This window comes from Canis lupus, chromosome 31 (assembly GCF_048164855.1).
Source record: "Canis lupus baileyi chromosome 31, mCanLup2.hap1, whole genome shotgun sequence".
NCBI classification, from domain to species: domain Eukaryota; kingdom Metazoa; phylum Chordata; class Mammalia; order Carnivora; family Canidae; genus Canis; species Canis lupus.
Genome location: NC_132868.1, coordinates 30,843,317 through 30,965,212, shown reverse-complemented (window position 1 = coordinate 30,965,212; position 121,896 = coordinate 30,843,317). Strand labels below are relative to the sequence as shown.

The following is a 121,896-nucleotide window of genomic DNA, read 5'->3' as shown; positions in this document are numbered from 1 at the left end:
CATGATGAACTGGTACATCATTTCAGGTTTATTTAAGTGTTCTTGGGCTAAGAAACCAAGAGTAATTGTTTTTCTTTTGCATAAATATGAAACTAGAATATTTACTATCACCACCTATGTAAATAGATAATAATTTTCTTTGAAAAAAATATAATTTATTGGAATTATACACGCAACATACCTAAATGGAGGATAATTTTTTTTGTCTTTTTTTATTGGAGTTCAATTTGCCAACACATAGCATAACACCCATGATAATTTCTTTAATAAACCATGTCAGTCTATACATCATTTTTTCTTAGTTTTTCTCTAGTTATTGAGTAAATGGAAATATTAAAATATGTGAATTTCATGTCCATGGTTTTACATATATATAGCAATTCTATAAATATTTATCTATGCACAGAAATGCCACAAATAAATGTTAACAGAACCATTTAACCCACAGAGGAAAAAAGAGTGAAATTTCTTTCATTAAAATGCTTTTTAAAAAAATATTTTTGATGATTGTTCTGTGCTCATTCTTTTAATTTGCAAATTCCTAATACATATATAATGAAGATCTTTTCACATGTTTATTTGTCACCTATATATTCTAATAGATGAGTTGCACAGGTTTCTTATCCATTTTTAAATATAGTTATTTTCTCATCATTGATTTTTAATAGTTTTTGCATATTTTGGATAACAGTTCTTTATCCAATAACATGTTTTGCAAATATTTTTCCCAATCTGTGGCTTGTGTCTTGACACAGTCTTTTCCGAGCAGAAGTTTTTAATTTAATTTTTATTTATTTTATTATTTTTTAAAGACTTAATTGTTTGTTCATGAGAAGCACACAGAGAGGCAGAGACAGAGATAGAGGGAGAAGCAGGCTCCTTGCAAGAAGCCTGATGCGGGACTTGATCCTAGGAATGTGGGATTACACCCTGAGCTGACACTCAACAGCTGAGCCACCCAGGCATCCCTACATTTTAATTTTAATGAAGTCCAGTTTATCAATTCTTTATTTCACAGATCATGCCTTTGGTATTGCCTCTAAAAAAGGCACCACCATGCCCAAGGACATCTAGATTTTATTCTGTGTTGTCTTCTAGGAGTTTTATAGTTTTGTGCTTTTTATTCAGGTTTATGAGCCATTTGGAGAGAATTGTTATAAACGGTGTAAAGCTGTGTCTTGATTTGCTCTTTTGCATGCATGTTTTGTTCTAGCAAAATTTATTGAAAAGAATACTTCTGTTCCTTTGCTCCTTTGTCCAAAGATCATGGACTATATTTATGTAGGTTTATTTCTGGTCTCTATTCTGTTTCATTGATATTTCCCTCTATTCTTTTGACAATTCCACAATGTTTTGATTCCTGTGGCTTTATAGATGATATTAGGGGACCTTTGGAGGTGATTGATTAGGTCATTATGATGCAGCTCTCATAAATGGGATTAGTGCCCTTAAAAAGAGGCTAGAGTCCTAGTCCTTTCCACCATGTGAGGGCACAGCAAAAAGTTGACCATCTGCAATACAGAAGAGGGCCTTCACTAGAAGAACCTGGTTGTGCTAGCATCCTGACCTCAGACATCAATCCTCTAGAATGGTGAGGAAAAATTTCCGTTTATATAAGCCACCCAGTCTGTGGTATTTTGTTACAGCAGCCAAAACTGACTAAGATAGAGATATAATGAATTCTCTCCTTTGTAAGAATGATGTAATAATGAATGTACCTAGTTCAGTTCTGTGCTTCTTAAGGACACACCTGCCTACAAAGAACAAGTTTTCTTCTTAATCTTCTCTGTGTTGTAAAGTGTGCAAAGGTTCTGATTCAACTCTGTATGAGCTGGGCTGGGTATATCTGTCTAAATCTAGAATTCTGTTAGATAATTTAGCTCTTGCACTAAGTAACATCCTCCAACTTAGCTTTAACTGGTAATAAGGGCAGCAATTTTATTCTTTATATTTACTCTGTTTTAAATTAATTTAGGTGGATATCACTGTATGTGTCTAGTGGCTACTGTAATTAGATAGCACATGTGTAAGGCTCTTGTATAAGTTATATAGAAGAGGTAAAAACGAGCCTGCTTTTCTGTTTTATTATCTCAAGGAGGAAAGCTTTCAATAATTCATGATTGAATCTGATGTTTGCTCTAAGTTTTTAATAGGTATCATTTATCTGATTAACATAATTCCCTATAATTAATAATTACTTAGAGCAGGGTCAGTAAACTATGGTCTGTTTTCATAAATAAATTTGTACTGAATATAACAGTGACTATTTGTATGTTTTCTGAGCTACTTTATTCTACAATCTCAGTATTGAGTAGTTGTGACTGAGACTATGTGGCCTACAAAACAAAAATATTTATATTTTGTCCCTCAAGAAAGAATTTGCTGGGGATCCCTGGGTAGCTCAGAGGTTCAGCACCTGCCTTTGGCCCAGGGCGTGATCCTGGAGTCCCAGGATCCAGTCCCGCATCAGGCTTCCTGCATGGAGCCTGCTTCTCCCTCTGCCTGTGTCTCTGCTTCTCTCTCTCTCTCTCTCTCTCTCTCTCACATGAATAAATAATTTTTAAAAAACTTTAAAAAAAGAAAGAATTTGCTGATCTTCAATGTAGAGTTTGTATTATAAATAAATGTTAAATTTTTTCAAACTATTTATACAATAGGAGTTTATCTGGGAACTTATTTCCTCTAATTTTTCAAATGAATTGGCAACAAATTTGTTCAAAACATCCTCTTATAACTCTGTTTATTCTTATTAGGAACTGTAAGTGATGTCCTTTGAAAAAACAATAATAATATTGACAGTGTGGATATTCTCTATTTTCTCTCTCTCTCTCTTTTTTTTCTAAATCAGTTCTGCTAGGTCTTTATTAAAAGTATTAATGTTTTCAAAGAACCAGAATTGATTTTCTTCATTCTCTTTATTGTCCTTTCCTTGATTTCATCATTTCTGTTTTTAACATATATTTTTGCTATTTTCTCAGATTTTTTTTTGTCCTGAAATGTCTTTATTATGCCTTCAATTTGAATTATATTCTCACCAGGTATCTGATTTTTCTTCTCTACTTCCTGCATTTGTCTTAATTCTTTGCTCTCTTGGTAGTTCTCTGGTTATCTCCAAGATGTTGTTTTCTTTGTATTTATCCTGCCTGAATTTTGTTTCTTAGCTCTGTGACTTAATGTTTTAATTGACTTGGAAAACTGTTATCCATTATCATTTCATGTATTGCTTTTGTATATTTTTCTATCTTCCTTCCTTTTGGATCTTCAGTGAAATTATGTGAGATGTTTTATAGCTGAGTAATATTTCATTGTATAAAACATCCTATATATAATCTGCTGCTTTCCCCCACTTTCTCTCCCTCTCTGTTTCTATTTAATATATTCTAATGATTTACTGTTACTTTACTAATCCTCTTCTCTACCATGTCTAACCTGTTGTTAAAACCATATTTTGAATTCTTAATTTTAGTAATTTTATTTTTCAGTTTTACCATTTCTATTTGATTTTTTAAAAATACTACATTCTTCTCTTAAAATTCTCTAGATTGTTTTCAATTATTCCTGAATAACACCAACATTTGGATTGCTTATGAGATTATTGTCTTTTTTCCCCATCTCTCAATTTTGGTAATTTGGTCCTGTTTTCTATTTTTTAAGTTATTTTTGGTTAAATGTTAGGCATAGAACCTGAAAAATTATAGAGATAATTTGAGGATTCTGAAAGGAAAATTTACTTTTGCTTCTGGAAAGCAATTAGGACAGTTAGTGGGAATTTAGGAGGGCCTGCTATGGTAGTGAATTTATAGAAAGATTTTGGTCAATATAGCTATGACAAGACATCACAGTGTGATGTCTATTGTTCTCTAACATCTTCCTAGTGAGTGTTACCTAATAGCATTTGTGGTGAAACGGCTGTTATTGGACTGATAAAGGAACAGCACTCTGCAATCCCTTTGAGAAAGATGGGCAAATTTACATAATCACATCTGGAAACTCTTACCTCCAAAATCCTCTACTGTGATATCTGAATCAGTATTTACGAAAAGAGGATGAGAATCTGAAATTTACTAAAGAATGTCTTCTATTCACCACCCTGTTTATTGAGAACATATGATACACAGAAAAATAATTTCTGTTGTTATAAAACAGAAAATAATACTACAACTTTTAATTGATGTATAGTGTGTCAGACATTAATATCTATGCTATATCTATGTGGTGTTATAAAGGTCTGTAAGTGTTTTGATAGAATTAAATGAAAGCCAAACATATGCTTTGTTGTTTGCAAATAACTGCCTTGTGTATTTTGTCCAGACTATATAATTGTCATGAACAGATGGATTAGTATGGAAATAGGTTAATCTGTTTTTACCGGAACTATTTTATCAATATTCTTAAAAGACAATTTCACAAACTATCAAAATTAGGAGGCCAGACTATTGAAAACATGCCAGGCTCTTCCATACCCCCTTTGTTGTTATTGAGAAATTAGTTGTGAATCTATTGGAATTATTTGTAAGTAGTCTGTTTTTCCTTTTGTCTTCCTTTTTAAGAGGTTTTCTTTGGCTTTTGTGTTATTCATTTTCACTATTATATAACTGACTTTTTTTTTTTTTTCAGATGGGCTTTTCAGAATTGAGTTTTCTCCAGCAATTCTGGGGAAAAAATCTCAATTATTATGGCTTTGACTATTTTAACTTTCGTAATTTAACATGACAGCCCATCTGAAGACTAAAAAAATGAAAGTTATATATTTTTATTCTAATTGCTATATGTCTTAACCTTTTGTATTTCCTATGTCTTTGTTTATCTGAATTAAATTCCGGGTAATTGATTCATATCTGATATATAACCTCTATATACTAGACCTCTTCATTTTGGTCTAATGTGTAGTTTAATTCATTCATTTAAATTTTAATTTCAGTAATTTCTATGTTCTAAAATTTCTAATCTTTAAAAAATTCTTAATTATTTTTATTGACCTCTATTCCTTTCGCATATATTCAATTTTGTTACTTATTTCCTGTAACAAATGATATAACACTTTTGGGTATGAGAGTACCACTACTGGGAGTATTTTTAGCTCTTATTCTGGTCACAATTGTTTCTTTTGGCTCAGTCTCACGATGCTTCTTTCTTTACGGTGTTGTGACTTTTCATTGAATTATTAATTCATGGAAATGTTTACAGCTGAGTTAAATTTTATCACTCCAAAACGTTTGCCTTTGCCTCTGCCAGACAGATGGAAACAGAAACTACTATAGACCATGGTATATTAAAGTTATCTGCTTGGATTTCCTATCTCATCACCTCTGTGGTGAAACTTGTGTGAGGGCCAGTTTATGATCATGGATTCTTAGTGGAGAATCATCTCCCTCAAGCCAATATTAAGGTCAAGGTAAGCAAGTTTCTTGCTGACGCCTTCTTTTCACCTATAAAATTAAGGTATATCATTTTTGGAGTTTTTGCATTTTTGGAGTTTCTGCGGAGTTTCTGGGGTGTCCTATTAGCCCTCTCACATGGGCTAGATACCAGACTTTTTATTATATGTCACCTATAAATCCATTTCTTCAATATACTTAAGATTCATCAATGTTGTCAGGGTGGAACAGGCATTTACATTTCACCAATTCTCAAGCCTTTCACTTTCATCTCATTTGGGCTCTTATTTTCTGAGTGTATAGATGATTTAAAATATTTTAAGACTTTATTTATTTATTCATGAGAGACACACACACACACAGAGAGGCACAGACACAGGCAGAGGGAGAAGCAGGCTCCATGCAGGGAGCCTGACATGGAACTCGATCTCAGGTCTCCAGGATCAGGCCCTAGGCTGAAGGCAGCGCTAAACCACTGAGCCACCCGGGCTGCCCTGATTTAAATTTTTTTTAAATCCATGCTGCATTTAAATTTCAATTGGCAGGTATGTTCTGAGCATCTAGTATGCCACACAACGGGAGATAAAAATATTCTTTTCAATCCCTCTTCTTTTGTAGCTCAAATGGTTATACAAAGGACATGTAAAACTCATGTATGTTTGAGGATATATGTATGTATATATGTATGTATGTACACACACATATTAAGAACTTATTTTAACTAGGTCACACAGAGGAGTCAATATAAAAATATATTGTTTCTCATTACAATTTACAAATGTATGTCAAAATTAAATACATAAGAATATGAATGATGAATAATACTTCAGAGGGAACAAGTATTTGACTGGTGTTTCAACATTTCAAAGGAGATAGCATGTCCAACATGCTATGAGAAATATAAATATTTTCTACAAACCATCAAGCACAAGCTGTTTTGTACTATGCTGAATATTTATTAAATTTTGAATCAAATAGTCTTCACTCTGTATATCAATAGAATGAAACTCGACCTGCTTTTATAATACCCAAAAGACTTACCTTGTATGAAAAAGTTTATGTCCTCATAACCATATAACTACAAAAGAAAAGTAAATTAGACCCAACAGAAATCTCATGAAACAAGTGATTATTTTGATAAAAATATGTCCACATGGAATAGAGATGAAAATCTAGACCAATAACTATAGAAACTATTCATTCTATTATGCAAATATTAAATGTGAACAGCTGGTGGAGTGATGAAATTGCCATGCTTGATAGTTAATAGTCAAGTTGTTATATAAACACCTTTCTTAATGTGGGAAAGTAATTTCCTTAAACCAAATGCTTCAATCAACCTTCATAAGATTGTGTCATGTTTCTACAAGCAAAGAGACTATTGTTTTCCTCCATTTCCTATTTAGACCAAAAGATAATTAAATCTGCTCCCATAAATATTAAAAAAAAAGTTTTCTAGTCATTATGAAAAGCATGATATTATAATGATACTTAGAAAATATATCATTGATAAGAAAATGGTCTTGTAAAAAATATAATATTTTAATTTAGAGGCACGAAAGCAACATTAATGCAATTAACATGACACTTGGAGATTTGTGAAAAGGAGAAAAGGGGGAAATTGTCATTTATTGATTGTCTATAAAGTGCTATACTCTGTGGTAGAGATTTTAGATACATCACCTAGTTGAACTAGCTCAGTAGCACTGGAAGTAGATATTGTTATTTTTGTTATATATGAGGAAAGCTAGCCTCAAAATATAAATGGCCTGCATAGGGATCCCTGGATGGCGCAGCGGTTTGGCGCCTGCCTTTGGCCCAGGGCGCGATCCTGGAGACCCGGGATCGAATCCCACGTCGGGCTCCCGGTGCATGGAGCCTGCTTCTCCCTCTGCCTGTGTCTCTGCCTCTCTCTCTCTCTCTCTCTCTGTGACTATCATAAATAAATTAAAAAAAAAATAAATGGCCTGCATAAAACTATAGAGCTACACAGTGGCATCCCATGCTGCCAGCTGAAATCTCTCAACAAAGTTTTCAATCCTGATTGTTTCATCAATTGAATGATGAATTTATTTTGCAACATCATGAAAATCAAGTTATTATGAAAGTGTACTTTTAGGGACATATAACACTTTTTTTTTTTTAAATTGTTATTTATTTATGATAGTCACAGAGAGAGAGAGAGGCAGAGACACAGGCAGAGGGAGAAGCAGGCTCCATGCACCGGGAGCCCGACGTGGGATTCGATCCCGGGTCTCCAGGATCGCGCCCTGGGCCAAAGGCAGGCGCCAAACCGCTGCGCCACCCAGGGATCCCTAACACTTTTTTTTAAGGTGATTACAGAAGTAATAAAAAAATACTGTTTCTGAATAAAATAGAGGCAGTAAACCATTTAATTTTCCAATAAATAGATCACAATTTGACTCTTGCCATGTTTCAAAATTAACGATTTTTACATAAACTTTAACTTAACAGTTGCAATGCTGGTGTTTGATTAATGATATTCTTGGTGGCATTCCCTAACGTGTAAAAACCAAAATTTGTTTTAATAAATGCATTTTTATTTAAATGCATAAGTGAAAGCCTGAGAATGCAGGTTCAAGGCGGCAAAAAACACACAATTTAGCTTCCATATTTTAGTAAATAACAATGAGGACTTCAAGAAGGCAAAATGAAGAAGAAAAACAGGAAAAAAATGAGGCAAGTGGAGCCAGAGAGAGTGGGAAATGGACAAAGGGAAGGAGAAGAGGTAAGAGAAGTGGCGGAGCCCAGCTAATGTAAATCACTTAGATCGACAGAAAACCTTTCAGTAGCATTCTGAAAAAAAGACAGAAGTCCAAAAGTGGAATTTGATCCAATCAGTGACAAATCCTGTCTACTTTTCAAAGGAACACTCTGAATATTGTATCATGAATAGACTGTGAGCATAAATAGCAGATAAATGGCAGCAAGAGCATTCAGAAAGCTTTTACAATAATTGAGGCTGGAGAGAAATTAATAGATGTGGAGGTGATCTATGTCAGAAATGGATGGACTCTGAACACATTTTGAAAATGGAATTAACAGGATTGGTTGATGGATTCCATGTGTGATATTAAAAAAAGAAAGTATTGAAGATGACTTCAAAGATTTTGATCTGAGCAAATTAGTGATAATCTTGAAAATATAGGGAATACAATCAACAAGAAAATAAAAAGGCAATTAGATCTCTCAAATAGTATATATATTAGGCATATTGATCATATATAGTCATATTTTATATATTTTTCAGGTAGCTATGGTCTAATAAGAAAACACAGTAAAAATTGGCATGATCTTGAATAAAACTTGTAGCAAAAAAAGACATTTTTGACCTAACAAGTATAAAATGTATTTTAAAATAGAAATATATATATTGAAAAATATATTTGAAAAATTGATATGTAGTACCTATACATATATGCATACTAATGAAGTGGTACATGCCAATTATCAAACTATAGATGTAATAATGAATAATAACTTGTGGTTGTAGAAGATAATTTGCATTTTGCTCAATTTATTATGTTTGAAATGTTGCCTCATAATAGGTTACCTTTAACAAAAAATATAAATGTAATTACAGGAGAGTTTAAGAGGCATAAGAGGATTTCATGTGGAAAAAGTCAAAGGTCTAAATCAAAGTTATAACCATAAGATAGAAAACTGAAAACAAGTAACAATAAAGTAAACAAATTGGACTCAATCAAAATTAAAAACTACTGTGCCTCAACAGAGATGATCAAGAAAGTGAAAAGACTATCCACAAACTGGGAGAAAAGAACTATTACAACTCAACAATGAAAATCTAAATAACACAATTAATGGATGGTTAAATTATCTTATGGTTAAAATATCTTAAAATTATGTATTATTAATACATATTTTTCCAAAAAAGATAGACATATAGCCAATAAGCACATGAAAATATATTCAATACCGTTACTCATTAGGGAAATGCACATCAAAACCACAACGATATACCACTTCTTATTCTTTGGCATGGATTTAGAAAAAGGCAATTTCAAGTGTTAGTGACAATAAGGAGAAATTGGAACACTCATACATTTCTGGTTAGGAATTAAAATGGGGGCAGCCTGGATGGCTCAGCGGTTTAGCGCCTGCTTTCAGTCTAGGGCCTGATCCCGGAGACCCAGGATCGAATCCCATATCGGGCTCCCTGCCTGGAGCCTGCTTCACCCTCCGCCTATGCCTCCGCTTCTCTCTCTCTCTCCCTGGGTCTCTCATGAATAAATAAATAAAAATTAAAAAAAAAAAAAAACACAGCCCTGTATATACTACAACATGATTCAACCATACAAAGCAATGGAGTACCACTACATGTTACAACATAGATGAAGATTTGAAAGAACTGTGAAAGAAGCCAAACACAAAAGGCCACATATTCATGATTTCATTTATATGAAATGTCAAGAATAGGCCAATGTAGGGAGAAAGAAAGAAAATTAGTGGCTTTCATAGATTGTAGGTGGAGGAAATAAAGAGTGGCTGCTAATGTCTACTGGCTTTGTTTTGTTTTGGATGATGAAAATATTATGAAATTATTTTGTGGGGTTGGTTGTACAATTCTGTGAATACACTGAAAACAACTACATTTTGTACCTTGAAATGATGAATTTTATGGCTTGTGAATTAGATCTCTATAAGGAAGAAAATTAAAATAGAAAATTAAAATCAATTATTTTAAATGTTGAAGTTTATATCTCATTTTACATCTCCAAATTCTAAAACTGAATGAACAGATGATGTATAAACTTGCATAAAAGAATAGAAAAGAGACAATTCTATAATTTAAAAAAGTGGATGTAACCAATAATTTTGTATTGAAAACTCAGGGGCCATTCTTAATGTATGACTCTGAGAAATTCTTTAAATTCTCTGGTTTACAGTTTGACCACCAAAGACACGAAACAATGCCTTACTCACATGATGGTTATCAGCACTGAAAATTCAGGTATGATAAAGCTCTTCAAAAGGTATTTTGTCTGACTTATTATGGTTAATACGGGTTTAAAGTCATTTTAATACATAGCACATAGCATGATCAGACCATGCTAGTTTAGACACTCCTGGAGTCAAACTTTGAGAATCTCTAAATTTTCTTTTCACTTCAAAACTACTATGCTTTTTTACGAGTCCTTCACTTGAGTTCTAAAGATCATAAATAACTGGAGGCGCATCTTCTATCCTTCCTCCTCTGCAAACTATTGCATTATGGTGTTTTCACACCACTCTACTATAAACTGCTTCTGGATGTCCATCTCCAAATGGACATCACTCCCTGCATTAACATTTTCCTCCACACTAAAGGGGATACAAGTTACATTCCCCTAGAAATTTCTCACCAGGTTCTTTTTTTTTTTTTTAAATCATTTTACTGTTTATACACATTAAAATTGGCAGAACTCTCATGACAAGCAGGACAGAGACATGTCATGCAAGGAAAAATAGTGAGGGTTTCATAAAACTTGAGAGAAGCACCAGGGTTACACAGGGCAGCTGCAACAGGTTCTTCCCTAGTCACTAGAGTACCAGAGTAGGCCTGCAGATTTCTCAGCTTAACAAACATGTAGCTGTAATGCTAGTCTCTCTTTCTGGAACACATTGTCAGTCTCCTGGAGTTTACTTAGAGCCTCATTATTGTTCCAGTCTTGTTCCATTCTTTGCTTAATTTACTTTGATAAGTGGAGATATTGGGAAAGCTAGGATGGTGCTCTTTGGTGGCAACATGACTTTTTAATTCCCCAAAAGTCGTGAACAGAGTAGTCCAAACAATTGAATTTCTCTTTTAACCTGGATATTTAGTGCCTCTTTGCTATTAACTATGAGTGATAATCACCAGTTAAAATCCTTTACATCAATTATTAATATATATAATGTGTATATATTATATAAATTAATTTTAATAAATTATAAACCCTCAATATATAATTATTATACAATTAAATTATTGTAATATTATTTCCTACACTGGTATGCATTTTTTTCTTCTCTATGTACCAAGTAGTTTCTTAACTTACCAGTTGGCAAGTCTGTTTTTGATATAAAAGAACAGAATTTATTGATATAAAAGACTTCCTACTTCAGAAAAGAGTGTTATTAATAAGCTTAGCTACTTGAACAAGCAGTCCATGAGAACCCACTTTCTACCACAGAATATGTGTATTCACAATGCACCCAGGAAACATCATACAGAGAACTAAATGTGGGACATATTTTGGTCAGGAAGTATCAAGAATTATTGGTTAGTTTTTTCATACAGGACTTTATGATAGAAATAAAAGAAAATGACATTGCTAAAAGAAAGCACTTTTTAAAGCAATATCCAGGTTCTTGAGTGTGATTGCTTTTGAAATATGTTTTTGCCCAGATAAAACTTAATAATTTTAAAATTAAATGAAATTTAATAGAAGAAATACACTTACATGCCAAATATCCTTATTTTTTTCAACGATTTTATTATTCATTCATGAGAGACACAGAGAGAGAGGCAGAGCCACAGAGAGAGAGAGATAAGCAGGCTCTCTGCAGGAAGCCCAATGTAGGACTCAGTCCCAAGACCCTGAGCAAAAGGCAGAGGCTCAACCACTGAGCCACCCAGGTGTCCCTATCCTTATTTTTTTTTTTTTTAAAGGCAATTCAAAAATCATTCACCTGAGTATCAAGCATATGGTCACTTTAGAATCTTTTTTTCTGTTGTTGAACCTATATTGTAGCATGGCTTTTTTAGAACTCAGCTAGCAATTACTGATACTATTTCTTAATATAAATAACAGATATTCAATTACTAGGAGTATATATATTTATATAAACCACATATATTTATAATGTATTATTATAGGTAATATGTATATGTATTATATAATATATAATACATATTTTTGTAAATATTTTTGTTATATATGTGTTTCTTTGGTTATTTCTCAAAAACTAGACTAAACACATTCTTTCAGCAACTTTAAAAGTCACCTTGAGCAAGCTAAAAAGTAGAAAATTGAGTTGAAAACAAAACAATCTATATTGTTTTATTTATTAATTTTTTAAAGATTTATTTATTTACTGGGGGAGGGGCGGGCAGAGGGAGAGGGAGAGAGAAACCTAAGCAGGCTCCTCTAAACAGATTCCTCACTGAGCATGAAGCTAGACAGAGGACTCTATCTCACAACACTGAGGTCATGACCTGAACCAAAACGAGAGTAGAGGCATAACTGTGCCACCAGGTGCCCCGACAATCTATTTTAGAAATGAATTACCTTGAAGTCTTCTGTTGACTGTGGACCTAAAAATTTGAATTCCACTTTTTTGTATTTATAAACATGTGCACACACACAAAAAAACACATGACTTTGGATAGCATATTTTATTTTGAATTCCTGAATAGTTTACATGCCAAATTGATTGGAAAAGATAAATGTACTATGATTTCAGAAAGAGAGAAAACACACTTATCTTGTAAATATTATGAAGTATCTAGAAATTTGCACTGATCACTATCTAAATTACTATCTACTATAATAAGCAGTGGATATATAAATCATAACTCATTTTATGTTAGAATAGCTTTTATATAATTCCACTCATTACAAAATGTTTGAGTTAATCATTAAAATAGATAGTATTCAAATAATAGATGCTATAGATAAATAGCTAACAGGGGTCACACTTTTCAGATAAAGCCTCAAAAATCCTTTTAATAGTGTATGTAAAACTCATGAAGTAACTGATATTTTTAACAATTTAAACACCATTAAGAAACATCAAATGTTAACATCAAATTTTATGCAAAATAAAGTTATTCTATAATATAAATCTGTAGATAATTGCAACTGTAAGTTAATATACTTACTAAAGCATATGTACATATGTCTGAATTAAAACTAACTCTTTTTAAGAACAACACATAAGGATTTTTCAAATTGAAAAAAATCAAATAAGTACCTCTACAGAAATTATTTTACTTGGGTTCAGAAACATTACACTTAAATTATTTTGAAAAATTTACATCTTGCAAAAGTAAATCCTGAACTGCACTACAGCTACAATTCATATAGGGTAAGGGTTTTGACAATTCTAGGAGAATGAAATAAAGTTAGGTGAAGATTGATTACAGCATGAGCAAGAATTAAGGTACGGGCAGGTCAAGGTAAGAATGATTGCTGATTATGTATAAGCCTAACAGCATCTTAGGAATATAGACAAAATGTATTAAGAAAACAAGTTTTAGCTCAAGAATGACTAATATTTTTAGCCTTGAGAGTAAAGCTAATGTCTGAGTTAGAGACAGATTGTTAGTGCAGTTGTCAGCATAGTCATCCATCTGGAATTGTTTTTTCCCTCTTGTTTTTCAGTTTTTCTATTAAAATAATTTTCTCTTTGTTGAACAAAATGAAAAGTAACATGCAATTAACATGAATATGCTCCCAGATTATTTTTTGGTATTAGAATTGTGTCTGACATTTAAGCAAATCACCCAATTAGTCCCTGTCTACATTCATCAACATGTGAAGCAGATTTTAAAGACTTTATATTCCTGATTAACAAAATTGGTAAATTTAAACGTGTTTAATGTTAAAATCATTTTTATAGTATATTATCTTTATAAAATGTGAGAATTCTTACTATTTTATTTTTATCAATTTAAGGAATGTTAATTGAAATATTTGAGTCATTCTGTTTGAGATCAACACAAAAAGGGGTTTGGAAGTTATGAAGAGGAATACAAAGTGGAAAGCTTAGCCAATCAAGAAGTTTTTGTAGGTTTGCCTTTGAAGAACAAAAGAAAAATAATGCGAAATAAACCAAAGCCTTAAAACTCCCCACTCCCTCTACCCCTCCTCAACCCCCTACTTGTGATCTCTCTTTCTCTAATAAATAAAACCTTAAAAAAAAAAAAAAGCCTCTAGAAGGTCTGTGACTCCCAAGATGGAATGCAGAATGTGACAAAAGAATCTCAGTTGGTTAAGTGTCGACTCTTGGCTTCAGCTCATGTTGTGATCTCTCAGTTGTGAGATTGAGCCCCATGTTGGGCTCTGTGTTCAGTGCAGTCTGCTTCAGATTCTCTCTACCTCTCCCTTTCCTTTTTGCTCTCACTCTCTCTCTTTCAAATAAATAAATAAAATCTTTAAAAAATACTAACTGTATTCAAATGTGTAAAGAAGTCTCCCTAAAGGGAGAAGGAAAACAAGATGCCGACCTAAGTAATTTTGGAAATGAGTGAGTACTGTACTGTAGTTGATTAGTATTTCTCATGTGAGTAAAAGTTAAAGATTCTGAAATCACTATACATATGTTTTGGAATTGAGCAACAAAATAAATGGATGGCAGATGGTGGGAGTGCTTTCTCATAATCAAACTGGGGAGTTGTAGATCAGTTAGAGACCAAGGAAAAGAGGCTAGAATGATCCATGTGATTGTGGATTAGAGTTGGAGATACCAGTATATTTAGTATATTATAAATGTAGCTCGTAACATACAGGGATATTTATAGGTATACATATATACACTGGCTATATATACACAGGTATTTTCCTTCTCTGTCCCCTAGAAGCAATCGCAGCATCAAAGAGCACACGTAGTGCCCAGATCTTGGTTTCTAATACCACTTTTTCAATAAAAGAAACCAGTGCTCCTTGGAAAGATGACTGATTCCACCTCTGAGTAAGAGGTAGATTCAATGAGTCTGGAGAATCTTGGAGTGAATGAAAGTAAAGTTCTCAAACAAACAGACAAACAGAAAAAAAAAAAGAAAAGAAAAACCAAAACCTAAAACAAAACAAAACAAAACAAAAAGCTAAAAGCAAACAGATGGAGATATCAAGGACTTGAGAGATAAGTGAAGAGGCTCTCAATGGAGCAACAAAATAAAGTAGTACTGGATTATAATTCAAAATCCAAAATAAATTTCCATTAGCTCATATTGATATTAATATTTAAATAAATGAATAAAAGAAAAGAGTCACTATGTCAAATACTTCAAAAAATTATATAGATATTACACTCCCCCAAAAAAAGGAGCATAACTCCCTGTTCTTCAAATGTGGACTGCACATAATGACATCTCTCCAAAGAGTTGAGTATGTACAAGGTGAACGGCAGAGTAAACATACAGTACCAAAGCTGAAAACCGCCACCTTAACCAAGTGATCAAGGTTAACAACAGCAGTAATGAGTGTCATTTGGTAATATAAATTATGTGACAAGAGATGCACTTGGTTTCTTTGGTCTTGTCTAAAACATACCCTCAGGCTAATCACTGAAAAAGCATGAGACAAATGTCAACTGAGAGATATTCCACAAAATACCTGAGTATATATTCCTCAAATACATCAAAACTGCCAAGGTCAGGGTCATCAATAACAAGGAATTTCTGAGAAATTATAAAAGCCAGATCCTAAGGAGATATGATAATGTAACGTCTCCTGGATGAAATGCTGCAACAGAAAAAATTAAAACTAAGGAAGTAAGAATAAAATGTGGATTTTGATTAATCATATCATAATGTATCAATATTGGTTAATTAATTGTTAATATTAAATATTAACATAATATAAAATATTGAGAAATATATCTTACCACAGTATTATGTTAATCATATATGAAAATTGGGTGTGGGGTATGAGGGACCTCTCTGTACTATTCTTACAATTTTCCTGTAAACCTCAAATTATTCTAAAAGAAGAAAAATATTTTAAGGTACACTGGATTGAGGTGGAAGTGGAGAAGAATGGCATTGATATTTCCCAACAACATAAATATTATATCAGATAACCATTAATTGGGCAAAATAATTACAGCTATATCTGCTCTTTCCTTTCATAGAGCCCGATATTGGACTTTAACATACACGCATGTCAGTTTCTATTTCAAGGATCAGGGTAATTAAAATATTCATGACACTGGTTACTTGAAACTGAATTAAAACTCATCTCCTTACTACCCACGACAAAACAAACAAACAAACAAACAAACAAACAAACAAACAAAAAACCACAATAATACAGAAAGACCAAAAAAATAAAGTACTTTACGAGCCAGGTGGTATCCTATTAAAGAGCTCTCTGTATTAAATTTTTTTTAATTCTCAATCTGTTCATCTTTTCCTGATAGAATGATGACTACTTTGTGTTTACTTTGGAAATGATTCTAGAAAGAGAGAAAGGAGCATTGCGGGTATGATATTCCATGAACTTAAAGAAATTACACGGCGGTGATGTGTTCTAAAACATATGTAATAACAAAGAAGTAAGAGCTGAGTTTAGGTAAAGATGAGGGCTTGTCATGTAAGCAAGCGATGAGTGTCCCATGGGTTTTTAGTAGGTTCTAAGTTAAGTAGTAGCTAAATTAATATATGGAATAATATAAAAAACCACAGAGATTTCCTGTTAAAGGTATCATGCAGTTTTCTGCTAATAGTGCTTAAATAAATAAGGAGAGTATATTCATTCTGAGGTGCTAGCAAAAGAACGTAGTAAGTGCTTATTTCTACTTGTAGAAGGAAGAGTCTTTGCGCCTGGTGATAGTCTTCTTTCCATCTGTCTGACTAGCCAATTGTTGAACTGGAGAGATTTACTCGGGGAGATCTAATCCCACAATTTATTTTTAAAGCACGTGGAACCAACTTCCCAGCAACTCATACATTTTGCTGCTGAAAATCTTCCCAAAGATGACCTGGTAGGTCAAACAGCAGAGTATCAAGTCGTATATTCTAGCCAGGTAAATTACTTTCTTTCCCTCAGACGAATATCCCTCTTAATCTTCCCATCACTCTGTATTTCTTTTCCCAAAACCTTAATTTATCTTGTTTAGATTATAATTTATATTTGAAAACCATTGTGAGTCAATGGTAATACAGGGCTAGCTAAAGCCGAACCACCATAGGTAGAAGATTTCTCTCCTTATTTTCAGATTTCAGGTTGTATCTTATCTTTATTTCTGCTAAACAAGTTTACGACCTCACATTAATAACTAGTCACTGTGTGCAGGGCTAATTTTGACATGGGTCTTTTTTTTTAGTTCAATAATTAAAGTCATTTAAAGTTTTAATTAGAAAGTACACTTTATGACCAGTAATAGAGAAAGGAAGATGCTGCTTCTAGAGAGATTCTTTTCTACAGCGCTCCTACTGTGTCAGAAAATTACAGTATGTCCATCTTTTAATTTGGCTCAGTAATGATAGATTTCCACTTACACATATAATGTTTTCCCAATTTTTTCAAAAGCCTGATGCTTCAAAGGAAATATGTGATATGCTGCTGTGATAGTGTTTTGCTATAAAATAGTATTAAGTTGGTATAGAGAAGCCCAAGAAATGTTAGAACAGGAGGAGGCCAGGAAACTGTCCACGAGTCTATTGTAGTTAAGATAGAGTCACAATTGTCTGGTGTCAGGGTTTGTCTTTTAACTGCAGTAGTTGGCTAATTGCTTATTGAGATCTGTTTACTCTAGTTTTTCTGAATGGGTAATTTAGTTTTCTATTAACTACTTAGAGAACTGCACAACTTTATTTTTTTTTAAATTGTGTCCTTCCCGAATTTCAAATTCTTAATGCTTCTTTGTAAGATTTTTTTTTATTTTTTTTAAAATATTTTATTTATTTATTCATGAGAGACACGAAAGAAAGAAAGAAAGAAAGAAAGAAAGAAAGAAAGAAAGAAAGAAAGAAAGAAAGAGAGAGGCAGAGACACAGGCAGAGGGAGAAGCAGGCTCCATGCAGGGAGCCCAACACGGGAGTCAATCCTGGGTCTCTAGGATCAAGCCCCGGGCCGAAGGCAGGTGCTAAACCACTGAGCCACCCAGGGATCCCATCTACTATTTCCACAGTAATCTAAGTCTCCCCCTACCCCCATCTATGCATAACATAGCTCTCAGAGTAATCTATTCAAACTAAAACCCAGATGAAAGCTCTGCTTTTCTCAAAATTGTGTGGTGGTTCCCATTTATTCAGAGTGAAAATTGAAGTCCTCACAACTGGCCCCATGTCATTTAGTTCCCAGGTAGGCCCTCTTTATGCACAGGTATCTCCTACTATTTTCCTTATCCATTCCTCTCACCTCACATGGGTCTTCTCATTCTCTTTGTCAGTTCTCCTGAGAGTTTATTCCCTCTGCCTGCATCATTTTCTCCCCAGATATCTAAATCGCTACCTACACTGCCACCTTCAAGTCTCTGCTCAAATCTCTACCCTCTCTGGGTACCTAGGTGGTGCAGGGGGTTAGGCGGCAGACTCTTGGTTTAGGTTCAGGTCAGGATCTCAGGGTCCTGGAATCCAGCCCCCTCCGTCAGGCTCTGCATTGACCTGGGAATCTGCTTCTCTCCTACTCTCTCTACCCCTCCCCCTGCTCTCTCTCATAAAACAAACACAACAAACAAAAATGCCTTGACCTTATTAAAATGATCCTCATTGTTATTTAACACTCCCGCCACTCCTCATCCATCAGACAGCACTGCTAATTCCTCTTTTTCTTTTTTTTTTTTTTTTTTTTTTAATTCCTCTTTTTCTGCTTCTTTTGCACTTATCTCCTTCTGGTGTATTCTTTTACTTACTTCTTTGCTGTGTTTATCAGCTCTTTGTTTATTATTTGTCACTGTGCCAGTATGTAACTCCACAAAGGAAGGACCCTTGATTTGTTTATCTCAAGGTTTGTCTCTGGTAAACTTATATAGAATTTTATAATTGATTTGTGATGATATTTCCAAAAGCTATATTATAAGTATTTATGCTAATAAGCCAAGTAAATATTCAGTTCCTGGAAAGAAAGAAGGAAGCAAAAAGGAAGGAAGAAATGTGTTCAGTTTGCATTTTTTCAATACTGGTACAAACTCAACCTCATTTTTTATAATTTTGATCTTTATTTCCTTCCTAAGATTTGAGTATTTGTAAAACAATAGTAGGCAAAAAATGATTACCCCCCCAAAAGAATGTCCAAACAGGATAATATCAAGAGACCACATGCAATTAAGCTGTTGTTATGAAATTTTAGGAGGTTATCCATAATTTCCCTTTACCCAAATAATTTGCCCAATTGCTTTCTTTTCCTCATTGCGTTTTAATATTATCACAGTGTACTTAGTAATTTGGTTATAAATGATATGCTTTTTTTTTTTTCCAGATAAAATCTCTCTGGGCCAACCTTTATGATAATTAGAACTATGGTGTTAGAGTTTAACCTTTATCAATATTGTACACATCTTCAATATCCTTAGAAAAATGTTTGGTTTTAAGTGACTGCTTTCATACTATTTTATTATTAGCCTTTCATTTTGTCTAAAACATCAAGAATGTCTGAATATGTATTAAATCTATAGGGGAGGTAACAGTTGAAACTAAGACTACATAATTATGCATACATAAACAACTTCATAACATGCACATTTAACGTATAAGGCAATATTGATTTCAAATGGCTTCAAAATTATAAATATTTTCCGATCCAGTCATGGAACTTTATTGACAAATGTGATTGATGGTGTCTTTACCTCTTCCTACTTAATGACTAGATGTATGGGCCATATATGAAATGAGGAATTGTTAACTGCTGGGATTTGTGAGAGAAGGTGGTTAAAAGCATATGTTATGATCAGAACATTAGTATAGATGAGAAACAAAACAGATATTCATAATATCCCCTGCCCGCTTTTTCTCATTTAACAAGTTACAAAGAAATATAAGAAACAGATGGAGTAAATGTATTAACAACCACTGAACCAAAACTTTCTTTTCTCACTTGCAACAGGCTGTTCGTATTTCTTTTACATAAGATCCTATTTTTAATCTAATTGTGTTTTTTAATAAAATTCTTATGTTTGTTAATATAATTAACATAATCACTTTACAATAAACGTGATCACTCATTTATTCTTAGAATATTTACAAGTAGTATTTCTTTTTTAAAAAATTCAAATATCTTATTCTTTATACATAATATCAACATGCCCTCTAGAAAAAAATATTAATTTATAATTCTGCCATTAGTATATCAGATGGCTTGAATCCTTAAATATGGACATTGAGTATTTTTAAGTACTTTCTAAAGATAAAAATACCACACTTACTCTGCATTTCTATCTCTGTTAGTAAATGTGACCATCTTTTCATATATTTAATACAAATTTGTATTTATTTTGTCTCACAGCACCTTTCAATTTTTATCATGTGAGTAATCCGACTTTAGTGACATCATCAGTAAGTCATGTGAAATACGTGTGGGGGGACAGCCAGGAACCCTTGAAAAAACTACAGGTTTTATCTGTAAAAAACTACATATATAGAACATTTCTAGGACCTCAGAATATTCTTTTTTAATATCTCCTCATGAATACATCCCTGAGGTTACCACTATTCTGATTTCTCTCACCATTAACTATTTTAACTCAATCTTGAATGTGGTAAAATGAGACTATACCTTTTACTACATATTAATTTGCATATGACTTCTTTTGTTCAACACAATGTTTCTTTTACTTGCTTTCCAGTTGTGGAAGTTTCTATTTTCATATCCTCAAGTTTAGAGATTCTTAGCCATGTCTAGTCAACTAAGGAGTCCATCAAAGGCATTTATTTCTAGGTTAGAGTTTTTTGTTTTTTTTAATCTTTAGCATTTCTTTTTTATTCCTTTTTAGAATTTCCATTTCTCTGCTTACATTTTCTATCTGTACTTGCATGTTAGTTGATTTAAATTCATGATCTGATAATTCTAACATCTCTGCCATATCTGAGTCTGGTTCGATGCTTGGCTACGTCTCTTTAAGCTGTGTTTTACTTTTTATTTTGCCTTCTAATATCCTGTTGAAACATAGATATGATACAGGTTAAAGGGAACTGTAGTAAATAGGCCTTTAATAATATAATGGTAGGGTTCAGGGGGAGGGAATTGTTCTAAGGGGCTATGATTAGGTCTCAGTCTTGATGAACCTGTCCTGAGACTGTGAACTTCGCTGGCACTTCTCAGCCTTCCTTCCCCCCACCCCGCCCCCTTCTCATTTTCTTCATCCCTTTAGGTGGGACAAGATGGTAGAGGATAGCCTGGAGTTGGCTATTTCCCTTCACCCTGGCTGATTATGCTCTAATAAAACCTTAATAGAGTAGGCCGTGATAAAATAGTTTTGCCTGGAGGGTAGGCCTTTTTAAGAATGGAATGCTCAAGCATATTTCATATTGGCTACTTTTCCCCAATCCTGGACAAAAGCTGGAGGCTTTTTTCCTTAATCTTCTCTGTGAAAACCCAGGACGGGTCCTGGAGATAAAACCCACAAAAGTGTGACAGTTCCTCTCTGGATCCCACTAGAGTTTTGAACTCTCAGACTTGACTGCTGAGCTCCTAGCAAGTCTCAATTATAGCTCAGGTTTTCCTGCTTTGATGCTGATTCCTGTGGTGGTTTCTGCATGGAGATATGCCCTATGATTCTTTGCATCTGCCTGTCTCTCTCCAGATCAGGGAGCAGTGTTTTGCTCTGTGACCTTAACTTCTCCAACAGATAGAAGAAGAGTTGTTGATTTTTCAGTTTGATTTTTTAGTTTAGCTCTATACTTGTCATGAAGACAGAGTGATGACTTCTAGGCCCCTGACATGACCATGCAAGAAACTGGAAAGCATCTGCAATACATTGTGGATCATCATAAAGAGCCCTGAGCAGTCCAAAAGACACATGGTTGCTACAACAATTCTAAAGCTCTAGTGTGGTAAAAGTTGGCCTTAAGCACGGTGCCACCAACAGCCAAAGATCGTTCTGTTGGCTCTAGTTTATGCTTGCAGTGTACATTCAGCTAAGTAAAAAGCTGAAAAGATACATTTTAACTGCACTTCAGTGCCTTCAACTAAAAAACATCAGAATAGTAATTGATCTGAAGATATTACTTATAGCTCCAAATAATCCACCATTTTCTAAATCTATTAAATACTTGAGTGGCTAGATTGAGTGGCTAGACCTATATGGAAGGGAAGGAATTATTTTACTGAAACGGCAATAGACACATATGTCTTTTGCATCAGCTTTCTGGCAATTTTATGCCAATCACCTGCTTTTCTTTGAAACACAGCCGAGATTTTCAGAGGTGGCTTCCTGTGATTCTGGTCTTTCATGATTTCCTGAAGGATCAGTTTCTCTTTGACACATTCTAATGGTGTTGTAAGCAACTAATTTGTGATACTGAATCATTTCCTGCTGAAATATGTGATTTATACGTATGTGATGAAGCAGTAACTGATACTCTTTTAGCATGCTACAGAACAGGAGATGCCCACAGAAATGCTAATCTGAGCAGTATGAAAGATCCAATCATCGTGCAGTTATCACATACTGAGGGAAGAAAATTCTGAAAGCCACTTTCTCTCTTTTCCATTTTGCATTCCAGAACCTAATAAATCAGAGAGCTGAAAGACTAACAACATGACAAGAAAAGGTTGAGAGTGAGAAATTGAGAGAAAAAGATTTTTCAAAGGCCAAGGAGAGAGGAGGACACACGGCGTCCAGGAGACTGCAGAACAGGAGTGAACAGCCACTTAGAGATCACTGGGGTGGGGAATTGAGTCCTTGTCATCATAAGATTTTGAGGGAAGAAAATGTTGTTGAATAAGAAAGAAGACACATGTTCAAACCGTTCAACTTTCCTCTGCCGAATAGGCGAGAAAACCCAAATTAAAGCATTTTTATTTTTTATTTTTATTTTTTTTTTAAATTTCATTCTTTTTTTTTAAGATTTTATTTATTTATTCATGAGAGACACAGAGAGAGACACAGAGACATAGGCAGAGGGAGAAGTAGGCTCCTCTAGGGGAGCCTGATATGGGACTCGATCCTGGGACTCCGGGATCATGCCCTGAGCTGAAGACAGATGCTCAACCTCTGAGCCACCCAGGCATCCCCAAATTAAAGCTTTAGTAATATGTTTTATAAATTCTTTTCTCAACAGTGGTGCTCTAGATACATAGGTAACTCTTCCTAAATAGGGCATTAGTTCAAGATTTGGTTAGTTGTTAGAGTTAATAATCCCTTAGTGTAGTTTAACCTTCTAGAGTTCTGTATGGAGTTTTAGGGGGATGCATACTTGCCTTGCATCATTTACTTTCACTGAAACATGTTAACTTCCAGTCCTCTTATTTATAGAAACAATATTAGTCTGCAATTGACAATAAAACTGAAAAAAATGTGTGTAAAGTTTATTTGTGAACTTTAAAGCATCCTATGATGTTTTGCTACCTATGAATTCTTTATGGGCAAGCCTGCTTTAGTGTCCATAGCATTTTTTATATATACATACAGTGAGTGCTGTTAAAGATGTGATAAATAAATAAATAAATAAATAAATAAATAAATAAATAAATAAATAAAAATGCCTGCTCTAAACACAACTCTCTTGTGAAAAAGCCTGTGAAGGCAGATCTACACATGCTCTTCACACTTCCAGAGTTTTAGGCTGAAAACATGTTTCTTCTAACACCATAGATAATACTCATTTCTTTATGATTCATAGAAATTTTTCAAATTAAAAACCATGATATTTCAGTACTCCTTGTGCCTTAATGATCATTAAAAGAACAGCACAGAAATATATGATATGACAGGTGCTACATTTCAAATAGCGTGGCTTGAGATGAATTTTTGAGATCAGAAAATATAGTCTTCTGGTGGATTTTATGTTGGTTAATCTAGAGCAATTTATCCATATAACTATGTCTACTTCCATACATAAATATATGCAAAGACTCATGTATTTAATATATTTGTTCTTAAGAGTACATCCACTCTTATGTTCAAATACATTTTATGCAAAAGAAGGAATTGTTCTGTACTATATATTCAATCACTTCAAGACTTTTTATAGATAAAAGCTGCACAACCTTTAAAGAAAACAAACTTGCAGACTTAATTTTTCACAGTGATAGGGCATGAAAATAAACCTAATGAAGATAATGGAAATGATTATAATAATACATGAGCATGAAGAAAATAAACATCTAATGCCAGCTACTTTAAATTGAAATATAATTGTCAGGCAATGACACATGGACACAATCCTAAATATTTCATGCTTATCAACAAAGATACAAATACCTCATCCAATACATATCCCCAACACATTTAAAAGAGCCATTGTGAAACTGCATCATGCTGAAGCTCAGGAAAAAGAGTGATTTTGTAGCAAATAATACATTATGGCTCTTTTTGAGCTCCCATCATACATTGCATTATGACATTTTACACAAGTTCTTTTAAATATGTGGCTGGAGACTCAAAAGAATTCCAGAGCTGCTGGTTCCCCTGAGCTTTGAAAGTCTAGGGAAAGGTGCCTCTGGAGGTTTTAGGTAAACACAACTAAAACAAATAAGGCAAAAGAAATTCTCATGATACAAGTACATATTCTCAAATGGGGGCATTTACTTGTTCAGGTTCGAGGAAATATTATTAAGCATCTATCCTGAACAAGGCACAGTCGTAGGCACTGGAGCAAGGGAAGAATGTTTTTATTAATAGAAAATATTATTCTCTACATTCAAAAAAGTATATCTTGCTCTCTAAAATGGGATTAAAGTCGGGTAAATATTATATAGTAACACAAGAAAGAGATTAACAACCCAATAAAATAATACAGGTAACCATTATGATCACCAAAAAAATAATTATTTAAATTCTTATAAGAGTTAGGTAAGACGATACAGATGTGGGATTTGGCCTGACTGCTGAAGAATACTGAAATAATTCTAAAAAAGCAGAAGAGTAAAAGTAAAAATTGTAGTTACCCAGTAAAATTGAGATAGTTCATCAAATAATTCTCCTTTACAAATGTTTTCTCATGAAAGTAATTCAATATTGTGAAAAAAGTACTTTATCATGCTAAAGTATAATGTATCTTCCACTCACTCAATTCTTCATTATTTCTTCAACAAGAAGATCCAAAACATGAGGTGTTGGTTCATTATGAGTATACAAACACTCAACAATGAGGATGAGAGGGGCACCTGGGTGGCTTAGTTGGTTAAGCATCTACCTTCACCATCTGCCTTCAACTCAGGTCCTGATCCTAGGGTCCTGGGATTGAGCCCCATGTCCTCTGGCTCCTTACTCAGCCAGCAGCCTGCTTCTCCTTCCTGCTCATGCTCTCTCTTACTATCTCTACCTCTCTCTCTCTCTCAAATAAATAAATAAAATCTAAAAAAAAAAAAAAAAAAAGAATGAAGATGAGAATCTGTGATATTTATTTTCTTTTCTTCAACATAGAGATTCATATATCTTTGAATCACTCTGTGCATATTAATTTGGAAGTATTTCTCTATTGCCATACTTCACAGAAAAAAACTCATCCAAATAATTTTCACATATTTTTTAGTATATTCATCAGTATTAGAGCTATTTTACAGGTATTTCATAGCTTTTGCTTCACCTAATTTCTTGAGACTCACTATAACACAAACTCACTTGGATATTTTACTGTAAATTTTATTTTATTCAAATATAAATATTTACATAATATAAGGATCCTGGGTCTTTTTCTCATACCTTTTCCCATATATATTTCTATATATAAATCTTATGTACATAAATATATAATTCTTTGAATATATTGCTTTGGAAAATAATTTTTTAAAGCTCTCTTTAAAATGACACATAAGATAGGTATCAAAATTAGCATGGATTGAGTATTTCCAGTACATAGACATATGTATTATATATAATACAGACTTTATTAACAGTTTTCTCTGAGACTACTTTGAAAAATAAATCTTGCCTACACTCAGTTATTTGCAGTAAAGTATAACTGATTCTTAGAGTAGACATGTAAGACCTGTTTTGAAGTAGAGAAGGTGCAGTTAAACTGATGACTGATGAAACCACTTGTTCAGGGTTGCACAAGTAAGTAAAGGCTGCTGAAGTGAAAATTTAGGTTGGTTTGCTTCAAACATCTGGGCTTTCCATCACATAATGCTTTGCTAAAACTCACATCTTAGTCCAATGCAGTAACAAAATACCGTAGACAGTATTTTGTTGGCTTATATAGCAGACATTTATTTCTCACAGTTCAGGAAGATCAAAAGATATCTGATTACTGGTGAGGGACTGCAGATGACCTCCATCTCTCTGGGTCCTCACTTGATGGAGAGAGAGCACTCTGGCCTCTCCTTCTCTTCTTCTGAGGGTACTAATCCCATAATGGAGCCCTAACCTCATTACCTCAACTGCCTCCTCACTTCCCAAAGATCCATCTCCAAATACCATACCATCATGTGTTGGTGGTTAGGCCTTCATATATGAGTTTCAGGAGAACATAACATTCAGTCCACAAGAACTAATTTGCTTCATTTGTAAACAGCAAACCTTAAAGTTTGTCTTGCTTAAATTATATGGCTGTGGCAAAGTCAAATTACACATATTCATACACATACACACATACACATATCCACGGAAAGCTGCTATAATTTATACACTGGTATACTATGAAAAGATGTATTTTATTTTTATAAAGCTGTTATAAAGCATTTTAGAATATAATTTTAAACACAATAGATTGTTTTAGGAGTGTGTTTTGAAAACATATCTGCTGTGTTGAGCTATAAAATACATAGATAAGAAATTTAAGTGGAAATCTGTATAATTTGTCAGTTGTTATAGACACCTGGAATTGTCTATCCAGTACCACTTCCCTTAGTACAGCCAACCCACCTCCCCCCATTCAAATATAATGCTGGGGCAGCCCTGGTGGCTCGGCAGTTTAGCACCACCTTTGGCCCAGGGCGTGATCCTGGAGACCTGGGATGGAGTCCCACTTCAGGCTCCCTGCATGGAGCCTGCTTCTCCTTCTGCCTGTGTTCTGCCTCTCTCTCTCTTTCTGTGTTTCTCATGAATAAATAAAATCTTTAAACAAAAACAAATATTAATGCTGGATCCATTATATAACTACAATATGATTTTTACCTTCTGGTTCAACTTATTATGCCTCTAGGTTGTCCAACTCAAGCTAGGGAACTCCCAGAATTTTATTCCTCTAGATTGTGGACATAATGATATTGTTCAAAGAAAATTTTCTGAGAAATACTTTAGGAAGTCAGATTGACTCAACTAGGAACTAGTTTTGCTGTCATGGAAGAGTCAAACATCCAATAAAACACATGGTACTCAAAATTACCCAACAATTCATGACCAATAGTATATGTAATGATTCATGGATAAGTGAATAAGATTCCCCCCTTTTCTCTTGTCAGGTAAGGGTTACACTTTGGATATCTTGGCTTCTCTTTTGTTTGTTTATTTTTTTTTAAAGATTTGATTTATTTATTTGAGAGAGAATGAAGTGGGGAGGGACTGAGGGCAGAGGGAGCAGAAGAAGCAGACTCCCTACTGATCAGGGAGCCCAATGTGGGCTGAGCTGAAGGCGAACCATTAATTGACTGAACTTAATTTAAAAAATTAAGTATGTTTTAGAGCTTTATTGAGAAAGTATAATTGACATATAAATAAAGTGCACACAAAACACAAAATTTGACAAGTTTTGATAAATGTATATATTTGTGAGACAGATGATCCATACCCCTTTGTAATCCAACTCTTATCGCCACATTCTAGCCACCACTTACTATCGTACACATCTAAAAACTAGTTAGAGATGTTTCTGTCACTATAAATTAGTTTGCATTTGTTAATATTTCATATATCTAGAGTCATCCTTTTTATCTGGCTTCTTTTATTCAGCATAATTATTTTGAGAACTACCCACATTATTTCATGTATAAATAGTTCATTCCTACTTATTGCTGAGTATGTGTACACTACAATTTGTTCATCTATTAACCAGTTTGTTTTTCTTTCCAATTTGGGGAATCTCACAAGTTAAACTTCTGGGAAAATTTGTTTTCAAGTAATCTCTACACCCAAAGTGAGGCTCTAACTCAAAACCCAAGATGAAAAACCATGGGTGAATTTGTTTTAAAATTGTTGTATGAGTATATGCTGTGCTAGGCAGAACAGTGCTCCCACAAGACATCCATGTCCTAATTCCTGAGATCTGGAATATGTTACCTTACTTGGCAATGGGAAGTGACGACTGCAGATGCGATTAAGGTAGCTAATAAACCTATCTACCTTGACATGGGGAGATTATAGAGAGTTATCTGACAAGTTCCAATCTAATTATATGCATCCTTATAAGTAGAAACAGAAAAAAGAATCAGACAGATGTGATATGAAAACGACTTGACTGCTATTGCCTGATTTGAAGATCAAAGAAGGAGACTAAAAGTCAAAGAATGTGAAAAGAATTTAGAAGCTATAAAGACAAGGAAACAGATTCTCTCTGAAGCTTCCAGAAAGACAGATAGTCTTACCAACGCTCTATTTTTTGTGTCCAGTGTTGAATTTCTGAATTAAGAACTTTAAGATAATGCATTCATACTGTTTTTTTTTTTTATTTTTTACTTTTTATTTCAATCTCAGCTAGTTAGCACACAGTGTTATATACTAGGTTTCAGGTGTATGATATACTGAGTCAACAGTTCCACACATTACCCAGTGCTCATCATGACAAGTGCACTCCTTAATTCCCATCACATATTTCACCCATCCTCCTAGCCCTCCTCCCCTCTGATTACTTAATTTTTTAATAGCAATAGAAAAACCAATACAGGGGCACCTAAGTGGCTCTGCTGGTTGAGCATCCTAATCTTGATTTTGGCTCAGGTCATAATTTCAGGTCGTGAGATTGAGCTCCAAGTTAGGGTCAATCCTGAGTGGGGTGTCTGCTTGAGCTTTTCTCTCTCTCCCTCTCCCTCTGACTGTGCCCCTATCCCTGCTCTCTCTTTCATAAAATAAATCAATTAATCTTTTTTTAAAAAAGGAAAACCAATACAAACGACTTCATGTATCTTGCATAAATATCTAGGTGTGGAATGTCTGAACTATATAGTAGATATATGGTTAAATTTCTTTTTTTTTTTTAAGATTGTATTTATTTATTCATGAGAGTGTGTACACAGAGAGAAAGAGAGGCAGAGACACAGGCAGAGGGAGTGAGCAGGCTCCTTGCAGGGAGCCCAATGTGGGACTCGATTCCAGGTCTCCAGGGTCACGCCCTGGGCTGCACTAAACCGCTGAGCCACCCAGGCTGCCTTATTGTTAAATTTCTAAGAAACTGCCAGAATGTTAAAAAAAGTGGTAGTACCATTTTACATTTCCATCAAAAATTAATGAGAGTTTCAGTTGCTCTACATTCTCATCAACAATTGAAATGGTTAGTCTTTTAAATTTTAAACATTCTAATAGGTGGAGAGTAGTCTCTCATTTTGTCTTTAATTTACTTTTGCCAAACAACTGATACTGAGCATTGATAAATGTGCTACATTTCTATCCATATGACTTCTTTTTAAAAATGTCTGTTCAAATCTTTGCCTATGTATTTACTAGATTGTTTCCTTACTGTTAACTTTTGAGAATTCTTATATATTCTGGATATTAATCCTTTTATCAGATACATGATTTGTGAATATGTTCTTCCAGTATGTGCTTATATTTCATTCTCTTAAGCATGTTTTACAGAGAATAAAAGTTTTAAATTTTGACAAAGTCCAATTTATCCACTTCTTCTTTCATGAATCATGCTTTTTATGGTGTATCTATTAAAAAGGTTTGCCTAAAAAGAAAAAAAAAGGCTTTGCCTACTCCAACATCTCAATGATTTTTCTCCTATGTTCCTATTAAAGTTTCATTGTTTTTGGTTTAACACATAAGCTTATGATTAATTTTATATATGATATGAGGTATAGGTTAAAGTTAACATCTTCCTTACATATAATTATCCATTACTTTAAAAACCACTTATTGAAAGGTTGTCCTTTTTCCAATGAAATGCATTTGTATCTCTGTCAAAAAAAAGTTGCACATTCACTGATACATTTGAGTTTATTCTGTTCTATTGAAATATTTGTCATTTTTATGCTAATAACATACTGTCTGAATTACATTAATGAGTATCTCCAAATTAAATCCTGATATTTTGTAACTTTCAGCTCTCTTCCATCTTTGTGTACCTTTAATATGTTGCTGACTATTCTAGAATATGTTTGAATATGAAATCTATGGATTTCAGAAACAGCTTGCATTAGCCACCTCCCCCCCCAAAAAGGCTTGTTTATTATTGATTGCAATTGTGTTGAATCTATAGATCAATTAGGGGAGAATTGGCATTTAAAAGATATTAAGTCTTCTAACTCATGAACATCTATCTATTTATTTAGATTTTTTTTTAATTTCTCTCAGAAATCTTTTTCTTTTTTAGTGTATATTATGGTACATTTCAGTCAGATTTATTACTAATTATTTCATTCATTCTGATGCTGTTATATTTGATATTTTTTATTTAAGAAAAAATGTCTGAGGGCAGTATATAGAAATACAATGGAGTTTTTGTAGTTCTTATTCCATGCAGTCATGCTAAATTCATTAACCATAAATTTTTAAAAATTTTTTTAATTCGTATTTTTATTTCAATGTTTTATAAATTTATAATTTATAAATTTATAAATTCTCTGTATATTATCATACTACTAGTGAATACAAATATTTGTATTCCTTCGTTTTTGCTGGATTCCTTTATTTACTTCCCTTGCTTTTTATTGGCTAGAACTGTCCAGTACAATGTTGAATAAAAAGGATAAGAATGGACATTCTTGCCTATTCTAGCTTTGGAGGGAAAAGCATTCAATCTTTCACCATTAGGTATGATGTTAGACATATATTTTTCACTGATGGTCCTTATCCAGTTGAGGGAGGTCCTTTCTACTCCTGGTTCACTGAGAGGTTATTATTATTATTTTTCTAGGCATGGATATTGGATTTTGCCCAAAGATTCTTCTGCAGGTATGGACATAGTATATATTTTTTCTAATTATTAGCATGGTTAATTACAGTGTTTTAATACAATTTAATATAAAATAAAATGTTATTTTAATATAATTTTAGATTTAGAATAATTTATATATCCCACAATCAATTTATTCTGCATTATTAGCAACTTAAATTGCTATGGTACATTTGTTACAATTAATGAATCAATATGGACATTTTGTTATTAACTGAAGTTCATACTTTAAATTTTTTTTTCTTCATTTTTAACCTAATGTCTTTTTCTGTTCATGGATCCCATCCAGGATACCATATTATATTTATCTGTCATGTCTCCATAGGCTCCTGTTGGCTGTAACAATTTTTTAGACTTTCCTTATTTTTTAGACCTTGACAATTTTGAAGAGTACTGGTCAGGGATATTATAGAATGTCCATCAACTGGGATTTGTCTGATGTTTTTCTCACTATTAGACTGGGTATATGGATTTTGGAAAACCACAGAAATAAAGTGCCATTTTTATCACATCATATCAAAGGTACATACTATCAACAAGATTTATCACTGTGGATATTGACCTTGATTCCACAGATGAGGTAATGTTTGTTAGGTTTCTCTACCAGAAAGTTACTCTTTTTCACCCTTTCCATGCTGTAATCTTTGGAAGGAAGTGACTGCAGATCCTACCTTTGAGGAGTGGAAAGTTACATTCTACCTTTTTGGGAGTAATGTATCTAAATAAATTGTTCAGAATTCTGAATAGGAGATTTTTCTACCCTCTAAATAAATATAAAAAATAAATACATATTTGTTTAGTTAATAATTTATTCTTTTATGTAAGACTCAAATATTTATTTTCTCCTTTGGGTGATAATCCAATTACTACTTTATTTATTTTGTTGCCCAAATTGTTCAGCTTTGACTGTTAGAAGCTGTTTCAATTGGTTTCTTTGTCCCTTTGACATATTCAAATTATTGGAGTGTTCTTTAACTAATCCCTTTCTTACTTTATGGCTCTGTAAGATAAAGCAGGCACCTACTGCCTTAATCCTAAAAGTGGCCACTTCTCCAAGAAGCCCTAATTCCTGTTATTGGAGATAAATATCAGAAACCAAGATGTGGGCGCCAGTTGTACACATTACTACTAGAGTGTCATTACTTCTTGGTCTTCTCAGCTGACAGATCAAGGATATCTCTCTGTGTACACTAACCCATGTGTACACAGATCTCTACATTTTTTTCAATACATTTGCATTTATGGTAGGTTAAACATGCCTTCGTTGCTGATGTCTCCAACTCTAATCCTCCCCACATAGATCATTCTGCCTCCTTCCTTTCAAATCTGTAACCAGTCCCTTCAGTATGGAATCTGGCTCCCACTTGCCACCATCCATTATTTGATTTTAGTGTACAGGTATAGCAGCTTTAGAATTGTTAGCCTAGGAATAGGAAACAATTAAACAACTTTATCAACCAAAGTACAGTTCATTTTACTTTTAATCTTCTAGACTGCATTCATTTCCAAAGTTACTTTGGTCATAGTGTTTATATCAATCCTTTTCTTGAGGAGATTTCACACATTTGTAATACAATTAGTTTCTTTTGTTATGGTTTTCATTGTGTGCCGGGATCTCTTTACTTTCTAAATGCTTTAGATAATTTGCATATATTAAAGTTTGTTTGTTTATTTATTTATTTATTTATTTATTTTTTGCTGTAAAGATCTATGAAGATATCCAAATGAATAGTGCCATGCAACCACTATCAGAGTATCATACCGAATTAGAATGCTTTCACATCCCTGTCACCATTCAACCCTCCCCTATCAATAAACCCCTGCCAAACACTGATATGTTTACTATCTCTACATTTTTGCTTTTCCCAGAATATCATGTAATTCAAATCACAGAGTATATGGCATTTTCAGACTGGATTCTTTTATTTTTTTTAAGATTTTTAAAAAATTTATTTATGAGAAATACAGAGAGAGAGAGAGACAGAGACACAGGCAGAGGGAGAAGCAAGTGCCAGGCTGTAAGCAGTTTTGAGTTGGGCTTGTTTGTTTGTTTTTTGAAGTCCTGTATATGTATGTAGTAGTTTGGGTGTGTATATATAGTAGCATTTCAAAATGGATGTACTGGTTTAACCTCCTATCTTTGGAAAACAGATGGCTCTCCATCTTGTTACACGTATGTTAGAGAAGTCGCGAGCTGCTCTGCTATATGCCTTAAGCCAATATTTACTCAATAGGTCATTATTTTTTCAATGGCAGTGGAATAAACCACTTTTACAAAAATAAAAATAAACAAAAAAAGTGAGGTGTTTTGGTATAATACCTTTTCAGGTGTGTGTATACATGGATGCATGATGGGGGGTGGGGGGCGCATCTCAGGGTCTTCTGTGACCTCACAGAACTGTCAAACTGTACAGTTTTCCAATTTGCCATATAAATGATGGGTTTGCATTTTAGTTGCAACTAAATGTTAGTTCCAAAGTATTTATCCATTTTAATGTGTTCCTCTAACTATTGCAAGGTAAGATGTGAATTTTAAAGTTGGGGTTGGGGGCTTAGGCACGATGGCACATCCACAGTCATATCACTAGGACACTGTAAAGGGACAGGCCTGAAATCACAGCCCCCACCACCATATATTACAGTCTACAGGACAGGGTGTGCTAGGAGAAGTAAGGCTCACTGTGACCAGTGAGAAGCCTTTGTGAGAAGATTACCTGAGATGTTCCCCATCAGGTAAGCACACCCCTGATCCTGTACTCTTTGTCGATTCAGAGTAGGTGGGAAATGGTCAGGTGGGGGTTTTTCTCTTCCATAGCTGTGAGCAACATCTGAATCTCCTTGTCAAAAACAGATTTGTCCAGCCCAAGCTGCTGCAGGGCACAGTCCAGGTGGTTCAGGGCTTCGCACAGCACCACCTCCCCATCACGGTCCAAGCTAATCCAGTGCAAATTCAAGGTCTTCAGTGATGTGCAGACAGTGAGAGCCGAGGCCAGCGCCTCACAACAGGCAGTGGTGAGCTGCCACATATCCAGCCCAAGATGCTCTACTTTACAGTCTGGATGCTTCAGAGCTTCACATAACTGCTTGACACCAGCATCTTGAATGTCATTGCTCCCTAGTTTCAGGATCTTTAGTTTTTCATTGCAAACAAGAACAGCAGAGAGGTTCTTACAACAAAGAGAAGTGAGGCAACAATCTGCCAACCACAACTGCTCGATGTGGCAATTCGGGTGCTTCAGTGCCTCACAAAGAGATGCCACTCCATCATCTTCCAGGAAATTTGACTCCAGATCGAGAAGGGACAGGGATTTGCTGCACAAAAGGGCTTGGGAGATGTAGTTACAGGCCACAGAGGTGATGCAGCAGCACATCAGCAGCACACAGTCTGGGTGCTTCAGGGCGTCACACAGCATCAGCAGCATGCCTTCGTTCCTCAGGGGGGTTTCTTCCAGAGAGAGCAGCTTCAGCTTCTTGTTGCAGACAAGGACAGAGGCAATTTCTTCACAAGCTTCTGCTGTGATGTCACACATTCCCAACATCAGCTCTTCTATGCTGCATGCCCGGTGCTTCAGCATCTCCCACAGCTGTCTGACATCCGCATGGGAGAGGCTAGAGCCCTGTAGGTTCAGGTGGTGTTTTAGATGAGGGGTATGAGGAATGGCCTTATGCAAGGCTGGGCTACTTCCAAAGTCAGAAGCAAAATTATACACTTAGTAATGAACACTGATGAGGTTGCAGCCGGCCAGGTGGGTCAGCAGCCCGTCCAGGCTCCCCCGTCTACCTTGACCTGGCCTCTCTGCCCAGCGGGAGCAGTGCCCAGCTAGTGGATGAGGAATCCTTCCCGCGGGTGCGTGCACTCTGCTATGTCATCAGTGGCCAGGACCAGCGCAAGGAAGAGGGCATGCGGGCCATCCTGGGTGCACTGCTGGCGGGCAAGCACAGGTGACCCTGATCCCCAGCTTTGATTCAGGGGTAATGCCCGAGGGGTACGAGGAGATGCACGCTGGGCACCAGGCGCTGGGCATCACCCTGCTGGGCAGCAATAGCACCGTCTCCATGCAGGGCGAGGCCTTCCCCGCCTGCAAGGTGGAGTTCTAGCTCCGTCCCAGACAGCCACCCCCTCAGCCCGGAATCTGCTACTGTCCCGAGATTCCCCTGCATCAGAAATAAACCAGGTACTCAAACAAACAAACAAAAAAAAAAAAAAGTGAGAGAGAGAGAGAGCTCCCTGCAGGAGCCCGACGTGGGACTCGATTCCAGGTCTCCAGGATCACGCCCCAGACTGAAGGTGACGCTAAACCGCTGGGCCACCTGAGATGCCCTGGATTCTTTTAAATAGCCTTATGCATTTAGGATTCATCCATGTTTTTGCAGGGCTCACTAGTTTGTTCCCTCTTGCTGTGTAGTATTATATTTTAAGAATTTATTACAGTTTGTTTAAGCATTACTCCATTGAGGGGCATCTTCCAATTCATGGTGATTGAGAACAGAGCTATTATAAGCATTCATGTGAATATTTTTGCTTGGGTATGTTTTCAAACCATCTGGGCTTGTACATAGAAATGTGATTTCTTGGTCATATGGAATCTGCCCACATGGCTTGACCATGTTGCATTCCTACTAGTACTGACTTAGAGTTCTTGTTGTTTGGACTTTGATTGAGTTCTAAATGTTAACCAAACTTTCATTCTTGGAATAAAGTCCACTTCGTCATGAAGTATGATTCCTTTTATACAATTTTGCATTTTATTTACTAAAATAACTTTAGAAAATCGTGTACCTATATTCATGAAGGATTTTAGATTCTAGCTTTCTTTTCTTTTAATCTCTTTGTCCGAATTTGATTTTAGAATAATGATTCATAAAATGTCCTCACAGGATGAGTTGAGAAGCATATTATCACCTTTAATTTTCTAGAAAAAATATCTAGCATTGGTATTATTTCTTCATAAATGTTTTGAAGAATTCATCAGTGAAGCCATGTGGACCTGGAGTCTTCTTTGTGAAATGATTTTTGACTGAGAATTTAATTTCTTTCACAATGTCCACTGCCCGTTTGTTACTCTCTGCTTAATCTTAACCACACTTTAATCAACTTTTCTCCTTCTCACAGGCTCCTGAACTCTTGTCCCCAAGTCTAAGAAAACTATAAAAAGTAAGACATTCCTCATTATTCTGAGATCAGCTGACCACAGACAGACACTTTTTCTGTAGGATCCCACTAGCTCTTTCCTCTTGTTGCTCAACTTTCCTTTAAAAGATCTGGTTTGGCTTTGCTTATCCCTCCTTACCCTATTACAGAAGAATCTTTTCCTGTTCAATTCTGTGTTGCTTCCAGTTTTCTGAAATCACAGTATTCTCCCTATTGCAATAACCTTTCTTTTGAGGAAAAAGAAAAATCTCTCCCTAAGTTCAGACCTGTTTGACAATGTATTTATTCACAATATATTTTTAGTGAGTTTAATAGTTTGTATCCTTCAACTGTTATATCCATTTCATTAAAGTTCTGGAATTTTTTTTTTTTAAGTTCTGGAATTTATTTGCATAATATTCATATTATACAAAATGATAGCTTCCTGTGTAATATTTCCATATTTTCAAGATCAGTAGTATCTGTAATGATTTTACCTCTCTCATTTCTTATATTTCTTATAATTTTTCTAATCTTTCTTATTACTCTGGTCAGAGGTTTATCCTTTACATCAATCTCCTCAAAAATCCAGCTTTTGATTGTGATTTTTTTCTATTCTTTTTCTATTTTCTAGTTCATCTATTGCCGTGATGTTTTCCTTCCTTCTTTCCTTCCTTCCTTCCTTCCTTCCTTCCTTCCTTCCTTCCTTTCTTCCTTCCTTCCTTTCTTTCCTCCCTTCCTTCTTTCCTTCCTTCCTTTCTTCCCTCTTTTCTTGTCCTATTTTGAGTTTATTTTCCCTATTTTGAAAAAAAATATTTAAAGGGAATCTGACTTTGTTGATATGAAGCCATTCTTCTCTTTCTTCCTTTTTAATAAAGGTTAAATGCTGCAAAATTTCCCTCTAAGTACTGCTTCACTGCCTCCCATGACTTTTGATGCACTGTGTTTTCATTCATATTTTCCTACTTGTGCATCAATCACAGTGCTGCCTCACTTATATTTAGTTCTACTGTATCTTAAAAAGAACAGTAATAGAGCAACTAAAATAATAATAATGCAACCAACACAAATTTGGACAAAGTAGTAGAAAAGGGTAGATAGGCTACTTTAAAGTAATTGAACATAATTGAAAATAATGCCTATAGCCAATAAATATATAATATTTGTTTAATTATGGTATTTGTAATTGATAAGTTGGTGAAAGACCTAGAAAGTGGCTTCCTCGGTTAGCAGAATTGGAAGTTTTCTGTATTTCAAGTTAGATCGAGAACAATGTATTTTTTCATGAAAGAAAAGTTTCAAGAAAACATGTGGAATACTTAAAATCACTGATGAAAAAATGCTCAGTTGTATGTGATCCCTAATATATAAAAACATCTATTTACTTTTTCAAATTGAAACCAAGATTGCAAAAATTGACCCTTAACTCATTTATAATATTTTTCTCTCCTAATCCATTTGAATATGCTGATTTAAGTATATATGTTCTAAATAACAAGTAATTCAAAGCCTATTATCTATAAGATACTAAATTGTATGTCTTTTTAACCTAAAACTTAACTCTCTAAGGCATTCAATTTACGGATAATATCTGCTCTATTTGATGAATGGCTGAAAGTGCCAAGAAATAACAGAGCAATGGTTAAAAAGTATTAGCATTTCAACTTTAAGGAGCTAAGGAAATGAGATACTCACAGGAATTAGAAATCATTAAATTTTTTATAATAAAGAAAATAAATGAAATATCAGATTGTCTAAGATACTGCACTACATTATAAGCTTTTACTATTATTGTTTCCTTGTATATCACTTTTTGCTACTTAACATTTGAAAAAAGTTTGACTGAAAATAACATTTGTTGGGTGAATGGTCTAATTAGTGAATACATATAGCTAAATTGGATTACACATTTCACCTTAAACTGTAGTTGTGATACAGATAAATTTATGGCGTTTTAAAAAATTTCAGTAAAATCAACTTCTACTTAAGACAGCTTCTGAAGTCAACACAATTAAACATTACTAATAGTGTCCAACACAGTAGAAAATACAAATATTATACAATAGAAATGTAATTCTTTTTTGATATTTCAAAACACAAATCATTATCATTTACTAATAATTGCTGTTGGCATTTAGATTACATGCTATATTCCTTACTAAATAGGATATATTAGGAACTGCTGAACAGAACACTAGGAGAACAGGAACTCCTAGACAGTAAGAAAAGAGAAGTGATTTGATTTTACATTACACCTTAGGATAGAAATGTGGGTACCAAGCAAAACATAAAGACAAAATTCAGTTTAGACATAAATGCATATATTTAACCTTAATGTCTTCATAAAGACATACATTCAAAAAAGTAATTGTACTGGAATTCCTAACAAAGAGAGGTCTTATGCAAAGGCCCTTATGTAATTTACTGTTAGAAATTATGCTTCTTCTTGGTATTATTTCTTCAAAAACAATGTTTATCTGTGTGGCATAGCTTCTAAAGGAAAATGTGATGACAATAGTAGTGTTAATTATTGGGATTTTTTTTTTCCATAATGTAAATGTTTAGGTCCACAGCAATACCCCAGGAAACCGGATGGAGGAATCAATTCTGAGAGGCTGAGCAACTTACACTTTAAGTAACATAAGTAAACATGTAACAGACCTGAAATTTGGATAAAGGCCTCAGACATCAAAGCTCAAACACTTTCCACACAACTGCCTTTCTTGTTCAAAGTTCCTTTTTGTTTGTAAAAAAATAAAATAAAATAAAATAAAAATTCTCAGAGAGAGGAAAGTTGATTTGTTCCAAATCACATCAAAAAGTATTCAGCTACCTCAGCTGTCACTAATAATGAGATCTATGAAGTCAGTTGAAATTATGGATTGTAATTTTCTTTCCTCTCATTTCTGCTCTCCACCATCTGGTGGAAATATAAAGAGAAATCCTCACAAATGTTGGGTGTTTTTATAGGAGTATGAGATTTTTTCAAGTTTGCCTTTCACCAACCTTGATTTATACCCGATTTTAAAACATATTAAGTCTTATTCTCCCTCACTAGCAGGAGGGAGTAGCTGCCATAAATCCTTGATACTGCTGCTTACACAAAGGAAAGGATTGTCCTGGATTGCATGACATATATAATACCAGCTGAGGGACAAGGAAAATGTGACAGGAGAAGCATTCTCTAATGTCCTCTAGGCACAGAAAGGTATGAAGCAGGCTTTTCATTATCAGGGAAAAATTTAGCTAAATTCATTTGTAGTACTAACACTTCATAAAAGAAAAATTGTTTTCTTTCAAAGATCCAGTCATAAACAAAACAAATGGCATCTTCTTACCAATAAAATCCAAGTACCATCAATTATAACTGCTGGAGACAATTATTCTAACAATTAAGTAATACACTATGATGATGGGTATCAGTTTTTCTCATCCATATCAAAGAAATAAGTAGTCTACTTTTTCCGAAGCATGCAAAAAATTGAATTTGAAAATGAAAACCAAGACTGAAATTTAAGTTAAAAACTGAAGGTCTGATAAGTATGATTTAGAACACATTTGAAATATCAATATGTTTTATGAGAAAACACAGAATATAGAGCTTTATCATGAAATGCTATAAAGTTTTCTAAACACATCTGATGATTTTTATTCCTCCAGAAGTAGCAAGAATCATATGCAGACCAACGCTTACCAATGTTAATTTTGGATCCTAAATAATTTGATTTAGAGGATTATGTAGCCATCATTATTTTAGATAGAAAAAGATATTAAAATTATGTTATATGAAAATGTGTAGATTGTTTCAGACATACTCAAAGACCCTAGAAAATACAATTACATTAATAATCCATGATATTCAGTGGTTTAACTTATAGAACTTATTTTTTAAATAGAGCCACTGAAGGACAGACAATGAGAAAAATCAAAATTTGAAAATATATGAAGCTCTGCTTTAGTCTCATTTAAATTCTGAGAAATAATCAGTAATGAGTAAAGGAAAAAAGAGAATTCAGTCACTCATTCTTTCATATTTTCTATTCTCCTTTAGTTTTAGTTGTGAATTTTAATTTTATCAGGTTTTTAGGCTAATTCTCTAATAACTGACTTAGCTGGAAATCCTCTCAGGCAGAAGATACATGATTAGAAAACAAATTTGTAACATAACTGAAAAAAGTTGATTTCCAAGTGGTTTTTACCAGGCATCTTGTGATACCTAGGATGCCCATTATACTGATAGAGTAGGCAGTTAGCTAGTTAGGAGCAGGGAACGGGACTGCCCGGCTGCTGGAAAAAGAAACCACCAACCACCTCCAGAGCAAAAACAGCTCAGCTCGGAGATACACTGGGGTCGCAAGGATGCCCTTCCCTATAACCGCTGCCCTCCAGTAACCTGTAGCTTCATTATAATACATTCACATTCCAATTTTGACTCCCCTTGCAGGGGATGGGTGCCATGACCATTCCAACAAGGACCAAGAAAGGGCCAAAACCTTTCTCTCCCTACTGGTAGGAGGAGTTCCTTAGATGATGGGAGGCAACCTCAATCAGAGACCACCCTAGCTATGGCCCATAATCCAGGCAAGTATAAAAAAGGCAGCCCCCACCCTCAGCACAGCTGCCACTTCTGGGCCCACCTGCTCTCCCACCTAGTGGGTGTACTTTCACTTTGATCACTATTAACCACTCAGTGTGACTCTGAATTCTTTCTTGACTGAACTAAAGAACCGAGGCTGGGAAACAGGACTCGCCTCTAACAGTGTCATTACTATTTTTTCTAGCAAACCTGAATTCGACATTATAAAAATGTGAATAAAGCAAGTAAAAAATATACCAATTTTAAAGATACTCTAATGGTTCTGTATTGACTGCTCATGTCCACTTTAATCCATTCAGGATGAGCCTTGATGGCAATGATTGAAAGTAAAACGTAATGACAAAAAAAAGACATCACGTATACAAAAGATTGAACTACTTTAGGTATTACAGTTTCAACACAGAGAAATACATTACATAATCATATCAAATGAAGTAGACAGGTTCTTTTCCTTCATTTTTTAAAAAAGATGTATTTATTTGAGAGAGAAAGAGAGCAAGCAAGCATGCAAGGAGGAGGGGCATAGAGAGAGAATCTCAAACCTACCCCGAGCTGAGCACAGAGCCCACCCAGGCCTCTCAGGATTCTGAGATCATGACCTGAGATGAAACCAGGAGTCCCATGCTTAACTGACCTAGCCATCCAGGAGCCCATTTTCCTTCATTTTTTATAGCTACTGTGCTATAACTGTTTTTGTGTTGTTTTGTTTTTGATGGCAATGCAGGAATATGTAATCTTACAAGATTGGAGAAATAAACAGCAAGGATCTAAACAGTCACAAACTTGCTCTTAAAATCATGTAGTTGAATGTGTGATTGTGTTGGAGGCTAACCCTAAGAGAGTTCTCCAAATTAACTTTCAAGTAAAACATAATATTTATGAAAAGAAAAGTGAGAAAATATACTAATTTGAAGCTAACATATATAATCAATGTCACCTGTAATCATAACAATTGTTAAGAACCTAGACTAGAAAAAGTTTGGGGAGAACTATATTTGAAACTCTGATTTTCTTGAAAATTGCTGGTATAGAGGTAAATAAATTAAAAAAAAAACTCTTGAGTCTTTTTTGTATTATAATTTAAAGGTCATGAATAGACAATGCACATACTTATTGCCTGCATGTAAGTCAAACATCCCTGACACTTCACTCTTGCTACGCCACTGTTAATACTTGAACTGTGTTTTGAAATGTGCTTATGTGATGAAATTTCAATACGGGGATTTTATTATCTCATGCATTCTGTCTCATTTTATAAGATAGGTATTTATTGACACAACACTTCTAATTAAGATCCTACTTATTGTGAGAACATATGTGAAATAAAATGGCTTCTGTCTTTATATATCACTTAAATACACACTTACTCACTATAAGTAGATGTACGCATCTGATTACTCTATTCTGTCTTCTAGTTTAGTTGTGTCCAAACATTTACATATCGTTCTGCATATTATCATTTGTCTCTCTCTCTTTTTTTTTTTTTTTTCATTTTAGGTGAGGAGTTGGGAATTTAAAGGCAACATCTCACAGATAACCTCATGCTGGTTCCCTTTTGTCTTTATCTAGTGACAAGTGCAGTTGTGCAAATGAGAGAGTTCTCTGCAAAAACACTACAATTCCTATACTCTAATGCCCTAATGATAAAAAGTATTTTGGTGTTGATGGTGGTGTTTTCTTTTTTGTTGTTTGTTTTTTTCCCAATATGGCTTCTCAACCCGGGTAAGAGATAGGGGCGTCCATTCTCCAGATTGTGGAGTAACTAGAAGTTGTAGCCTTAGTACTGGCATGGTTGCGTTTCAGTGTGATTTCATCAGTGGCTAACGAGAGAAACTGACCTTAGTTCAGTTCTGCATTGTCCTACTGTCTTTTCTGGAGTCCAAGTCTAGACTTTCTCCTTCAACTTTTCAATATTTTTATAGATGTCAATATTTACATTACATCACTGATGCTTAAGATACCTTAGGTGGTTTCTGATTCTTAACTATAACTGATGTGTGGCTATTTAAGTGTTCTGCTATAATTACTATATATGCTTTTTCTGAAACAGCTCATTTTGTATAAAATCATGCACCAGGAACAGAGCTTTGGGGAAGATTAGATTAGGGAAAAAACTACCAAAAACACTTTATACAACTTTGTGACAAGAATACTAGTGAAAGCAGGACCAAGACTAATAAAGCACCAATATTATTTAAAAGAAGGTATATCACATTCCTAATAAACACAGAAGTGCCATAAAAAGTAGAAGTCTTTATCTTTTTTCTTTAAATTTTATTTATTTATTCATGAGACACAGAGAGAGACAGAGACACAGGCAGAAGGAGAAGCAGCCTCCCTGCGGGGAGCCCGACGTGGGACTCAATCCCATGACCCCAGGATCACTCCCTGAGCTAAAGGTAGGTGCTCAATCACGGAGCCACCCAGGTCCCTCAAAGTCTTTACCTTCTATTGCAAACAGTAAACTTAGCTCGTAGGAAACTCTGAAAAGGTGGATGGCATTTTGTTGCAGAAATGAGGACAGAGGCAATTTTGTCACATACTATAATGATTTTTTTCATTTTTCTGCTCTTTTTTTCATTTCTCCTTAATGATAGATTCTGATTATACTCTACGTTTTTATCACAGGAACAGTTTTTCCTTTCTTTACATTTCTTACTATAGGGTTTTGCTATTAGATTAGGTTATTGTGCCCTTGGTCATTCAAGTAGGTTCTTGCGATTCCTGGGAATACAATATGGAAAACAAAATGCCCATCTGTTTTCCTTTACTTCTTGCTAGATGCACTGCATTTGGCATTCCAGATGGCTATACAACATCTATTATCCTTTAGGCTGTCAAGAGTTTTTTGCCATGTTTATTATCCCACAGGGAAATATGCAATTCCTGTGTTTTATTTTTCCTTGTATTATTTACTACCACTTTTCTTCAACTAAGTTTGTCAACCAGCATTCAGCATCATATATCACAAGAACAGAGACATTAAATAGAAGCTTTCATTCTAGGAAAGAAATTTGATTTCTGGAATCACAGTCAGTTTGCTTTTTTTGTTGTTGTTCTCCAAATTCTTGTTTTTATTAAAATTCCTTATTAAATTTCAGGGTATAGTGGCCTAAAAAAAAATCAGTGGACCTGTATCAAAACTATAATTTTATCACTTAGCTTGGTACATAATGTTGGATAAAGTCACTAAAGTCTAAATTTCTAGTTTCTCATCCATAAAATTAAAGAGTTGATAAAGGAGAGGTAAAGCACATATATTTGGTTTGTTTGTTTTGGTTTAGACAATCTTTTTACTGAAAGGAATGTTTTTTAAATTGCAAATACCTTTGCCTGAATACAGAGATAACTATCAATCGACCAAAAATATATTTAACAAATATCCCACACCCGATATTGTATTAATGAAGTGACAGGAGCAGTGCAAGACATACCTTGAATAGTTCAAACTACATAAAGTCTCATAGACAAGAGAAATCAACCTAATTGTCATAACAGATTGTGCATATTAATTGCCAAACATAGTGGACTTAAATTGAAAATAATAGGTGTTCAGGGAAAAGAGTGAATGATGTGGCTGGAATAATCTGAGGAATAACTTGTAGAGAACATAATACTTTAAGGTAGACTCAAAGGACATGAAAGAATTTAATAAGGGACATAGATCTAGGTTACAATTATTTTATATTTATACATATGTCCAATTATTGTACATATGTGTGTGGTTTGTGCGTTAGTATTGGAATCTTAAATAGGTAGTTGCTATTGTCTGGATCAAAGTCTATTTATTTTTTCCTATTTTAATTTCGTTTTAAATTAGCCATTGTTGGGCAGCCTGGGTGGCTCAGCGGTTTAGCGTCGCCTTCAGCCCAGGGCGCATCCTGGAGACCCAGGATCGAGTCCCACGTCGGGTTCCCTGCATGGAGCCTGCTTCTCCCTCTACCTGTGTTTCTGCCTCCCTCTATCCCTCTCTCCCTCTCTCTCTCTTTCTTTCTCTATGTCTCTCATTAATAAATAAAATCTTAAAAAATAATAAAAAAAAATTAGCCATTGTTGGGATGCCTGGATGGCTCAGTGGTTGAACATCTGCCTTCGGCTCAGGGCATGTTCCTGGAGTCCCAGGATGGATCGAGTCCCACACTGGGCTCCCCTCGAGGAGCCTGTTTCTCCCTCTGCCTATGTCTTTGCCTCTCTCTCTGTCTCTCATGAATAAATAAATAAAAATCTTTAAAAAATTAAAATAAATAAGCTATTGTTACTCATTTACATTTTCCTGATTAATGAGATTAATTAAATTTAATTGTTTATAGTCACTTTTACATTTTATTTAGTGGCATGGCTATTCAACTCTTGCTTATTTTTCTACTGAGTGATTTCTCTATAATCAGATAATCTTTCCTTTGACTTTTGAGATAATCCTTCTAGATTTGCTGTAAGAATTGTAGAAGTAATTAGTGAACTGTTTAGAATAACAAGAACTTTAAATTTATCAAGATCCCACAGAAGTGATGAATAGTTATCATTTTATTTCCCTTTCATTCATCCTGTCAACTATTACATCCAAAGTTTTTGAAACAATAGCACCTCATTTATCAAAATCAGTATGCTTTAAATATTTACTTGGGAGAATATGTTAACTTAAAAATGAAATATATTTTTATTTTTTTAAGATTTATTTATTTATTTTAGAGAGAGAGAGGAAGAGAATGTGGGGGGGAAAGGGCAGAAACAGAAGGAGAGAATCTCAAGCAGATTTCTTTTTTTTTTTTTATTGGAGTTCAATTTGCCAACATATAGCATAACATACAGTGTTCATCCTGTCAAGTGCGTCCCTCAGTGCCCATCACCCAGTCACCCCCATCCCCCCCACCTTGCTTTCCACCACCCCTTGTTTGTTTCCCAGAGTTAGGAGTTGCTCATGTTCTGTCTCCCTCTCTGATATTTACCACTCATTTTTTCTCCTTTCCCCTTTATTCCCTTTCACTATTTTTTTATATTCCCCATACGAATGAGACCATATAATGCTTGTCCTTCTCCGATTGACTTACTTCACTCAGCATATTACCCTCCAGTTCCATCCACATCGAAGTAAATGGTGGGTATTTGTCGTTTCTAATGGCTGAGGAATATTCCATTGTATACATAAACCACATCTTTATCCATTCATCTGTCAATGGACACCGAGGCTCCTTCCACACTTGGGCTACTGTGGACATTGCTGCATGAACATCGGGGAGCAGGTATCACACTGTTTCATTGCATCTGTATCTTTGGGGTAAATCCCCAACAGTGCAATTGCTGGATCGTAGGGCAGGTCTATTTTTAACTCTTTGAGGAACCTCCACACAGTTTTCCAGAGTGGCTGCACCAGTTCACATTCCCACCAACAGTGCAAGAGGGTTCCCTTTTCTCCACATCCTCTCCAACATTTTTTGTTTCTGTCTTGTTACTTTTCCCCATTCTCACTGGTGTGAGGTGGTATCTCATTGTGGTTTTGATTTGTATTTCCCTGATGGCAAGTGATGTGGAGCATTTTCTCATGTGCTTGTTGGCCATGTCTATGTCTTCCTGTTCATGTCTTTTGCCCATTTTATGATTGGATTGTTTGTTTCATTGCTGTAGAGTTTAATAAGCTCTTTATAGATTTTGGATACTAGCCCTTTATCTGATACGTCATTTGCAAATATCTTCTCCCATTCTGTAGGTTGTCTTTTAGTTTGGTTGACTGTTTCTTTTGTTGTGCAAAAGCTTCTTATCTTGATGAAGTCCCAATAGTTCATTTTGCTTTGGTTTCTCTTGCCTTCATGGATGAATCTTGTAAGAAGCTGCTGTGGCCAAGTTCAAAAAGGATGTTGCCTGTGTTCTCCTATAGGATTTTGATGGAGTCTTGTCTCACATTAAGATCTTTCAACCATTTTGAGTTTATCTTTGTGTATGGTGTAAGAGAATGGTCCAGTTTCATTCTTCTGCATGTGGATGTCCAATTTTCCCAGCACCACTTATTGAAGAGACTGTCTTTTTTCCAGTGGATAGTCTTTCCTCCTTTGTCGAATATTTGTTGACCATGAAGTTGAGGGTCCACTTCTGGATTTTCTATTCTGTTCCATTGATCTATGTGTGTTTTTGTGCCAGTACCACACTGTCTTGATGACCACAGCTTTGTAGTACAACCTGAAATCTGGCATTGTGATGCCCCCAGATATGGTTTTCTTTTTTAAAATTCCCCTGGCTATTCGGGGTCTTTTCTGATTCCACACAAATCTTAAAATAATTTGTTCTAACTCTCTGAAGAAAGTCCATGGTATTTTGATCAGGATTGCATTAAACGTGTAAATTGCCCTGGGTAACATTGACATTTTCACAACATTAATTCTGCCAATCCATGAGCATGGAATATTTTTCCATCTCTTTGTGTCTTCCTCAAATTTTTTCAGAAGCGTTCTATAGTTTTTAGGGTACAGATCCTTTACCTCTTTGGTTAAGTTTATTCCTAGGTATCTTATGCTTTTGGGTGCAATTGTAAATGGGATTGACTCCTTAATTTCCTTTCTTCAGTCTCATTGTCAGGGTATAGAAATGCCACTGACTTCTGGGCATTGATTTCGTATCCTGCCACACTGCCCAATTGCTGTATGAGTTCTAGCAATCTTGGGGTGGAGTCTTTTGGGTTTTCCATGTACAGTATCATGCCATCTGTGAAGAGGGAGAGTTTGGCTTCTTCTTTGCCAATTTGAATGCATTTTATTTCTTTTTGTTGCCTGATTGCTGAAGCTAGGACTTCTAGTACTATGTTGAATAGCAGTGGAGAGAGTGGACATCCTGTCATATTCCTGATCGTAGGAGAAAGGCTCCCAGTGCTTCCCCATTGAGAATGATATTTGCTGTGGGCTTTCATAGATGTCTTTTAAGATGCTGAGGAATGTTCCCTCTATCCCTTCTCTTGGGTGTAGGAGCTATTTGCTGTTTTTTCTCTAGCTCCTTTATGTGTAAGGTTAGCTTTTGTATTTGAGTTCGTTCCAGTTTTTGGATGGATGCTTGTATTGGGATGAATTTCCCCCTCAGGACTGCTTTTGCTGCATCCCAAAGATTTTGAACGGTTGTACTTTCATTCTCTTTAGTTTCCATGAATCATTTTAATTCTTCTCTAATTTCCTGGTTGACCCTTTCATCTTTCAGCAGGATGGTCCTTATCCTCCACGTGTTTGAAATCTTTCCATACTTCTTGTGATTTAGTTCTAATTTCAAAGCATTATGTTCTGAAAATATGCAAGGGGCGATCCCAATCTTTTGGTATTGGTTAAGACCTGATTTGTGACCCAGTATGTGGTCTATTCTGGAGAAAGTTCCATGTGCACTTGAGAAGAATGTGTATTCATTTGCATTTGGATGTAAAGTTCTGTAAATATCTGTGAAATCTATCTAGTCCAGTGTATCATTTAAAGCTCTTGTTTCTTTGGAGATGTTGTGCTTAGAATACCTGTCGATTGTGGAAAGCGTTACATTCAAGTCACCAAGATAAGTATATTATCATCTAAGTATGTCTTAACTTTGGTTATTACTTGATTGATATACTTGGCAGCTCCCACATTCGGGACATAAATACTGATGATTGTTAAGTCCTCTTGTTGGATATATCCTTTAAGTAGGATATAGTGTTCCTCTTCATCTCTCACTACAGTCTTCAGGTAAACTTTAGTTTATCTGATATAAGGATGGCTACCCCTGCTTTCTTTTGAGGACCATTTGAATGGTACATGGTTCTCCAACCTTTTATTTCCAGGCTGTAGGCATCCTTATGTCTAATATGAGTCTCTTGTAGACAACAAATAGATTAGTCTTGCTTTTTTATCAGTCAGAAAACCTACGCCTTTTAATGGGGTCATTAAGCCCATTCACATTCAGAGCTACTATTGAAAGATATGAATTTAGTGTCATCATGATACCTATTCAGTCCCTGTTTTTGTGGATTGTCCCTTGGACTTGCTCTTTCTTTTACAGAGTCCCCCTTAATATTTCTTGGAGAACTGGTTTAGTGGCCACATATTCTTTCAGTTTCTGCCTACCTTGGAAGCTATTTATCTCTCCTATTCTGAATGAGAGCCTTGCTGGATAAAGGATTCTTGGCTGCATGTTCTTCTCATTTAGGACCCTGAATATATCCTGCCAGCCCTTTCTGGCCTGCCAGGTCTCTATGGTCTTCTGTTAATCTAATATTTCTCCCCATAAAAGTCAGGGATTTCTTGTCTCTTGCTGCTTTAAGGATCTTCTCTTCATCTTTGGAATTTGCAAGCTTCACTATTAAATGTCGAGGTGTTGAACGGTTTTTATTGATTTTAGGGGGGGGGTCTCTCTATTTCCTGGATCTGAATGCCTGTTTCCCTTCCCAGATTAGGAAACTTTTCAGCTATGATTTGTTCAAATACACTTTCTGGACCTCTGTCCCTTTCGGCGCCCTCGGGAACCCCAATTAAACGTAGATTTTTCTTTCTGAGGCTGTCGTTTGTTTCCCTTAATCTATCCTCATGATCTTTTAATTGTTTTTCTCTTTTTTCCTCAGTTTCCCTCTTTGCCATCAACTTGTCTTCTATGTCACTCACTCATTTTTCTACCTCGTTAACCCTCATCCTTAGGACCTCTAGTTGGATTGCATCTCATTTAATTGATTTTTAATTTCTGCCTGATTATATCTAAATTCTGCAGTCATGAAGTCTCTTGAGACCTTTATGCTTTTTTCTAGAGCCACCAGTAACTTTATAATTTTGCTTCTGAATTGGCTTTCTGACATTGAATCGTAATCCAAATTTTGTAACTCTGTGGAAGAGAGGACTGTTTCTGAGTCTTTCGTTTGAGGTGAGTTTTTCCTTCTAGTCATTTTGCTCAGTGCAGAGTGACCAAAAACAAGTTGTACTTGATAGAAGCACGAACTCTTCTCACTGTAGCATTCCAGCTATTCTCTCTTTAAATCTCAGGCTGAATTCGTAGGTTTTCAGGATGATTTGAAAGTTATTGTGGTAATTTGGTGGGGACAGGTGACTTGGGACCCTACTGTTTTGCCATCTTGCCTCTCCTCCTCAAGCAGATTTCCACTGAGGGAGAAGCCTGAACGCAGGGCTTGATCCCATGACCCTGAGCTGAGCTGAAATCAAGAGTTGCATCCTCAACCAATTAAGCCACCAAGGTGCCCCAAAAATGAAAGATATTAAATTGAATGAATAGAGAAAGCAAATGAGAGAAGACATGTTTTTTAGTCATTCTATAATTATTAATATAATAATAATAATAATAATAATAATAATGATGATAATAAGGTGAATCATGTCATGAGAAAACTATGTTATAAAAAGTCAACCTGGATTTTAGGCTACATTTTGTCTCATAGTAAATGTGTGAAACTGGGAAAATAAGTACTTTGAGGCTGTTTGCTCCCTTATAAAATGAGAATTATTAATTGTCAAGATTAAATTAGGTAGTAGAGGTGATAGCTTTGTCCTTAAAACTGTTAGTAATATTCAAGTACCACAGCTTCATAGTTTAGTCAATAACTAATGGGAATATAGACAGGATAAAATATAAATGATATTTTTTTTCTCAAGGAATAGTGGCTAGAATTAGAATTGTATACGTTAAGATGTAGAGAAATAAAATAATCTTGGTGCAAACTCGATTTCCTACTAATACAAGGGAATCACTCAAAAGGTAAGTATTTAGTGCAAAAAATAGCCTAACCTCAAATTCCAAACCTCAAATTTTTATATTACATTAATATATAGAGTTTTGTTTAAGTAAAAATTAGTGATACAACTAAATTCTATATGTGAGAAGAGGGGCAAGTTTTGTTTCTCAGCTGAAACTAGGTATATATTCATGGAAGAGATAGTATTTGATTTGTAATCTTAAAAATGGATGAAATTAGGATATACTTCACTTAGAAGAGGCTGAAACACACTTCGTTCTATGGAAAATACTCAGGTTAAACTGGTAAGACAGAAAAAATGTAGTAGTGTATGTTCAGGTAGACTGAATGGACAGAAATAAATAAAAGTATGATTCAAAGATTTAGCTAGAGACAGTAGGCAACTAGGGCATTAAAGTTCATGGAAGTTGGGGTGCCTAGGTGACTCAATCAGCTGAGTAATAGACTCTTGATTTCAGCTCAGGTCATGATCTCAGGGTCCTGAGACCAAGCCCCATGTGGGGTTCTGTGCTCAGCTGGGAATTCTTCTCAGATTCTCTCTCTCTCTGCCCCTCCCCCCTTTCATGCACACACATGCTTGTTCTCTCTCCCTCTAAACAAAATAAATCTTTTAATTAAAAAGTTAAAAAAAAATTCATGTAAGAGTTTAAAGATAAATGTCCAACCACAAATTATAGTATTTTTGTTTTGTTTTGTTTTTTATTCATGAGAGACACAGAGAGACACAGAGAGAGAGAGAAAATGAGAGAGGCAGAGACTCAGGCAGAGGGAGAAGTAGGCTCCACACAGGGAGCCTGATGTGGGACTCGATCCCAGGACTCCAGGATTACACCCCTGGCACCCCTGGGCCAAAGGCGGTGTTAAACCACTGAGCCACCCGGGCTGCCCTAAATAATAGTATTGTATATGAATTTCTAGAAAAACAAAATATTGGTACCTAAAATTTAATATAAATACTAAGTTATATATCATAATGCTTAATTATGACTTTGAAAGGACATAATTGAAAACTTCTGAATGATTGAAAGTTAAAAAAGATAAGGTAGTTGGCAACTAATAATTAAAACATATGGGGATCCCTGGGTGGCGCAGCGGTTTGGCGCCTGCCTTTGGCCCAGGGCGTGATCCTGGAGACCCGGGATCGAATCCCACGTCGGGCTCCCGATGCATAGAGCCTGCTTCTCCCTCTGCCTATGTCTCTGCCTCTCTCTCTCTCTCTGTGTGTGATATCATAAATAAATAAAAAAAATTAAAAAATAAATAAAAAAAAATAAAACATATGCTCAGGGATCCCTGGGTGGCTCAGCAGTTGAGCATCTGCCTTTGGCTCAGGGCATGATCCTGGAGTCCCAGGATCGAGTCCCATGTTGGGCTCCTGGCATGGAGCCTGCTTCTCCCTCTGCCTGTGTCTCTGCCTCTCTCTCTCTCTGTATCTCTCATGAATAAATGAATAAAATCTTTAAAAAAATAAAACATATGCTCAGGGTATGTTAACAGGATCTGAAAGAGTATAGTAATTTCAAAAATAATATTTGAAAATGCTTAAATATGTATACACTTATAAGTACTGCAATATATAACTGTTTACATCTTAACCATAATGCTATCCATTGGGCTACCACTTGGGAAAGAATATGATCTTTGGTTTGAAATGATACAGACCACCCTTTTATCTATTCATCAGACTATTCATATTTTAAGGAAAAATGCCAAATTGATTAGTCATTTGGAATGTATGGGCTTTCTTAAATATAATAGTTCTAACCTGTCATTGTGGTAGTTGTAATTATAAATCAGTGGGCAAATATAACAATCAGCAGAGATTATTTTTCATATGCAATTTGATATAGAATAACATGTAACACTTCAGTTTAATTATATAATAAAAAATTTCATAATCTAATAAATAATATAATAAGAAATTCACTGATTTAAGAAATGCTTTAAAATCTGTCACTGTATGTGGGAATCTGAAATGTTTAATAGGATATTTTAAGGCTGAAGGATATCAGTCACCTGCTAGGCATTATATAAATGGATTTGGTACTTGGCCCAGTTGGAGTATCAATTACAAAATAGTAGGTATTATTGGCTATTCTAAGATTAATTACTTTTAGACTCATAAAAGGGTGAGCATGGTAGCCAGGAGATTAGATGTTTGTTTCAAGTTTTTCTAATGTACACAGATGTTGAGAATATCTGGAAAGTTACATGTGTGCTTGGCCAGGGGCTAGATTCAAAGTCTGATCTCAATTAAGAATGTTGACTTATATTCAGCTTGATTTATTTTCACTTTCTTTACTACTTAACCAGAAAATTAAGAAAAGAAAGGTTACACCAACTAAAGATATTAGCAAGTACACGGAAAGGGATTTTGAGTTCTTCTAAGTTCTCACAAGTAAAATCACAAATGTTGGGAGCCACATGAAGAGATGTGATCATAGTTAAGAGTAACAAATTAATCCCTATTGTCTTGGATAACATGAGGTTTGAGAAAGATCTCAAACATTTCAGATCTGATACAGTATCTGCTTTACAATAAATAGACAGATGATAGATAGTAGAAATAAGCTTTGAAATAAAATGTATTTGTAAAATACCCTCATTTACACACATATATCTAATAATCAGTATTTTTAAACTATAATGTAAAGGGAGAAATAAAACCGATTGAAATAAAACTATATGCATCATCTGCTCTGCAGTAACAAAAATTAACTCAGGTGTAATTAATAATATAACACTCAATATAACAAATATTCTAGGCAAATTAAAGGTTTGTACCTTCAAATAATAAAATAAATAAATAAAGATAAAATATATGTACTCTCTGCAAGCCATAGAGTAGTGTACACAATAATCATTTACTCCATAGTCAAGTACTTGGCTCAGTTTTGCCACAAGCTCTATCTTGGGAAAACTTTATCAATAAAAATAATACAATGTGAACCTGAGCTTTCTATCTGGTGCATCTCATCATTTTGTGAAAAGCCTCCAGCTGCTTTTCTACCTAAATCTTCTGATGATGGTAATAGAAGTAATAAACGTAAACAAACATTTATTTTGCAGCATGTTATAAAATAGTGAAATTGGTCCTTTAAATCAGTGGGCTCCTCTTTTCAAACCAATTCATTCATATACAAGGTGATGATGGAGATTATGGGTAAGCTCTCTATACCATGTCTGTGTTTTTCTTTTTTCGGGGGCTAGGATAAAGCATCCTTATTTTTTTCACAGGCTCAAATAAAGCTATTGGCTACAATTTGAATCAAAGTTATGGTTGTCCCAGGGATGCCTGGAATGTGGAAAAGAGGCAACCCATACTTAACCCCTCACTGAAGGATAGAAATGCTTCTTGACTCTTATTTAAACATTGTCTCTGATAAACTCTTAAGAAAATCAAGCTCTTAATTTTATTAAATCAACAAGGAACCATCTGGAGAAAAACAACAAAATATCGTAGCTTGTGTAGCCTTGATTGTGTTCCATGACTTAGTGTGATTTGATTAGCACGCTTCGTTTTAATGAGACCTCATGCCAAATTCATTGGCTCTAGAGAACTGTGCCACATGCTAGCATCGATAGAATACTGTAAATTCTTTTGCTAATATTTACAGAGTACTTCCAGGCTTTGCTTTGAATTACAGAATGATCTCCCTAACCTCAAAATCTCATTGAAGTTATAAAGCTACATCATTTTTCAGTATCTAAGCTTCTGCAAATTAGTCTCAGGATTAGTCTCAGGAATGTAGTTTCTTCTGCATTTTGTCATTGCCAAGGCAAGCCTACCCTTTTTGGTATTTGTAACGATATATATAATACTGTTCCTTTTTTTTCCATTTCCACTATCTCTAAGTACTAATGACATTTATTTTCAAGTCTGAAGTTATAATTGATATTTGGACATATATTGGAAAACCCGTTTTTCATAACAAATGTTAGCAAGATTTAATTCTTATTGTTGTTGTCTTATTGGATGATAGGTCAGGAAAACAAAAACAAAAAACAAAATTATATCCTCATCACCATTCCTCTCTAAGCACATCTTCAGCATTTGCATTCGAGGAAACAACTGTTTGCATTACCAGAGTTTCAACAGAATTGTAAGACTTAAAAAAAAAAAAAAGAAAAAAGGAGGGAAGGAGGGAGGGATATTGAAAACTATCATCAACACACTAACTAAACCAAAAGATGTAAGCAATTTACAAACTGCTAGATTTTGAATATCACGTAGAAAGCTTTAAATCATTATACATTAATTAAACAAACATGCACTTGGTGTGTAGTATGTATCAGGCTGGCCCCGCCTTTTTTCCAAAGTTAGGGAAACTTAGAATCATAATATTTTTTAAGCGCCTAGCCCAAGACACCCTTTTATTTTTGCAAACCGGAGACATTTTTAGGTGTTTTTATTTGATTTAAACTTTGTTGCATATAAACCAACTTTAACTTTTTATTCCTTTTTAATTCAAGGCAACATGTTAGCCTTCTCTAAATACAGTTTGATAAGATTCTTTCTAAGCCTTAACTCCCTCAATCTCCCTCCCTCCCACAATCTTAACATTTGCTCTTTTGAACTATCCAGAAGTCTACTCATTTTTTCCTTTGTTTTTGTCTTAGTAAGATGGCATTTTTAACCAAGAAAATACTTGGATCCTATCTAAGATATATTAAAAAGATTTCACAGCAGAAATAAGTTCAGTGATGCTATCTAAGTCTCCTTGTTCATATGATAACATAACATCATATGTTGATTCCTATTACCTTGCAAAATCAGCAAGCACTCCAATACATCTTTAATCTCAAATCCAGCTGACAAACAAATATATATATATTTTTGCTAGAAACTGGAGGAACACTGCTATAATTCTCTCAGACTGGGTAATTATGAAGCCACTAAGGAAAAGTGACAGCTTTCCAGCTATGGTCCGTCTATCAAGCTAAAGCACACAGTGGGAAGCCTGAATCAGAGTCTACAGTTTCATATGTCACCAGTAGACCAGTACTTTCTGGTTTTCCTTCTTGGATGTATTCAGTCAAATTTTTGGACCTATACTCAAATGAAAACTGATAGAAGAGGATTCCTAGGGAAGAAAAAAAGCTATGAACTTACCTATGACTGACACTTTATTTCTGGTTTTAATTAATTCATTTTGTTAAAAAAGAACTGAAGGAAATGACAATGTGTTACTCCAAGATATGCCTCCTCAACATGCTATTTTGAGCTGAAGGCAAGGAAAGCTCTCTACTCCTCTCTCTTCTACCGAAAGGCAGGATTTGAATTCTTCTTTACTGGGACAACTCTAGACTCTTCTTCCAGAAACAGCACCAAAGGAATCTACAAACAAAACTTACTTTGCCACTTTCCCCCTATACAATTACTTTCCCTTAGTTTGCTGCCCTTGGCAACCTAACACGGCTTTTCTTTATCCCTTCATTCCTTTATAAATTTATTGTGCTTTGTTGAAGATGTCATAAGCTGGAATTCTATGCCAGCTTTTTGAATAACTCGTTCTCTAAGTCTCTCCCAAGTTAAAAAAAAAAAAAAAAAAAAAAAATCGCCAAAAAAAAAAAAAAAAAAAAACCAAACCAAAAACAACAAAAACAACTTGTGTTTGTTTTTCTCTTATTAATTAATTATTAATTAATTGTCTTTTGTTACAGAGATCCAGGCTGAGAAGTTAGAAGGGTAGAAGAAAATATATTTTTCCTTTTCCTTCAAGGCGCTTCATCTCCTTTTATTGAGGCTTTTATTTTTGAAATCTAAGAAATTGGAAAGGACACAAGCTAAAAACAGCAACAACAACAAAAACACCACAAAAACGAAAGCAAAGACTCTTGAGTCTTTATAATCAAATTACCTGATTGGTGCGAAATAATTTTGTCTTAAAGATTTTATTTATTTATTCATGAGAGACACAGAGAAAGAGAGAGGCAGAGACACAGGCAGAGGGAGAAGCAGGCTCCATGCAGGGAGCCCGATGTGGGCTCGATCCCGGGTCTCCAAGATCAGTCCCTGGGCTGAAGGCGCCGCTAAACCGCTGAGCCACCCGGGCTCCCCAAAATAATATTTTTAAATAAGAATCTATCATCAAACAAATTAATTCCATATTCACTTCAAGACTCAAGAGAAAATTCTGTATTTCCAAAAGGTAAAGCTAATTACAATTCCTTCTTTTTTTCTAATTAGAAAAAAAGTTTTAAAGTTGATAAATCAAGAGATGACATTTAAGGATACTTAAAAAATGCATGAATCCTTAACTTATTCAACCCCATTTCCTGTTTGCCCTTTGAGTGTTTCCCTTGTGTGTAAAATACCTCCTCTTGCTGGATTTTCTTGTTCCCTTTTCTTTTTTTTTTTTTTTTTTAAGGTTTTATTTATTTATTCATGAGACACACACACACACACACACACAGAGATAGAGAGAGAGACACAGGCAGAGGGAGAAGCAGGCTCCATGCAGGGAGCCCGATGCGGGACTCAATCCTGGGTCTCCAGGATCATGCCCTGGGCTGAAGGCAGGCTCTAAACCGCTGAGCCACCCGGGGATCCCTTGTTCCTTTTTCATAATGTGGAGCATGTTCAAATGTTTGCTGATTTTGGACTGTGCCCTCATTTTTTAAGTTAAAATCCTCTTACATCAAATGCTCATCTTTTTGTCCAGCCTGCCACAGGGAGAGTGAGTGTGAGGTATTGATTGGACCTACCACATAGATACTGGAACACAAGCTTATTTCCTGGCTCCAATAGAATAATGGAAGAGTGAAGGGGCAGGACAAGCCATTTGACAGAGTTCTTTTAGGGGTACTCTTCCTTCCTAATGAGCAATACCAGCTAACTGAGACATTGGTTTATCACACCAATCTAAACTGTATTGCTGGGATCCCTGGGTGGCGCAGCGGTTTGGCGCCTGCCTTTGGCCCAGAGCGCGATCCTGGAGACCCGGGATCGAGTCCCGCATCGGGCTCCCGGTGCATGGAGCCTGCTTCTCCCTCTGCCTGTGTCTCTGCCTCTCTCTCTCTCTCTGTGTGACTGTCATAAATAAATAAAAAAAAATATATTAAAAAAAATAAAAAAATAAACTGTATTGCTGCTGGCCAGAATCAAATACCTTTTATTTATTGCTTTATGCTGAATTTTTGGAGTTGTGTTGGAGATAGGCTCTTTTAGCTTATACCACTCCAATTAATCACACAAGATGTCCATATTTTGCTTTCAGCTTTTCTCACCTCTCCATGTAGCTCTTATAATTCTTTTGCTCTCATCCATTCTGGCCAATAGATCCAGCTTCAGCAAGAATTTCATTATGTGCGTTTGTTACAAAGTTCTCCATTGTCTAAGATACTGAAAATATTCATCTTCCTATATTTGACTAGAATTTGTATGTGTTCATGTCTAGGACAAAACTTGTATCTCAGTTCTCCACCCACTAATTGTCCCACTACCATGAATTTTGTCTTTTGTATCCCTTTACTTTTTAAAGATATAAAATTTGCCTATATATTTGATACATATTTTTTTAGTTGTTTGTACTTTCTCTGTTGTTCATTTAATTGTTTTAAAAATGAACATTTGGTTTTCAGGATGAAGATCTGAGAGATGTGTTGATCTGGCTATGGCAAAAGGGGAAGGGGAAAATAATCATTGTGAAATACACCCAAGTTGTTGGTAACAAAAGTTTACTCCCCAGGGGATAAAAATTGCCATAGCCTTATCTCCGCTGGAAGAATGACTTCCTCCCAATACAGTCCTCTGCAGTCTTCTTATTTCACCTCAGGATAAAAACACAGCTAACAAGCCGGAGAGCTTCAAGGAAATGGATAGAGAATACTGTAGCCAGGGATAGGAGTAGGAGAAAAGAGGAAGTGCTGGAGACTGTACCACTGAGGAAACACTATGGACTCCACGGTTTCATCAAAAATAATGAGATACACAAGAGCCTCCCTCTCCCTTCAGATATCACCACTACACCAAGAAGGCTCCAGTGACAGTGAATTGAACCTAAAACAGCTGGAAATTGGAACCTTCAGACATTCTTGGTGGAAATATCAAATGGGGTAGCCAGAGTAGAAAACAGTCTGGTGGTTCCCCAAAATACCAAATACAAAGTTACCACATGACCTTGCAATTCTCTTCCTAAGTATATCCCTAAAAGCATTTAAAACATTCGGTCACAGAAAAACTTGTACATGAATGTCCATATTGGCATTGGTCAGAATAGCCAAAACAATAACTAAAATGTCCATTAACTGATGAATGGGTAAGTAAAATGTGTTATGTTGTAGAAATGCAATACCATGCAGTCATAAAAAGGAATGCAGTACTGATACGTGCTACAACATAGATGAACCTTGAAGACATTAAACTGAACAAAGCCAGATACAAGGGGCCTCATATTTTAAAATTCCATTTATATAAAATTTCTAGAATAGCTAAATGGGAAGACACAAAATGTAGATCAGTGATTGCTAGGGGATGTGGGGTAGAGCAAATTGGTTGTAACCACTAATGAATACGGGTTTCGTCTCAGTGTAATGGAAATGTCCTGAAATTAAATAGTGGTGATGGTGTCACAATATTGTGAATATACTAAAAAACCACTGAATCATACATTTTGAATTGATGAAATTTAGTAATAATGTACATTTTTCCTCAATAAAATGTTTTAAAATCTCTAAGAATTGAGATTTCTCAGCCAGGTGATAAAAGTTGATATTAACAGTGATGTCATGTTGGTAGAATGCATACTTGATATAAGAATAGCATTTTACCTCTATGGTCTTTGTCCCTAAAACCCATATTCGTTATAATGATGAGAAAAACATTAAAATGCATTTCAATTGAGAAAAATACCCTAAAACTCCTGACCAGCACTCCTCAAAACCTTCACAGCCAAAATATAAGTCTAAAAATAAGGAATACCTGAATAACTGCCAGAGCCAAGAGGATCCTCAGGATATATGATGACTAACTGTTAATGTATTGTCCTGATGGAATTCTGGAAAAGGAAAAGGACATTAGGTAAAAACTAAGGAAATCTGAATAACATGCAGAGTTTTGCTAAAATAATGCACCACTCCAAGTTTATTAGTGGTGACAAATATTCCATGCTAATATAAGAGGTTAACAATAGGGAGGAGTGGGTTTTGGGTATATAGGAACTCTCTGTACAATCTTCGTAATTTTCCTGCAAATATAGAACTAGTCTAGAAGTTTATAAAAATATGTATTACACTACTTACTACGCTCTTAAATGCCTTATTTGTATTCCTTTTGTATTTAGAAACCCATTGGCAGCATTAGCAACCTAATTGTAAACTTGTACTTAATATGGACAGATCTAGAGCTGCTTGTTAGAACAGCTTATACAAGAATCTCATTTGATTCACAACTCTGAAAACCAAACTTGCTGAGGTAAACATGAAAGGCAGGCCAATCATCAGGATAGCCCATAAGGTAAATACATATATATGAACACATAGATAACATATAGACATTCCATAATTAAAGGAGTATTTGGAAGATTGATCTGGATACTAATGGTGGATTTAGGCCCCAAAGCTTCATTTCTCCATTTGCTGTCAAAGCTAATTTTGACAGTACGTAAGTTATATAGCTTTATGTAAATGATTTCCAGCAGCTACCATCAGCAATTTAAGTACTTGCTTATTCAGCAAGTGGTTTTGTTATATAGATATCTAGTACCAAAAGATAGTTTATATAATTTTAAATTAGATTTTAATGTTTAATTTCTCTTGACATCTTAAGGAATTTGTATTTTCCTTGCATTCACTATGATAGCTCGTGGAAAAGAAAATTCTTACTTAAAAAGATTTTAAAAAGTTTAATTTTTTGAAAATATATTGTCATGTAACTATTAACTTTTGCAGCAATGCTGCAGATATTCTCTTACACATTTAATTGAAACCCATGAGTTTTTAGTTTGGTTCCCCAAAAGCAAACCCTGAAAAAAGGAATTATGAACTAGTAGTGCATGGGGTAATCCTACAAAGAACCAGGAGAGGAGTGGAGAATTGAGATTAGAGAGAAGGGAAGAATTAAAGATACGTTATTAAGTAGGGAGCCATTTCACACAACTAGAACTCAGGGAGACTGTGTAGAACACATTTTAAAAATTTCCTAAGCAAAAGGATAAAAAAAAAAAAAAAGAGCAAGATAGTCAGTTGGCAGTGAGATTAGGGTGAGTATTTGGAAATCTGAGGAAACTTGATAAGATATTTCAAAAGTACATACATTTCTTGTAGAGTAGGAGCACAGATCTATTACACATGGATAGTGTATAGGATAGTTAAGCTGAAGCCATTAATAATGATTAAGTGGAGTTATATAATATTAAAGCTAACTTTTTTAGTATATGATATACAATTTAATTTTTCTGGATGTCTTTGAATCATCTTTAAGGGCATCAGTTATGGCATATGGGCATATGACTCACAATTAATGTTCTATGGATTCTCAAAGTAAGAGTTATATATGAACAATAAGTTTATTTTAATATTAATCTCATCATACACTCAGTATATTTTAGTTTGAGAATCTTCTATCCCTGAAATAGGAAATTAACTTATTTTATCTGTCATGAATTTAACTAAAGTTTATTTCTCCTGATGAATAGTCGTACTTTTGTAGCAATCAACCATTGTGCATTATGTTTCTTCTTTTTTTTTTTTTTCTAGTTGTTTAGGATTATTTTCTCTTTTGTTGTCTCTGTAGTAACATGTTGGAGAGAAAGCGAGTGAGTGCAGTTTCATTTTAAAATAGTATGTATGGCTTTCTGACAAAAACAGAATGAGAGCAATACTTAACTCTCACTAACTTTTTAAAAAAATATTTTATTGGGTTTTCTGTAATTATCAAGTTTATCATCATTAGTTCAGGTTAGACCAGTTATTTTCATATTTTGTGTTTAGCACATTTGTGATTTTTTTTTAGTAGTCTATAGCTCACAATTTAGTTTGGACAGGTAATGCTAAGGGTGACTTCATTTTGAACTATTTTGTTTCCTTAGTTAATGTTATCATTTATTTAGTTTCTCCTGATCCATCAGCCCCCGACTATAATAAAACTTGAGATATGAACAGAGCTTTCTTTAGATCTCTCAGAATTCTTTTATTTTTTCAACTTTTAGGTTGATTTTTAATTTCTTCTTGATATTTTATATTTCTCCCAAATGAATACCCCAAAAGCAACCTATGATACATTTTTCTTCAAATTCTGACATCTAAAGTGCATTTTTATTGTCAGTATTATGGATTTGCTTTATATATGTAGATAGGTGCAAAATACATACCCTAAACCTGTATGAGGACATGAGTTAAATGTAACTTGTTCCTATACAGAATCAAGAAGTATGCTTTTTTTCTTCTCCTGCTTCATTTGTTTTCTCAATCAATAAACTATATAAAAGTGTTGACAAAGTGTTGGAGGGAACAGTGTGGAATGAATTGTTGGGTTCCTGTGGCTTCCCATTTATTCAAACAGAAAAGCCACAGGACCAATGGGCTTTCCTGTGAGACTACTGAAACACTCTATGAAAGGTACTGAAGCCCAAGAGGCAGTAAAAATCTTTCTTTTGTTGTTATTAAAAGAATGCTGGCTAAAGTCTTTGCACTTTAGCAAGATGACAGTGTGAAATGTTCAGGGTGATTATATATACATGAAACAAACAGACTACAAAGTTATGAGATTATTCATTGAACCCCTAAAATATTATGTAGGGCTATTGAATTAAAAACTGTAATCCCTACCCTCATAAAGCTCTCCTTAAGTGCCAATTATTGAGCTAAGTATTTTTACTATGTTTTTTTTGTGTGTGTGTAATTTATTTATTTAGTTGAGGAGGGAGGAGGGCAGATGGAGAGGGAGAGAGAGAATCTCAAGAAGTCTCCATTCTCAGCACAAAGTCCAAGGTGGGGCTGATTTCATGACTCTGAGATTATGACTTGAGGCAAAATGAAAAGTCAGATGCTCAACCAATTGAGTAAAAATGAAGAGTCCAATGCTTAACCAATTGAGTCAACCAGGCCCACTGAGTGTTTTTACTATATTTTCTAATTTAATTTACAACAGATTCTTTTGAGAAACACTGTAATTGTATAGTTAAAAAATGCAGTGCACAGAAAGAAAAATAATTTGCTCAAATTTATAATTGTGGAAGCAGAATATCTAATCCAGGGTTATAAGGTTATCGAACAGATATTACAAGGCTCCCATCTCATTTTCCCTCTTACTTTCAGATATTTTTTAATCAAATTAAAGTAAATAATGACATTTTAAACACACTGCAGAGTTTTTCTCATGTTGTGTTCTGAGTATTTAAAGTGACAAACTATCCTAGATGTAAGTTTTCAGTGAGGCTTATCATAAACTTGAAATTAAAGTCATGAAAACAAAACTGTCTTACAATAATTTATCTAATATTGTGGAGCATTGGAATTTGATTCTCTTTTATAAAAATGTGTGTTTTGTTTTTATTCAGCATTTTGTGTTATTAAAAATCAGAGAACGGTTGTAGTTCATAAAGTTATTGATATCTTAATTTAATCAAAGGTACTTTATTTTTTATATTAACTACAGAGGTTTTCAAAACAAGATTTAAACAAAGATATTTTAGAAATTTTTAAAGAATAGAGTTGTTATACTCTGATCTTTGAAACTGGCCCACAATTTTAATTTTTAGGAAATCAAAAGCTTCCTATTTCTACTCCTCAGACAAGGGAGAGACACCCTAATAAACTTTACAATACTTATAACAAAAAAGGAACACCTGGGTGGCTCAGCAGTTGAGGTCTACCCTTTGGCTCAGGATGTGATCCCGGGGTCCTGGGATCGAGTCCCACATCAGGCTCTCCACAGGGAGCCTGCTTCTCCCTCTGCCTGTATCTCTGCCTCTCTCTGTGTGTCTCTCATGAATAAAAAATAAAACCTTAAAAAAAGAGACATACAGAGAGAATTTCTACAAAAAAAAATACATATATAGAAAAAATAATGTTGTTTCTATGGCAAATGAATGGCTCTGTTTTCCAAATCTAAATACATTATGTGGCCACAGGAAGTAAACTATGACAGTTAAATGCAAATTTTATTCTAAACATAGTACTTAGCAAAATGTAGATATGGTGTGCTTTTTATACATATAAATCAATGAAAATTAAATCTTGACTATCACTTTTTTAATGTTAATAGGAGAGGAACTGATGTGATTAATATATTCAGGTAAGCGCAAATCAATCTTTAAAAATTTTGTTACATTTATTAGTTTTGTATGATGTAAAGTCCCCTTTGGCACTTTATAAACTATAGGTAAATGAGTAAAAGAATGGATATCTAACAAGTTACAGAGTCTAGTACACTAAGTAGAATACTGGTCTGGTGATCAGAACACTTTGTTTCTATCACTAACACTTGTTCTTGTGCAAGATCTGAGGAAGTCACATGACATTCTCCCCCTGATCTGGGCATAACATACATCTGGGGACCTAACATACTCTTGTGAAAGGTGCAGTAAAAAGGGATGATTGATGTTGAAGGATCTACAGGGGAAATTTATAAGAATCAGTGTTCTTGAATAAGTGACAATGAGACTCAAGTTCGAATGGAAGAGTTGATGATGGATTGAACGGTGAGAACAGTGTAACAGAAGAAGGTAGGAGTGTGGAATCAGACACAAGAAGAATGGTCGAAGCGAACTTTGAGAATTTGACTGACTACTGTAGTTTTGGAAAAGCAACCCAGGGGATTCTAGTTGCACAATCATTGCTGGGAACCAGAACTGGATTATGGGATGAGAGACTGAGAGTGGGATCAGAGGGCAGCATCAAGGATTTAGAAAATGAAGAATGGCTGAACTATTGACATGTCTAGAAATTATGGAAAGATTTATAGTAGAAAGAAATATGATGATCCATGTGCTGGCAAGAGTTGCTATATTGTCTAAAGGCACGAACTTCAAAAGCAAATCATTTTGAGGAGGTTAGGGGTAGTCACCAGTCAGGAAGCAGACGCCAGGAGCAAGGCAGGGAGAAAGTAGAAGAAACTGCTTTTTAATCAGTAAGGATATAAGCAAATGTCGATAGTTATGATGTCAGCTTCCTGTCTGTATGTTGGGACTGCAATAATTAACGCGCAATGTCTTTTAATCTTTAAGATTCTACCGTTGCTATTTAGCTTTGGAACTTTCTAATTTCCTTTCCCATTATTGCTTCTGCCTTGTGACTGACCCTATTTTAAACACCACAAATAGGTTTAGTGTTCACTTCACAATTTCCGTGCAATATTTGCTCTAGCTTACTTAGATTATAAACTTTGAAATTGGCTTCACATTATAATAACTTACGGAATTTAAAATAATAATAACAAGTAGCTAGTGTGCAGATCTACCCTTCTCCCCCAAATGTGCTTTTAAGTGACCTGTTACAGGGTTCATTCTAGGTATTCCTAAAACATCTTCCTGTGAGTCTGAGATGATGCTAGGTAGAAAACCCTAGCCCAAGGCAAAGGAAACACAAAGCATCATTAGCACATTAGCTAAAAGCCAACAAATACACAAATAAGCAAACAAAAAACAAGCTATCAGGTGGCTCTTCTGTGGTTTTCCTCTATCACATGCCAACACAAAAATCAGAAAACAGGGTATTTAGGGCTGTTACTGATTTTTAAAATTTTTGCCTTTTCCTCTATTTTCTGGCCCTTTCTGCTTTTCATCCTTATCAGATACTATTGCTAACACTTCTACAGACCACATTTTGGATAATTCTTGGATTATTGTGAAGTATTCTTCTACTCATCCTTTTTTAAAAAATTATGGGGAATCCCTGGGTGGCTCAGTGGTTTAGTGTCTGCCTTTGGCCCAGGGCAGGATCCTGGAGTCCTGGGATCTAGTCACACGTCAGGCTTCCGGCATGGAGCCTGCTTCTCTCTCTGGCTGTGTCTCTGACTCTCTCTCTCTCCTCTGTGTCTTGCATGAATAAGTAAATAAAATCTTTTAAAAAATTATGTATTTACTTGACAGAGAGAGAGTGAGCACAAGCAGGGGGAGCAGCAGAGGGAGAAGCAGCCTCCACACAGAGCAAGGAGTTGGATGCAGGGCTGGATCCCAGGACCCTGGGATCATGATCTGAACCAAAGGCATACAGATAACTGACTGAGCCACCCAGGCCCCCCTTATACTCATCTTTTGCCTACCCTTTCTCCCTCTCTCTAATTCCTTCTTTCCTTTTTTTTTCTATGTGCTGCAGGAAAACTCCTCAATATTAAGATATACTTTAATTTAAATTAGCAACAACACTCATGTAAGTCATGAAGACCTGAAAGTATGCTCTTTTTCAATACTTCTGTCCTCTTTTATTTTTATTTTTTTAAAGATTTTATTTATTTTTTCAAGAGAGACACAGAGAGGCAGAGACACAGGTGGAGGGAGAAGCAGGCTCCCTGCAGAGAGCTCAGTGCAGGACCAATCCAGGACCCCAGAATCAGGACCCAAGCCAAAGGCAGATGTTCAACCACTGAGCCACCCAGGTGCTCCCTTCTATCTCCTTAAGACTAATAGCGCATACCATTAGGCATTCCGATCCTAATTCTTCTGTCTGGCCTTCCTAACTGTATCCTAAATACTTGATTTTTCATATAGACTTTTAATTCAACCTAAAGAAATCAAATCAGGTTATACTTATGTATGTCACATTTTTAAGCACTCATGTAAAATCAACTTATTCTACCTTAAGTGTATTTTGTTTGGCACAAAGCTTTGATTGTTGCATATGAAAAATGACCAGACTCTCAGTAATTTAAAAGAATTCACTGAAAATCTCCTTTAAAATATTTTACATTAAAAAAAACTCACTTGTGTCATTTCACGTTGCAATTATCACTTAGGAAAAATGTATGAAAACTAATCATTTTAGCTATGTTTGAGTTTGGAATATCCAAGAGCAATGAAAATATCATTACTCGTTTTACATCAGCTAACATCAAAATGAGTTTTCAAATATTCCCTCCATGCCATGAAAACACCTAGAGCAAGAGTGCTCAAACTGTGCTGTTGGGAGCCAAGTTTGTTTTCTTTGTTTGTTTGCTTTCCCCACTAGAATTCTTTAGAGAAAGGAGAGGAAGGCTTTGCCATGCTCTGGCCCATCTATGGCTCATAACTCCACCTCTTATCAGAGAACCAGAGATGCCAGTGTACAGCCCACTTGACATTTACTCAATCTATACTTAATATTTTATTCTTGAGTAAAGGGTTTTGTTGTTATTAAAAAAAAAAAAAAGTCGAAGGTCACTGGCCTAGAGGCCAAGAACATAGTTCTTGAAGAGTTTGCTGAGTATTAATGGACCTGTGAGTGGGTGGGTGTGTAGTCTTAAATTACAATACTTCTATTATGAGTTCTAGGAATATGTCGCAGTCCATCACCTTCTTTATAAAAAGCAGAAGGATAAGGCTATCCAAGAAGGAAGCAGAGAGAAAAAAAGTTAAATGCTTAAATCATAGTGTTAACTTGGGGAACTGGCCAAAGTACTTAGTTTCTCATAAAGCATCTTTAATGGAAAGCAACGGGGAAACAATTTATATTTGATGATGGATACTGCTGAGAGTACTGGATGTATTCTCTTGGACGTCATGCTGATGATCCAAACAAGTAGCATTCATTTTCAAAAAAAAAAAAAAAAATTTTGCCATGGACTTTTGAAACACTGTTGAATCTATTATTCTGATAGTAATTGAAACTGATTTGACAGCAGATACAAAGTTAACATAAAGTTAGTAATAACTTGATAGAGAATAGAAAGGTAGGAGATTAAAGAAGCCCCCAAGAGTTTCAGATATTTCAGGAAAAAAAAAATAGCTCAGGCTCAGATGTTTTTTGTTCATCTGTAGACAAGCAGTATTTGAGTTCAAGAAAAGAACACTATTTTGATTATTGAAAAACTTCTAAAAGGGGAAAGTTCTCTAAACATTTGTGTTTAAGATTACTGTTATTTGGGGCACGTGGGTGGCTCAGCTGGTTAGGAGTCCATCTTGGGCTCAGGTCATGATCCCCAGGTCCTGGGATTGGATCCTACATCAGGCTCCCTGCTCAGCTTGGTGGGGAGTCTGCTTCTCCCTCTCCTTCTGCCCCTCCTCCTGCTTGTGTTCTCTTGCTTTCTCTCTTTCTGTCAGATAAATAATAAAATGTTTTTTTTAAAAGATTACTATTATTTATAACATGTACTCCTGTCCAATTATGAAGCAGCTTTGGAGTCCACATTAACTTTTCACTATCCAGTAGGTTCCTGAAGATTTCTTTTTTGCATTAAGTAAAATATCTACCTGGAGGGGAAAAATCTTCGGGGAATTAATGTAGAAAGACTGGATAAGAAGTGAAATATTATAGTGATAATTATTCTATACAATGGCATATATATTATTATAGAGACCTGGCTGGGGCAACTGGGTGGCTCTTTCAGTTAATTAAGTGTCTGCCTTCTGCTCAGGTCATGGGATCAAGTCTCGCATTGGTCCCCCCTACTCAGTGGTGAGCCTGCTTCTCCCTTTTCTCTCATGCTGCTTTTGCACATATGTGCTCTCTCTCACTCTTTTTTTCAGATAAGTCAAATCTTAAAACAAAACAAAGAAATAAGAAAACCTTAGCAAATGCTGATTTATCATTCTCAGCTTCAGATATTTGCAAGTAAGTACAAAAGTCATTGATATGTGGTTACTTTAAGTTTTTTTTTGTATACAAGGAGACTTGTGTATGAGAATGAACTACTGGGCAAAGGATGGGGACAACTCAGTTGCTAACAGCCACCTTACAATGCATGTTAATATGGTTTCCTCCTTTGTTTCTGCTTTTTCTAAACCTCTTGTGATTAGACTTAAATGAGTTTTCTTATTGCAAATGAAACAAGGGAATCCAAGTCAAGGGCTGCTCATGTTGGTGAAGAAGTTTCAGAAGTGGAAAGTTTTATGCAAAGTTGGATAAATTTAAATGCAAGAGTTGAATTGTACAACAGTATATGGATTTGTTATACACGCACAAAAACACAATTTTAGATAGTTTCCCAGCAAGTATAGCATTATTCTTCCACTCATAGACAAAACAAGTGTAAACTGATTGACTCATTCCTTTAATGTCAGAAGATATTCATAAGAAACATGAGATTTTCATAGAAACACAATTCTGGGTAAAAATCAAACTTCTATATATTGATTAAATGAAGGAGATGACATTTAGGGCACATATGCTTGCAAGAACTGACATGAATATATGATCAGGAATTAAAATAAAACTTTCTGTGTATAACAGGAAATGAAGAAAAGAGGAATAATATGCTCATATTTTCAAGAGAATTATTCTAATGTATTGAAGAATCTCCTAGAGAGAAGTGTAATAGGACATAAAAATATATATACTGGATGATAAAACTTTCTCAAGCATGCACATCTAAGGATAGGCATCTCAAGGGCAGATCGTCTGATCAGTTTATGGGCAGTAAGCCTGAAATTTAGATTAAAAGAAGCTTACTATATGAAGCTTACTATATTTTCTACAAACCAGAGGTGATTAAGGAGTCATGAATAGTGTGACCTGTCATATGCTGGAAGTCTAATAAAATGAATGATTAGCTACAAGTGCAATTAACTTTCTAGTCTCCTTTAATTGCTCAGGGATAAAAGCAGAAAAAATATTTCTATTCATTCAACAAATAATAGATATTATACAGGGTCATCTGTAAGCCACATGTATGTCTTAATGTTCAGATATTTATTGTTCTCCTTATCATATATCTCCAGCCTCTTGACCAGGACATAGTACAAATATTCAACATATTGTACAAGGATCACATTTAATCTTTGAATATAGAGCATGATGTGAGGAAATACTGAATAAAAATACATAATAAAGAAGTATTAGATCAAGGGAGTCTTCAACATCAAGTGATTTTGAGGAGCTCTGTGAAAAGAAATAAAATTATTTCAAGGGATAATAACATCTTAAAAATAAAATATGCTTTTCTAAAGCAGATGGTAAAATTACTGAGTACAATGTTTAAACTGAATTGGAAGAGCTGATTTAAAGGAAACAAAAGAGGAGCTGTTGGAAGATCCAGAAAATGTAGTTAAAATTGTCAAAAAAAAAAAAAAGACAAAATTGCAACATTGAAAAACTAAAAGAAGATATTTGAGAATTTATATGATGTAGTAAACATTTCTAATATAATGTGCTGCTAAGCTGCTAACCAGCAGGTCATCAGTTGGCATCACCAAAGTAACACAAGCACATAGACCCTTGATATTATATAAGAAATAAATTTCTCTTTCTTACTCTTTTAAAAAGTTGCTAATCATATGTTGTTAAGAATAAAATTTACCCCTGATAGCCTCCTTTTCAACCATCTCCCAAATAATTTCTACCATCTACTTCATTCATTTATTTGTGAAGGATGAATCAGTCACTTATAAGAATACCAAGAGAAGATTTGATTCATCCTACTATCTATCCACTATTTTTTTTGGTAATTTTTCATCAACTATAGCTATATTTACCAAAAGATCCACAGGACAAAGAGTTCTTTTACTTTCATCCCCAAAGTGTCCCAAGCATAGTAACCTAACACAGATTTCAACATAGAGTAAATATTTTTTAAAAAATTCCTGGATAAATAAACCACAGTACATAACTACTTACTACTTGTAGCCATTACCATTTTTTCTTATTTCTCAGTTTTAACATCATCAACAATACTTATGCTTCCCTGTATTTATTGCACCATAATTTATTTTTTTAATTTTTTAAACATTTATTTATTTATTATTTATGATAGACATAGAGAGAGAGAGAGAGGCAGGGACACAGGAGGAGGGAGAAGCAGGCTCCATGCCAGGAGCCCGATGCGGAACTCAATCCCGGGACTCCAGGATCGCGCCCTGGGCCAAAGGCAGGCACTAAACCACTGAGCCACCCAGGGATCCCCTGCACCATAATTTATAGTAATCAACACACAGAAGCAGTCTAAGTGCCCATCAATAGACAAATGCATAAGGAAGATGTACACACACACACACACACACACACACACACACACACACACTGGAATATTCCTCAGCCACAAGAAAGAATGTGATCTTGCCATTTGTGACATGGATGGACCTAAACGGTATTAGGCTAAATGAAATGAGTCAGAGTGAGAAAGACAAATACCATATGAATTCACTCATATGTTAAGTCTAAAATGCAAAACAAAACAAGTGAATAAACAAACAAAAGGCAGACCTATAAATATAGAGAACTGATGGTTCCCAGAGGGAAGGGAAGGTGGGGGTGTGGGCAAAATGGGTGAAGGGGAGAGAGGGAGATACAGGCTTCCAGTTATGGAATTAACAAGTCATGGGAAAAAAAGGTACACCATAGTGAATATAGTCAATATTTTAGTAGTGTTTATGTTGATGGACGGTAATTAACCTTGGGATGAGCATAGCATGATATGTAGAGAAGCTGAATCACTATATTGTACACCTGATACTAGTGTAACATTGTGTGTCAAATATGCTCAGATAAAAAATTTTTTAAATGACCCCCATGCTTCAGTTTAATGGACTGAAGAAACCTTGTTCATACTGTTGCAGTGAAGAATGTTACCACCATGTTGGGAGATGTAAAAAGTTGACATATACATTCTTTTTTTCTCCTAAGTCATTAATACTACTAACTATTGTTGACCTATTACAATTACTATTACTACTTAATACTATTTCCTCCTTATATCTCTCTGGCCCTTTAATTTTATAGTCACGATGCTCAGTAGTTTGACTTCCTTCATTTTTTATTTGCATTAATTTCCTTGTCATCCTGTCTTACAAACCATACACTGTATGTGTGTATGTGTGTGTGTGCGTGTGTGTGTAAAATCTATGTAATATTTACTAGAATTGACTTTCAAAACCACCTTATTGTATGCTGTTTAATTAAGCATGTGTGTTGATTTTTGTAAAATTATTTTTTAAATTAAAATCATCAGATTACTACCTGTACTTTTTTATTCTTTCCTCCATAATGCTGTACATTTACATATATTTCCATGATTTTATTCACATGTATCTCTCTTACTAGACAGTATGCATCAAGGACTTGGCATCAGGTCTATTATTATTCACCAGTGTCTATAGTACATAATTGATAGATTAAAATATTTTTAAAAAATAATTGAATACAGTGATATGAAGAGAATAATGATCTTATTTGCAGTATTTTCTATATAATTAAAAATCTACCTATCAAATTATATATTTTCTAAAATTAAAAAATAATTCATTTACAGAAAAACTATATTTAGAATCATCTTTAATTCCACAGAAATCAAAAAGCTGTTCTATTAAAAAAAACCCTTAAATGTATCTCTCAATGCCCACTTAAAAAATAAATCCTTGTTCCACATTAATTATATTAAAGAAACAAAGACCAAAATAAAAATGTCTAGTTGATCGTATACTTGCAGATTTTTCTGCATTTCATTTAAAAAAAGAGCCAAAAAGTTAAGAGGAAAATCTATGGACCTTGAACCTAACCAAATACAGTTTCAAGTATTTGCTTTCATGGCTAAATATCTCAGGACAATATCTTTTTGAAAATAAATTCCAACATTAGTAAAGTAGGCAAAATTTAAAATTCCTCATAGGATTGCTGGGATGATTTAATAATATATCATATAGGTTGAGCACAAAGCAGATATACAAACAAAACAAAACAACTTTACTTTTCTATAGTCCAAGTTAAGTTCTATTTTTCTTCTATTCCCTAAGATTTAGAAAAATATCATTAAGTACATGTGAGGATTTGATTCTCAGAACAGACACTATTAGGAGTTATTTGTGAATCATGGAAGTTGACTCATGATATATGCTGGAAAAATGAGATGGAAAGAAGTGGAAACATAGTTTTGGTGACCATGCATTGAAATTGATCTCTGGTGAATCTATGTTTTGCTCCATATGGCCTATTTCTAACATGGAGCCCAGGATCACAGAAATGATTCTGCTTAATTCTAGGTAACACTACTATACTGGACTCTGTATAATAATCCAAAATATTTCTAACCATGATATGTGTAATGAGTCCTAATCCAGGGGCACCCAGGTGGCTCAGTCAGTTAAGTATCTGACACTTGGTTTCAGCTCAGGTCATGATCTCCTGGGTGGTAAAATGGAGCCCTATGATGGCTCCATGCTCAACATGGGAATCTGCTTGAGATTTCCTCCATCTACCCCTCTCCCCACTCAGGAAAGCACGCACATACACGCTGTCTCTTGCTCTCTCACACATAAATAAATAAATCTTAAAAAAATATTCTTAATCCAAAAATAATCGAAAAACAATTTTCTTAAATATTTTTAAAATATTTTTAAATATTCATCCTCTTCTTTAAAGCACTTGGTTTATTACAAACCACACTAATTTAAACTACATTATTTACTTTATTAATTAAAAGATTCAGCACACTATAAATTTAGTGCTGCTGAAATCTACATTTTGACATATTAATGGTTTATCATTTTAATACCATTTGTAATTGAATGCATAGACATTTACAATCCCAATGTTTGTAAAATGTAACATGTATGTGTGTGCACATGTGTATGCACACTTTATCTTAACTGTCAACTTGTTTTAATCATGCTTTATGATATTATGGTTAGGTGGAGGTGACCCTAATGTAAAAGAATAAGCCAATATTACTAAATTCTATGTGTTTATGCCTTCTGAGACTCTTTAAAAAATAGAGCATATATACTTTCAAGAGCTGAGTTGGCTGTAGAACTTATGCTCAGAAAGATTTCTTTTCATAATTGTCATGTCAGAAAAAAATAGAAAAATGAATTCTGCATTCAGTCTTTGTTCTTCTCCATTTGGTCATGCAATACATATGTGTAAGTACTAGTGATAGAGCATTTATTCTTCAATTTCTGCAACTCTGCATTAATTATTTTACTTCCGTTTTTCTATATGTTGTTTTCAATTCAGTGCTGTTTACAAATTCACAATGCAAACTTCGTCTTTGTCTAATTCTAGCCATTTTAAAACTATCAGAATAGTCACATGTTACTTCAAATTCATGCAACTCATATAGAACTCCTTATCTAAAAAGCTTTTTGTGGTCATTAGCGTCTTTATTTTGATTACTTTAATTAAAAGAGAAAATAAACTTATTTTTGGTGTTTTGATATTGTTAGGAAGCTAATTTCAGGTTATAAAGATAAACTATAACACTACATGTATATTTAAAGAAATATGTAAATAGTTCATTTTTGGTTGTATTTAGATGGAAAGCATAAACTGACACATTAAAGGCATTGGAAGATATCTACATTTCTAAGTCATGATGTTCATTTAATTAAAAAACTTCTGCATTATATTATTCTAACTGTAGTGAAGCTATAATTTCATTGGGGAGTACATTAAATAACTCAAAACAATATATTCCATGATGCTGATTTAGCTTCTTTTATATATAATTTGACTTTTCTAATCTAACTCTAAATTAGAGAAAACAATTTATAGATAATTTAAAAAGAGAAGTAGATACTACAATGACAACAGTTATCAGGTCTATTAAGGATAATGTTAATAAGCAACAAATATATTTGGGGTTATTTATATGCATCAGTAAATCAGATAAAATAACCAAGAATAATCATGTTTCCCTCTCAAAAAAAAAAAAAAATCCTGTCAGCTATTATTCTTCCTAATTTAGACACCATGGTTTGATAAAAGACAAGTAATTTATTGACAATATCTGGGCTTGTGAGACAATAACTGGAATTTGAATTCACTTGTCAGATTCCAGACTCTAGTACTTTCCATTATATATATACATATATATAAACAATAAAATTATTTGATTCTCATTTCTTTATTTCATGTTTCCACATAAACAATGTACTATAAAATGAATCACTGCTTTGGTGACATGAAGACCAGTAGAGAATAAAACATTTAATATACCTTAGTACAAATGTTCTCTTCTTCTTCTTTTTATCTTTCCTAAGAATTATAAATGTTGAAAGGAATTTAAAAAAAAAGATTTTTATTCATTTATTCATGAGAGACACAGAGAGAGGCAGAGACACAGGCAGAGGGAGAAGCAGACTCCCTTCTGGGAGCCCGATGAGGGACCTGATCCTGGGATCCTGGGATCAGGACCTGAGTCAAAGGCAGTTGCTCAACCACTGAGCCCCCCAGGCATCCCTGAAAGGAATTTTATTAGTGTAAATTATTTGTGAAAATTTCTTAGAATATGTTTTGACTTGCTTTTTGTTTAAAATCAAAAAGTAAGGGGTGCCTGGCGGGCTACAGTTGGTAGAACATATGACTCCTGATCTCCGGATTGTAAATTTGAGCCCCATGCTAGGGGTAAAGATTACTTAACAATAGAACCTTAAAAGAAAAGAAAAGAAACTTAAAAAGAAGGAAGATATATTGTCACTTTCTGTAATTTGTTAACAACTCAATCTTCATGATCATTTATTACTAAGTGGGTATTTAATGTTAGATGCATTGTATAGCTTGTGTAGAAATCTATGCTGTAGTCTAAATTTGAATATTTATAACTAAAACTCAAATTTTTGTGATCTGATCACAGATCTGATCACATATATCCTGATATATGGATATCACTTTGGGATGTACGATATAGGTCTATGGTTTAGGTATAAATCAGGAGTAAAAATGATTAAATACAGAAGCATACTAATGTTTCAAATCGTTTCAAATCATGTTTATGCTGTGAATAGTACAATAAAATATTCAAATAGTTAAAAATGATCAAACTTAGGGATGCCTGGGTGGCTCAGTTGGTTAAGCCTCTGACTCTTAAGCTCAGGTCATATTCCTAGGGTGCTGGAATCAAGGCTTTGTGGGGCTCCATGCTCAGTGGGGAGTCTCCTTGAGATTCTCTGTCTCCTCTCTGTCTGCTACCGCCCTCCCACTTCTAAATGTGTGAGTACTCTTTCTCTCAAAGAAATAAATCTTTAAAAAATGATCAAACTTACGGTACAATCTAAGAAAAATTATGATGTCTTTCAATGCATTGATAGATAAAAAGTAAATAGGCATCAATTCCCTTAGTGAGATTTATCATTTTAAAAAGGCACTTTGAAAAAAAATAAATAAAAAATAAATAAAAAGGCACTTTGAATTTATTTTAATTTTTGACTCTAAACCATATAGAAGCACATATTATACTCATCTCAATATTTAACTTTTGCCAAGTAAAAATATTAAAGGAAAATATAGCTGTTGAAGTCTATTTAAATCATGCTTTTTTCTACATAGGAGGAAAACATTTCCACACATGGACAAATGTACCAGAATAATTTCTCTTCCTCCCCATCTGTGTGAGTGTGCAGTGTGTGTAAAAAAGTTTTGTTGTTGCTGCTTATAAAAAAGCTTCATTTCTAGAGGTGAAGGTAAAACTAGCATTCCCCAGATTGCCACAGAGAGTCATTCCAGTAGTTAATTTGCTTTTATTGACTTCCAAGGTTTCCTACTGAGAAATTTCCTGGCTGGTGCTCTTAAAATTGTAGTAAATGTCTTCATCTTTGCTCATTCCTCTTAACTTAAAATATGGTTTTCAATCTCCTCTTCGAGATTTATCAATTTGTTATATTTCTCATAAGCACAAAGTATGTTCATTCAACACTTCCAAAATGCTAAATGCATTTTCCCTGGCCTGAAGCCATCTGGGACCATCTATGTTAATATACACAAACTATACACACCCATACGGGGACACCCATACACCCACACTTATATTTAAAAATAAATTGATAATCACCATTTTTTTTTGTTTACTTCTCTATGGAAGGTTCTAGATACTAGATTTAGGGACATCATTGCCTTATTATTGACACCTGAAAACAGGCTGCTGTTTCAGCACTGAGAAATCTGTGTGTAAAGAAAATTTTAACAAAATCAACAGTGGTAAAAGATCAGAAAGAGGCAAGAAGTAGACATCACATTATTTTAGCTAGGTAGCTGTCATTAAAAATAAATTTTGTAATTTCTCATTGGCAAATATTTGATTATAAATATATTAAAATTTCTTTTATTGATAAATATAATGTAAAGAAAATTGGGAATATAGAAGCTATACAAATTGTAATTATAATGCTGTCTGTCTCTTCCCCTTGGAGACTTTAAATTTTGGAATAGATTGTGTGAGACACATGATTATCAGGGAAAGTGGATCTTTTAATAGAGTTTCAACTGACACTTGAAATTACTATAGTTCTCTCTCTTTTTATTTCGGTAAGTAGCAATGATTAAAAATAATAGGACAGACTTCCAATCCTGGGAAGCTGGAGTAGATTGTAAATTTCCCTGTTTTTCAGGAATAATTACAAATAAATCTCAAAAGACTCTGACAAGCAGGCAGACTGGCTAGGGCCCTGAGGACCCAAGGAATGACTTGGTGGAGTGTTCCCTGGTTTTCCTTATGCTTACAAACCTCAGAGATGGAGCTGAAGAAGCCAATCACCTGGAGAATAGCAATGGGTGCAGAGAAAAACCAAAAATGACCAAACAAACAAGAAATAAAACAAACCAAAAAAAAAAAAAATGGTAAAAGCCTGCTCTGTCTAATCTAAGAACCAGGAAAGGTGAAGCCTATCATGAGAAAAAAACATTTGGAAAATAACTGTCCTGCTCCAATATTGGTAATCTGAACTATAGTAGAGTATTGTAAAGAATTTTAAAATCATATTTATAGTATATTAATCACTTAGTTACAAGTAATGTTTCCCTATGTAACTACATAATTATTTTAGAAAGTTCGATGATATATTTTACCTATAATATGGTATTAATTTTTCAAAGCAGTCTAAATTATCATAAATAACTTCCTGAGCCATTCCATATTAATGTTTCTATTTCACTGACGGATTTCTTTGCTGCTGACAGTTCATTTCTCTAGGATCAACAGCTTGTAGAAAAAAAGAACATTATTCGAACATTATTCTCCCTGCACTATCAGGTGCCTAAGTAAGATGTCAAATGCAGTGAACACTTCTCTATCTTAATGTACTTCTCAAAATATTGAATGTTAAGTCATATAGATATTTTTCGGATTATTATTTTACTACCAAAGGTAATCTCTCAATTATATGTTTAACCTATGAACTCAGTAGAAATATTATAGAGGCAGCTCACTTGGAAAATATTTTAGTTGCTAACTTTCTTGCTGTTATTGCAATATTTATGATACATAAGATATAAGAATGATATATAAGAATGCAAGTTTCACTTATTTTGATTCACTCACTTGTAACATTTCTGGAATTTGTGGAATATATGTGGACCTGATCGACTGAGGAAAATTAATGAAAACCGCTGAACACAAATGGTTGTTGGAATACTTTTCTGCTTAACAAGTCTTTTTCTTTACTTCTATATTTTAAAAGTATCCCAGAATATACAAAGTAGGCAGGACAACAGGCCCTATCCCAACCCCTAAATTCAATAGTTATCAACATTATGCCAGATTTGCTTATTATTTCCTTCCTTCCTTCTTATCTTCCTTCCTCCTTTTTTTCCTTGACTTCTCTTTCAATTGTAAAATGGCTACATCATCTTTCCAACCTTTCAAAACCCATTTCATAATCCTTCTCATCAAGAGATCAATTCTATTTCTTTGCACCTTGAATCTGGGGGTGGCCAGTGACTTGCTTTGCCCAATGGGACATGAGCAAACATAACTCAAGCAAAGTCTTTACAAGAGCTTGTGTGCTGGACTCTGTCTTCTCTTGCTGTAATTTGAACCCTAAAACCACCATGCAGACAAAATTGGGCTGAACCTGATGGAGTATGAGGGGCTAAATGCAAAAACATCAAGACCAAAAAATAGCCTGCAATTTGCAGAATAAGTGAAACCATCTGAGATCATCCAGCCCTTAGCAGAACTGTAGCCAACTACAGACATATCATCAAATTTAAGCTGAGATGGTCCAGACAACAGCAGAGCTAATCTACACATTTGTAAGCAAACTCAAGAAGCTGCTGTTGTAAACTATTCAATGATTATTCTTTTCTTCCTTTCTTCTTCCTTTTCCCTTCCTTTCTCTTTCCTTACATTGTTTTATCCTTCTTATTTACTTCCTTTTATGTTGCTGTAATATTTTTTAAACTATTAAATCATGTTATTTTTCTCTTAAGTGCTTCTGTACATATCTAAATAAGGGCATTTTATTTTTTAATTTATTTTTAAAGATTTTATTTATTTTTAGAGAGAGAGAAAGAAGATAGGGAAGGGTAGAGGGAAAGAAAGAGAGAATTTCAAGAAGGCTTGCATCTAGCATGGAGCCCAAGGTGGGGCTCAATCCCACAACCCTGACATCACCACCAGAGCTGAAATTAAGAGTCATGCTTAAACAACTGAGCACCCAGGTGCCCCCAAATAAGGGCATTTTAACAAGAACAATACCATTATCTCAGTACCATTAATATTATTAATAATAATTTCCTAACAACTAATATCCAATAATATTTAATGTTTTCCAGTTGTTTTAAATTATATGTTATCACTTTTCATTAATACATTATGATCATGTTTTAAATAATAAATTATTTTGGAAAATTAATTGCTCTAACTACATCAGAAGTCCAGTGTCTCTTCAGTTTTGTATTATCTCTGAAATCCTTGTTCATTTCTCATCCACCAGCACTTATTCTTCTTGAATCTCTCCTTGTACATCTGTAGTTCAAAATTCAGGTAAACATTTGAGAGGAACCCTTGAGCAGATTACCAGGGCTCTTTATCTGTCATTCCCTCATTCCTTGTCTCTGGTCCTACCCCAGAAATTCCAGCCCCCTTAGTAAGACAGTTGCTCTCAATTTGGCTTTATTTATCTGAATAACAATTTGGAAACTACCCCCTTAATAGGCCAAATTATGGAGTTTAGTCCGTGCTCAAGAATGATCATATTTATGTATGTATGTATGTATGTATGTATGTATGTATTTATTTATTTATTTTAAGATTTTATTTATTTATTAATGAGAGACACACACACACACAGAGGGAGAGAGAGAGGCAGAGACACAGGCAGAAGAAGAAGCAGGCTCCATGCAGGGAGCCTGATGTGGGACCTGATCCCAGGACTCCGGGATCATGCCCTAGGCCAAAGGCAGGTGCTAAACCTCTGAGCCACCCAGGGATCCCCCAAAAATGATCATATTAAAAAAAATATGATAGACTTCTCTTCAATGTTATTTGTTCTTTGCTTTACTATCAAATGTCTTGGTCAAGGTCATACATTGTTTAACTGTGTTTTATCTTATTTAAAAAAATATTTTACTTATTTGAGAGAGAGAGAATGCATGAGCAGGGAGGGACAGAGAGACAGAATTGCAAGTAGACTCTGCACTGAGCCCAGGGCCCCACACCGGGTTCAATCTCAAACGTCCCATGAAATCATGACCCAAGCTGAAACCAAGAGTCAGATACTCAACCAACTGAGCCACCCAGGCATCCCTGTTTATTGTGTTTATAAGGAGGCAAGATCCTCTCACCTGTAACTGCTCTGTTAGGCCTGTGAGTCTCCATTTATGTCAGTTTAGGGTATTTGTATGGTCAGATCTGGCCAACACTGACAACAATGTGCAGGTGTATATAATTACATGCATACATACATTAGATTTTGACTACAAATTTTTAAATTTTTTTTTTATATATTTGAAAGAGAGCGATTGAGAACATGAACAGTGGGGAGGGACAGAGGCAGAGTGAGAAACAGAATCCCTGCTGAAAAGGGAGCCCAGTGTGGAACTCAATCAATCCCAGGAACCTTGGGATCACGACCTGAGCCAAAGGTAGACACTTAACTGACTGAGCCACACAGGTGCCCTACAAAAAAATTTTTTGCTTTAATTGTCTCTGACAAATGATGACCTTATTACTTGACACTGGGTTAGTTTAGATAGGGTGTGAATTAGTTACAATGTTCAATGTACATATATTACAATTATTTTTGCTATTGTACTAGAACCAGAATCAATATATTCCACATAAAACATTAATGCAAATGAGTGAATTACTATTCTGGGATCTTAACCATAGACATGCAGATTAGTATTTGCAGGAAAATTTTATAAACAAAACCACAGACTAATTATTTCTACCCTGTGAAGTAGTGTATTCTAGTCAATTTTTCAGTTTTAATTTTATCATTAATATTTTTCAAAATAAATTGGTATACTTGACCTTCTAAAATAGCTTATGAAAGATCCATAGTTTAACCTGAAGAATTAACCAGCATTTCTAAGTTATTATTCCCTTTAAAAAAAATCCACCTAAATAGAGTAAATTCTCAATTACTCATAGCATTAAGATTTGAGAAAGAGTAGAATGTTGAAAAATGTTGATTAATAAGCCAAATTGTGGATGTTTAATTGCTATATAAAATGCATGTAGAAAAAAAACAAAAAACAAAAAAAATGCATATAGATTTTCATTTTAAAAATATACATTTATGGTTAAAATTAATAGTATTCTTTTAAGATTTATTTATATATTTGATAGAGAGTGAGAGAAAGAGAGAGTGGGTGGAGGGGAGGGATAGAGGAAAAGGGAGAAGCAGATTCCTTGCAGAGCAGGGAGCCAGAAGTGGGACTTGATCCCAGGACCCTGGGACCATGACCTGAGCCAAAGGCAGATACTTAACTGACTGAGCCACCTAGGCATCCTAAAACTAATAGTATTTGTTTATCGTATCTGCACTTAATGAATGCCAGATATAATCTGCCAACATAAAAATTTTATTTTATGCTGAAGAGCCATTATAAATTGAACAAACTAATTTCCTTGATGGAATTGGTTTAACACAAAATAAGTATTTCAAATTTTCCAAATATATAATTTATATATAAATATATGTATTTGTATTACATATATATTTTTGAGAGAGAGAGGGAGGGAGGGAGGGAAGAAGAGAGAGGGAGAGGGAGAGGGAGAGGGAGAGGGAGAGGGAGAGAGAAAATCTTAAGCAGGCTACAGGCCCAGCACAGAGTTCAATGCAGGGATCATGACCTGAGCCAAAATCAAGAGTTGGATGCTTAACTGACTGAGCCACACAGGCATTCCTAAGTAATATATTATTAAATATGAACAGTAGCCCTTACATAACTAGTATGCCTGTGTGACTAACCATGAATACTTCAGAATGTGACTCTATTTAGATATAGAGTCTTCAAAGAAGTAATTAAGTTAAAATGAGGCCATTAGAATGGGCTCTAATTTAATCTGGAATATTTGTAAGAAGAGATGAGGACATACAGAGAGAGATACCAGGGCATATATATATATACAGGAGAATAACCATATGAAGAAGTAGCAAAAGGGCAATATCTACAAGTGAAAGGGAGAGGCCTCTGAGGAAACTAACCCTACAGTACCTTGATCTTGTACTTCCAATCTCTAGAACTGTGAGGAGATAAATTACTGTTTTTAAGGCCCCAGCCTGTGGTATGTTGTTATGGCAACCCTACCAAACTAATATATCACCTTTTTGGATTACCATAAGTATTAGATTTTGCAGTAAGAAAACTCAGTAATATTTAAAATAACAGAAAGATCTGGATGCATATATCTCTTTGAGTTAGTGTTTTTGTTTCCTTGGGTAGATACCCAATAGTGGAATTAATTGATCATATGCTACTTCTATTTTTAATACTTTGAAGAACCCCCATATGTTAACCACAGTGGCTATACCAAGTTACATTACTATAAACAGTGCATGAGAGTTCCTTTTTCTCCACATCCTTATTAACACTTTTTTTCTTGTTGATTTTAGCCATTCTGACAGATGTAAAGTGCTATCTCATTGTAGTAGTTTTGATTTGTCTTTCCTGATGATTAGTATGTGTACATTTATCATGGCATTATTTGTAATATCCAAAATATGTAAGAAGCCCAAGTGTCCAACAAGAGATGAATGGATAAACAGGATGTGGTATATATACAATGAAATATTATGCAACCATAAAAAAGGATGAGATCTTGCCAGTTTTGACATCATGAATGGACTAGAGGGTATTATGTAAGTGAAATAATTCGGAAGAGAAAGATAAATACCATAAGATTTCACTTATATGTGGAATTAAAACTAATACAAAACAAATGAATAAATGAACTAATGAAAAAGAAACAGATCCATAAATACTGAGAACAAATTGATGGTTTCCAGACAGGAAGAGGGTGAGATGGGCAAAACAGCTGAAGGGGTGCGGAAGATATTGGTTTCTAAGTTACAGAATGAATAAATCATTGAAATAAAATGTACAGCATAGGGAATAGTCAATGGTATTGTAATTGTAATTGTATACAGTGACAGATGGTAGCTACGCTTGTCTTGAGCATAGCATAAAGTAACATAATGTATAAACTTGTTGAATTACTGTGCTGTATATCTGAAACTAATACAACATTGTGTGCCAACTATACCCAAATTAAAAAAAAAAAAAAAAAAAAAAAGTTAGGGGCAGGAAGCCCGGGTGGCTCAGCGGTTTAGCGCCGCCTTCAGCCCAGGGCTTGATCCTGGAGTCCCAGGATGGAGTCCCACATTGGACTCCCTGCATGGAGCCTGCTTCTCCCTCTGCCTGTGTCTCTGCCTGTCTCTCTGTCGCTCTCTCTCTCTCTGTCTTTCATGAATAAATAAAATCTTTTTAAAAATAAGAGGAAAGTGAAAGTGGTTATAGGTCGGCAAAACAAAGACAGCAGAAGATATAGCTAAAATTCTCTTAACTAAAAATAAAGAAAGCACTAAAAGAATAATAGAAAGATTATAATGCCTATAGATCAGTATATACTGGAAATAGAAGTAGGAAGACACTGAAAGAGAGAATAAATCTGGAAATAGTAGAACTAGTTACAAGCTTTTAAGAGCTTCCTATTATACAGAATACAGTCCTTCTGACCCCATCTCTAGGTTTGTGCATTTAATTAACAAATATTGCCACTTAGTTTTTTGAAGCATGCAAAGTGAGTATAATATTTGTCTCATCCATTTAGCTGATCAAATATGCCTCAGAAAAGCAATGAAAGGTCTTATTTGGTGGATGAAGAAAAGTTGAACAGAAATATCAAAAAATGTCAGTAGTGGAAAAAAGGGAAAAATTGTAAAAACTAAAATTTATATTCCATATTATTTTCTAACATTGAGTCACAAAATATTTTAAATAAAAACTATTTCTTTGGTTTTTTTTTTTTTTTTTTTTTTTTTTTTTTACTTTTGTGTATATTTTTTATTGGAGTTCAATTTGTCAACATATAGCATAACACCCAGTGCTCATCCTGTCAAGTGCCTCCCTCAGTGCCTTGTTCATTTCCCAGAGTTAGGAGTCTCTCATGTTCGGTCTCCCTCTCTGATATTTCCCACTCATTCTCTCTCTTTTCCCCTTTATTCCCTTTCACTATTTTTTATATTCCCCAAATGAATGAGACCATATAATGTTTGTCCTTCTCCGATTGACTTCTTTCACTCAGCATAATACCCTCCAGTTCCATCCACATCAAAGTAAATGGTGGGTATTTGTCGTTTCTATACCGTTAATATTCCTCTAGGCTGAGGAATATTCCATTGTATACATAGACCACATCTTCTTTATCCATTCATCTTTCAGTGGACAGCAAGGCTCCTTTGACAGTTGGGCTATTATGGACATTGCTGCTGTGAACATTGGGGTGCAAGTGTCCTGCATTTTCACTGCATCTGTATCTTTGGGGTAAATTCCCAGCAGAGCAATTTCTGGGTCACAGGGCAGTTCTATTTTTAACTCTTTACCTCCTCCTCACAGTTTTCCAGAGTGGCTGCACCAGTTCACATTCCCACCAAAAGTGCAAGAGGGTTCCCCTTTCTCCACATCCTCACCAACATTTGTTGTTTCCTGTCTTGTTAATTTTCCCCATTCTCACTGGTGTGAGGTGGTATCTCATTGTGGTTTTGATTTGTATTTCCCTGATGGCCAGTGACACAAAGCATTTTCTCATGTGCTTGTTGGCCAAGTCTATGTCTTCCTCTGTGAGATTTCTGTTCATATCTTTTGCCCATTTCATGATTGGATTGTTTGTTTCTTTGCTATTGAGTTTAATAAGTTCTTTATAGATCTTGGATACTAGCCCTTTATCTGATATGTCGTTTGCAAATACCTTCTCCCATTTTGTAGGTTGTCTTTTAGTTTTGTTGACTGTTTCTTTAGCTGTGCAGAAGCTTTTTATTGAAAAAAGGACAGACTCTTCAATAAATGGTGCTGGGGAAATTGGACATCCACATGCAGAAGAATGAAACTGGACCATTCTCTTACAACATACACAAAGATAAACTCAAAATGGATGAAAGATCTAAATGTGAAGACAAGAATCCACCAAAATCCTAGAGGAGAACACAGGCAACACCCTTTTTGAACTTGATCACAGCAACTTCTTGCAAGACACATCTTGAAGGCAAGGGAAACAAAAGCAAAAATGAATTATTGGGACTTAATCAGGATTTTTTTTTTTACTTTTGAAATAAATATCTTTCCCTATCAAGTTTTAAGACTGTTGATAAAATATTCTGGATACAAATCCTTTGCCAGATATATCATTTATAAATATGTCCCAGTCCATAACTATTTTAATTTCTTTCAACAGTATCTTTCATACAGCAAACTTTAAAAAAATTATGAAGTCCAATTATCTTTTTTTTTTTCTTTTACAGATTGTGCTGTTAGTATCATGTCCAAGATCTCTTGACTAACCCCTGGTCACAAAGGCATTATGAGTGACAGGAACCAGTTTCAAAAGGTTATGTAGTGTTTAATACCCTTTATATGACATTCTTGACAAGACAGAACTACAGTGACAAAGAAAGGACCAATGATTGCTAGTTATCAGGAACTGTGTGACTACATGAGGCATTTTATGGAGTGATGGAAATGTTATATATTGTGATGATGGTTAAAGAAATCCATACATGGTTAAAATTCATGCAATTGCTCTTCCTCCAAAAATGTGCTTTATGCATATTAAATAAAAAACAAAAATACACAAATAAAAAATATATCTTTTAACCACATGTAAGTATATTTCACAGTAGATATTCCTGAAAAGTATATGAATGACAACTGTCAACAAGAAGACACAGTGGTTGCAAATTTAAATCAAACCGATCACATCACAGACTCTTATAAAAGCATCAATTAAGAATTTTGGTTCTCAAGAGTTGGGTCTTATATATTAGTAAGTTCAGTCATAAATTTAGGAAATTAACAAATATAATGTAAATACTAAGCACATTTTTTTATTGCCTCACCAAGTGTAGCTAATAGAAATGTTCATAGAAAAGAAAGTAGTACTGGTATCAGAGTTTTTCACGTAATTTCTTTAAGAAGCAACAGTAAGAACAAACATGCATGACTGTGAATATAAAAGGAAAAAATCCAAAAATGTGAGTTGAGACATAATCATCCCCTATAACAGTTAATTAAATGGACAGGAATTATTCTCTTCATTTATTTCATAATTGGCTAGTAGTCAAATTTATTGTTAAGCAAGAAGGAGAATGATCCTTTTTTAATATTTTAAAGATTTTATTAATTTACAGAGGGAGGGAGGGCATGAGCTGGAGAAGGGGCAGTGAGAGAAGGAAAAAGAAACTCCCCACTGAGCAGGGACCCTGACTCAGGGCTAGATCTGATGACCCTGAAATCACAATCTGAGCTAAAGTCAGACGCTTAAAATAACTTAGCCACACATGCGCCTAAAGAATGATGCTTTGGAAAGTAGGTATATCTTGTATATTGTAGCTGGTTCCTGAGCGTTCAATAACTTACAGATTCTTGGGGGAGCAAATCACACAGTCGACAGATATTTATTCAGTTGTTTATCTAGCTCTTTATTTATTCAATATAGATTGAACCAATCATAAACCTAGATTAGACCTAAAATTATTTTTCCTTACTGCCATTTGTACATCTTTCATTTTCTTTATTTGCTTATGTTTGGTTTTCACAAATAATGGAGTCAGTGAATCTGTGCAGACAATCCTTAAATGATAATGAACTGTCTGTTAAAAGAGCACATAAATCCCTCACCTTCATTTTTTTTTCTCAGTTGCTGTTAGGTCACTGCTATAAATAAAAAGATATTTTTACTAAGGACTCTTTGAAATTTTTAAGGTTAAAAAAGGCTGCATTCTTCAAACAGCAAAGGAAATAGGCAAAAACGCTTCTTCCAAGGATGAAATAAATAAAAGAAGCAAAAAGTTTTATGTTGGCAAGATGGTTAAAAAAAATGTGAATTGTTTTGAATTCATTAGGGGATAAGCAGTGATACAAAAATAAGCTGCTAATTAATAAGGAGGGGCTAGGAATTAATGAGTCCAAAGTGGCTGAGTTACTGAAACTGTTTGTACAACCATTTTTTAATAAGAGAAATGAGAGAAATTTTAGGAAATAGTGATGACTTTGCAAAAATTGCTATTGACAAAACACAGGAAGAGGAATACATGAATTTATGAACATACCCAAATCAGCAAATTTGGATGACTTGTTTCCAAGGACACAAAACAAGTTAGTTGCATAATACCAACCACTGAATCAACAATAAATAAAGATGTAAAAGTTATGTCAAAATATCTATATATTTAGATATTGTCTTTGAACCACATTTTCTCAATCGTATTAGAGTCTACTCTTGATATAGTATGTTTTTCAATATAATAAAGTCTTTCTAAAATCCAAAATGAATTGGGTACTTTTGTTTTTTCCAGTTTGTCGAAAGTTTGGTACTTGGAAAATGAAAAATACTTTTGACTTTAAAGAATTGGATGCTGATGAGAAAGAGATAAGAAAAAAAAACCATAATTGACAGTATTGGGTGTGTCTTTTTAGTGGGGTTCCTCTCTACTGAAATAGCAGGAAACTACTTTGGAGTGGATGACATTTAATCAGAAACTTACAAAATGAGAAGGATCCAACCATATCAAGTATTGAGAGGAGACCATTCTGGAAGCTAACAGTGTATCTAAAACTTGGGTGAAAAGCTTTTAAGTTCTAAGGAAAGAAAGAAGGTCTTCTTGGTTGGATTTTAGTGTCTGGGGTGACACTGACAGGAAGTAAGCGAGATAACTGGGGCAGGATTGTGGATGGTCATAAGAAATCTGAATGGGAAAAAAGCATAAGTTAAATGTGTAATGTAAATATATAATCATCCTTAAATGAAAATCATTCCAGGTTCTCTTCCCATTACAAGAAAATCCAGTGACTGAATAAGTTATATTAACATGGCAAAATGGGTTTTATGAATGAAAAAAATTGTGGAAATAGAGTAAAGCCAAAGGAAGTAACATATACAAATAACCTACATCCCTAAGTAGCAGAATAAACAGATCTGCAATGAGAAATTGGATGAATTCTCCTATGACAACTGTTGTCACAAATCATAGTGCACATTCTTTTTCTTTTATATGCTCTATAATTCACCTATGATGAATAGAAATGTGGTCTTTTTTTTTTCTATTTTTCAGGGAACTTAAGGGCTTTTTTTTTTAAGTAGCATGCTCTTTTCATTTCATTATTATTGTGATAAATATTTTATAGAACCATAAAAATGGAGTTGAATTCTCGCCAGCAGTCAGCTTTAGTAGATCTTATTTCACTCTGAATCAAAAAATATAAACATTTCAGTAACTCCTATATGGACATATGCTTATCAACCCATTATTTACATTGAATGCCAATCAAGTTAGGTCAGATGTTATTTTAAAAAGCCCAATCCTTGTCCCAAAGAATATTATTCACAGAAATGTTAACTCTGCAACTTTTACAGATACCCAATACACATTAGCCCAATAATGAGTGTGATAAATATATTTTTTAAGTTGTGCAGTATTTTCATATTGGTTCTTTTGCTAACTCTTCTTTTGTCTCATTTAAATAGCAAACATCACTAACAGTATTTCAGGAATGGAAGACATAATGAAAAAAGACCTAGGCAAAGATTGAGCAGTGTGACCTCTAGGACTAATATTTTGCCCTTAAACAGTTAATTGAGCATAAGAAAGTCACAGAGTAACAGAAGCTCCATGCGTGAAATAAAAATAATCATGATCAAAAGACACAGCAGGTACTTTGTAATCAGGAACACATTATTGTTTTTTTCTAAAGTATTAACTCTGCTCCTTATTAGCTCTAAGACCCTGGATGGTTATTTTGTCCATAAAGTATGTTTTCTTCATCAGGAAAATAAGGAAAGGAATTCATTCTCTAAATATTTGAGATAATATGTGATAAAGTGTACTATAACTATTTGTCTATATCCATAGAGAGGAGGTCATCATTTTCATTGAAAATAAATGTACTGCAAAGACTCTACCATTCATCATACACTGAAGTTTTCTTTAAATGAGAGGCCAGAAATAATATTAGAACTCAGAGCAAATGCCTCCATACAAAAATCAACCAAACAAAAACAAACCAAATAGCTATTGAAATCCCATAAACACACTCTGATAAACGGCTTACGTTCCATCCTTTACTTCTATCCTAGTTATCAACTACCCCTCAACTCCAAATTCACTTTTTTTCCCCTGCCTTGTGATACCAGAGCTGAATCACTTAAATCTCTTATTTTGCGGGCTGCCACAATGTTAGGTTCTGTCGGTAGAGAGCAGTGGAGGGACACTTCAAAAGGAAGGGCTTTCTCCCTGGGTCTAGGCTTTCCTGTTTTCTCGTGTGACAGACATTCAGCTGCTGGCTTCCCAGCAAATCTCACTGGGAGACACCTGGGTGCTTCCCAGAGATTTCAGCAGCACCCCATATAGGAGTTCCTCGCTTGTTAAACCTGACTTGCTGCAGCTTGCCAAAACTCTCTATTTTCCAGTGAGCCAGGGCCCCGCCCTCTCCAGAGGCTTCTGTGCTTGTGTGTGTGTATGTTTGTGTGTAGAGAAAGACTTTCTTTCAAGTTTGCTTCTTTATTTGCTATTCTCTCCAAGCCTTAGAAATTGTGGCTGATCCCCCCACTTCTATTCCTCTGTTTAGGGTTCTCTCTAGTCTCTTAATAGCTATTTCCCTGTTACTAGTTAATAATTCTTTATGTAAAAATTAGCCTCTTCAGTTTACTGGTGGACTTTTGAATGGACTCTCACTGCTACACCTTTTCATACTCGAGATTAAAGACATTAAGTATAATTTAAACTTGGCATTCTGGAGCAAGTGACTAAAGCACACAGAATTTTACAAATCAGTGATTATAGTTCTAAATACTAAACATAGCTTCAAACAAAATGAGTTTTACTGGATAAAAGTAAATTTGAAGTTTATGACAGATTTCAAAACCATTTCACACTACACTGGAAAACAGCAGTGCAATGTAAAATCTTTGAATGAGTTAGAAATACTGAAAAAAAACAGAGAAGGGTATACAAAAAGAATACAAATTCTGTTGGAGTCGAAGTCTCAGTTCTACTGTATAATACAAAGATTTTGTGTCTATTTTTTTGTTTAATTTTCAAAGGTTAATCACAAATAAACCTAGCAATTTTCATATATAGCTAGTATTTAAACATACACACATAGGCTTGATCCTATTCATATTTTCTGATTCTCTACCAGGCTCTCTAAACCTCTTGACAAACTAATCAAATATCCTTTAAATTGATTTATAATATTTTAAATGTGTGTTCCACAGTAATTTTCCATATGTCTCTCATCCTGCACAGAAACTAATTCCTCTTCGATTGTCTCATTGTGCTCACCAAATGCTAACTCAATTTAATTATTATTCTTTTATCTTTTATACCACTAACGTAAGAAGTTGGTAATTAGAATAAATTAATTTTCTGCTTCTAAAACGAAGAAAATTGGCTAAATTGCTTTGTTCTGAGCATTTGAAAACTACTTAGTATAAATATACATGGTTACTGATAACAAATGCAAGGACTTAACTCCCTGGCAGCTTCCCCTGAACCTCAGACACAGTGTATTGTCACAGTGCAGTATTAATGAACACAGCAATGACATATGCAAATTTTGTTTCCATTTCAAGATAAGTCCATTTCTTTAAAATCCATTCAGTTTATTGTATTTTCATTTATGTATTTAAATAAAAACATTTAAGAAATAATGATTTGTCCAGTCTTGTTTTAGGATTTAAGAAGACTCCAGATGAATACTCAATGGGCATGTTCTTTGAGTTCCATATTATTTTTCTTCCACTGAGAGTAGGAAATGTTTTATATGAGAAAAAAGACATTATAGTATTATCTTACAGTATCTCTCAGTATGAAAATATTCTCCAGCTGACCACTCAATAGAAATGGTAAATTTTAGAGAATGGGTTTTACTTCTAGATCAGGGTTCTGACTCTCTCATTTATCCTGTATATACACAATTTAAGTACATATATATCAGACATATACTGAAACAACATAATTCTCCCCCCAGAAGACATGTTCTCTTGCTTTTTGTCTAACAGCTGATGTACAGAGACTATATAAAGGTGTAAAAAATATTTTAAAAATATTTTTATACTGAAATACAGCGGTATAACATGTAATTATTTTATTTTACTTACTCATTTTTTTTTGCTAAAAGTGAAGATTCTTCTAATTTTTTTTAAGAAAGAAGTTACTTAGAGGAGGAACAGTGCTTAAAATTCCACAGAACTAAGGCTAAGTGGGGACCATGACCAAATAAATACGTAACAAGGACATGTTTTGATACTCTTTAAGGTGCTATTTTGAGTCAGGAAAATACCCAAAGAAAGATGATTCTTCTTGACGTGCTTCTCACTGAATAAGACCTTTATTCACCTTTGTATGTATCAACTGTCTAGTCCAGGTATTTGAACTCCAAAATAATTTAATGCAACTCACAAATGACACTTTTTCATATATAATCCTTTCATATGAAACTAGATTTTTGATGCCTTTAAATTCATGATTCCCATGAACATTTCAGTTATGATAAATTACGAAATGGCAAGAAAGATTCTTTGAAATCTCAAAGGAAGAAAAAACCTTGAGAAGAGTATGTATTAAAAAAGGCTTCACAAATATGAAGCACAATTATCAGAATCTTGATAAAAGCAATTTTTTTAAAGTTCAAGGTCCAAGTCTGAATCCTTGAACTTTTCAATGTCAGCAAGACACCGTTTGTGAATATTCTTTTTAAAAAGCTCCAGTGATCTCTTATCATGTTAGGAGCAGGTGCCTCTCAGCCAGCACTGGACTGAAGGGACTGCGATATTTGCACTGAATCCAAACTCACTACATTGTCAGCTGTTTCCCTCGGTTCACTTGCAATGGGCAATGCACCAGGTTTTGAACCTTCTCCAGTCCAGCTGTAGTGAAAAGTGTGTTCAGCTCATCTTGTGTAAAGAAGTAAACTTTAGTACCATTACCTCTCACATAGAAATTTTCAAACAGACACTGACCTTTTTTTATTTTATTTTATTATTTTTTTTATTTAAGTGGAAGCTGAGCCGAATCGTAGAGGCCATGTTCTTGCAGAAGCAATATCCCTCTGAGTTTCAGAAGCCTGCTCAGCCTGTGGATAATAGCCTTCTGCATCTTGTCCGGAACAACTGCTCAAGTATTCAAGGATCCTGGGAACTCATCAGCACAGATTTCCAGGTGACTGAGTTTCTGAGTTACATTTTCTTCCATAGGAGGCATCTCTGCGTGGTTTATGTTCAAGGCTACTGAAGAACATTTGTGCTGTTCTTCTATTTTTACACCAGGTCCATCCTCACTGCTCCTGCATTCAGGTACTTGACTCTTCTTGTTCTCTGACAGCAAATCCTTCAAGTGATTTTGGTTTGGGCTAGATGCCAGCTCTGGGAATTTGGTAAAAAAAAAAAAAAGCCAATGTCTGTCCTTAAAAACCTGTTTTCGTGGATTTCGTAGAAGTCATTCTTGTATATGTGGGCACTGATTTCATGATCAACTCGCTTCTCCTGGCATAGCCACTAGGTACTGTTCTCCCGGACTATCGACTTCACCACCATCTTCTGCTCTTCTGCTCACTCCACATCATCTGGATTACTCAGGAACTGACTTTGAAACTGTAGCCAGCATGCATCCAGGGTAGGGGCAGCCATGACACTGAAGCTGGGTATGTATGTATGTAACAGTTATTTTAAAGACTTTATATTCACAAAGAAATGTGCTCATAGTCTATGGATAAGTTAAAAATACTTAAAAGTGGCTATTATATGATCATACACATTTTAAATAACAGTAGATATTTAGAGGGATAATCACCAAAACCCGTAACAATTATCTCTAAGAGCTGACATTTCCTATTTGACATGTTATATAGGCATGATAAAATAAAGTAAAAATTATTTCGATTTTGAATAAAAACTAAAAATGCCAACATCAATAGTGTTGTATACTTATATCTTGTTCTCAAAGAAGTAATCAATGATACTCATTTTTAAAGTTAATAGATTCATAGCTTATTTAATCAGTTAAAGATACCATCTATAATGGCTTTTTATAGTTTTTATCAGTTTTGTAGAAACTATATTGTATTATACTGGTATACATATTATATTACTTTAATATATAATATGTTTAAAAGTTTATAAATTATAAAAAAGTTTCCCTCAAATCTAGTAGATAATGTATCTTTTATTTCTTTTGATTTTTTTTTTGGCCTGAAAAATTCCTCAGAATTTTCCCTTGACAGTAATGCACAGCACTGAAGTAGATATTAGGGGATTTAATAAACATCCATTAAATACTTCCTACCTCCTGAAATTTTGTAGGATAGCCAAAATATATAGGCTTGCATACCATATAACATGATCTAACTAACAAAAAGAATGATTCAAACAGTGGTACATGAGCTGTAGATACAAAGAAGAATTAAAAATTGAGTTGGCATCTCGAGTAGGTATTACAGGATTTCTGTAGATGGTGTTAGAAATAGATGGCATTCATGAAGAGAAAATGATGGAAAGTTGAACAAAGAGGAGGAGGCAAAGAGCCAACAAGTACCTTTGGAGCAGTGAAAATACATCAAATTTGCTAAAGCTGACCACAGGAATTAATAAAAAGGCTGGAAAGAAGGTCTTGGATGCTAGTTGAATGGTTTGGACTTTATCTCAGTCAGTGAGGGTGTCTTGGAACCAACTGGGAAGTGCTCTGTATGATCAAAGTGATGCCTGGAACATCAATCTGATGCTCCTATGCACAAAGAGAAAGGAGGGGGATTAGATGAGGAGACTTATTAGATTTTGTGGGTATTCCAGGAATTCATGAGTGCCTACACTACGGTGTGAATTGTACAAATGAAAAATAAAAGGATATAAGTGAAAGATAACATGTGAAGACTGCACAGAGCTTGGCAACGGATTGGATGTGAGGAGAAAGGAAGGCATTAAAAATAACTATTGACACTGGATAAAAAGGGATATAGAAGAACAGAAACCAGAAGGTCAAAGGAGAAGCTAGGTTATGAGAGAAAAGCGTAGGTCAGTATCAGTCATGTCAAACTTGACATGTTTGCAAAATGGCAAAAGGTGAAAGTAAATGTAGAAATGGATGACTTGAGCTTGGAATTGAGGCCATGACCATTTGTGTCATTTGTGGAATCATTTAGTTAGACTCTGGCTCCTTGGTGGTGGCAATAGTGGAGGGCACCCCGGTCACAGGTTTCTTATTTTGATGGATTTTATCAATGTAATCAGTGTATATAATATATAAATATGTTTTTATTATGTAAATAGTATACTTATATGTTTATACAGAAAGTTTCTTGAAGAACCACCTCCTTACAGGTTTTTCAATTTCATTTATGAAATAAAACACCAGGAAATAAAATCATACAAAAATAATTTCAGAATTGAGGTCAACTCAGATATATCCCAACTATTCCCCCAAGATCAACTGCTTTAAGGAAACTAAAATGTTCTAATTGATTGTACTCTCATATAGTGAAGATGATAAATATACTCCAGTTCTGTGCAAATTTCAACAAAATCAGATGGTTAAAATACATACAATTAATGTCACATTTTTCTGCTATGCTGTTATTTTTTGGAAAAGTTATGTTGAATTTATCTCTTATCTAAACTGCTTGTATAAGAAGCAAAAGTAAAAAGAAAAGTGAGAGGAGTTATTGGTGGATATTGTAATAATGGCTTTGCTGAGACCCAATATTCCTCTTTTTAATTCATTAATAACTCTTCCTGAAATGATGCTGAATAAATTAGGCATGTGCAAAAACAGTCTCATTTAATCTTTATTGTTTAAAATCCTTTCTTGTATGAAATATTCATTTTTAAATGTTCTTAAATTATACTTGAGTATATTTTAAAGAAAAGTTATCAAGCCAAAGAATAAGACTGGAACTCTAATTTTGATCAGATTAATAAAATATCATAGCATACTAATATAGAAATGACCCTAAGAGACAATACTAAAACAATCAATTTTCAACAATGATCAACTTGAAAGTGGTGAAAAAAAATTAGTAACTTAGAAGAGCTATAATTTCAAGGTAGTATTTTTAGAAAAAGTATTTTCAAGAAGAATATAACAGTGTGACAGTAAATCTTACCACCAGAAATAGCTACTATTGATATTTTGGTTAATATCCATGAAAATATCAATATTCATGGACATACCAAGATATCAATTTGTATCAATCAAATTTGATCAACTAAAAAAAAAAAAAAAAAAAAAAAATTTGATCAACTAATATACTTTTTTCTGTAACTATTTTGTCTAAATAACATCTTAAATGGCTACCATGTGTGTGTGTCTGTGTGTGTGTGTACAGTTTATAAACATGTACACACACACACAGAAAGCGAATTTAGTGGCTGCCCATCTCATATGATTGTTCTTAGGAGATCAAATGAGACAGTAAATAAAAAAATACTTCAAATATTGTCTGACTCATAATAAATGCTAAAACATATCACATTAGTAATATTATCACCATCTTTGTCTTGATTATTTCATTGCCCTGCACTGTTTGATGTTTGAGTTATTTCAATTTTTTAAACATTAAAATGATATTCTGATAAAACATTTCTATATATCAATCTGTTTGTACTTTTCTGATTATCTCTTTGTTATAAACACAGTAAGAAGAACCAATAGGCATAAAGGTATACCAACTCCACATTTTAATAGCTACTGTCAAGCTCTACTCTTAAAAAAAATATGGATCTTTCTCCAAGAAAGTGTGTGAGCTGTCTTGCATAACAGGGTATTTTTAATCTATATCTTTATCAACCTGATAGGCACAAAGAGTACATGATTGTTGTTTTTATGTGCATTTCTTTGGTTATTGGACATTGTTTATTGGGAATACTTATTTTTCTCTTGTTAATTCTATTGATGTAATTTGATTTTTTAATATGAAGGTGATCTTGCTTATTTTGATTTTATATTTTTTGTTTTAGGGAAATGAAACATTTCTGATATGTATTATATAATTTTCTTGTTTAGTCTTTCAATTGTTTACTGCATTCTTAATGTTATTTAAAATTTGTATTATTTGCATTATGTTTAGAAAGCATACACATAGAGGTACCTTAGATTGTTTACTGACTTATTTTGTATTTTTATTTTCACATTTAATTATTTATTATCTCAAGATTGTGTGTGTGTGTGTGTGTGTGTGTGTGTGTGTGGAGCATATAAGGACCTAAGGATGCAATTTTTGTGTGACCTGAAAGTCTGTGTGAATATGCTTACCAAATGATGCACCAATTAATCCTATATTATTTATTAACCCATCCATGTTTTCCTTTATTTTGTTGTCACTGCTATCATTATCATACATGTGAGACTATTCCTGAATTCTTCATTTGTTCTATTTGACTACCTTTTCTTACACTAGGCTGTCTTTTAAATTATTGCTCTACTCATATTGTTATCTAATGTAACTGTGGATCATCCTTTACCTCACCCAGTGATCCATTAATCTTGTTGGTTTTTTTTCTGAGTTTTCAGACTATCATTGCATAAGTATTATTATTCTACATTGTTATATATACTTCATAATTGTTTTTTCAAGTTACAAATAAAACCATTTGGAGCAAATACATAGATTAATTTTGTCATCACTAACACCTTTAAAATAAAGATTGTATAATCGCCATAATAAAAATGAGACATATAATTTTGTTATATGATTTGTATTAGAGATTAGACAAATAAAATCAAAGACTGTGAACATTGCTTAATTGGAAAAATTTAACTTGGAGTTGTCTTTGTTTAGCTCACACAGAAAACCCTCATAGATAACAAAATGAACCCACTTCATAAGAATAGGGATAGATGGTAAGAGAGTGAGGATTAAATATGAAAAAATACTAATAAGCACACACACACATATTTCCTATTCTCAATTTTAGTGACAATTACCTATGTCTGAAAATAAGTCTAAATGTCCATAGATACATAAATACATTATATACACTAAATATATAAATTTATAAGTATGTATGTATATGCACTTGAATATGTAATATGAGTACATAAGTGCATGTATATGTGAATATGAGAATATACACACACATATATATACACATATATAAACACATATGCACATTTTAGAGAGAGAATGAGAGAGAAAGAGAGAGAGAGACATCTTTTCTTAGACGAGGTGAAATGAGAAATGAGAATGACTTCCTTTCAGGACACTGTTCATTAGTCATGCAACCTATGTTGTGTTTATGGTATAAAATGTGCAATGTCTCCAATTTGTATATGAGTATAATACAGATCAAAAGAAAGAAAAAACAAAGTAATTCTGGGCTCCTACTCCAATTCTTATAACCATCAATTGGCTTTTTAGATCTCTGGCTATTTTATAGTTTCCACAACAAGCTGGAGAAATGCGCTCAGACTTACTTTCTGTTTTTAAACTTCTCAATGTAATAAGGCATATATTTTAGCATTATAGAGGATGTGTAAAAAATTACTGAGTTCTGACATCAGACTATCAGGCATACTAGATACACTCTCGGGCAAGTTACTTAACCTCTTCTTGACATTTTCCCCATTTGTAAAGTTAGGGTTATAGCAATTGTAATTACAATTGTAGACACTGAAAAGGATGAAAACCAACTTCGATTTTTTGTAATATATGTCAACAACTTCAAAGGAAAAAAAATACAAAAAGAACATTCTGAATCTCTTTTTTCTTCCAATCTGACAATATTCTATAACTTTATGAAATAATTCATATTCTTTAAATAAACAAGGAAGATGAACTCAGATTATTTATGTTACCATATTTAGCTATTTATTGGAGAATATACCAAGAAAATATTAAATTACTTAAAAATTTTATAACTGGAACCGTGGTAAAAGAAAAAACAAAAGTTTAAAGTTGTGCCACAATTACTATATTTTTCCCTTAAATACTTTTTGCTGAAGTCTCATGTGAAAACAATGTTTAGAATCTGTTCTTCCCCAAGTTATCCAGCAAACTGATTTCATCCTGGTGAGCAACTGATGTGAGCATGAAGTGATTTTTCCCAGGCATTTTCTATCCCAAAATCTCTCCTGCTGAAACTATGTAAGTATTTTTTCAGTCTGCACATATTCTTTTTTTTTTCCAATTTTTATTTATTTATGATGGTCACAGAGAGAGAGAGAGAGAGAGGGAGAGAGAGAGAGGCAGAGACACAGGCAGAGGGAAAAGAGGCTCCATGCAGGGAGCCTGATGTGGAACTTGATCCCGGAACTCCAGGATCATGCCCTGAGCCAAAGGCAGGCGCTAAACTGCTGAGCCACCCAGGGATCCCTAGGATAACTTTATATGAAGCATATCTCTGCTATATTTTAGAGAAAAGACTAAAAACTTACCAGTGGAATTTTCTATGTTTCACATAAGAGAGGTCAAGAAATCTTGGAGACAAAAATGAGATATTCACAAATTAGGTACTGTCTTTTCCACTTGAAAGCATGGGATTTTTTAATATATTCACACAGTTTTTAGATTTTTCTTTAAAGATTTTACTTGAGAGAGAGAATGTGTGCATGCATGAGTGAGCACAGCAAGGGGAGCAGTAGGCAGGCTCCTACTAAGCAGAGAGCCTGACATGGGACTCGATCTCAGGATCCTGTGATCATGACCTGAGCCAAAGGCAGTCGCTTAACCGATTGAGCCACCTAAGTGCCCCTATTCACACAATTTTAAAAGAATCAATATTCATATATTCTTAAAAATTGAACATTTATCCAGATTTTAAGAGAAGCCAGGGAGATGGGAAGAGACAGAAGAATGGAAAGTCTAAGGCAGAAGGAAACATGATACAGATGGGAAGGATTCCAGCTTTATAAATCAGTATTCAAATAGGAGACATAACTCTGTGAAAGATAAGAAATCAATATAAGAATATGCTTCTGCCTTTTGAAGACTTTTGGTTTTACATGGCCAGCTGATGTGGAAATAGAAAAGACTGAAAGATATTCATGAAAGGCACAAATAAGTATTTTTCTATGTTGACCTATAGTTTTCTTCCAATATTGAATTTCATTTCTAAAATTCTCTTTCTTTTTTTTTTTAAAGATTTTATTTATTTATTCATGAGAGACACAGAGAGAGAGAGAGGCAGAGACATAGGCAGAGGGAGAAGCAGGCTCCATGCAGGAAGTCGGATGCAGGACTAGATCCTGAGACTCCAGGATCACGCCCTGGGCCAAAGGCAGACGCTTAACCTCTGAGCCACCCAGGTGTCCCATCATTTCTAAAATTCTCATTATGAGTGCACAGTGGGTCCAATTACACCTGTACAATATTTCTAGGATCATTGTACATCAGCTGGCACTGAAAAGTGAGGTGAAATGAAATGTGCAGGAATTAAAGATGGGCATAAATGAGCTATATGTGGAGACAGATATGCTGGTGTGGTTACCCAGTGCCCAGGCTTGTATGCCCTTTGACTAAATCATGTAAGTTAGAAGGTCGTGAAAATTACAACCTCATTTATTCCAGCGCTAAGGATCTAGGTCTTGGAGTGAGGAAAATACTTATGATAAGGTAGGACAATCAGCAATCATCTCGTGGAATAGGACTACTTTGCTCTCTCCCTTTTGCCTCATGTTTTAAGGGGGGAAACACTTTCTATCTCCACCGAAGCAAGAGGAATCTCGCAACCTCAGTAAATTCACATATTTAGTAAGCAGATGATCCTTCTCTGTTTGAGTTTAGAACAGATTTGAAAAGTAAAATGTGAGCACTTGCTGCATGCTTTATGCCTAATATATGTTTTCATGCAATCTTCAAAGTAAATCCTAAGAATAGTTGCCCACATTTTTCAATTAAGGAAACTGAGGCTTAGGGAAATGATAGCATTGCTTAAAATACTGAATTGGAAAGTCAGTTTTTGAATTTGAGCCTGTTTGACTTCAAAAGTCACGGTATTTTACACTCTACTGTGCTGTACATTCAGCAAGGAGTTAATTAAAACAAAGGCTAAAAAATGTAATTAATTGTAAAGCAACTTCGGTTGTTACTGGTGAAAATCATCTGATTTAATCTATTTTTCCAATGCTGCTATAGCTGAAAAATTTTTTAACTTTACTAGAATTCCAGTTCTAGAAAATATTTGAGAATAATAAGCTGGAAACTACTACTTGTAATGACATAAGATATTAATATTTATAGACTTTCTCCCTATAACTCACCACCAGTGCTGCTTAATGAACAATAGAAAAATTGGATGAGTGCATCCAAGACTCAAATGATATCCATTTTTCTACGGTGGGATCTCTAAGGCACTCCAAGTCACTGTAACTCTATATCATTACTGCATCCCAGGCAAAGAAGTTCCAAATTAGCACAGCCAATGCATCACAAATGTGCCTTCAGGTCACCTTCTTCACCACGATAGCAGTATGAATCAGGGTGACGCTGCCACAGACACAAAATGCTTGGAAAAAAAATGTTTCATTCTCACAATCCCTGTTCTTCATCATGATACAGTCTAGCACACCAACCTGCTTCCAGCCTCTCACTCTCTCTCCTTCTTCTGTTTTTGTTTTTGTTTCTGTTTTTATTCCAACAATGCACTAGAAGATATAAAAATAATATTTCCATATGCAATCATATCCCTAGGAAACTCATTATTTACTCCCTTGGATGAAAGTGACAACAATACAAGTTTGTTTCAGAGATTTGGACCCAGGGTTAGACATTGGTAATCTCAAGAAATTATCTGCAACATTTGAGATTATAAACTGGGGACTTCAATGATTCAGAGCGATAAAAAATTATAAAGTTTACCTATGCGAATTATTTAAATTTTAATTATATAATATGATATACATAATATAATTATAATTTTTATATGATTACTTTCAGTCTTAATACTGGAACAGTCCTGGGTCAATCTGATGATTGGTCACCCTCTTACTGATTAGGAATTAGTAATAAAGTATTTTATTGTGGAAATGCAAGATGACAGATACACTATTTTCTGCGTTTGTAACATTTATAAATATTAATTGTCCCGTGTTGATTATTTGTCGGTTCTATAAGGGATGATCTCATTAGCTTTTGAGAGGCAGACTGGTTCCAAAGACTTCCAACTTCGGTGGGACTCTGATCCCCGGGGAAGTTTCTGCACTGCTGTCTGCTCATTTATTTTAGAGTTGTGACAGAAATATGGAGGTCAGTTAATTCGACTTCTCGCAGGATCCTGTCCCATTTCCACTAATCTCCTTAGGAAACTCATTGAATCCACTTTTCATGTGATGCTAATAATAAATAACAATAAATTTTCTGAGTTTATGTGGTTTTGTGTTATTCATTTCTACAGATATTATTTAAGAATAATTTATTCATCTAGTTTGTCATTAATTCTAATTGGAACATGATTTATATCTCCCTCACCCAAAAATACAGTGTAACAATACAAATCAAGCACAAAATTAAAAAAGACCAATTGAATTAAAACAATGTCAAATAGCCAAACAAAGAAACACAGCTTCCCCACACTATTCCTTCACAGCTCCACCCCACTTCTTCATAATTCCCTCTCTTATACTTTCTTTGGCCCAGATTCTTAAAAGAATTATCAATGTTTCTTAGCAATTTATTTTAACCAATAAAATTCACGGTTTTATCTTTTGCGGGGGAGACGGGGGCTTACTCTTTACAATCTTTGCTATTTCTTTCTCAAAACAGCGAGATTTTTCTCTTGTCAAATTCAGTGATATCCTGAATTTGAAGGAAGAAAGGAAAACAGATACCATTAAATTGCAGTAAACTGCAAGAACTCCTTTCATGAGAAAGGCAATTGGTACAAAACTCTTATTTAAGGTGAAATCAATCAGTCTTTAAAGAAAAAACTACAGGTCCATTTGTAGTAAAATAAAAGGTAATACTCATTCCAGATCACTCAAATTTGGAAACATGCAAGGAAGATTTACGTTGAAATGAGAAGCAGTCTGAAGGCAAAATACAGTGTATCTGAAGAGTAAAACTTAGTGAAGTATGTTTACCTCACTTTAAAAAATGAGAATATAAACAACCAATGAGTAAGACTGCTTTGGATATCTGCCTTGTTGGAAGTTCCTAAATCTCCCGAAAGAACTTCTTGAGAAGCAACTGAGATAGTCCTAAAAGAACAGAGATTAATATTACTTCCAAAGTTTGCTTTGCAGTAGGTTTTAAGTAGTTGCAAAGATTTTAGTAAAAATAATATTAAGGGACCAACTTCAAATTAGAGACTTTGAGCACTTTCCAAAACTGGATCATTTGGGGCTGCAAATTAGAGAAAGAGAACAGAAATTCAAACCAAGAAAATTCTAGTTCTGAAGGTAAGAGCCATTACTATTTAGAAGTAATAATTTGTTCCTAGATATAGTTGAGAGGCAGCGCTTCAGTGAAATAACAGAAAATTCACTCTTTACAATGAATAAAAGAGACACATCCACAAAACATTAAAAATAACCCTATCTATTAGATTGAAAAATAAAGTATTGCTTAATTGTCAGTCTTTCCTTTGCAACAAATGACAAGGAGACATTTTATTCTTTGTGAAAAGTTAACCCTTTCTTAGGATTATGAATAATAATACACCTATCGACCTCAATGAATACCTGCTGACAGATGTGACGTACTGCTTCTGCTACGTATGCACACACACACGGGCACATTCACACACACACACATTGCCAGTTGTCATGAAATGCTGGAATGATCCCAGATACTATAGTAGATGGCATAACAGCCCCCTCAAATGTTTCTGACTTAATCCTTACAATCCTAACATGTTACTTCATACCAAAAGGAAATTTGCAAATGTGATTAAGAATTATGGGAGATTATCCTGAATCATCTGAGTGGATGTGATGTGAAACCACTGTGATCACAATGGGTTTCTATAAAAACAAAAACAAAAACAAAAACAAAGCAAAATACAGAAACCAAAAACAAGCATGTCAGAGTCCGAAAAAAGTAGTTATGACAAAGGAGGCAAAGGCTGGAATGGAAGGATAGAGTATGAAGATAGAGGAAGGGGTCAGGAACCAAGGAATACAAGTAGCTTCTGAACCCTAATTTTCTGCTGGATCTTTTAGAAAGAATGCAGCCCAGCCAACATCTTGATTTTAGCTCCATAAGACTCATCTCTGACTTCTGACCTCAAGATCTGTAAGACAATATTTTTGTGTTATTTTAAGCCACTAACTTTGCCATAATTTGTTAGAACAGAAATAGGAAGCTAATACAAATATAAAATAAATGGTACTATTAAAAAACCAATACAAAATAGATTTTTAAAGTAGAACTATACAGTTCCTTTTGAGAAAGTTTTCTAGTTTCCGATCTTGGTAATATCACTGCTAAAGGAGATGCTTCTAACAGTTTTCCTATATTAGCTCTTACATAAAATGTGAAGAACATGAATCTACTTGATAACTTATACCTACAATCCATTTTATAAAACTAGTTTTAAAATAGCAATACAATTATGATTAATATGTAATCTACATAGATATCAATGTTCTTTTCTTGTTTAAATGTTCAGATTCAAAACATACTAAAAGGATTTTGTATGCAGGGAAGCACAGTATATAAGATCTCTTCTATTCTTGTCATCATAGTACTAGGCAAATGCCAATGATAAGACTAACTTTTTTTTAACAAAATAAGAGAAGATAAAACTCTAGACTGTTTAAAAGAAATTTCATTACTGATATTGTTGATTGTATCTGTTGCCTTTGGTATTGAGAATTGATGATTACCTGGTTAGGTCTTAATTCATAGTAAGAAAATGGGCTCTATTGTTTGTCAAACGGCTTCAAACCTATCTACTATCTTCACAGTAATGAATGTAATTTATGTGCTGGCAAAGCCTCACACTTAATACACAGAGAAGGAAATGATGGCATGAAATATGCATATGCTATTCAGTAGACAGCTCCAATTATAATCTATTGACTACAGTAACAGTGAGTATCTGAAACCAGAAGTCTACTCAGACTATCTAATACTTGGCTATAAATATTCATTGAAATTTCCACAACAGATTATTTATCTCAGTTGCTGCCACGACGCTGGCATTAAAAATTAAAACAATTCTGGATCTGGCGATAAGGATTTTCTGGAAAGTGTTATTAGGATGCATTCTCTTTATTCATAGAAATTGATTTTTTATATGCTTATCAGAAGCAAAGTAAAGCAGGTTTAAAAATTTGAGGGTCTCAACTCTACTCACTCCTTTTAAAAGTAATTTCCTCTATTTACTGGTCCTAAAATGTGATTTAACCAAGTTCTTCAGGTCTATCTATCTATTCCATGATCTTGTCTTCCTTTTTCTCAAATCACCATCTCAGGCACATGTGATTTAACATTTTCTTTGTTAAGTAAATTTAAACTTTCCCAATTTTGAATCTTCCAAATACTACATATGTAAAATATTTTCCATCCTGACTAGACTATCACAAATCTCTTCAAGTCAGGTTTAGGCTTGAATATTAAAGAGCTCTTGAAATACCTTTTCCTTCAGGTATTTCACAAATCTCAGAAAGTTGTTTTAGATCAAATACTCATCTACCACCTTGGATAACCTGCATACAGATTTATTCTATTTCTTCTGATCTATCTCCTTAAGGAAAATAAAATCATCTGGCAAAATACTTTGGATTTTATTTGCCATATAAAATTAGTCACTACTAGGGGCAATATAAAATAAAACAATAAAATAGATTATCTTTCTATAAGTATCATATGATCTTAAAGGAATAGCATTTGACTAAAATTAATGTTGCATTTACATGAGGGATTTAATAAAATAGGTGAATCTATACATAGGTAATATAAGAATGAAGAAAAGAGAACTGATAGAGCCAGCGACACCAAACAGGCAGCCAAAAGAGCAGCAGAGGAGACAGATAAATTGATAAACCCAAAGTTCATCAGAGGTAGACTACATTTAGAATCACCACCTAAAGATAACTAAAACAGTAATTCAAAAAATATTCATCTCTATGCTTATTGCAGCATCATTTACAATAGCCAAGATATGGAAGTAATCTAAGTGTCCATCCATAAATGAATGGATAAAGAAGATGTGGTATATATACAATGGAATATTACTCAACCATTAAAGAAAATGAAATCTTGCCATTTGCAACAACATGGATCGACCTAGGGCATATTATACTAAGCAGAATAAGTCAAACAAAGACAAATACCTTTTGATTCCACTAATATGTGGAATCTAAAAAAAAAAATCGAAGCTAATGAACAGATAACAAAGAGAAAGAGACTCATAAGTACAGTGAACAAACTAGTGGTTGCCAGAGAAGAGGAGAGTAGGAGGATGGGTGAAACAGGTGAAGGGGATTAAGAGTTACACACTTTCAGTTATAAAATAAGTAAGTCATGGAGATGAAGAATACTGCATGACTATAATCAATAATATTTTAATAAATTTATCTGATGACAAGTGGTAACCACATGGTAAGCGTTTGTTATATATATAATTATCAAATCACTTTGTTATACACCTGAAACTAACAAAATATTATATGTCAATTATGCTCAACTTAAAAAAATCTCCAAGAAAAATTTGCCAACAACGATCTAGGGAATATTTCAAAATATAGCAAACTGGTGTGTTCTCCACACATTATGGGACAAACCAGATGTTTAGGCAGATGGATTATACTCACACAAAAACTAAAGAATTGTAACACACATTCATTAAATAGGCATCTGAGATCTCAAAAAAGTAGACGTCTAACTGAAGATGTGGTAAACGCTTGGTGGGCAATGGCCAGGAATGATAATGTTTAAGCTATGCACGGGGCAGTTAAGAAAACTGTAAAATTGTCCCCTCTATTTATAATCTTGAGCCTATTCAGAAAAACTGATTGAGAAAAGTAGATCTGTCCTACAATGTAGAGTATATTGGTGAAATGAATGTTGGTAAGTTTAAAAATGCACATGTGCACATGTCCTTATGACTTAACAATAAACACTCATAGATACATACCTTAGAGAAATTCTTGCACTCGGGAACAAAGAGATGATACGAAATTGAAAAAAAAAAAAAAAAAAAAAGAGTCCATATCAACATCATTCATAATAGAGGAAAACTAGAAATAAACTAAATGCCCCTCAACAGAGGTATAAGTAAATAACCTGTGATGTGTTCAAAAATTAGAATCCTCAGGAAAAATGAAAATGAATATTATATATATATATATTACATATATAGAAATGAGGGTTAAAATCATAGAACATATGTGAAGTTTAAAAAAGTTTAAAAATTGTATATGTTGTTTATGTTATAAGTATATCTTAAAATATAGATAAATAATAAACACCCAGTTCATATTAAGAATGCTTCTTGGGAGGGGTGCACAAGGATATACCAGCAGGAAGACATGTACAGTGGACATTAACAGTAACTATAATATTTTGTTTTCTAAAACTTAGATTTCCTGGTCCTAGATTCTACATCTTCGATGTTAATTAAATTCAACAAGATTCTAAATATCCTTTCTTCTAGGCTAGTTTGAAATTCAATCACTGTCATTGCAGTATCACTTTTTCCAAGGTTAGTAGCCCAATCTGTTGCAAAGGCTACAAGTCTTCAGAGAAATTGACACTCCCATTACCTGTCCAACTTTACTTTTAACCACTCTCTTGTTCACTCAGTTCTGATGTGTAGGCCTCATACACATTCTTCAAATTTACCAGGGAAGTCTCTGCCGAAGTAACTTTGTATTTGATGTTCTCTCTAGAAACATCTGATCCTAGAGTTTGTGCATGACTTCTACCTCACCTTCTTCAACTATTTTGCTTTCCATGTTACCTTAGGGAAGATTTCTTTAATCAATCTGCTAAAAAGCCAATTTCTCACATCTATCCTTCCTATCACTCTTTATTCTTTTAACTCTTTTCTTCACTAAACTTAGCATCTAACACATTACATAGCTTACTGATTGATTTATTGTCCCCAGCCCTTTAAGACAAAACAAAATTTTTGTGCATTTTTCTTAGTGCCTTGACAAATGGTAGGTACTTGGTATATTTTTTAAGTGAAACAAAGGGCTTCTAACTCTAGCAAGCCCTACATGTTTGATACTTAGATATATGTTCTAGAAGCCTAAAGACTCTTGACAAACCTTCAATTCTGTTGCTTTCACGTGTGTTGAATTAAAAGGAAGTACACATCAAGGCACAGAGACAACTGCCCAGGATCCAGTGTCACAAGGCCTCTCCTGCAGCTTCCTCACTGAGTTTTGTTTTTTAATCTATTAGAAGTCTTTCAGTGAACCTTGCATCTTCCTACCTCTCATGAATTCATCATCCATTTAAACTGCCGAGCCACACAGACTGCCCAAGCATCTGCCTTTGGCTCAGGTCATGATCCCAGGGACTAAGTCCCACATGGGGCTCCATGCCCAGCAGGGAATCTGCTTCTTCCTCTCCCTCTAACACTCTCCCCTGCTCATGCTCCCTCTCTTATGTTCTCTCTCTCAAATAAAATATTTAAGCAAAATAAAAAATATACAATTATTTAAAGCTGTCTGAACAATTGAATTAAGCAAAATACAGCCAATTATATTCAAATGTAAAAGGCTAATAACCTAATTATGTGTGTCAATATAAATATTAAAAGAAAAACAACTGACAATATTTAGAAATGTTATACAGAATAGTTCAATTTTAAATGAAAAGCAACATTTTACATGTGAATGATATGAGAAATTTCTAGTTTCAAATTTAAATACTTGCTTCTGTACAATACAAAAAATAAGAGATTCAAATTCAATTACATGCTTTGTTCATCATTTTTATGCTATAGTAGGTATCTTAACAATAGAAGAATATTTGAAATCATCATTGCAGTGTCCTGCTTTTGTTTCAAGAGTATTAATTATTTGAGTAGGAGGAGGAAAAGCTAAGGCATGATGATTATAGTAGTCTCCCAATCAATTGATTATCCAGAGTTCACATCACTTAATTATAGGTTATAAAAAAGAGAAAAGTGAATGACTTTTTCTGCTTGCATTATTTGTTCGAATTTATCATGGATTTTAGTCTTTTTTTTTCTTCAGAGGAAAATACTTCTACTTATATTTAGTCGAAATGATTTTTTTAATTCTATCAATGGCTTGACATATCTAATGTGTGATTCTGACAGGAAAAATATACCTTCTTTCAAGAGATAAAAACAAGTTAAGTACTATGATAAATATATATTACTTCTAGGCAGTTCAATCATATTATCAAAGTGTTCTCTAAAATAGAGGGTTAGAAACTCTAACATTTTATCCTCAGTTTCCTTCAATATGTTGTCAAAGGAAGGGTAACAATTTGAGTCCTATGGTGAAGGTCATATTTTAACAAAAAGGAAAGTCAGACTAAATTTGTACTCTTAAGGAAAAGAGGAAATTAATATATTTAATGAAAGGTCATGAATACAATAGACTTCAGAAGTTGTCTTTAATATTCACAGAGATATATTTGACATTTTGCATATAAACATTCACAAGCCCTCACCTAAGTTTACATCTCATGGGTTAGGAAAAGAAGAACACACTTACCCCAAAGTTAGCAGAAGCAGGAAATAAATATCAGAGAAGAAACAAATAGAATAAAGAATGGAAAAACAAAAGTAAAAACATTAACAATATTTAAAAATCAACAAAACTGATTTGTTTTTTGAAAAGATAAAGCAATAAACCCTTAATACACTAAGAAGAAAAGAGAGAAGATTCAAATAAATAATTTAGGTATTAAAAATATTATCATGGAAGACTCAGGAAATAAAAGACCTTAAAGGACTAGTAATGAGCTATTATTATGCCAACTAACAACCGGATAAACTAGATATAATGCATAAATTCCTAGAAACATGCAATCTACCAATCTTGAATCAAGAAGGAATAGAAAGCCTGAACAGAACAATAACAAATAGTAACACTGAATCAGTAATCAAAAAACTACCCCCCAAAAAAGTCCAGGATCAGATATCTTTACAGGGAAATTCTACCAAACATTCAAATAATTATTGCCAATCCATCTTAACCTTTCCAAATAACAAAAAAAGAGAGAACACTTTCAAACTCATTTTATGAGGCTAGCATTACCCTTATACCAAAACCAGGAAAAGACAACACAAGAAAAGCAAACTACAGGGTAATACCCCTGATGCACACTAACACAAAAATCCAAATTTACAGCACTTTAAAAAGATCACACAACATCAATAACATCCTTATCCTAAAGATGCAAGAATAAATCAACATACACAAATCAATCAATGTGATATACTACATTAAGAAAATGAAAGAAAAAAATGCATATGATTATCTACATAGTTGCAGAAAAAGCATTTAGATGTGGAGAAACTGAACTTTGTACACAGCTGATGAGAATGGCAACTGGTACAGCCATTATGGAAACAGTATAAAGTTTTCTCAAAAAATTAGAAACATTACTACCAGATGATACAGCAATCCTACTTCTGGGTTTACAACCAAAATAAATTAAATCAGTATCTCAAAGATTTACCTGCACTCTCATGTTCACTGCAGTGTTATTGACAATAACCAAATATGGAAACAAATTAAATGGCCATCAATTGATCTCTGTCTCATACACACATGCACTTGAATATTATTCAGGCTGAAAAAGAAGTAAATCCTGCTTTTGCAACATGAATAAACCTGGGGACAATACACTAAAAAAAAAAAAAAAAAAAAAAAAAAAAAAAAAGCCAGACACAGAAAGATAATACTGCAATAATTACACTTCTATGCAGAATCTAAAACAGTCATATTCATAGAACAAAGAGTAGAACAGTGGTAGCCAGGGGTTGGGGAGGATGGAGAAATGGGGAGATGTTGACCAAGGAGGACAAAATTTCAGTAATGCAAGATGAAGTTCTGGAGAACAAGGCATAGTGATACGACTTTAATTAACAATACTGCACTGTATATCTGGAATTTGCTAAGAAGATAGATCCAAAGTGTTCTCACCCGCTCCCCGGTCCCCCAAAAAAGAAAAGAAATGATAACTATGTGAGGTGATGGATATATTAACTAAATTGATTGTGGTGACTACAACACAATATACATGTACATCAAATAATCAACTTAAACAATTTAATAGATACAATTTTTGTTTGTCAGTTATACTATGTTCAGTAGGCCTAATCTATATTGTGGCCTATTTTTGTACTACTTGAGAGCTAGGAAAGTGTGTGCGTTTTCTTAAAAGATATATTTATTTATTTGAGAGAGAGAAAGAGAGAGTGGGGAGGGAAGGGTAGAGGGATAAGAAGACACAGAATCTTAAGCAGACTCCCAGCTCAGCATGGAGCTCAATGAAGGGCAGATCCCAGGATCCTGCGATCATGACCCAAGCCGAAACAAGGGTCAGATGCTCAACTGACTGAGTCACTTGGGCACCACAGAATGTTTTTTACATGTTAAAAAGGAATAGTGCCTCCATAAGCAGACCTATTTATATGTGGCCAATTGATTCTGAGACAAGGTGCAACACCAATTCACAAGTGGAGGCATTTAGAACATACGATTTGCGGAACAATGAATTATTCACATTCTAAAAAATAAGCCATAATCAATACTTCTTATTATAGACAAAAGTAACTCAGAATTGATCAGCGATTTATACATAAAACTATACAAATTTTAGAAGGAAATGTAGGGAGAAATCTTTTTGATCTTGTGTTTATTTTTTTATCTTGTGTTTATTTTTTTCTTCTTGTGTTTAGAAAATTTTCTCAGAATACTTACCTGGCAGGGGAGATACCATGATCACGAAGGTTGTTTTCCGAGGATGAGGCTTATCCATTGCACTGAGGATGTGCTGACCCCTGCGATTTCCCCAAATGTGGGATACTCGACTGCATTAAAAAAGAATATTCTCAGATATGACACCAAAGGTATAATTCATAAGAGAAAAATTAATACATTGGACTTTATCAAAATTAAGCACTTCTTGTTCTTTAAAACACTATGTTAAGGAAATAAAAGAAAAGCCAGAGACTGGGAGAAAATATTTCTAAATCATATATCTGTTATGTGTCTTGATCCTAGAATATATTATTAGGTCAAACACAAATAACCCAATTAAAAAATGGGCAACTACTTTGGAGAAATGTATTACCAAATAAGGACATAAAATAATCCCTAATTGATCACTAGGGAAATTCAAATTAAACCACAGTTAGATACCACAATATGCCTCTTATATGTTATAAAAACCAAAAGCAAACCTGATATACCAACTATCAGTGAAAGTAATCTGAGAGCTTGTTAAAATACTGATTCCTGGCCTTCAGCTGAGATTCTGATTCAGACATAGGTGGAGATCAAGAATTTCGATTTCTAATAAGCACTCATAAAACAATGATGCTTACTACACAAGGTAAATTGTTGGAGTCCTCACTGATCTACAGGTAACCTTGAGGAATTTTATTACCTGTAGCCATAATATGAAAATACCATCAAGTAGAGGATTTCAGGCAGCAACTGAAACATCATCTCCACAACTGTCCTGATTTCTGTAGTAACGAAACTTTTTATACATTTCCTAAAGTTCTTATTACTTAGCTTTGTAATATACATATTTTTGCATGTTTTCCTAATATTTTTGACACATTAGTTGCAGATGAAATAAACACATTTTATGTGGACCATAAGTTACGTTTTGTACCAAGAAAGTTTAAATTGCTTTCAGAATCGAAGAGTTTCAAGGATCCAGATTAGTTTGAATGAATTTGGATCTATTGCTTGACAAATTTGTCTTTCTCAGTTACTCTCTGTTTTTCAGCAACACATTTCTCCATGATTTTACACTTTAGTGCACATGTTGAAATACTGCTAACATTTCCCTCTTCAAAAATAAAAAGATTATTCTACCAGCTAGTGAGAGTTCTACTGACCAAAGTCCTCAGCCAACACTGACATTTTCCTCAGCTGGAAAGAATCACTCATCTAAAGTTATTCATGGAGAAGCCTCCACTGAATAGCTTTGAGAAGGGTTAGAGAGCCACGGTCTCTTTACTTCATCCTTGAACCCTGTAAGAATATTGTATGTTCAGATGTTCCTGTGGGTTGAACTGAGGTCTTCACTCAGATGGCATGATAGCCCAATCTTTCCATCTGCCCCAAACTACTTTCTTTTCTTTTCTTATTCTACATATGGTCACTAATATAACTATTTTGTTAAACTAAAAAGCACCCCCTCTCATATTCACTTCACAATCCCTAGACCAGACCCTGGAATATTAACTTACATGGCAAGATTAGATATTATTTTCTATGCCAAAGTTATAATTAAATTAAAGCTCTTGAGAGGAGGGGTTTATCGTGCATTATCTGGGTGGGACATAAATGCTACCCCATGTATCCTTGAAAGAGTTATGTTTTTAAAAAGTCACTATGTGAGGTGATGGATGTGTTAATTAACCTTATTGTGGTAACTGTTTCACAATATATACATATATCAATCCTTATGTTGTATATCTTAAATTTATGTAACACTAGATGGCATTTATATCTTAAATATTGTTGAGAAAAAAGGAGTACAGAGACTTTTGTCAGAGGCAGAAATAGAAAAGGTAATATAAAGATAAAGCAGAGAGATGTAGCATAATGCCAATGCCCATCAAAAACTGGAAAAGGCAAGGAAAGGAGAGTCCTTTAGAGCCAGGAACCCTGGAGGGAACACAGCTCAACCTACAGCTAGATTTCAGACCTCTGGCCTTCCAAACTTGAGAGGTTTCAGACCTCTGGCCTTCCAAACTTCCTTTGGTACATCGTTTTTAGGCTTTTTGGTTTGTGGCCACAAAACAACCAAAAACATATCTCTCTTTAGGCTAATTAATATCTTTGGGTCTTCTTCCAGGTGACCCAAACTGGGGTTCTGGAATCACAACTCACATCTCCACAAATAAAAATGAAAGGATTCTTTTCTATCACTGCACTAATTCCTAGGGAAGTTTTCTGTTTTTTGTTTCTTTTCCTGTTAGAAAATTAGTCTCAGAACTCAGCCACTTGATATATCAAAAGTATATGGTATGCATTTGTTATGTGCTTACTCTAATTTATAAAATTAATTTATACCAGTGGAACAGGCACTAATACAAATAGAACCCCCAAAATCATATGAGTAAGCAGGATACAAAAGACCCATATGTTACCCTAAGAAGAAGAGGGAAATGGAGCATGGGGTAAACAAAACAAATATCCTTTGGTACATCCTTCCTTACAACAAATCCCTGTATCAGATTGTAAACCATAAGTAATGAACTTTTCTTATACATGGCACCTATTTAATAGTAGTAAAATTCTAATATACTTTGCCCAACTTCATTAATATACATTCTAGTTAAAATAACAAAACCTAATAATTCTGGTTACCTATTAAGGGATGAACTGTGTTTGCCTCAAAATGATATGATCAGGTTCTGATCCCCAGTGCCTGAAAATGTGACTAATTTTGGAGAGAAGTCCTTTAGAGAGGTAATTAGATCAAAATGAAGTCATTAGGGTTAGCCCTAATCCAATGTGACTAGTATCTTTATAAAAGGAAGCGATCAAGAAACAGACATATTAAGGAGAAAGATCATGTGGAAACACTGGAATAAAATGGACCTACAAGCCAAGGAGAGAGGCCTGTAGAATGAAACCAATCCTGTTGACATCTGGATCTTGGGCTTACAGGCTTCACAATGTGAGGATCAGCTCTGTGTTGATTAAGACACTCAGTCTGTGGTATTTGTTACGGCAGCTCTAGCAAACTAATTCATTACTGGAAGATAATATTTATAATATATCAAGCTTAAATGTAAATAATAATTTAAAAATAAATAAAAATAATCATTAGCAATATCAAGTGTTTTCACATATAGAAAACCTCATGAGTAATATCATTAAGATATATATTATGATTTATATGGCTATTTATAAATGCTTCACTAGCCTTGCTTTCTAAGGTAAAGGGGAGGGTGTTTATTATGAGAAAAAAATAAATCATATTCATTATATTTGTACACAGTAATGATTGATTTATATGCATGAATATAAACATTTTAGAATCCACTCAACTAGAAAAATCCTGCTTATCCTCTGTATAATTAAATATTACATTAAACAGTATTCAATTATAAGTCAATCAAAATCATTAACATTTAACCTTACATTTTTGTCATAATGTAAAAAAGGAACAGTAATTGTGCTTTTTTCAAAACTTCATTATTTTTAATGCATAAGGAATAACACTCAATGAAGACTATTGATTTTAGTTAAGTGTACTGAAGGACACACATAAGCTATTAGAACACTATGAAGATGACATCATCATATTCTAAGGAAGAAAGACACTCAATGTTCAGAAAAAGACTGTGGTAGTTATGTTTTTTTTTCATCAAAATTAAACATAAGCTTTTTTAAATCACCAAGAGTGTTGCAATTTTGTTACCATAGTATAACCTAGCCCCTTCAGATTGGCATGCGTATTATCAATGATGGGTTACTGATAAAACAAAATATAAAGCTATGTGGTATTATCTTAACATTTAGTGGCTAGCAGCATAGGAATAATTGCCTGGTTGGTAAAATGATAATCCATTATATGCAACAGCAATTTTCTGAATACAAATGTTGCTTTATGTTACGTAGACCATATAGGGTAAAGCCTGCAGTTCTAGGAGAATGGCTGGTAATCAAGTTAATAGCTGCATATAATAGTTACTGTTGGCTTCACTTAGTAAGATTTTGCCAAGAAAAGTATGAGTTCAAAATAACTGATGAATCACTTACTAGTCAGAATGCAAACGGTAAGGAAGGATTAGTACTCTCATCATAAAAAATGACTAAAAGATTTTAAAAAAATATGTGTGTAAGTGTATTGAACTTTCATTAAGGTTAAATGTTCTCTTTTTCTCTAACAATGCTTTCTTTTAACTGTAAGAATTTCAGACATAGAGAAAAGTTTTGAGAAGAGTCAAAGGATTAATATTTTTTTAATCTAGATTCCTAAAATGGTACTATTTTAAATTAGTTTCATGTCTTACATATATACACACACATTTGGATTTTTTAATGTTACCTCACTTTTAGATTCCAGTTATGCACTTTTGGTCAATAATATGAAAGTAAGATTATAAATCATAAACAAGCAGTGAAGGCATTTCTTATACTATGGCACCTATTTCATATTAAGAAAATCTCAATATAGGCTTGCTCAATCTCATTAATATGAATTTTAGTTCAATGTACATTCCTTTTTTCTAAAAGTGCATCACGTCAGGAAACTCATGGAATTTGTATAATTCAGTACTGGTGATGTTAATTTTATTCACATGATTAAGGTAAGGCCTGGGAGTTTTCTTTAATGGAGACTTACTATTTGTTTCTTTTGTATTTCACAACTATTTTTGGACAAGATGCTTTAATCTTATGCAGATAAACTGATACTCTTCAAACTTTCACACTATAATTTTAGTATTCATGATGATTCTTGGTTAAAAAAAATTATTACAAGTGTATAAAAAGTAGTGATTTCTTAATTAGTTCTTTTAAAAATTTATTTATGTTTGCCTTTCTACTGTGAAGAAGAGCTTTCCTTTCTCACCATTTCTTTATATCATGGTGGAGTCAGAGATTTCTAAATTATTCAGTGCATCATAGCCCTTTATTTGTGGCACAATTCCCCATACTGATGGGAAGACCCTTCAAGCTGGTTATTTTATCTTTTGGCTTGTCCCTTTTAGTTCAGCACTTTCTTACTTTCCAGATAAGATATTCCAGATTCATTTTGAACTTTTGCTGCTCTAAGCCTGTAATCTGGCCTTTCCCCAAGGAGTAACAGTTCTTTTCAGCAATGAATAAAATGTACCAACTATGACTTGGGCATGAGTTGAGTTCATAGACACTGGAAAATCATTGGTGTAGGCTGCATATATATTTATCTGTCTGCATACATGTGTACACATACATGCATATATGTGTACATCTGAATCTATGCATCAATCTATATTTAAAACTATATGTATCTATATTTACAACTAGACACATTTGTATCTGAATATGTATCAGTATGTGTTTCTGCATAACCACATGAGATCACACTGACACCTCCCATTCCAATCCAGCAGCAGAGGCTCATTCTACCCTTCTCCTGTTCTATATTTATAACTTCCATCTCCACAGTGAGAAACCAAGCTCCAATTACCCACAATACATTTACATAATCACTCAATCTTTGAATATCCAAAAAGTAGTTTCAGAATTTCTAACTATGACTCTGTGTATTAAGTATAGGGTTCAATATTTTTAGAGTTCATTTTTCTTAGCCCGAGGATATACCATCCAAGCTGATTAAAAATCATTTGGGTTAATACTCTTCCATGAATTTTATGGTAGTTATGTAATTTACTTGAAATACAGTTTACTTCATTTGTTTCTGTTTGTATTCTATTTTGCAGTTTCCACTATTCTATTTGTTTTTTGTGTGTAAACACTAACAGGTTCTAGAGTCATAATTACACAGAAAGATGCATTTTTAAGGAAGTATTAAGATACAGAAGAAAGGATCTCATTGCTTCTGCAAATATTAATATGAACATAATGTGGATGAATATATTAAGGAGTTAAATAAGTTTCCTATTAAATATATTACATAATATTGCAGAGGTTCTATGATAAGTACTTTGAGAACTAGCTTTAATGGGATGCCTGGGTGGCTCAGCAGTTGAGGGTCTGCCTTCAGCTCAAGGCGTGATCCTGGGATCCAGGATCAAGTCCCACTTCCGGCTCCTTGGAGGGAGCCTGCTTCTCCTTCTGCCTGTGTCTCTGCCTCTCTCTTCTCTGTGTCTCTCATGAATAAATAAAATCTTAAAAAAAAAAAAAAAAAGGAAAAAAAAAAAGAACTAGCCATGTTAAAACATTTGATTCCAAACCTTAGCCCCTACAGCATAACAACCACCTGTAGGATTTTCCACCTTTGGTAGTTTTAACAATAGAAGTGTTCCAGTATTTTGTCCATCCTCAAGATATTATGATGGGTTCTCTCTATACATTTATATAATTCAGCAATTTCTTATTTCCACCTATCACATTCTTAAAATGTAAATCTAAATAATTAAAGACAAATGCAATGGGCGATAATTAAAATTCTAAGCAGAAAAAGGAAACCTTTTTTTGAGGTGGCTGAAATTATGAAGAATAACTTTATTATCTGAATAATATGAAATTGGCTTATGGCTAAAGGAATAAGGTAGTGCTATGCTTCAGAAGAGTTTGGTTATTAGCCTTTATTGGTTAAAGTAAATGAAGAGAGGATGTAGAAAGTTAAAAAACGTATTTTCTTATTGATGAAGCAATTCTTTGAAATATCAAATTATTCTATTATATATTATCTATTATATATCTATGAACATCCCACTTATATTTCATGGCTAATTAGATATAGTTTGTGCAATTTGTAAAGTGACTGGAACTGAGAATGTGCAAAGCAACTCCATTGTTGCATTGATATTACATAAGCCTAATATTTTATCATTTAAATCTACATAAAATTGGAGGACAATGATCTAGTATTATTTTTAAATTTTATTTATTTATTCATGAGAGACAGAGAGAGAGAGAGAGAGAGAGAGGGAGAGAGAGAGAGGCAGAGACACAGGCAGAGGGAGAAGCAGGCTCCATGCAGGGAGCCCAATGTGGGACTCAATCCCGGGACTCCAGGATCACGCCCTGGGCTGAAGGCAGGGCTAAACTGCTGAGCCCCCGGGCTGCCCCAATGATCTAGTTTAATTGAGTAGTAACCTATGTTCAACATAAAAACATACATTATATACTTTTCCCTGTCTTAAGAGAGATGAAAGATAATAATTTTGGACAATCAAATATAATAGCCATTTTTAAAGATTTATTTATTTATTTTAGAGAGAGCATGCACACGAGTTGGGGGAGAAGCAGAGGGAGAGAGAGAGAATATCAAGCAGACTTCATGCTGGGCACTGAGATGGATGGGGGGCCTCTATCTCTCGGTCCTAAGATCAGGATTTTGGCCTGAGCCAAAACCAAGAGTCAGATGCTTAACTGACTATGCCACCCTGGCACCCCAATAAGAGCCATTCTTTGTGTTTGATTCATGTACTCACAGGTTAAAATACTTAATAATTATATTTATTTTTATTCTTAAAATATTGAGTTATAAAAAATGATATGGTAATAGATGATACATAATATCATTACCAAATACTATGTAGTATGTATTATCAAATTATGCATATAATTTATTATGTTGTATATATGTGCATAAATGTATACCAATGTCTATATCTCTATTTATATGTGTGTGTGTGTGTGTGTGTGCATGTGGAGAGAGAGAAAGAGAGAGAGACAGAGGGCATCTTGTTTTTTTTTTTTTAATCTTTTTTTTAAATTTTTTATTTATTTATGATAGGCACACAGTGAGAGAGAGAGAGGCAGAGACACAGGCAGAGGGAGAAGCAGGCTCCATGCACCGGGAGCCCGACGTGGGACTCGATCCCGGGTCTCCAGGATCGCGCCCTGGGCCAAAGGCAGGCGCCAAACCGCTGCGCCATCCAGGGATCCCTAGAGGGCATTTTGTTAAGCAACATATTTGATAGCTATTGAAACGTCTTTCTCAAGATGAGGATGAGAACAAAAGAGAGAAGGAGGATTCAAGTATCGGATAACAAGAGATATCAGAAAAAAATGATGCAATTCACTAAAACATTATGTTTTGATTTTAAAAGTAAAAACTGTTTAAAAAGTAAAAATATGTGCATTATTTTTATACAGTTTCTACAAAGGCCATGACAGTAATTACTGATAAAATGCTGTTGATTGTCATTCTAATGTCTTTGTGAAAATCCTGCATTTGAAAGAAAAACAAAAAACAGGACAAACTGATAATCATGTAATAGCTCTCTTATTTTCCCAGACAGGTAGTTTCTCTCTGAAATGAAATGATTAGAAATATGTAAGTCATTTTATACTATGTTTTTTGTTTTTTTCCAATAGAAATTTAATGAATTGTATATACCAAAGTTCTCAAACTTCTACTCGCATGAAGTGAGAAACATGTCAAGTATGTGGAAGCTTAGATATTCTCATAAACAACATCTCTTCTTTTTTTTTAACATCTCTTCTAAAGATAAATTAAAAATTGCATATTATAACATTTCTAAGAAAGTATATGAGAAAGCTGAATACTAAGTCAACAAAATTATCAAAATTTTTATACTCATAATCTTTATTTTTTTTCAATAAATTATAATTTCTATCCACTTTCCCCCTATCATAGAACAAATATTCAGTATTTGAAAACAAGAATAAATGTGGAAGGAAGATCGTGAGTTTTGGATGAAACCCAAAGAAAGGAAATTTAAAATTAGCTCATACGACTAGATTGAATTGCAATAATTATAGTATCCATATCAATAGTAATAACTTAAAAAGAACTGTCAAATTACTTCTTGATTTATGAGCACCATCTAATTAATTGAGTTTTACTCAAGCTATGAGGAATTATACAGCAAAGATAAATAATAACTACTCTTTTTAAAAATATATATATAAACACAGTTAGAAAATTAGTCAAAATTAGACACCTGATATAAGCACAAATTCAATTTTCTACATCTTAAATTAATTCAGACATTTTCAGTAATTAATTTTTCTACAAATATTTAGTTAGCACCTATTGTGTGCTGCAGTGATATTGCAGATAAAAATTCCTGTCCTCTGTGGCTATAGTTGAGTAAGTCTGTGATAGTGATAGCAAAATTCTAAAAAATATTTAAATGACATGATAGGTTAGACAATAAATTCTATGAACAAAATGAATAAAAAGGAAGGTAGGACAGGAAAATGTTTAGGGAAGGGGTTATAATTTTAAGTTGCATGTTTACAGAAAGTACATTAGTCAGGTAGGAGAAGGTGCAGTAAAAAAATACTTAGCTCATAAGTTTTAATTGATTTAGCATATGAATGTGTCTTCTTGTGTAAATTTCTTTGTGGATCTGGCAGCTCTCTATGGCAACTTCTTCCTAAGTGGTGACACAGGGATCCAAATTTTGGCTTCATCATAACAAAATAAGACTTTCCTGTTTGCTGTAATGGATACGGGCAAGTGGCCATATTGATTATGGGTTACTGGTTATCGTCTGTGATATGACTGCTTCTAGACACGACACTCTTCATTTCTTCTCAGTCACTAGCCAAAAATCATTGTATCATCACACACAACTGTAACTGAATTGGGTACTGTGGTTTTCTATGCATTCAAGGAAATAATGGTGTTTACATATTTGTGTACATTAATAGTATCACTATAAAAGCTTTTCTAGAAAAATGACATTCAAGTAAAGACTTGAGAGGAGTGAAAGATTAAGTCATTCATTCACCAAGGAGTGGATAATCCAGATAGAAGGAAGAACAAATTCAGATGCCCTGGGTAGTTTCATGTCACACTGGATCGAGGAAATCATTATGAAGAACACTACGCCTACAGGTAGGGGTTAGACTGTCCCTGAGATAAGAGAAGGTTAAAAACATACTCAATTTAGAATAATGGTAAATGTATGCTAATTTTGAGATTGGTTAGGATTACCCTTGTGCTTCCTTAGAGCTCTTAGAGATATTGCCGGAGACGTGGAGACATCAAGGTATCCCAGGGTATCAAAACTACAAATTATATGCCCCAATGTGGAAAAATAGGAACCAAACCTCAGATCAAATCGACCATGGTATCCAGGCTGACCAAAGACCAGAAAGAGCTCTCCTGTGTATAAACTGCAATGTTTTGGCTCAGTAGGCGGATTATTGGTGGGAACCTCAGTAATGAATGAAATTCTATGTCTTATTTGCTAAAAAGGATAGTGACCTAAGAAGGTCATATGTTATGATTACACTATTTGGTTTCAAACAATGGGAACCAACTGGATTTAGAAATCAGGTCATTAAGTCCTGAAGGAAATCTGTGTGGCTATATTGGTTATGTCCTTACTGTAAAACAATTTCTCTTTGGGTAGTTTATACACTGTTTCAATTAAAAATTGTGTATGAACACAACTGTGTTGTCTTTTGGGGGCATAATGAAATATAACTTTGTATTCTTCCTAACCTGGGGTTGATGTTTCTGGACTCTTCACATAATCAACACAGAAACTAGTGTGTTTTACCTTAGGCAATCCACCTTCATGACTTTCTCTCTCCAACTCGCCTGACCATTGATAATCTATAATTACTTTTCCAAATGATGAATTGCTGGGTCAAAAGTTATGCCTCTTATAAAGCTTTTAATTCATTTGCCAAAATTCCTTTCAAAAAGATTGCATTATATGATATTTCAACCCTATCTGGAGTTTGGAAGAAAAATCATGCCAATTTTAGAAGCAAAAAGCCTTATCTTCTTTACAAGCGTACCACCTTGACAATAAAAATCTAATTATTTGAAAAGTCTAATACAGATGTCCTTACTTCATATTCTCTTGTGATTCTTCACAAGCATAATCATATATAATTAGTATGCAGATTTCTTGGGGTTGAATCCTGGCAGAACAATTTACTCCCTGTGACATCTTGGGCAAATAACTCAACTCAATGCCTCGGCTTCTCATCTGTATTACAGGATGATACTACAAGCAACTCCAAAGACTGTTTTGAAAAATTAGTTGAGATA

The 121,896-nt window shown here is 34.2% G+C and overlaps 1 long non-coding RNA gene and 1 pseudogene across 5 annotated transcripts; both read left to right on the top strand.

Annotated features, from left to right (window-relative positions):
* Positions 1–1,733: 1,733 nt before the first annotated feature.
* LOC140622252 (uncharacterized) lies at positions 1,734–92,996 on the top strand. 5 transcript variants are annotated; one of them, XR_012022004.1, is made up of 12 exons: positions 1,743–1,808; positions 5,236–5,395; positions 10,307–10,371; positions 31,219–31,256; positions 59,964–60,136; positions 62,535–62,610; positions 63,887–63,916; positions 68,283–68,367; positions 85,425–85,510; positions 91,437–91,545; positions 92,178–92,473; positions 92,672–92,996. It is a non-coding gene; the product is annotated as an uncharacterized lncRNA (long non-coding RNA). The 5 variants fall into 5 exon arrangements; XR_012022002.1 differs by lacking the exons at positions 59,964–60,136; positions 62,535–62,610; positions 63,887–63,916; ... (3 more) ...; positions 92,178–92,473; positions 92,672–92,996 and adding exons at positions 36,371–36,412; positions 38,954–39,119 and having other exon boundaries at positions 1,734–1,808; positions 5,240–5,395; XR_012022000.1 differs by lacking the exons at positions 59,964–60,136; positions 62,535–62,610; positions 63,887–63,916; ... (3 more) ...; positions 92,178–92,473; positions 92,672–92,996 and adding exons at positions 36,371–36,412; positions 38,954–39,119.
* Positions 92,997–110,958: 17,962 nt separating this feature from the next.
* LOC140622491 (U1 spliceosomal RNA) lies at positions 110,959–111,086 on the top strand (annotated as a pseudogene).
* The last annotated feature ends 10,810 nt before the right edge of the window (positions 111,087–121,896 follow it).